The sequence below is a fragment of the Lichenostomus cassidix genome, chromosome Z, assembly GCF_008360975.1.
Source record: "Lichenostomus cassidix isolate B80296 chromosome Z, HeHo_3.0, whole genome shotgun sequence".
NCBI classification, from domain to species: domain Eukaryota; kingdom Metazoa; phylum Chordata; class Aves; order Passeriformes; family Meliphagidae; genus Lichenostomus; species Lichenostomus cassidix.
In genome coordinates, this window is record NC_139511.1 from 57,301,348 (window position 1) to 57,445,526 (window position 144,179).

Genomic DNA, 144,179 nt, shown 5'->3' on the forward strand with positions numbered 1-144,179 from the left:
GTGGCTTTTTTAGTCTAAGTTACTTTTGCCGTAATGGATGCAGTGGAATAACAATGTTTACAGGTACCGATCCTGATCCCTGCTCAATGTAGCATTTCCCCCCCCCCCCCTTATAAAGGCAGGGATGGGTTTCTTTACTTTAAACTGCACAAACATACAAGGATGTTTTTTAAATGGAACCTTCTCTCATGTGATACTAAACTAGAGCACTTCAGTTTACAAAACAGCAAATGCATGTTGGTGGAAGCTAGCACAAGGGACTTAAGATGAGTAAAGTTAAGATCTACACTTGAATGCTGTTGCAAAATTAAAGGTCATGGCTACCTTACACAGAAGTAATCATGCTGCCATAGATGTCTGTGTACTTTAAACTTACTGGCTTAAAAGATGAGTTTTAGGCTATATTGTATTTGGGGTTTGTCCACAACTTTGAAGAGTAATGCAATTGTGTACCTTAACTTTCCTAAGGCAGCTGATGTATAAAGCTACAGTCTGCACGGCTTAGGATTTACCACTAAACAGTCTACATTTGGAAGACATCTTAAGTTGTTTGGAGCGCTGCAGTTCTAAGTGGTACAGTTTTGAGGGACTATCTAGTTAATATAGTAATAGTAGAACCTTGAAGTACATGCTTGAAAGTTTTTATTTAGTGTGGATTGCATTTATTTGTTTTGGCAAGTCATTGGCTTCAAAATGGCACTTCACTTCTTTGGTCAAATAGGAAAGGATGAGTAAAAATGTATCACATAAAAGCAACTATTTAACTTCATTACAACTTTTTGGTTTGAACCTTGAGTGCAATTTAGCCATCCAGGAGGTTTGTCTCACAAAAATGTGTTCCAATTGTTGCAGGAACCTAGCATAATACTGCCTTGTAACATGTTGTAGCATACAACCACATGTTGTAGCATACAACTTGCAGGGTGTTCTAATCAAGGCCTGAACCTCACTTCAGTAGGATTATCTCTTTGCCTCCATACTTTTTCTTTGCACTGTTTGTATTACAAATTTAATTGCCACTAATTTGTTTTCATTATTCAAGCAATTAAGTTTGCATTGTTGGTATTTGTAATAGTTGCTTCAAGGTTATGCAAAGTAATTAGAAATTAGTGACTTTAATATTTGAAAGGGAAGAGGGTATTTATTGTGAATACTGTGAACTGCATTGACATCCCAAGTTTCAGATGCAGCATATGGAGCTTTCTTTACAGCATTGTAATGAAGATTGCTTTGAAGTGTTTATGCAATAGCACATTTACCATATTAAAAACAAATTAGTTTAGCACAGTGGACAAAAGTAGATATAATTTTGTAATCAGTTCTTAACTTAAACATCTGAAATATTTAACTTTAGTAAGTACACAGTTAATAACGGGTAGCCTTGGCCCTGTGTTGTACTCTTGACATTTTTAGCCAAGTTCTCAGCTTCTTACTGCTGTGTTTTGTGCTGAACTTTGTACCTTGTTTCTTTTGTTTATGAATCAACCCATTTTAAGTAATTTTGTAGAATACTGGCCATAATCTTCCATTGTTATACATTCAAGTTTATCTATGGGTTTACAGTGAGTGGCTGGTCTGTATAAAAATCATACAAGGATGACTGAATGCTTATACCAGTTGCACTTAAATGAACATGCCCATTTTCATTAGCTGATGCAGTAATATACTCAGTTTATCTATGCATTGCTGGGCTCTTAATGTAGGCAGAGACTTGTCTAAGGTTTGGGTTGTCAGCAAGTTGAATGGACACTTTAGTTATTTAATAAAGACTTTGACCAAAATTCAGAAAATGATATGAGAGAAAAATGATTTCCGGGTAGTCTAATATAAATGCTGATCTTATTTAGCCTGTTGGCTAGCTAGCTGGTATAGTTTACTTTTAATTCCTTGTTAAAATGAGGCAATAATTTGCAAGATTTCGTAAATATGTAAATTCTTCATATCTTTTTAGATATCTCTTTCAATATTTTCTGACTACTTCTGTGTATAGTAACATTTTTGTGCATGCTTGATGTGACATTCATAAATTTGTACCACTATGACTTTTATCCATGTAAAATAGCTATTTATTGAACTTTCCTTTTAAAAGCTGGACTTAATTTTTTTTCTCTCAGTTTAAACATTTAAATGGAGAACTTGTTACTGTTTATTAAAAGAATTGTGTTTTGAAAGTCAGCATGAAGATAACTGAATTGCAACCATATGAAGAAATTACAATGCCTTGGCTATTAGATGGTGAAGCACAATTCTTGCAACAAACTGTGATGAATTCTTTGTCCTTTGCCACGTGTTTTCTTCATACAAATGAACCAAAAAAAATCCATAATGGGCAATTGCAGTGTTGGTAAATGTATCCTTTTTATGTACAGGGAATCTGAAGAGGGTAGCAGATTCATTTAGAAGTGTAACTGGTGCTGTGATTATAGCAATACACAGTTGGTCACACGTCATCTTCCTGTGCTAGGTTTTTAAGTGTTTAGTCTTCCTCTTGCAATGGTCAAACTGCTGAATTTACTTGAAAGATTTACAATACTGTTTGAAGAATAGGAAATTGTGTACAATTAGGTCAATGAATTGTGCAACTGAAACTGAGAGTCAAAAATATAGGAAAACTTCAGTTCAAGTAGGACACAATGATACTACTTAATTTAACCAAAGTCTCTAATGAGTATTTCAACTTTGAATGTAAACTAATGGATAAACTGACCAACAGGGACACTATTGCCCAGCATTACAAGCACATTGTCTGCAGACAGGGAAATTAAATACAGTAATTTGTAAGATATGACAAGGTTACTATTTTTATTATTCCTATTTTTCATTGAAAGAAGGAGGAAGATGCTATCAATTGTACAATAAAGTAGGAATGGTTATAGTCTTCCTAATAAAACAGAGATTCCAGTTATTCTCAGTTCAAATAACTACCCTGTGCATAACAACAAATCAAGTGACAATCGGAACATGTTTTAGTATCAGATGTTCAAGAGGAAGTCGCTGTTGTTGCATTGGTTTTAATATTTGTACATAAACACTGATTTTTTTGAGCATTATTTTGTATTTGTTGTACTTTAATAATACCTGGTGTACAGTTCCAGAAATAAATGTCTGGAAACCTTTCTTTACTTGTGAAGCTCTTCATGCATCTGCAGTGTGTTTGCTACTTCATTTCCAGAGATATTTAGCAGTAACTCTGAATGTACTTTAAGGAACTCTGGGTATCACCAAAGCACATGCTACCACCTACCTAATGGTGAAGTGAAAAATACAGCATGCAGTGATGCAGGTAGCTAATGTGTTATGTGTTCCCTCAGACTTTTTAAAACATGGCTAAAGTATGGCAAATCTCAGAGGGGACTTAAATGTATCTTCTAAGTAACAAATTGGAGCAGTATCAGCCAGCGTTCAGGCTACACTGTAAGCTGTGGGGAACGCGTGCCTGTTCTCTGGGGGAAGAAAACTCATCCAAATTTGTAAATCCATATCAAGCTACATTACTGCTGTGAATACAAAAATTAATGTTGAATTTAAACAATTTGAAATGCTTTTTGCTGGATTCTCCTATCCTTTAAGACAACAAGCCCTAGTCTTGGACCCTGAAAAGCTGTAAGATCTTACATACCAATTCTGTCAAATGCCAGATGGAGTTACTGGTGTGTTTTCCTAGGCAAAGCACCTTGATTGTTTTTACAGTGGCTGGCACAATAAATCATCAGGTAAAGAAATTACCATTTTTTAAGTAGACAGGAGTGCAGGCTGATATAATTCTGAACAGCAAAAGTTGTAATTTCCAAGTAACGAGCTTTGCTTCCCCTGATGAAGAGATACAAGGATATCTTTCTAATGATGATAAGTACAATCTGCAAAACAAGAGCTATCCAAAACACATCAGTTACAAGCTGCTCCTTCCTTTTTAGTCGTTTAGCAGAAGAATCAATGTTAGAATAAGTTATCCTATCTAGTTCTTGTTTTGATGCAACTAATTACAGCCTTGCTGTGCTGGAGTCTTTAAGTTGGTTGTAGTGTAGTATATGCATATTTAATGTAAACTCCCCTCAACTCAGTTACTTAACTTACACTTCCATTTAGGTAAGAAGCATTAGTTTCTGCCATTGAAAAGATAAGCTGAAGCTTAAGGTGCTTAGGCAACAAATAGCCAAGTCACAGAGTTAGGATATGCTGAGTTGTGAGGGACCCATCAGGATCATCAAAGTCCAGTCTGGCCCTGCACACAATACTCCAAGAGTCACGCCATGATCCTGAGAGCATTGCCTAAACTCTTCTTGAATTCTCTCAGGCTTGGTGCTGTGACCACTGCCCTGGGGAGCTGTGACAGTGCCCAACCACTCTCTGGGTGAAGAGCCTGTTCTGATAACCAACCTGAACCTCCCCTGACACAACTCCAGGCCATTCCCTCAGGTTCTGTCACTGGTCACAAGAGTGAAGAGATCAGTGCCTGCTCCTTTGCTTCCACTCCTAGGGATGCTGAAGACCACAGCAAGGTCACCCCTCAGCCTCCTCCAGGCTGAACAGACCAAGTGACCTCCTATGGCTTCCCCTCAAGGCCCTTCAACATCCTCACAGCCCTCCTTTGGACTCTCTCCAGTAGTTTAATGTCTTTTCTAATATTGTGGCACCCAAACTGCCCCCAGCATTCAAGGTGAGGCTGCCCCAGAGCAGAGCAGAGAGCAGAGAGCAGAGAGCAGAGAGCAGAGCAGGACAATCCCCTCCCTTGCCCAGCTGGCCATGCTGTGCTTGATGCCCCCAGGACAGGGTTGGCCCTCCTGGCTGCCAGGGCACTGCTGACTCATGGCCAACGTGCCATCGACCAGGACCCCCAGGGCCCTTTCCATGGCACTGCTCTCCAGCCTCTCATTCCCATCTGTCTGTGCATCCAGGGCTGTCCCATCCCAGGTGCAGAATCTGTCACTAGCCCTTGTTGAATTTCATATGGTTGAGGGTTTCCTCTGCCTTCAAGGGAGTCAACAGCTCCTCCAAATTTAGTGTAATCAGTGAACATACTTGGTATTCCTTTTTGTCCTGTGTCCGAGTCATTTATGAAGATGCCAAAGAGCACAGGGCTGAGGATGGAGCCCTGGGGAACCCCACTTGTGACAGGACACCAGTCTGATGTCACCACAGTCACTGTGACCCTTTGTGCCTGACCCTTGAGCCAGTTGCTCACCCTTCACAGGAAGTGTTTTCCCAGCTGTGAGCTGGACATTTTGTCCAGAAGCATACAGTGAGAGACAGCAATGAAAGCTTTACTGAAATCCAAAAAGGTCATATCAGTTGGCTTCCCCTGATCAGCTACCTGTGTTACCTTGTCGTAAAAGGAAATTGGGTTCAACAAGCAGGACTTTCCCCTCACGAAGACGTGCCGACTGTGACCAGTGAATGCATTGTCCTCCAGCTGTTTTTTAATACTTCTCAGAATAATCTTTTCCATGATTTTACTGGGCACTGAAGTGAGACTGACAGAACTTCAATTCCTGGGCACTCCTCCTTGCCCTTCTTGAAAATTAGGACAATGTTTGCCACCTTCCCATCAGCTGGGACCTCTCAGGATTCCTAAGACTACCCAAAAATCATTGAAAGGAGTTTTGCAATGACATCACACAGCTCTTTGAGGATTCTTAGATGAATCCTATCAGGTCCCATAGATTTGCAGGGATCCAGCTGGAGCAGCAAGTCACACACAAGCTCAGGGTCAGCTGGGAGCTGATCATTCTCACAGTCATGGTCCTCCAGCTCAGGGCACTGAGACCCCTTTGGTCTGTCATCCTATAAACAGATAGGATGTTTCCTTCTTACTGGAAGAATCAAGGAAATCAATACCTGTGCTCCTGATCCGTGGGACTGCCAATTGTCCCAAGGCCCTGAAAGCTCTTTTGATGGCTCTCAGACTTCTTGGTTTTTTTGTCTCTGCCAGTTTGAACAACCAATAGCAGATAGTAATCAAATGGCCTTAAGTAGACTGGAGAGCCTTCCAGTAACAACCCTTACCTGAGCCCCTGGGAGTGAGCATACTTCCCTGTGGGTTGGGTCTGATCTGCCTATAGGGCCCTCTGTCCCCTTAGAAGGGAAGCTCCTATTAAAAGCACCCTTCTTTTTTTCTTAACAGAGATGGTCATGATGTGAGGTACTGGTGATACTGTTTTAGAAGGTCCCACTATCCCAGAAGGACCTTCATCCCCCAATCCCCCCAACCCCCTTATCTATTGTCTGGACTTCTAGTTCCAGGGCCTCATCCTGTTGTAGAATATGCTGGTCCTAATTGTTTTCAGGAAGAGGAGAAACCTTCCTCCTAGTATGTGCAGTGACCTGCTTCCAGCCTTCATCTTCAACAGACCCTTGACTGATTACCTTGCAGGATTCTGAGTCCATTTGCTTCTCTGCTACCATGGAGGTTTGAGACTCCTGAGAGTCTTAAGACTGTAGCATCTCTAAATAACTTGTCAATCTTCTACTCATTCACTGGAATACTATGTAACCTGTTCACTTCTTCCTGTGCTCCTTCACCTGGTGACACAGCTCTTCAACCACAGCACACCTTTGGCAGAAGAACTGTTTGTTGGCCCAGCCTCATGGAGAGGCACCAGACACTGCTGGCAGTCTGTGACCTGGAGAGCTACACCTGCCATCAGCAGGAGGCCTCTGACATGGCTGGGTCACTGACAGCAGCAGCAGCGGAAAGCTCTGTGGTGTGGCAGCATCACAACCAAAGCTTAAGCTAATATTAGGCTACACTAATTAGACTGGGGCTGAAAGGATCTTTTTGTGCTCTTCTCCACCAGATACTGAGTCTGTTTTTCTGCCTCTATGGGCTCCCTCCAGATGGCTGGAGGAACCCTCCCTGTTCATCCTGCTATCCATGTTCCTGCTCACTGCATTCTGGTTCACTCACTCCTTAGAGCCTTTTACATCTTCCACATTGCTCCTGACAAAGTGGCTGACTGGCTACTGAAGGCTTCCAGGCCCAGACAGGGCTTGGAACTGCTGCTCAAGTGTTCCTGAGCTCGGGAACCCCTTGATCTAACTCCACCCCCCAGACCTACCTCACTCGCTTCTGCTGCCTCACCGACTGACTTGTTTTGTCCACAAGTTGCAAGGCAACGAAGACTACAAGCATAAACCCAGGCCATCAGTTTGATAAAATGCTTCATTACTAGTTCTTGGATTTCTCTTCCTTCTCTGTAGGGCAAAGTTATTTAGAGCTCCCAGTAAGTCTTGTCCCTGTAGTAAGGGAGGAGGCCAGGATGCCTCAGGAGAAATGTGCTTTCCATGGCCGTGGTGGGCCTGCTCCTGGCCCGCAGCATGGCTGCTTATGCCCACCCACTCCTGTGCCATGGCTAGCACACATCTGCCTGCTGTGCCAACAGACCTGACACACACAGCTATTTAGGTGGCAGAACACCATCACTCCCTCTTGCTGCAGTTTCCTATGTTGCCAAGTGAGCTCCAGAACCAGCACGGAGAGGAGCACACAGCCAGAGAATGGAGCAGCCGGGCAGGCAGTGACATGTCAAGCAAGTACAGAATCATCTTTATGTGCAAAACAGAATTGTCTGAAAGCACAGCTTTGTAAGACCCAGGGAGTCAAACCAGCAATTCTGCCACCACCCGTGGGCTTCCTGCTGTCTTGCTCACTCTAGCCCTTCTAGGAGCTGTTTCAGCTCACTGCAGTAGAAGATAACAAAACAAGAGAGAAAGGCTGGGGTTTGTGGAGGTGGTGTTACCATGCTTAGCAAGTCAGATCAGCTTATAGTAGGGTCTGATGAGCAGTGGCCAGGAAGGAAAAGCATCTTTAAGAGCAAGGGAAAAGGGACAAATAAGCAGCAGCATGCACACTTGCACCTTTCCCACTGCCCTCTTTCCAGAGCGCCATGGGATTTCCCTGGGGAGCTGCAGACCCTCCACCAGGAATATTGCATGTGCCCTTGATATCCAGCTTTCTCCACAGATCAAGAGGTCCCAACAACCTCCCAGTGAGCTGGGGAGAAGGGCCAGCTCAGGAGAGAAGGGAGCTTCAGTCACGGAGGATGACCGCTCTCTTCAGTAGACTGGCAATCACTGCTCTGATCCCTTACCATGTAGTGAAGACAGAAGGAATGTCACTAGAAGTTGCAACAAAACTTGCACAACCCAATGCTGAGCCAGAAGCCACTATGTCAGAGCTGTGCTAGTTAAATCCCCGTGAAATAGCCAGCCTTCTCTGGCCCTAAAGGACTTCCAAATGAATGTGACAGGCAACGATCAGGCTTGGAAGCAAACCAAGCAACGCAAACACCACAAAGCTTTGCATTCTGAAAAGGAGACAAGATGCCTCAGCAGGTAAGCAAAACACCCTGGCTGCCCCAACCACCACCCAATTCATAACAGCACACTATTGCCCAGCTCCTCTTCTCCCATGAGCTTATGCCAACCACAAATTCATTGGGAGGCTTGTTTGGACTTATGCAGTAAATACTGGTTTCATCTTTCTGAAGGCAGTTTGCAGACAGCAGCAAAAATTAATGTGGGAATAGCTGGCTATGTTTATACCAGCAACTCATTAAAAATATACAGTATCCTTGGCTGGCACTGTTTCCTCCAGCTACACTGCAACATGAAGTCCTCTTGAAAAACAAAAGCAATGAAAGTTGCCACATGCCAGGAAACTTTGGGTGAATCACTGAAATCAAGACTGGACAAGGCTTCAAGGCACACACATACACACACACACACACGTTTCCTCCTACCCCAGGACAGGCACAGCTAAAGCCAACTGGCTCAAGATGGCCTCAAGATGACACTGCACTCTGCAGGCTCAGCTGAGGGGCCCAACGTGGTGCCAAAATGGGCTTCATAGAACATTAGGACAACTGCCTGCATTGCTGTATTTTTTAAAAGCAAGCTGATACCAAAGGGGTCAACTTCAAGAAAACCAGAACAAAACCTGGTAACTATTGTGAACTGTGAGGATTATCCTTATATATTATATAATTCAAGAGGAAAGGCATTTTTATGAGCTATGTCAATTTTAAGCACAGGAAATTAAATGGAAAAATACTATAACAGTCCCAGTCACAGACAACTGTGCAATCTAGTAGATTAAATGACATGTTCAGAATTTAGATTTTAATTTTATGAGCTACCTTATGGACAGCTGAACACCAATGTGCAGAAATATCAACAACAGCAGACAGCTGAGAACCTAATGATGTAAATGGTTAAACCTTCACCTGTGCATCGAATGCAGACATGTTATTTTCAGAGAAACTCAAGCCTACAGCTTGGTCCCTGAACAGTAAAACTACAGCTCTCCCTTACATAAAAATGATGATGAAGCTTGAAGGACAGATACACTACATATTTTATCGACACAGATTTCTTCATTCTCGAGTCTATTAATTCAGCTGACAACAGTGTAGTAATTTGAAAAAAGTTCTTCTCCTTGCTTGATGTCTCTGAGAGTGACAAGAACTACACATCTGAGGAGGCTGTAAAAGAAGAAGCAGCAAAACATATGAAAGTGAACAGTTACATTTTCCTTTAAATTGTTTTTAATTCCTCATTTCAAGAAGCTAAACCAGTGGTTTTGTCCAGATTAGCTTTGAGTAATATGCATAATGCAAGGCAGGGAACATGGAAAAACAACACTGAAATACAGACAGCAAATATAAGCAAAGCCAATATAACTACCGAAAAAGCACAGCCTGTGTGGGTATGCAAAAAATGTTTCCACTCAATGGTTCCACACAATTATTCAGAGATGAAAAGAACTAGTCAAGACTGCAAGAGACACACTTACTCAGACAGGAGGAGAAGCTACAGCAAAGTTCATGCAGCAGAAGCCGCTCCTGTGGACACGCCTGCCTGCAGGCACTGGCTGGCTAAAGCTTCTCTCCTAAGGCCCAACACTGGCCAGGAAGGCAGCTCTGAACTGCACCAGAGACCTGCTGCCATCTGCAGCCATGGGTCAGTTATCCCCAAACTCCACACCGAAATCAGCAGCTGGCAGCAGCTTTCCCCACAGAGATATGTAGAAACCCAACCCCCTAAACTGCCCGTAAAAAAATAACCACGCCCTAAAGCTGAAGCATCTGTGCTAGGAAAGAGAATACATTCTTCTGACGAACTGACTGATGAACCAGAAAGTGGAAAACTGCATCAATCCAAGTCTGTACTACTAAAAATTTCATGTGAGGCCATTGTGAAACACACCAAACAAGGTAAACAAGTCCTGAGAACTCTTACATAAGACACAAAAAGATTTAGAAATCAGATTATCTATGTTGTCAGCATTGTATACATCAATATCAAAAGAAGCAGCTAGAAGCAGATGGGATCTTTGGTCTAGTGGCTGTACACTGGGAGAAACAATGACTGGAAGACCATATTTTCTTGCACAGATTCCAATGAAGAGAAAAATTCCCCCTTCCTGAAGCCATCCTATAGCCTAACACTTCTCACTCAGCTTTCACACTTCAAGTACAGCATCTAGGCTTCCTTAGAATTCAGTCCTACTGCTTATTTTACGGGCATTTATTTAATTATCTGCAGATTTCAAGTGCATCTTTAACCTTGATTCAACAAACTCTAAGTTTAATCAGAAAAGCCTTTTTTCCAATATGTACCATAACTTTCTTCAATGAAATTTCAGAGTATTTAAATAACTCCAGAATTACATCAAAAGTTCAGATGATCTGCTCTGAAATGAAGAGGATTATCTGAGAAAAATTTCCAAACGTTTTAATTTCTCAAAAAAAGATGGACTTCCAGGTCATAACCAGGATGTTGTAATTTTACTAAATGTATTGTAACTAAAAGTCCATGCCTTTATACTGCATACTACCTCACTTGTCTCAATAAAATTTTAGGTTTCTTCCTGCAAATTCATCTGCTTATTCATAACGTAAGCAGAAGACATGGACAACAGCACAGTAAGAAGCCTAAATCTGAATCACTTCAGAACAGTTTTGATTGGTTAAGGCTGAAACAGATTTGAAACATATAATGAAAAGCCTCAGTACTGCAATAAAGGTAAAATATAACTAGTGATTTTGGGATTCAGAAGAATTGCAGTATAGTGCAACAACAGCTTATAAAATTGTGTCTTCAGAGCTATGCTGATTTCATTTGTGGGAAAAGGAATGACGAGTCTGGTAATTAAAATTAGTCTATTCAGAGAGCTAACTCTCCCATACAGTTACACGTTTGTGTAACTCATCTTCACATGGTTTGCTATTTTTCAACCTGTCTTTTCTTTACACATGCAGTATGCTTTGTATCATACAAATCTACAAGCTCTTCCATTTGCTGCCAACCTCTCTATGTCATGACTGTAGACGATGTTTGGAAGATACTGTTTCAGTTCTACTGGAAAATGTTCTGGCACATCAAACTCTTGATAACACACGTTTGCTGCTTTTTCTAGGAATAAAAAAAAAAAAAAAGTTTTAAGATAGGGCTTAGAGATGTGTAAAAACATCAAATATACTGCTACAGAAGTACCAGATGCTTCATCAGGCCTGAAAACGATTCCTCTGTTGGGAGCTCCCTCTGCTGGGACTCCTTTGAAGTCCTATTTTGAATTTCTTTTACACAAGAGGTACACAACCAACTATAGGAGCTCTGCCCAATTATCAACATGTCTACGAAGAGGCACAACTTGCTTACTGTGACTTACAGTACTGCTAAATGTTCCAAATACACAGTGTTTGCCTTTACCATTATAAAAAGAATTGAAACAAAATTTCCTGGTGGCAAAATATGTCAAAAATACAGGCAGGGCGAAAACCACCACTTACATGGATGATGGACCTGGAAGAAGCAGTTTCATGGGACAGCCCTGTATCTCTGTGCCAGTCAATACTCAGTTTGGTCCTCCAGCAACCCTTCTGGATGCTACATGGAGGCAGGGAATCTTTAGTGTAATGCAGGCTATAAAAACCTCTTAGAAGCTGAGTATGGTATCAATTCAACTTTCTGTATAGTGCAATCACTCCCATTAGTTACTTAAGACCAACTGTGAGACACAATAAACAGTAACCTTCTTCAGGTCCAACAAGTGAGATTACACCAAGTTATCTAGATTTTGTGCATGAATGTAAGGAAATCTAAAAAAAAAAATCTTACAGTTCAAACTGAGCAGTGATAGAATCTAACTGAATGTAGATTTCTCATGAAGCCTCTGGAACCATACTGGGGAGCTTAATCTGCAACTCTCTGTTTCAGTCCCATGGTCCTTTGCCAGATATCCTTTCCCACCATCTCACATTTTGGGGTGTGTGCCTTTCATACTACATACCAGGAGGGAAACTGGGGCATCAGTGAGGAAAGAAAAACGTATTTGAAGTGTTACTGCACTGAAGAATTCCAACACTCAGCTGTGACAAAAAGTCTCAAAAGCCTTTTGCCCCCTAAGTTCTTGCTTTAAGTAGTACTATTGAACCCCCAAGATCAATATTCTATTCTCTGTGTCACCTTCAAAATAATTTATATCCATAAAGCCAAACTCATGCTTGGGAAATTTACCCAGCCAACTTACCATGTGAGCAGTTGTTGACATACTGTCCCACTGCCAGTGGGTTTTGTGGCGCAGCTGTGAGCCAGCTCTCATCACTCATGTGAAAGGGGCCAAGCTGATCTCTCCTGCTGCAAGACCTGAAACGCCAACAGCATTAGCATGGATCATGGCTCCTTTGCCTAACAGGTTACCTTACTTCCTCTACAGAAACAGCCACAGGTATTGCACAAAGTTACAGCTGCCAAACCCACCTGGGGTGGGGGCATGCACATAGACCAACACCTCCCACTACTGTGTGCAGACTCTGGTGGAAGAATCTGCACAAAACCACCACATACTCTTCCAGAAATCAACATCTAACGTTACCATTGCAGAAGTGTCAACACATCTCACTCACTTCTAAAAATGAAATGACTCATTACAATATTAGCTTCAAACTCATTCCAGGAATTAAAATCTGGTATTAGTAGGTATTAATATTCAAAGTAGGTATTACTTTAGATAGTTTTGCTAGTTTTTTTCATGTCATATTTAAACACTAATTGCAATAATTTCTATTTTAAGGTAAGCCAAACCAATGCAGGCTAGCTGTGTCAGGGGAAGTTCAGACTGGACATTATGAAAAGATTCTGAGAGTGGCCAGTCACTGGGCTCCTCTGGGGAGTGGTCACAGCACCAAGTCTGTCACTGTTCAAGGAGTGTGTACATGATGCTCTCAGTCATATGGCTGTCTTAGGTAGTCCTGCAAGGAGCAGGGAGTTGCACTTGATGAACCAAACTAAGCAGGTTTGAATAACAGTCCAGAAATATTTCAAAACTTCTATGCTACATCCTACTCTATTGGAACTATTTCCTGTACAGGAAAGTCTCTGTATATCAACACGCATCTCACTGGTGTTACAGACGAAGACTCAAATACACAGTGGATCACATCCAGCATCTCCCACCCTTGTGCTGTTTGCATTATGAGTGATGCATAGGTGGATGACAAACATGTGCAACTCAGAGTAAGAAATGAGGAACTGAGACTGGGAGTTTCACTGTTTTAAATCAGATGAGTGACAATCCTCTGTTTCTTTCGCTTACCTGTACACTGATCTTGACAGTCCTTTATCGTTCCCATCAATAAGAACACCATCAATGCACCTAAAAATAAAGGGATTGCCAAGGGACTGGAAAAGGATGGGCTCATGCTTTCTGTATACTGTACCTGTTGCAAGACAGATATTATTTCAGAAGAAAATAAGTTAATTGTCAGAATGGGCTTTCAGTCCCTTCCACACAGAAACTCAAAGGAGAGAGACTGGGTAGGAGAGAAGTCCCCTCTCACTTAGTGACATTGGCATTTGTAAACCTACAAGCTTTGAGACACAACTTTCTGGGATGTAAAAAATCCCCTCACAACTAAATGACTTGATACATTCCAACGAAAGAAACCTCACAGGAAATCATAGAAGGTCTGAATCGAGTATCTTTGGGAGTGGCAGATAAAGTCTCATAGCCAACTGGCCTGCTTCAGAGATGAAAACAATCAAGTGGTATTTGTTCAGGATAACAAAGCTGAACATACTAAGCTGTTTTGTTACTACTGTGTCAGGACTCTGAAAAGCACACAGATTCAGCAAAGAATCTGAAACACCTCCCTCCACTACCCCAAGGATTTTATTTGGTCCAGGAGATGGAAAATGACAAACCAAGAACAAATTATTTCAGCAGACTGTTTCCCAAATCTGAGGAGAGGATTTAACCTGCCAAGACTTCCAAGCACAGAAAAGCAACAGCTGACTGGCTTGCCATTTTTCATGAAATCGTTGTCCTGCTTCCCTCACACCCACGACAGCTTCAGCACCCTCTGCAGAAATCCTACACAGCAATCGCAAGGAGCCACAAAGGCCACAGGCAGGCTTCGATCCCTGTCCACAGAGTCCCATCTCCAGCCTGGCACCCTGCAGGTACCTTCATTACTTTGAAAAGGCATTTTAACAGCTCATCCTCGTTTTGCTAGAAGAGCTGTTAGAGGAGACTCTGAGCCTACGCTCACATTTACCGTGTGCCTGAAATTTGAAGTGAGTTGCAAAAGGGGCAGGCTCACTCGCAGTCAGTTCATAAGTAATCAGTGGTCATGGCTAGGCACCCCTGCATGGAAAAACATGTTCCACTGCCCAGCAGATGCCTGGGCTGCTCCCAGCCCTGCACTGCTGGCACAAGCCAGAGACCACATGGGATGATTTTGTTGACAGACAAAACAGAAACAAATCCAAAACAACTCAGCAGAGCTGCTTGCCTGGCCATACCAACAGAATTGCAAACCTTTTTAAGAAATGTATGCAAATACAGTTCCAAGAAATCAGGACAAGGAACACAGAAGTACTGATTTTTCCAAACATACTGTATGGAATAGAGTTCTGCTAAATGTAGGCTTTATTTTCATTCTCCAATTTGTACGTTTGTACTTTGAAGAAATTAATGCAACTGTCTACTGACCAGTGTGGAGATCTCAAAAACTCATTTTTCAGATCCTGAACCAACATGGAAACCCTGAGGAATTAAATTGCACTGTTCATCTACTTGAAATTTCTCTCCTGCATTTATGTTTAAAGAATCTGGAACAACTTCTGTAGCTGCTGGCAAATCAGACTTTAAGTACTAAAATTGTTTTTTATAAACAAAATTATCCTTCCCAATATTGTTTCTCTTATTTCCAAAATAACTCTAGACAGTTTATAAATATTCTCATGCACTGAAACTGGTGATTTTGTTAAGGAAAGACACAAATAATACTCATAAAAGTTAGTGTAGATCTTTGGCATTCCATGACCAGATGGTTAGAAGTCCCATCTTACTTAATCAAAAATAAACATTCCATACCAGGATACATTGACACAACCGTGCCTTTCGGTACAAAACCTTTGGTAACAAAGACTCCAGTTCCAGCAGACACCAGGGAACTCCGGTCTCTGCTGACAGTGAACCCAAGTGTGTTAAACAAAACTTCCTCAGGACTAAACACATGCTGACCCTGATGGTTACAAGAATTTACTTTTGACCGCTTCTGCTCCACAGTCAGTAATTCCATATATTGACACTTGACTTCGGGAAGTAAGGCCAGAATATCTGCTTGTCTACTGAAGTCATTTATGAACAGAGCTTTAAACGTTTTCAGTAGTGTTTCAAAGACATCTTCATCAGCAATAATTTTGTCTTGAGAGCTTTCAGGAACATATCGGAGGGTTCTGTAATGAAAATAAAATATTTAAAAATTAAAACAACATATTAATATTACTTTTTTTCCTAAACAGACAAAAGCCATTTTGAAGCAGCAGTAATTTAGATGCATTGCTGTTTTAGAAAACCCCAAGCTTTTTTCATGCTTGTTCCAGCTAAAACCATTGTTTTTAACACTAAAAACACTAAAAATGACTGTTTAGTTAAAACCAGTACCTCTTCTACTACAAAACCATAATCTCTGAGTATTTACCACAAATCAAGTAGCTTAAACTCTACTGAGCTCAATGAAAAACGCATCATAAATGAAACATGATTATCATGTTTATTAAAAAAAAAAAAAACCGAATAGTTCATGACACTTTAGATGAGGTGACATAAATAAACTGGCGAGAGTTTTAATTTACTTATTTTGTTACTTATAACCGTCATAATTTAAATTCAAACACTACTTTCACCATTAAAACAGGGCACACTCATCTTCCCTAAGTGAAATATCTGTCTGTCTGTGTCTGTCTGTCTGTCTATCTACCTTCAACGTTAAACACCATTTCGAAGTATCTGCCTAAGAATTTCATGCCGGACACAGGACAACCAATACTGAAGCACTTCCGAGTGACAAACCCGAGTGAGCTCCTGCGGCGCCCCAGCCCCTCCCGAGGACGGGCAACGGGGTCTGGGCTGGCGCACGGGACCTTCCCCCGCGCCTCACCTGCGCTGGCGGCGGAGGTTGAGGGCGAGCCAGGGCACGAAGCGGTACTTGTAGGAGCCCCAGCGCCGCCGCAGCTCCCGCAGCATGGCGGCCGCTCCCTCACGGCCCGCGCGCCGCCCTCCCGCCCAGCCGCGCCCGCGCAAACACGGACAGCCAATCCGCGCTCCGGACACATGCCGGCGCGTCTGTGTCGCGAGCTGCCATTGGTTGCGAAGGGCGGGCGGGGCGCCAGGCGGCGGGCGGGCCGTGATGGGCAGCAGAGCCCCTGAGGGCCGAAGGGGAGGGCCGCGGAGTGCGCGAAACGGGGACGGCTGCAGGCTGAACAATAATACATTGCACCCTCTGTGCTGTATTGAACAATCCGAAAGGATAAGATCAGAGTAAAAGGTGGTTTAAAAATTATCTAGAAGCAGCCATTTAAGGCCCACTCCTGGCACTGTCAGATCACGTCTCCAAAATCATCCAGTGCCTGCTTCTAGCGATGCTGAGGGCTGTTAGTGCCTAAGATGGCCAGAGAACCAATTAGGTCGGAATAGACGCCTCAGATCATGAGCCCAAATACCACCCTGGCACTAAGTGCCATGTCCAATCTTCCCTTAAGCATTTCCACACAGTGACTCCACCACCTCCCTGGGCAGCCTATTCCAGTGTTTAATCACTCCTCCCGTGAAGAAATTCATCCTAATGTCCAACCTGAAGCCCCTATGCAGCAGCTTAAGACCATGTCCTCTCGTCCTGCTGCCGGGGAGAAGCAGCTCATCAGCACAACCAAGCTAGAATTGCCTTTCAGGCAGGTCACATCAGAACTTCTTTTCCTCCAGGCTGAGCCTCCCTGCACAGCTCCCTCAGCTGCTGCTCACATCACTTGTCCTCCAGACTTGTGATCCATATCATAAAAAGAGTGGCTTGGTTTCAGACCTGAGAGCTGCTACACTTCCGTCCAGAACTTTGGCTAGTGTTTGGCTGCGATAACAAGGAGACAGGAGTTGCGGTTTGTAGCAGCATAAGCTACAGTAGATTTTAAGGTGCATCCTGCTGACTGATGTACAGGAAGCAGCAGCATCTAAGTAGACAGATTGAAGGGATGTACTACAAATCATGAGCATTTACAAACAGGGGTGTAAGCTCTTTTGGTGCCACATTGTACCATCACTTTTCTCTCATGTAATTAAAAAAAAAATCTTGTGAGGAAAACAATTGCTCAGCAACTGATCTCCAAAAATTAGCAACGGGCCCAAAATCTCTCCACAAACCACTAGAAGTGTAAAGACAAGGGTACTGGTATCAGCTTTGGCCACTACTGTCCCTTGGCTGTTTGGGAACCTAGTTTCATAAAACTTTCATCTTTGTATACTTCTTATCTGTGGTTTTAGTTTAAGACTGCCAATGAATTGGGAAAATAAGAACATGTACGCATGTAATTTACTTCATTGGGACAGTAGTTTAAAAAAGGTGGGCCAAGTGTTTGAGAATTGTTTTCGGGGTAAAGAGAAAAAAACCCTCAAAATGCTCTCATCAAGGGTTACACTCCTTCCTCTGGACCCGAAATTTTGACAACAGGCTGGGAATTTGAGACAGGCCCACCAAAGCAATTTAACTACCAGAATTAACTTCCCATCTCAGAGCTTTGCAAATATTTATAAATTGTGTCTTTAAATTATTTATAAATTGTGGGATTTATTCCATAATCAATTCAATTCTACTGTTGGCCTGCCACACCTTTTCCAAGAACAGGAGCTGAGCAATGGGCTATTGCAAACTAAAGAAATTGAGGGAAAATGCAGGAAAAGACAGAGCGGCTGCAACAAAGTGCTTCCCCGCCATCTCCTGGCCTTCCTCGGTAATTACAGGGAAGAAAGATCTCACGTCAGTACTTGAAGAAACTCTGCATTTCAGCAGCTGTGTGCCATAACCAGAAAACAACATGCATGTTCACCACAACACATGCATATTGTGGCTCTTAAAAGCAAGACAGTCACAAGGTGATTCTGGTCATTAAAGAAGACTAAACAATGAGTGAAAAGTTAGTATGGTAAATAGAGTGCTTCAGTGGGTGGGCTGTCGGGTCACAACAGTCATGAACACAAGTTGCCTATTTTCACGTGATGAAAGGACATAAGTGAACCTTGTGACACTCCAACATGTTCTGGAGGCAGTCCATACCTTTGAGTGAGAACTTGCAAAGATGTAACACCATCAGACTTCAACCTATGGCCATCATACAGACAGGTGTAGTTATTCCTACCAGAGAAATCACAACAGGCATAGAGCTTACCATTTGCCTGTGGAAGAACCGAACATGCCCTGTGCCCATGAAGATACTTGGTATCTTCACTAAGGAGGTGTCTTTGGAATTTACTGCCATCTGCCGGGCACCGCTGATCTCTGTCACCCCTTGTTCCTACAAAGAGGCTGGCAACATTACGACACACACAGTACTGTAGGATCGAGAACTTCTCTTCTAAAGGAAGAGAAATTGATTATCACGTATCTCCTACTTAATCTTGCCAAGTATTTTTCTTTTTGACATTTCAGTTCGTGCATTTTTCTGATTTTAGAAATCTGATATTAGAATTTATCTGAAGATTTCTTCTGCCAGTTTTTGCTGGTGAATTGATACACTCATCTCTACCTGCACAAAGCCACATAACTAATGGAAATAATAAAATGCATAATCCTTCAAAACACAGAATTTATAGTCACAGAAAAGTCTATAGTTGAAAATTGTTTCCATTAAAAAAGAATTAATTTTTAAAATTTCAAAAATATCTGGAGAAAGACAAGAACTGAAACAAGCCCTAGCTTTGCAACACATGGATTGCCTGAATAAGGAAGGACTTATGTCTGCTATTAAAATCTCAAGCAACAGAATCATTTGACCAAAACCATAAAACAGTAGATTAACTTCCAACATACACTTCAAAGGCTCCAGAACTGACCTAATCAAATCAGCTCACCTGAATAGGCAATTGTTACATTTGCAGTAATGCAAGATTCAGACATCTAATTCTTGGCCTAAAGGCATAATCAAGTGAGGCTTGTAGATAATAGTGCTGTCATAAGAGAAGTTCCCATCTTTCTCATTAATTTAAAAATAATTAGTCTTTGTTGCTTCCCTTTATCTAAGCATTATTAACTCACACAAGATATATGTAGACACATAAATTATATATAGATATATATAGATATACACGTACATAGGCCCGAGTACTCATTCACTTGTGTCATTTAATATTAGAAACTAAGCCTTGATATATCAAGTGTGGTGTATGAAACTATGTATAAACAGTGTAGTGCACTGGAAATATTTTATTGCCATCAGTAAAATGAATGTGTTGACCTTATAGTAAGCAAAGCACAAAGTTTGTTGAAAAACTTTTATTTACTATAAAGACAAAAACCACGAAAATACATACAAATTATACTATATAAAATTGGTTCAATGGGGTAAAAACTTTTAATTAAAATATCTTGATATATTTAAAATAACAAAGGATACAACGAAGCCAAATTTCTTAACCCAGAGATTTCTGTAAAATTTGCTTGCACAGTAAGGTGCTAATAGAAGTTAGCCCTTAAGCCCTGGAAGTCTTAGGAATCAGTCACATAGCAAATATAATTTCATTGTGAAAGTGAACTTTGGTAGAAGAAACTCTATAGGACACCTGAGGTAGTAGAAACTGGAATAAACAGCAGTAGACGTTATTTACAACTTAAGTACCAAATAACATTAAGAACACAAAAAATAATTACACAATACAATTTTCAGTCCAGCTTTGATCCAAAGAAAAGAAGAATATTACATCACATCTCCATTTTAAAAACACCACAATTACCAGCAAGCCGAGGGAAATGCAAACTCAAACAAATGCATTTGGACACCTAAGAGGCAGTTTGAGTTTGAAATGTGGTAGGCATGGTGATCTACAAAGTAATACTGATTAGCTGAGGTTCATCAGTTTATACAGTTTACATTTCTGCCAGAAACAGTATTAATCTGACAACTGATCTTCCAGTACATGAATTGGCAAGAGTGCATCCTTTAAAGCTTGCACATAAAAAAGACTTGGAAACAATCTTAGAGTGAGAAATTCTAAAGTGGTCAAAAAAAAAGTCAAGTACAAAACAGAGCTACCAAACTTCACATTTCAATATTATCTTTTTAACTCTTCAAAGTCTGCCAATCTTCAAAAACAAAGGAATGTAAAATTTCCAAAAGAAACACATTCACAACTAATGACATGGTTTTTTTTTTTTATTAGTATGAGCACTATCATTCATGTAAACTTATCTTTAGGATGTTTTACTTCCAATTTGTATTATACACTTTTAAGGTACTATAGCTTATTTAGTTTGTCCTGAGTCTTTGAAAATAACCAATTCTATTTGAGTCCAACAATCCAACTGGCTTCTGAAGAGTTATAACATAAACAGTATTTTTTTTTCAAAATGGATTAAACACAATCAGTATTAGATTAAAAAAGATCCCCATTTTTAAAAAAGCAAAAGAAAAAGCTGCCATTTTCCTTCAGAATTACATGCATCAGAATCTAAAAACCTGCCTTTAAAATAATTTTAAAAACCTGTTTAAAAAAAATACCCCACAGCTCCTAAAAACCGACAAGTTTTGCACTACCGGTGAAGCTTTACTCCCCATTTTATTTTATCTTGATCTTCAAGTCCAAGTTTGTTTCTTGTTAAAATAAATACCTTTCTTGCGGTATATCTTTCTTTAACATTTTCAAATTAAATTATCACTAATCGCTACAGTAAATAGATGATGTACGGCAGAAGGAAAACAGCAGGTAAAACTTGTTATCAGTAGAGAATGTAACCTCAGTTTCTTTACACAAAGAATGAGATTTGCTCATTTGGCACCTGCTCACACTGAAGTACATGCCAAAGTCTCCCATAAAAACTTTAATGGGAGCAGGGTTTGGGGGGCCTTTGACATGAAACTTCTCTACATGATTTGCCAGAAGCAACTGCTATATGAAAAAAAAGGCTCAACAACTTCTAGCATGATTCAGACTAAGTTCCTTTATACAGAACAATCTTGTTTATTAAATAACCTATACTATCAGAGCCTTCAACATATCCTTGTTGAAGGTGGCATTTTATCCCAGATTTACAGCAAATCTGGTTTTAAAACTCTTGTGTCAGGAAAATATTCCATGACACAGCTTGCATCTTTTTTTTCTAAAGACTAAAATATCCCCTTTTCATGAAAGTTAAAAATACAAAGAAAACAAACTTTGATTTCAAAAGAAATTACATGGCCAGCAGTAAATGCACAGTGAACCATGAGTGCCTGCTCTTACTTTATAGGAAGGCAAAATGCTTTTTAAAAGTTTCCATCATTATTTGGATTTGTTACGCAGAGAACATCATGTAATTAAAAGGGACAGATACAGAATGTCCTTTTAACCCAAACAGAAAACTTACTAATTGCAGAGCATCTACATGATGTGAAATTGAACAGTGATTGCTATATTAAAATAGATCTTGAGCCTCTCAGCTTCTAATACTGCTGAAAAAGTGCTCTAAATAAAATAAAAATCACTTACCTGCTAAATAATCATGCAGATTTAAGAAAAAATGTGTTTGTGTTCACATAGAGCCCACTGTTTGAAAAGGCACAGTTTACAAACCTCTGCATGAATTGTCAAATGTTGCATACTGAGCTTAGGTAAAGATCTTGATTTGTCAATCACATACTTAGGTAGGGTCCTCCACTGGCCTTATGTTCTTGATGTATCTATTATTAAGGCCAGCAGAATAATATAATTTGCTGTGCTTAACTGCACTGCAAGACAGTTATTGTATATTCAGTAGCATTTTCTTCAGTATTTCAGCCTTACACATGAGTAGCTACCATGTAGTACGGAAGACTGGGTGTTTCAGCAGTTCCCTTGAAGGGGGTCTATCCTGAGGTTGAAGTTCTAAACACCGAAGAGTCACATCTTTCAAGCCCGGAGACAGATGTGTAGGGATTGATGGAGCAGTAGTTGCACTAGCGATCTGAACAAGGGGAAATAACTTTTTAGAAGTCAGTGATTTAGCCCCCTCTTCTACCCCAAAAACATTCCACAAGCCATTCACTTCATCTGATGAGTTAGCTTTATGAACTTTACTCCGTTCATCATGTTTTCTACTGCAGTTTGACAATTACATTACTACTTTCAGTTTATTGTCCTTATGCCTGCTGCTTTTCAGTTTGACTCTCTCCTTATACTTTCCTCTAAATTTTTTTCTTACAGCAAGATCCTGCAGTGATCATTTCTAAGCAGGCCATTGGAAGAGCTCCTAGAGCACACATAGGGGCATTCTTTAGTCTATTAGCTGCCTTCACGTTTAACTGGCATAAGCCAACATGGAGAGAGATTAAGCTGAGCCATGTTCCACCACAGCATGTTAAACTGGCTATGCTTTCTTGCATTGCCTTTACTGTATTTCTGCTACCACCCCAAAAGGCAACATTCCTCAGAAAGACACAGATCTCTCCCAACCAAATTAATTTTATCTAGATCAGATTAAAGCAGGATGACTGAGAATACTAGAGTGGCACCACCAGATGCACAAAGACACAGAACCAAGAAAATTACATCTCTTATCACAAGTGATTTTACTTAGAACAAATCTGAGTACTGCTGTGCAACATCTGATTTCTGAAAAAACTTCCATCACTCGCAGTAACGTTTTTTTCATTCATGCCTACACGGTTCAACTGGACTTTTATGATTAAATATAACTAATTGATTTTAGTAAAAAAATGTGAATGCCAAGATGGATGGATGATCTATAAAAGGAAGGGGCAAAAATCATATATAGCATAGCATAATGGAAAATATCCTTCAGCAAAATCTGATCATGGAACATTAGGTTTTTACCAAACAACATTCCCCACTGTGAAATATAAATACACACACAAATGGTTTATGGCCAAAAAAGCTTCTGTATTTTACAAGGTTGTAAGAAAAAGTTCAAATCCCAATCTTCTGCCTTGTGTAAGGATCAATTTTATTTTTTTTTACCCTGTTACACGCTGTTTCTCTGTCTTAGAACAGACCTTTCTGAGCAACCTGGTACCCCTGCACATGGCAGGGAAGGTAGAACTAGACGATCTTTAAGGTCTCTTTCAAAACCTTTCAAAATCTTTCAAACCTTTCTACAATGCCATGATTTTGAATATTATTGTAATAGCATCTCTTTTCGGTATCAGTTTGCTTGGCTTTTTTTAAAAGAAACAAGTGTGCTTATGTTGGTACCAGTATTGCTTCTGTACTAATGGCTCCAACATGAAAAAAAAGCAATTGCAACAAACCCGGCTACATGTACACTTTTCTAAAATTCACATTGCTGTATAAAAGATTACTTGGCATCCTTTGTAGTGTATTTGCAGTAACTAAATACCTCACCTTAAATATCAGAGCAAGATGATTGGAGTGTTTCTCTGCGTTCCAGGGAGGTTTAGCACAGGCCATTTCTATGACAACACAGCCAACGCTCCACACATCACAGCTCCTTCCATATTGCTGACCTCTCAGGACCTGAACAGACAGACACCAAAGATCAGATCATATGCTTCAAAGTCTGTTAGCTTTAAGTCATACAGAAGTAAACCCTAAACGGTCATCAAACAAGTGTATTCTGATTACCATTTCAGGCTAGGAGAGTGATCAATGATGTAAATGCCACAAGATTTATATAGGTCTAGAGATTGAGCAAATAAAATACCTGACCAAGCGGCAAGCAAAGTACCTTGCAATAGCCAGCTTTTGAGCAAATGGTCATTAGGGCTTTAGTAACAGTACTTGTGATAATTCTATCTTGTAGCAAACTACTTGAAACAACTCTGACAGCAAGAAAGAAATGTCATGATCACCATGTTGGAATCATTCCTAATAGTTAGAACAAAGGCATTTAAAACACACTTGGAGAATGCACAGCAATTTTCTGTTATTTGGCTACATGAATTGGCTTAAAGAGTTCAAACAAACTTTTTGAAATAACTTTAAAAATTGGTTTCTTACCTCTGGTGCCATAAATGCAATAGTTCCCAACAACTGTCCCTGAAACTCCCCAGCACCAGTTCCTTTTGATGCCAACCTGGCTGCAGCTCCAAAATCAGCAATTCTTAATCTATGACCTGTGCTGTCAATTAGCAAATTGGCACCTGTCAACAGCACAATAAAAATATTGCTAGTTGGTTTTCTATTAAAGGCAAAAGGATGAACAGAAACTGGATACTCTTCCTCCCTCCACTTCAGAATTGTAAAATAGGTTGACATTCCCCACCCTAGTATCAAGAGAATCTAAAAATCAAGGATACGATCTAATAACCTCACTTTTCTGTTATGCCTGAATGATACTGCACACAGCTTGAGGCTGCTCAAGAGATTTTGAGAAGCAATCAAATTTTCAAAGTAGAGCAAACACACAAGATTCTGGAACAATGCCTGTAGATGGTATAATGGAAGAAAATGGTGACCTAAAGCCCTGGAAGCTTTCATTGCCTGCAGCTCCTCATGAAACTTAAATTTATTTAATTATCAAGCAACCTTGAGTTGCTTTAAAGAGAATTACAGAGCAATTAAAAGTTTTACTATTTTAAAAAGAATTAGTAAAGACACGTATTTGCGATCCATATTTTGCTACTTTTATGAACATATCTCCAGTTCATGGACAGCTATAGTGACATCAAAGGGAAAAGTTCAGTAAGACTGGTATTTCCCAGTAAAGTCCACATTTTACTCAGAGTACAACTGTATATTCAATTAGGATGAAGGAAGAAAATGCATCACAGTATTTCCATGGCAACTTTGTATCTTATTTTAACCGAGAAAGACAGTATTTCTTAACTGTTGGCACAGGTAACAAATATCCCCAAGCTTGCTATCAACAGTTTCATTAATTTCCGTGGCATTTTGATTAAATTTCAGCAATAGAGTTTCTTAAGAATGAGCAAGAATGATCAGACAAACTCAGTAGAAATACCACTCCTAAGAGGGTATCTGAGAGAATCAACAGGTCTCAGGCCAAAACAAATGTTGCTTTCTGAATACTGCTTCTTAGAATAAATTATGATTAATTCTCACCTTTAACATCTCTGTGGATTATCTGATTCTCATGGAGGTAAGAAAGGCCACGTAACAGTTGTTCTGTGTAATTAATAATAACTGATTCTTTGAAGGCTCCATATTTACTTAACAAATGAGCAACCGAACCCCCTAAAAGATAAAACAGTACATTCTATCAACACTTACCCTTTGTATTAGTAGAATGCAACACTGAATCCAAAAACTAGAACTTGGTATTAGTATTTCCAATTTATAGCTAGATTTCTCCTTCCCCTACCCCCAAAAAGGTAAAAAAATTTTATAGGCAAAAAGTGACATAGTTCATTCCTCAACTACTTTCTACATGGAATCATACACATTAAAGACACAAGTCTTCATGCTTCCTAATAATTTTATACTTTCTTAAAAGAATGTACAAATCTCTAGTGTACAAAGTACTTTTTTGAGAAAAACACTTTATCCACACTTCATGTTAATCTGTAAACAGCAGAATATTAGCTTTCTTTGGGGTAATGGACAAGTGCAACCTCCGGCAAGTATTCCCTCTTAATATCTTAATTTACGTTTGCTATCATCCAATACCTAGAACTAGCCAAACAAGCAAGGAAAAGAAGTATCTTCCCCTATTGTCCAAAACTGGTGATTGATTCTCAAGATTTTGGATTTCCAATGTGTCTATACAAAGTATTTGAATATAACCTGGGCTTGAATGAAGTAAACAATTCCTGACATTTCACTGTCTAAATAATAATATTTCAGAAAAAAACCGACACTTAAATTTAACATTCTTAATTTTGAGAAAATATTTCTTGCAGTACTTCTTGTAATTACACATACTTGGGCTTTGCATGTTAGCACTCTGGTATTGCTAAGTGGTTTCTGCCAGCGACCAGAAGTTAAGGTGCAATGCTTTCTTTTACAGGACATACGGACATATAAAACACCAAATCTAGTCTTGGTAACTAGATGACAGCAACATATAATCACATCAATAAAATTAATAAAACTACTTGTCAAAAGAAAGATATTGTCACTGCTGCATAAATTATGAAAAGATTTCAAAATTTTTTACTAAATCATCAGTTAAGAAATTTAAGATTTGAATTAATTTTCCCCAAAGGACTACTTACAACTTATTATTTGAAACTTACTTTTCAGTTCTTAAATGCCTCCCCATGTCAACTTTTTTTAAAAAAGTTTGGGAAAAAAACAAGTGACAGGTATTCCAAACCTTCTGGCTAAGTTATTTTTAAAAATAACTTAAAGCTATACAGATACACTGAAAATGCAACGGTTTGAGAGACAGTCACTTCAGCTGGAAATGAATCAAAATTTATAACTTCTCATTTGGAGTCAGAAATGGAAGGAAAAGTAATAGAAACTTTCTTCAGGGTTTCCAACTGCTGTAACTGTATGACAGATTAGGTATGGAAAATTCCAAATCACAGAAAGACGCACCATTAAGAATATTGCTGTGATCACTTCAGCTGTACTGTAAGTACACTTTTATACTGGTTGCCAACACAGCAGTGAAAATGTAAATTCACAACCTCAAGCAATGCAAAATCCAATATGTAACGACATAAGACTCAAATGGTATTTTCACTAGTTGTTTACCTGCCATCCATTCAATAAAGAGGTTATAGTTGCTCTTCTCACATGTAGCACCCAACATTCGAATAATGTTAGGATGGTTTAGGTGACTCATCATCCTTATTTCTTCTCTCAGTGCTTCAACTACCTCTTCTTGCTCAGATGATGTGTTCCTGACATATGTCACCTGTTTTGAAATATGGTATTCAGACTTACCTAATGTAAGTACCCAGTACTGTAACTGCCCTTCAATACAGCAACAAGAATGGATGGTTTTCACCATCTGGAACTATTTTTTTGCCGCCAACCCCTTCAGCTGAGAACATATCTCCTCCATGTGAGACAGTCACAGAAAATTAAGATTCACCTTCTGGGGAACACATGAAAACCTCTTCAAGTGCAGACTGGGGAAATATCCCTCTACCATCCTCTGTTTAAACTAGGAAAAAACCTTTCATTTCCAGACATTGAGGAAAAGGAAGAAAGGGAAGGCGTGAAACAGGAGCCTAAGTATTACTTACACAATTTTACCAATTAAATGTTTCATAACTAAAGCTCTTAAAGAAATTCGGCTCCGGGGAGAACATGACAGATTAGAAGTAATGGAACTGAAGCCAGCCTCAGCTCTGACTCAAACTAAATATGAAATATTTGCATGCTGCAGGGATTTTCCCCCAGGCATCACAATCATCATCACCTCTCCAGGACCACATGGCCAGTCCCACTTTTTCACAAGCAAAAGAGTTTCAAAGGAGGAATAGCTGGTGGAAGATGCTCTTTCCTTGAGCTATTTCAAAACGTTTATTCAATTCCATAGGTGTAAGTTCATTGCAGAACTGGTAAGAAAACGTTGGGACTAAAATTCTCTCTCTTTTGTTACCACTGATTCAGACCTAAGGCAGCTCTAGTGGCTCTAGTGTAAACAATTTATTCACACCTAAAACCTTCAAAAATCTTGACTGAAGCATGTGCATTTGGGTGTCTCCTCAGCCACACTTCTATATCTATTAATTTAAATAGTAAGAATATTTGCCTCCAAGTTTGGTTTAGTAAGTTAGCAAAGTTAAATCAGAGGAAACAAACATTAAACTACATTTCCTCCATTTAAAGTTATAGGAAAAATATTTTTGACAAGTGAGGGGACTGTATTTTAAATAGCTATCTTGCAAATAGGGTAGTAATTTGGAATCACGATATCTGGGCTCCATTCCTTACTCAGCCACCAATTTATGAACTTGATAGAAGTAAAAATGCACTTAAAGAACTATGAAGAAAATGGACATAGAAAAAAGGACTATTTTTTTTTCCATTTTAAGAAGAACTGAAAAAAACTTGCATATGGTTAATACCATGCACATAAAGGTTTTCTTTTATTATATATTGTGTCAGAACATATGGCAGGGAGCAGAAGAAGCAAAGAACACAAGAGGTCTGTGAGAGCAAATGCACTGAAGATGAAGCACAAGAAAGTGAAGTAATTGAAGTATTTACCTGTTTTACAGCCATTAATGTCCCCGTTCCCACATCTTGAGCTTGGTAACAGGAAGAGAAAGCTCCAAGACCAATTTGCTGACCTTTAAGCCATTCTGCATCTTCTCTGTAATGGTGTTTTGCTTTGGTATGTCCAGGCAGAGTTTCTGGTGTCTGCAAATTAAATTCAAATCATCTAAGTTTACCAACACATATCTAAAATACTGACATTTTGAAGTGTTAGGAAATATCCAAACTTATATGCCTCTCATCTCCCTTATACTTCTTGTTATATATGTCTCAGCTGAGATCAGAGCACCACAGTATTCTGTAACCCATATAGTCCTACTATATGTAGTTACAGAACTTCCTTCCTTTGTGTTACTAGGTGAAGGTGGAAGGCAAGGTTAGAGGACAAAAGTAGCAGCGTGACCTTTTCTTCTATTCCCAGTCTCCCATCTAGTTAAGGCTTTAGCTTGCACCTACAGTAAACAGAACCAAAATCAGGTTGTTTTCTACTTAATTTATCCCTCCCATTTTATGCTTTACATGTTGTTACCTCAAAGGATCACAAATAAAGTACCCCTTTCTCTATTCTTATTTCTTGCGTTTTTTGGCTATTTGCAATGTATGTGCTCTGACTTCTGAAGTATTTCTCAATTTCTCTCAAGGTATGCTGACAAGATCTCTTCTCAATCTTTCTATCAGAAATTAGTTTGGTTTTGTACAATTGTCTTCGAAGTAAATCTGCATTAGGACTCAATACAGTTCCACTCCTGCTTAAAAATTTTGGTTTTATTTCCTAGTTTCTCCAGTTTTACACTTCTTTTTTTGCCACTTTAAATGTTGGTATATGATATGGTGTTTCTCTTCCAAACATCTTCTCTAAATTTGTTAATAACAAAGAAGGATTTCTGTTAGCACCCTCAAGTGGCAGACTGGCTATATTCGATCTCCTAGGAAAAGGTATTGAGCACCTTTGCGGTTTCTATCACTTTTAAAATGTAACAGCAGTGTTTTATAATTTCAGTGACCCTCAGTTGAGACTTAAGCCAAATTCTCATACGTGTACTTACATCCTGCTGAATGATTATAATATCTTCACCATTTTCGACCTGTAGTTGGGGAATTATTGGCAGGGCATCTTGGGATGCTGACATTGCCATTGCAATAGCTAAAGCTTCCTCCTCTTCAGCTTCCATCTTTTCCTTGCATTTTTGATTATGATTTACATCATCTTTGTAAGTATCATCATTTTCTGCCCGCTCAGGAGAAAGAACTGCAACTTCAGACTTGAATGTAACTGTGCCATCACTCGTTGGCATGGAGGCCTCGAGCAGGTCCTCAATACTGGAATTGAGCTCTGCATTAACATCCAGCCGGCACTTTTCATCTACTGGTGTGAACACTGTCTCTTCACTTGGTATAACTGCACTGTTACTGCCATCACACTGTGAAATATCATTCAGGTCAAGTGTCATACTGCTTTTTAAGGTTTCTCCTTGCTTGTTCACATCACTTGGGGTGGGTCGTGATGGCTTTGGCCTGTGTACATGACTGGATGGCAATGGCCTGGCTTGGGTAAAAACCAGAGAAAGTTTCTCAGATTCTTTATTCTCAGAACAGTTTCTCTGAAACTGAAGAGAAAGCTTCCGCTGTGTTTGAGGAGAAGGTGAGGGGACTTTGCAGGGAACAAATCCCTGAGGTCTGAGTTTAGAGACATCTGTTACAGTGCCAGCTGGTACAGATGGGTTTGATGGAGACAGAAGTGCTGGGAATGGCGACTGGGAATGACTGGATGAGGGAGAAGAGTTCAAACACTGACTGTGGGGTTTTCCTTTTGTCTGAATGGATGGTTTTGGTTGCTCAGTGGTTACTGATGAAACAGGAAGTCCCATAGCAAGGCCAGCTAGTATCTCAGAAACATCGTCTGGGCTGCCACTCAGTTTTCTATCACTTAAACCTTTCCCACTTTTCCCTGATAACTGGACAGTATTGTTAGGAGTATTATTTTCTGTAGTTTCTGGAGAGTTATCTGGCACAGGTAGCTGTAAAAAGTCTTCATGTCGGCATTCCCCAGAGTGCATTTCTTCCATGCCTAGCTGAATGGCTTCTGCAATTTCCATTTCATCTGCTATTGCCATCAGACGTCGACGCATCCTTGCATAATGAGTTGAGCTTGTCATACTCAACATATCTAACAGCTTTACAAAAATGTGGGGCACTCTTGCCACCATTCTTGCTGCACTCAAAAATACTCTCCGTGACAGTTTGCCAACCATTGAGTGGGAATTGTCAATTGACTGCAAGGCGAAAGTTAAGAGGGAAAGAAGTTTCTTATACCTAAAAAAAAAGAAGAGAGGTTCTTTATACACTGACATGCTCTAATTAACTATTACCAAAAAAGTTGTTTCAAGATAATGTATTTAGCTGTCAGTTCTGAAGTAGAAAGAGATTTATTGCTGCACTGGTGCTTCAGAATTGCTTCACAGGTCAGAAGTTTTTAAAAAAACAGCTATTTACTCCATAAAGCAAGCACTCTTTGCATAGAAATATGTGCTATTTGTTTACAGGAATTAGAACAAATACTTTTTTTTATGAAATCACTACCAACAAATTCAACTACCAAGAGTAACATTCACATAGTACAAGCAAGTACCTGTCAACTACAGTATCAGCCTGCAAGACATCTCCACAGACAATGTGGGGATAAAATTCACCGGGAAATTCCAGCAGAAGTCTGTCTATTAGACAAAGTCGACCCAGCAGTGCTTGCCAGTTGCTAGATTCGGTTTCAGTTCCAAGAATACAATTTAAGACATAATCAACACCTCCAATACCAATGGATCCTATAAAACAGTTGATAAAATGAAGATTAGGTATTAGGCTCCAAGTCTAAATAAAGATCAGAACCGTATAATACAGAATTACTCACTGTTTGCCCAAATTAACCCCCTTCCAAAATGTTGAGAGGAATACTGTTCTCTTTGCTATGCCTGTACTTGATAAATTCCAGTATTATTTACTTGTAATTATAATTCAATTATATATGAAGAGTTATTACCAGATTTAAGTATTTCTCTCCCAACTGCCAGCTCGCCTGCTTGACCTTTACACATCTCCAATAGTGTTGAGACTGAAAGTTGACTTGTTCGACTGTAGAAAATTAAAACAAAAAAAGAACTCCTTTAACAAATGCTTTCAAGTAAAAAACATCCTATTCATTATACTTAAAAAGTCACCAGCTAGGAATTGTGCGTAAAATGATTTTACATCACTTTATTCCAGTACATTTCTATAATCCACTATCTCTAAGCTACTAATGGTTGTGACATTTTTGAAAGGATACTTCCAGAAATATAATGTCTATCACTAATACACAAAAAAAGGCCCAAATCCTCTCACTTTCTTGCAAAATGTGGCCAAATCCATTGAAACAGATCTGTTTCACTTACTACTTTAACTTTAGATGTTCTCTTTCTAGACTATTGCTGAGGGATCTCTAGCTGCAGTTTCAGAAGAAATGCTGCTTAGAAATTAAACCTAGAGAGACAAAACTCAAGCTGGTGGACTTCTGCATCTAGTTTACAGTACAGGAGAAGAAATGGTTTGCCTAGCTGAATGATGTTCTAGGGCAGCCTAGGACATGAAGACTTGAGCCAAAGGTATTCACTCTGAATAGCCATCTTCTATCATTACACTCTGAATTACAAATCACAAGTGTTATGTTACTACTATTACTTCATGGCAAAAATGTTTAACAACTTTTGCTGGGGTAGGAACAATACTGAGGAATACTTGGTAATAGCTTTAAGGAGAGTCATGAGAATTAGACCAAAGCAATAGAAAGGGAGATGGGAGGGATGGGTTCATGATTGCACCTAACATCTTCCTTTATTTTACGGGTGGGGAAAAAGGCCTTATGAAAACAAAGTATACAAGTGGTTGCCTCCAAAAATCTGTATCTTTCAAGCCAGAAGTTTGCAGGCAGCAGTTGGACTAGCAAAACAATGATACATATTTACAATCCACACATTTTAACACCAACTAGTTCCAGATGAATAGCAACAAATGAAGCTTTAAGACATTTAAGAAACAATGCAAAATGAAGTTCATGAGACACCGTACCTGTTAGCATCTGCACATTTAACTAATATAGTCTCTACGACTGGCTTGAGAAGTCGCTGTAATTTGGTCCTCTCTGCCAAAGTGTGACAGGGAGTGTAAACCAGCATGGCTCTTAAAGTTTTCTAAGAGATAGAAAAAAACATACATATGAAATCCAACTAGCTACACAATTTTAATTTTTTTTGAAGAGACATAAATAAGCATTAAAGAGTTGGAAATTAGGTTTTACATAAATTGTGTTCAAAATGTCAGTGCAATGTTCAAAGGACGAATAGCTTACTACATATTCACTGCTAGAATTAGTCACCTCCTCTTTGAGGACGAAAAGACATACACATACTGTCAATACTCAGAACTGTGGCAAGTGTCAGTGAAGTCACGTCCTTTCACTTATGATGAGTATTTTGATCATCCCACTTTCAAATGATAGTTAAAAGTCATCAGTGGTGCTCTACAACAATTACTAGGACTCCTGACTTCATGTATCTTCTCCCACACCCCCATGTTCCAAAATGACTCAAGTATGAAATTAGTAGAATACATCAAGTTAACAATGACTTACTAAAGCAGCAACATAGACTTTGTAGACAGGGTCAGCACAGACCATGGACAGCACACTGCAGCAGGATTCCACCACCACATCTCCTGAGATACTGGTCTGAGATGACCCACTAGCTGCTCCCAGAGCTCCAGCACTTGTGTTGTTTCCATTGCTGCTTCCAGAGTTTCCAGTGCTTTCACCATTAGCCAGTAACAGAGCACCGCTAACATCATGGGAAAGACGTCTAAGTGCCATCTCTCGTATATTCCAGTTTCGAGAAAACAAGCAGCCAACTAGCTCCATCCCAAATACCTGCCAAGGAAAAAACCAACATTACAGGAGTCAAAATGAATAATGCTGCAACTTAAGTAAGTTAAGTAAGTAAGGTAACTTAAGTACCTAAGAGCAAACACAAAGGAAGGGAAGATGTTTCTAGTTAAAAATCATCAAGGCTGACAGGAAAAATATGTCCAAAGGTATAGTGTCTTAAAAAACAGATTCTGTGACAGAAAAAAAACCATCATAAAAGTTCTGTAAAAACTCTGTTAAGAGAAATGGGAGGATGACTGCGTGGATGGTTTAACTCACTTTGAATTTCAATTATTAATTATGAAGTTGGTTTCCAAACATTGATATTAACAGTCCTGAAATCAAGGTCTGGCTATACTAGACAAAAAGAAATGGCAGAAATATAGGAAATACAAGTGCTCTCATTTTAACGTGTGTGACCCATGTTCAGCTGAACCCACACCTACACTCTAAAGGCTATTTTGTCTTTTATGAAATAAAATTACCTGAATCCATGGCTCAGCTGAATCTTTATATGTAGACGGAATCTGCTGGACTCCATAATGAGTAAGGTTAAAATTGCTATCTTGGGTTCTTCTCTGTGATCCAGCTGTAGACTGCTGCTGAGATTGTTGTTGAACCACACGGAGAACAGAAGAGTCCACAGGGCTTGGCAATTCATGACTACAAATCAACAACAAGTAACACGGATTAAAAAATTAAACGTTTAATGTAAATACTCCAGCACATTCAAAAATATCAAGTAAAAATCCCATTTATCATACACCAACTGAATCCTCACCTATAGAAATCATGAGACCTCCATTTAGATCTACAAAGTGGACAGATAAGCGGCTCTCTGTTTCTTCTGCATTCTTCTGCCCCTGGAATACAACAACAGGATAATATGCACGTAAGTTTTACAGTGTACAAAACCAGAAGATGGCATAACTGTTTGTAAGTTTTACTGCAGGACATTAGTTTCATAATAAATTCTTCTGAACTGCGTCACTTTCAACACCCTGGGCATTTAAATATGGATGTTTAAACATTTTTTTTACTGCATGAAGAAATGCTTCACTTCAGTCAGTACTAAAATTAAGACTTTAAGTTACAAACTGAAATTCAGGTCCCTTTGACCTCAGGTACAGGAAAATATTTTGTTAAAGCAAACTGTAAATATTTATATACTTAATATATGATATAAACATACCTCATAGTTCATTATATAATTCTAGCTGACAGTATATGATTTTCATGCATTCTAATGACAAGTCCCAGGGGAATGAAAGTCTGTTCCTAACCTGGTTCTAATTGGACATAATCTCTTCACCCAGGTAAGAGAGGCTCAAACCTCTAGCCCTGCAGTTACTTTCTGTAGCAGAGCATCAAATTACAAACTCAATTTCTGAGTAAGTGACAAAATACGGCGTATCAATACTGCCTGAATGATGCCAAATTCTCAGAGTTCTAGTCATCACTTAAGAGCAGGTTTCTGGGTTTTTTATTAAAAATAAATATTTTTGTAAAAATATTTTATTAAAAATAAAGCAAACAACCCAAACCTGTACTAAGCTATAATACTTTGGCAGATTTAGAGTCACCAGAACTTTACAAAACAAAGGTAACATACATATTGACATGCAGTGGTGGTGTAATTTGTTCCTGCAGCCATCTTCACACACAGTTAGACTCTCTTCATCCAGCATGCCTAACAAACAAATGGGGCACATCTGCTCTTCTTCATCCTTCATACTGTAAAAAAGAGACATTTGTGATTGTAGAAGTGGCATATCAGAATTCAGAACAGGCATTAACATGAAAAAATATTAACTTCCAGATTAGAACAGTCACTTCTGGATAACTATAGGCTATTCACGAAACATTCTCCTAAACCTTGGTCTGAATAAGTAAGCAACCAGATTTTAGAAGCACTGAGTACAGACAACACTTTGTTGAAATGAAAGGGAAAGTCACAAAACGCATGACATCTTTTCAAACTAGGTCAGATACCAATTAGAGATTGAAAGGCCCAGCTTTGGGCACTTAACATTTTTTTCCCTAAGGCTTCTTTAAACAAATCAACCTTCACTTTTTAATTTATCATTTTGTTTTGAAAAGCTAAGGAATATTTATATTTTGAAAGCTACCCACATTCTTTTCATCACATTCCTTTCAGAGCATGGAGGTATGTCGGGGTTTGACCCTGACTAAACGCCAGGCACTTCTCCTCTCTCTTGCTGCAGACATGCAGGAGAGGGGAAAGAAAAAAAAAACTCTAAAAACACACACCAATCTCATGAGTTAAGTGAGATAGGACACTGGTAGGAGGATGCATGGAAGAAAGGGCAGACAGGCTCTAAACTTAAAGTTCCAAAGTGATTTAATTACCTAAGCAAGCTGGAGGATAAATGAGACGCAAAAATGAAGTTTCCATACACTATTTTGTTCACTCACCCCCTTCCTCTTACAAACCCATTTTTATTCACCTCCTTTCTTCCTTCTAACCAACAGTTTAGGTAGGAGGGCAGGGTGTGAGGTGTTTTCTCAGTCCACAGAGCAGGTCCATAAATCTGTTCATCACCACAATTCTTCTACTACAAATACTCTTTATCTCTACTTATCTCTCTCTCTCTCTAGACAGTTTCTCTGCTCTCACCCCCTCCCTCTTAAGAAGCAGTCTCTGCACTCACACCCCTTCCCTCTTTCCAAACTAACAGCACGGGCAGGGGGCAGGGTAAGGAGTTTGTTCTCTGGTCAGTCCATCAGGGAGAGGGGTTCTCTACTTAGCCACGGGGTCCCTCCCACGAGACAGTCCTCTGGGAACTTCTTTGACATGGGTCCAATCTCACAAGCAACATCCCACCCAAATTCTGCTGCAACATGAGTTTTTGTCCATAGGGTGCTGTGCAGACTCTCCCAAGCCAAGGCCAGGCTGCTTCCACCCCAGGAGCAAGGCCTTTCTCTCCCTTGCAAGGTCTTTGCAGCTTTAACTCTTTCGATTAGACTCCTACTGGTTCAGTCTTTTCCAGGCATCCACCTGCTCCTCTGGCATTGCTGTGGGTGGATTTCCTTGTGGACTCCATGGGCTGCAGGGGCACAACCTGCTTCCCCATGGCCTTCACCACAGCTAGCAGAGGGTTTTCAGCTCCGGTGCCTGGAGCACCTCTTTCCCCACCTTCTCCACTGACCTTGGTGTCTCCATGCTGTTCTCCCTTCACATATTTTTACCTCCACTTCCTCCTCCTGCAACTACACAGAAGTGCATGCCTACCTTGTTTTGATTTTTTTCTTAAATATGTTTTCACAGGGGTGTAACCAGCATCTCAAATTGGCCCAAACTTGGCCGGCAGCATGTCCATCACCTTCAGAGCCATCAGAGATTGGCTCTGCTGGACTTGGTGAAAAACTTCCAGAACTTTCACTCAGAACACACAGAAGCCACCTTTGTGCCACTCTCCACCCCTCAGACACTTCCCCAAGTCCACCACAACAGCTTCTGAGGGGTTTAAAATTCTCTTAGATGTCAAAGATACTTTGCTGATGTTTTGGACCAATCAAAACCACCACTAGGTAGTATTTAGCCCTTTACAGGAAACTGTAAATACTATTTGATGAACATAGTAAAACTCAAAAAATAAACAACTACTCAAGAATTTTCAGCTACTAACAAAAAGTGATAGAACAGATTCATATGAACACTAACATACATGCCACACATAGATGTTTTAAAGAAACCTATTTCCCGTTTTACAAGTTGTTTCTATTCTATTGTCCCCCATCTTAATTTTTAAATGGGTATAACCAGAGATTTATCAAAAAAAATCTTCTAAACTTAAACGACATGCAATGAAAAACACAGATTTTTATTCTTCTGCAATATTCTTTAAATGTGCAAAACTCTTATTACTCCTAGAAAAAATTTAAGTTCAGTTGGTGTACATCTAAAACTTTGCAGGCACCCTGCATTTGTTCACCAACAGTTTTTTTTTTACAATACAATTAACCTGTGCATGCTTTATTTCTATACACGTGTATTCCCTTCTACTTCTTTGCAAATGGTTTAAGCTAATTTTTCCTTGAAAAAAATCCACAAAAATAAGTGTATGAAAAATCATTTTACATACACACACACACACATATATTAGACACCTCTTTTTGAAGAACTAGAAGTAAGCAAAACATAACTGCAAATCACAGGAATTATCAGAACTGAGTAAACTTTTTTCTCAAATGAATCTGATGCACAGGGCTCTCTAATACTTATGCCATACAAATTCAGGCTTGCACAAAATGGCAGCTTCTCTCATTGAATCCGTATTGCAGGTAAATCAGTATCACCAGGTGTACTGGCAAACAACGAAGTGATAGCTAATGCAGCAAAGTTCACAATCCTATGGAAAAAAATTTCCTACACATGGTATTTACACGAAGGGAACTGGCCTGCCAGATAAGTAATCCCAGAGTAATTACATATTTAGCAGCTTTGTTTATACAACTATTTACAGTGACACAATTTGGAAAAGTAAAAGATGAAGTGAAATTAAGGTCACAGTCTGTATACAAGAATTTAAACCTGTCTGAATATATTCATCTTACTATATGTTCATTATCACAAAGGAACATAACAAGATAGTCTTTAAGTCAGATTTCACTTCTCAAAAACAAAGCCTCAATTAGGGGTGCATTCTTTGGTTTGACCTCTCTAAATGACGTACATTTTACCCCCTGTACAATGCAAGTACAAATTATTTGTTTAAAAAATTAATCAGTATCTTTTCAAAACCATGAAAAAGAATGTACAAAAGAACTCAAGTAGAAGTAGTCAGGGAAAAAAAACCCCAAAGAATAAGATCACTTAAAATACATAGACAAGGCATCATTTAGTATTGTACAAACTATAAAACCAATACGTTAATAACTCTCTTAAAATAATTCAACTACTCATTTTAATGAAGTAGTTTTAAAAACATATGCTTGCTTCTGTTTTTATATTTATATGTATGCTTACACAGAGTGCATTTACCTAAACGTTTCACAGTGTATTGTCAGATGCACAAGCTTTTGCCAAAGCAGGACAGAAGACAGAGAAAAATCATGTTTATTCTTTTGTTAACACTTGCACAAGTGCTGTATTTGAACAAATGCACACAAATAGACTTCCAAAGTTGACATATGCTTCAGTCTTGCACTTAGATTTCAGAAGTTTGTTTGGCAAATTCTTATAGGGTCAAAAAAACTCTTTTCACAATTGTACTTATTTTCCAAACAGAAGTTGCAAAACAAATATGCCCACTTGGTACCACAGTGACTAATGTATGCTTAACTTGATTGCTTGCAAATGCAGAGACTCAACGTGGCTTGAAATGAAAGCAGCTTTAAACAAAAAGAATGTATGTGATTCTAAAACTAGAGAATAAAGCTTGTAATTCCTTTAAAGAAATACTAACCTGTTTTCTGAACTAGATGTAGAAGTACTAGATGATGACAATGTATGAGAATTTGACATGCGTGAGACAAACTTCTGGATGGTGTTACGAGATGGAGCTTTGATCCTCGAGCTACGCCTACTGTGATATTTCTGGAACAAACTCTCAACCTAACATCAGAAAAAGATAGCAACAGTCGTATTTATGCTATGAATAGCTTGTTATTAAGAGTAGTATTACCAAAGTGTAAACTACTGCTAAGAGATAAAAAATCTATTCACCTTCACAATAATGCATTAGCAGTAGCAGCAATTTCAGAAGTCTTACTACTAAAAAAATCACAAGAAACATTTTACACCAAAAACATATCTGCTTATTGAAAATAAATAACACATCTAATATATATGTGCAATCACTTCAAAAGACCCGCACTTTCTTCCTTTTAGCAACTCAGTGAGACAGATCTATAAATTTGAATAGAAAATGCCAAGATTTGAATCACTCACTAAACTACAGCTCTCTACTATTTATGTAGTTATGTCTTATATTTGCAGATAATTTCTTCCACTTACAGAACTCTTGAGACTAAATTAAAGATATAATCACAAACATATGTTCTTGTTGCTTTGAAATCTAACAGTTTTCAGCATTTTTAAGATAGTGTCCTACAGCCATTATGGAGTGCATTCTGGATCATCATTAGATGTATTAGAAATTGATTACCTCAAAGTTCTTCAGTGTCTTTCTCCAGAGCATTGGGTCTGAGGGTTCAAGCTGGAAGACCCGCAGCATAACAAACAACAGATGAATACAAAACGTCCCACGGCCACAGCTACAAGTCTGTAAAGAAAAGTATGTGCTCAGGCTCTACTCACTTGGTAATTTTTCCACATTTAAGTGTATCATTAACATACACTACCACCACCCCCCCCAAAAAAAAGAAAGAGCATTCCTAAAATATTATTCAGAAATACATATCAGAAAGCATAAAATTATGATATCAGTTTTCAGTTTCTTATCTCCCATCCCCCCCCTTTTTTTAATAAATCAATGGAAGCTATTTTTATGCTTCATACTAGATGGAATTTATGCATATAATCATGAATCTACAACACGACACCAATCAAACTTAAATGAGATGCTTCTATTTACCCAACTTGGATGTGTCCCAATACTGCATCACAGTAGTATCAAGAAAGTCTATGAAAAGGACCTCATCATGGGTATTAATGAAATTATCACACTGTTAAGGGAATTATGTAATGTGCTTGTCATTTATATATATCCCATGATTAGAGGAATTAAGCAGCCAAATTTTAGCCAAGAATGTATAAGACGTATAATTCAGAGTCACTTCTAGGAATAAGTCTTTTTTTTTTAGGAAAAAAGAGAAACTGTAGACAAACACAATTTACAAATTAAAAGCTGATTGTGATATTACATGAGTACAAACTACAACTTTTAAACATTACTTTACAGAACAGTGATCATCAATTATCTAATCGGGCTTTGAGCAGTTTTCTGAGATTAACTATGAATTGCTAAAAGCTATAAAAAAAGACAAAACCATGCCCTACCTGAGGCCCAATGAACACTCTGTATTTATTATCAGGGCTGTCACCTCCAATTAAGAACGAGTTGGGTCCTATCTGCTGCAGTAAGTACAGCCTGGCTCGCATCACTTTGTTGACACGGCGATTTGTCTCCTCAGGGCTGTATGGAGAGAAGCCATCTGGAGATGGGGCTCGTCGGGGTGGTGTTATCCGTCCGCTCTGAAACTACACAAGTGGCTCCGTCATGAGCATTCAAAGGACAGAAGAATGTTTAAATAGGTATGGTTTATTTATTTATTTCCCAAATAAGAGTCCCCAAAAACCTGGAACTACTACAGTCTGCTTAGACTAAATGATGTCAAAAGATTACTTTTCTCCCATGCCCAGAATTCAAGGACAGAAGAGAACGGAAATTCTCTAGCTGAAACTTGTCTGACACTGTGACAGAAAAGGAGTCATCACTGGTTGCCTTACCATATAACCACTGAATTATCAAAAGTAATTCAATCCAAAGATAACCAGAGACTTATTACTCAATACAGGATATCATTAGACAAGGCTATAATACTAATATATTTCATAAATGAAGAAATGTTATGACTATGACAGTTTACAAAAGGGAATACAAGTTCAACAAAGATGAAAAGTAAAGAAAATTCCAAAGAAGAGAAAAAAAGATACAGCTTTCTCTCTTTTGCACCACAAAAGCAACTTTTAGTTGAGGATGCTTTTGGGGCTTTTTAATACTGTTTCCCCATAATCAAAAATTCAATAGCCCAGATCTTTTAGGAAGATTGTCTTCATTTAACTTCTTCACATTTCTAACATTATGAGATGCATTAATGGTTCCATCCAATTTCAGATCTTCTGATTTTTTATATGCATTAAATTGTAAGTTAGAATGAAAGTAATAATGAATTCACTCTCCACTATGTAAGTGAAATATAACCTGGAGTTTTACTGGTTTTAATGTGAAAAGATAATGTAAACCAGAAAAAACCAACCAAGTAAAAATGGATCAGTGAAAAAATTAAATATTTTGGTGAGCTCTTTTCTTTTTTTTAACCTTTCAATTTCTCTTGTCAAGAGAAAAGGACCATTGCTGCAGTGCTGTTACTTGTGATACTTGTCTCTAGTTCAGAAGAATGGCAGTACATATTTACACTGACACTGGAAAAACCTGTTGAGAACAATGGGACAATAAAACTGGCTAGATCTTATTTTTATTCTAATTGTACTGTGAATTGCACTGTGAATTTAACTGTTGATGAGTCTTTTTACAACGAACTAGAATGTTAGATTATACTCTTGATCTTCTTTAATTAAGCCAGTTACTCTTGCTCAAAACAGTCTATTCTAGATCTTCTCAAATGCGGTGACAGTGATTTTAGACTTCTGACAATGTACATATGTAAATATTCCCTAATCTGTACATAAAGATCAGTTCTGAAATAAAGGATCACAAACACACTAGTAACTTTTCTACAGGAATCTTAATCTTGCCCACAATTCAATCCTTAATGGAATATACCTTCCTAGAGAACTGACAGGCAGGAGAAACTGATTACAGCTAAAAAAAGAAAAAGAAAAGCTACCAAAAGAAGCTACCAGCACTTCTTCATGCTAATCAAGCCATACATGTATTCATGACTGAGTATCTGTATTTCTTCATTTATTACTGAGCGATAACAAATGAAAGCAGGACTGAAGGAAAGAGAAAACACACATGAGAAATATCACATGAGATGTGTGCCACTCAAGTACTACCCTGTAATAACCTCATTGTATCAGCACCTTGCTCTACAGAGCGAGGGCCAACTGCCTCCCTCTGCATAAGCAAAAGATTATAGAATATAGCCAATTTGAAAATTACGCCACAGATTGCAACTTACAGGCACTGGAGATACCCTTTTTCTTCTAACGCCTGGTGACTCAGATTTAACCGTCCTAGCAGATGATGAAGAGGAGCTGCTAGGAGAAGGACTACGTCTTCCTTTCTGTGTTGGTGAAGAAGCAGTGTTTTGTCCTTCAGCTTGAGGATCTAGACAGAGTTTGTTCATTTCTGATCCATCTACTTTTCCGGGGATAGGTTTCACCACCTGGCAGGAATTAAACCACATATTGAAATTATTAATTGGAAATTTTACATTAAAGCAAATCAAATTAATAAAAAAAAGCTGCAACAATTAAGCCATTATACAGATATCCAAATATTCCTTAGGCCCCACTACTAACATGGAAGAGGGGTTAGCTTACTGATCTATATGCAACACAAAAGCAAGAACCTTTCATCCTGTCTGTTTGTGCTGCTTATGTTAGTTGTGGTAGCAACTGATTTGATTCGCAAAGTACTTTTGTAATTGTCATTCATGATACCTCAAAGAATAACAGTTTTCCCCCTCTGGATAGTAGAAGCCAAAAGAATTCTTTTTCTCTGCAGGTACTGCCTGCTTATTAAGAGCTGTAATATTGGATCCATCCATTTTACACAGTACCAGATGAAAAATACTAGGAGTACTATTTCTATAGCACAATACTTCTGCAAAATAAAGACCTCAAACATGGAGGTAATCTAGCAAAATTAGGTGTGCTGTTGCTTGTAAAAAACACACCCACATTTTCCATCTGCCATACAAACAAAAGAGCTACACCACGTCTGATATCTGAGCTAGCCATTGTGCTCAGTGCTGCACAACTGGGACAGACACAGGTGCTAAAGAAAAGGGAGTACATACACTTCCAATACAGTGCTTTGTTGCATGAACCCTTAATTTTGACACTGAAGATTGGAATATTTCAAGACAACTTTCCGTTTTCTGCCTGTCAGACCCACACAATGCATAAAAGTAACATCCCTGAGAATTAAATTAAAAAAAGTCACAGTGGCCAGATTCCATTTTAGTTCTACATTATTCCACGTCTCAGAGCCTTGACTCAAAGCTAGAAGGAAGCTCCAAGTAAAACCTCAGATAAACAGAGTAGATCTCTCCTAGAAAGTTCCAGAGGTCTCTTTGATTGAGCCAAAAACTGAAAGGGGCTTTCCCTCCTCAGGGCAGGAAGAGACTTCTAGACTCAGTGCCCAGTTACTAGGATAAAGGGATCAGGATAAAAGAGAACAGGATAAAAGAGAAGTATAAAGAGCAGTGAAAACCCTTTTTGTCATACTACCAATTACTGTCATGCTTCTCATTTACAGGAAGATCAAAATCCAAATTCATGGTAGCTAAGGAGAAGCTACAGTTACTAGCTACTTGTGCTTGAAAACATTAAAAATGTAAGATTATAGTAATTGATAATCTGGAGCATCAAATGTTATATTAACACACCCAGAAACCTCAAGGGAAGTGGGCTGAGCAGGGAAATAATTTCAAGCTATGCAATAACCCAAAAGCATTTACATTTTTGAAGTTAAAATTGTGTTATTTGACCCTTTGAAGTATCGGGGTTTGGTGCACTTGTAAGTATTTTCAATGTTATTTCTCATGACAGAACCAACAGAACCTTCTTACTTCTATTCCAGAAAAGCTGTCCCCAAACACTTGCCTACTGCATCAGATGATCTTAACTTTACATTAGTGGTACATAGTAGTCACATCAGCAAATGCAGCAACATTTATAGGTAAGAAATGGCTATTAATTAACCAGCATTATGCTGGATTGAATTGTAACCACTCTGTTTCAGATTTCATCTGCCTGCATTTCTTAAAAGCACTTGCAAGCCATTTATGACAAAGCAGCACCCAAAAGCCTAACAGAACGCTCTGTCAGTCAGACGTTATCAGAGCTGAGTCCTGGCTGAAGGAAGAGCTGAATTTCGGTTTGTTTCCGGTTCCAGCAGTTTTCACCAGATGAGCAGGCAGGCGCTATCCCGGCTGCTGCCGCTGGAGGGCAGCAGTGCCGCAGCCGTACGTGACCGCTGACAGCGCGGAGCGGCGATAACGCCTCGGCTTAAAAACAAACAGCGACAAATGCGCTACAGCGCGGAAAGCCAGCCACGCCGTCCGCTTAAACACCGCCCAGCGAACGGACAGGAGCAACACAACTAGGAGTAGGGAAACTCTGAAGAAAAAGAGGTTTCTAACAAAAAGTAATTTAAGTTATTTTTATTTGTAAGAGCTGCTACAGATACTGTCCTTCCATCAGCACCACTTACCACAGGGCCTCTTCTGCTTCTTCTTTCCAGCCATTCATGCTTCCAGGCTGGCATACACGTTGCCTTGAGTTTCTCCCTGATCATGCGCTCTTCTGGGCGGTCATCCATCTTCTGCAACCCCCTGAGGGTTTCTTTATTCTCCATGTCACGACTACAGCAAAGAAAAAAAAGTCATAAACACAATTAATTTCAGTTAAAGTATAATGCCACAGCATTCTTAAACTTTGCGCTACCCTATTCTCCCTCTCCTTACAATGTAGCTGCTAAAACATTATTGCCACCAGATTGCAAGAAGCCTTTTACAGAGTTAGAACTTACATGTTATTCTGCTATTTGAAGCGGAATACCTGTTCAGAGGGATGTTTCTTTAAAATGTGTGTACTGCTTGTAACACTAAACACTCAGCAAAAACGAAGATCTTGGCAAATATAAAGCCGATACAAAAACTGGCCACTATGTCATGCCGCTCATCAAAGGTTTCGCAAGTATTACAATGGCTCATGCATTCCTTGGTAACTCAAAGCTTGCAATCTCTATTTAAAAATAATTCACAAAATTAATACAAAGACAACCATTTTCAATAACTGTAGGATTCAAAACCATGAAACATGTACCTAATGCCTCTTCATATATTAACTTTGCTCAAAAAAAGAGAACTTATAAACTCATATACAATAAGTATCAGAGAATCATAGAATAGCATGGGTTGGAAGAACCCTTAAAGATAATCTAGTTCCAATCCTCCCACTGTAGGCAGGGACACCACCCCCTAGACCAGGCTGCCCCATCCAACCTGGCCTAAAGTATATCTAAACTAGACACAGAAGTCATGAAATTAGAGCTAGTGGCTTGAGAGTTCTTTCCAAGTGACTAATGACTCAAGAGCTCCTGAAGTCAGCTATAGTAAGAGCAAAATTCACAGCAAATTCATATGTGTAAAATGAAAATTTCATCCATCTGGGCTTGTACTTTTTTGACCTACAACAAAGTAGTTCCTTGTGATTGCTGGCAACAACAAAAAAAGAAAAAAAATACTGTCAGAGACTGAAAAACAAATACGAACAGTCTGGAAGATTTCCTGATTCTGTTAAGCTATCTGCTAAATCACCAAGAAAACCACATTCTTAAGCAGCAGCACATGATCCACATTCATTTTCTTGAAGCCAGTGCTCTTTAAAAATAAGCAAGCTTGATAAAGCCAACTGTCAGAAGGAAATTTTATTTAAAAAAAAAAATCACAAAGTGGAAGACCATGTAATAGTCTTAGCTACAATCACTGCTTTCTTCCATGCAGTCACAGCTTTTAAAATATACAGCCATGCAGTCACAACTGCATTTATGTACTGTATGATGACCTAAAACCATATTCACTGCAATATTCATTGCAATAAAATGATGTTGAACTCACAATTCCTATCTTCAGCAGCATTGTATTACTAAGCTCATTTATCCCAAATCTATACTTTAAAGAAAATGAAAAGTTTTTGCTGGCCAGGACAGTACTAGGGGTTTTTTTTCCCTCTCATTGTAGAGACAAAGGAAACAAGGGATTCTGAGGCAGGAAATAATTCTTCCTGTTCAGTGCTGAAATGTAATAAGCAGACAGACACTGTAAACAAAATGTATTTTCTTTCAAACTACCTTCTAAACCTACTGTTAAGAACTGATTTTAGATATGCGGAACTGTGTGATTCCAGTGATTAAGGACTTAAAAATGTTTGTAAGTAGAAACACAATCCATGTAAAAATGAACGTTTTTTCAGAGGTTAAGCATTAATGCTTGCATAATTCTATAACTAATGCAAGTGACCTAAGAATGATTTTTGTCGCAGCATTAAATTCCATACTATTGCCTTCTAGAAACAGAGACAAAAAATAGTGACTATTAATGAAAAAGAAAGGTATTATAGTAGCAAGTAGAGATGAAATGAAGAATGTGTCTGAAAGTTTCAAATGCAGAAGAAACCACTGTGTAAAGAGTCTGTAATTTTTTCCTCAGTCAAAAAAAGCTGTTCAAAGACCAAAAATATTTGATAAGAATAGCACAGCTCTAAAGTAATATAGGTGCAAGTTAAAATATCATTGCTCTATTTTTTTATTACTTAGTTCACGGCATGAACCATCTCAGTTGCAGGAATACTTGGTATACTAGACAGAAAACACCACCCCAGCAGTGAAAGAATGACACAGTATTTCATTTGTTCATATAACCATGATTAACTTCCCAACTGATATAAAAAAAGTCTTTTAGAGGGCCTTGGACTTGAATTCATGAACAATGTAATACAACAGTAGAGGCTTCACAATCTCTGCTTGTTCTCTAAAAAGCAGAAGCAGCTATCTTCCTCTCATGTGACAGCTAAACCGATCTACTCTTGCCTGCACAAAGAACTCTTGTGCTTTCTCTACCCGCAGGTGGGCAAGACCAACCGAATTGGAAAGCTTTTGCTTAGTAAATCACAATTATCTTATGCAGAATTTAAGCTGTATATATATATATATCTCTATATATTTTTTTTTATTTACAGGACTCAACTTCTTAAGTGATCAAAACAACTTCATATTTTAACTCAAAGCCTTGGCTAAAATATTAAGTATTCTTATCTGCTGGGTCTGTGGAAAAAAATATTTTTCCTATGACTGCACAAAACTCCTACATACTGCAAGATACCCTCACTTTGTGACTCTGAACTTCTAGAGTCTGGGGTTTGGGTTTTTTTGTTTGTTTCTTAAATCATAAGCAAACTCCCTCATCTATTCCAGACAAGCTGAGCTTTTTCTGCACAATCTAGCAATGACTAGATTGCCAGTGTCTGTATCACAGTACCTCAGCACAAAATAAAATCAATAAATTCCACTGAGGATTTCATCCTGCAGTATACAGAGTATTCTGATCTTCATACAACAGCACCTATTCATCATAGCCATGTGCTTAAGTGACTCCTAGGCGGTGTTCTATTTGCAACACAGTGCAAAGCTAACAAACAAACCTCAGAGAACATGCTTGGGCCAGGGGAGCCTTACATATCTCAAGAGCCCACCCCTCTGCTTCATCAGGAAGCAAGGACGTTGCTCTGAAATGTTTCAGCTTCCCACAAATCAAAAAAAGATAGAAGATGACTTTTTTTTAGACAGATTTTGATTTTTAAACTTTGCCTCCCTTGCCCTTAAGGCAACACCAAGTATATTCTGAATTCTTTGGTATTTGTATTTTCAAACCAACAGACATAGCTCCTGTATTATTAGTAAAGAAGTTCCAAAGAAATGGGTCTAAACTGAGTTCTAGAAAACTCAACTGTTGATCAAGCAAGATCAACAGCGTGATGAATACTGGGGTTTAATGCATAAGAGCACTGGTACGTACTTTAATATTTGCGTTATTCACATTGGATTATTTGCTTAATGAACAATAAAATGCAATACAGTAAGATTAATGTACTCCATGGAAAGAGTCTACTGCAGTATCTTATGCAACAGAGAAGGCAAAATGTCATTCATTTCTATGTCTTAATTTTGAAGACCTGCAAATAGTAATTGAGTAGCTAGATTATTAACTTCTTTTCTATGGATCAATGTCTCAATATTTTAGAATGAGGTATGCAATGCACATGGTATTTGAGTCAACTATGGTGAAGTACAAAAATTACTTCTAATAGCTTAGTGAATTCAGTGCTAATTCTCTGCAAGTATTTTTCTTACAAAGGGTACACAACAGCATATGAAAGCTCAGCTGTAGCTCAGATTCATCTGCCTGTGCTTCTCAACAGCACAGAAGCCAAGACATCTAACTATCTTATTTGGGCAAAAAAGCTTTATCCAATAGCTAGGCTGGACCACATTGTATTAGCAGCAGGAAAACAGGAAAAAAGGCAAGTTCTGAAATAGGAGTCAATTCACCAAGAAAGGGAAGGTCTACAGTTGTATTTGCTATATCAACAAATACCCACTCATAACAAGGACAAAATTTAATAGCTGCTGAGTTGTTGGAGGTGGTGGGTTTTTTTGGGAGGGAGGATATTAGGTTGTTTTGGTTTTGGTTGGTTGGGTTTTTATTGTTTGGTTGATTAGTTTCTTTGGGTTTTTTGCAGTTTTGTTGTAATTTTGTTTTGGGTTTTTGTTTGTTTTGTTTTTTTAAACATTTGTCTGAAGCAACTTAGCAAAAGTAACTTGCCTATCAGCAGTGGTCAAACCATGGGCAACCACAAGAAACATTTATGAACAAAAGTGGTCACAAAGCAGCTATGTCAGAACAAGCAATGGACTTAAAACAGATTTGGTGGAAGAGCACTGGATGATAAAAAACAAATAAAGGAGAAATTATATAATCTGTTCAATACAAACACCATCTATTGCAACAGTCACTACTGGAAGTGACCTTAGATGGGCTATGAAAATGTCATTTTGAGGACCTTAAACAAGAGTTAGGAATCTGCTCACCCAGTTAAATGCAACCTAAGCCCCAACAGGTCCCAACAACACCAGGCGAGCTGGCCAGCCAGGAGGCATGCCAGGAGAAGTGCTCAATGTGAGGAACAGGGCCAAAGAGTTAGCCATTCCCTGAACCGAGGGGGTCAGCTAGTAGAATTTTAGGTAACTTCTTGCCACTAACAGTTCCAGTAGTGCTCACAGTTTCTCTTCTGCCATGAAGTACTCAAACGAAATCAAGATCAGTAAACAAAACTCAGATCAAGATGGATGAGGCAAGGTCTGTCCTCCTCTCAAGTCCCCCCCTCCTGCTGATTTACTACTGCTGGCATCTATCATCTAACCATTTGTATCCTTTCTAATAAAGAAAAAGATCAGGAATGGCACATACTACTAAAATGAAAAACTTAACAGGGAACTTTCTCAACCTGGCAATAAATGGCAACAATGGCCACTTAACAACAGAACTGAATGCACTGCTTCCTAGAGACAAAGGTATCTAGCCTCCTGAAACAGTTACAGAGCCTTTAGTTGAATGTTACAGGAATGTGAAATTTAGTTGTATTAAGAGTACTCCCTTGAAGACTGGTATGTCAAAAGGCGCAATTGTCAAAGAGAGTATTCAGTGCTAACAGGACAATATTCACAACCAAAGACTGAGCCATCCCCTTCAGTGGAACCTCACAGGCCCTGGTTAAGAAGGTTCATCCTTCCTGTGAGCCTCAGTGATGAAGGATTGAAATTCCGAAGATGGACGTCAAAAGATACAGCGGTTAGTCACCTGCATTGATTTTCTAGCACCTCTGAAGTCAAATTCACCTATGTAAAACATTTGTTTTATTTCTGAAGCCACCTAGCTAGTCCTTTGAGATACATTACTCAGTAGCCACTGAAAATGAGGCCTCCTACACAGCAAGACAAGAACCAACAGACTGACTGCAATAGATGCTTGGTAAAAAGCTAATGAAATGGGCTTCTCTCCTGTGTATTTCCTAAAAAAGCTATCAGACATCTCATGCAAGCATTATAAAAAATTCCTAGAGGTCTCTAATTCTTCCTATCAGTATTTAGTCACCCAGTCACAGTTTGGATGGATCAGGGTGTACACATAGGTGTTTTCAAGATATAAAAAATAGCAGTGAAGTTTCATGATCTCTCAGACTCTTCATTCTCACAATAAATGCTTCACAGAGAGAATTTAGTACTTTAGCTCTAAAATCCTAAAAGTTAATGCCATTATTGAGCAGAATTTCTAGAACTTACAGGAGGTAGATAATTTATACTGATACAAGGGACCCAAAGCTACTAATAATTGTGCAGTTTAATTATTTTAATAACTTTATGAGTTTTGATTAATATATCCAAAATGAGATATATGAAACTTATAATAATGAAACTTATTACTGCATGACAAACTTCAGCATCGCAGCAGAGAGCAGAGCCCAGTATGCCCAGTTCATATCACATCAGCTGAAGGAAATATGCAAGTCCTGCCCCGATCACGGTGCAACATACCACTGAGCCTTACTCCAAAAGCAGCAGTAATGTCATTAAAAAGACTGGAACAGGAGTGCTCACTGACAGTCAGCTGTGTGATTACATCATCTGCACCAGGATATAGGATCTCAAGCATAGGTTTTAGAAAGTGATTCTTTTCCCCAGCTTACCTCACCAGAGCCATCCTCTAGCTTTTACTGAAGCACAAGTTTTCACTTGTTATATATCATGTCAGTAAACTGCCTTTTCAACAGAACCTAATTCTCCTCTCCCAGTACGAAGTTTAATCTCATAGGGACCAAACTGATCTTTCGCTTAAGATTCTTCAAGGCTATCCTAGCTCAAATTAGGAGAGGTAGCTGAAATGTAATTGGCCAAGATGCAGAAAGGATCAGGTCAGAGTATACATGGTCTTTGCTGACGTAGAAGTCTGAACCATTAACAGAAAGATGAGAATTACAGGTAGGGTAAAACCGAAAATGTAAGTCTTTCGCTTAAGATTCTTCAAGGCTATCCTAGCTCAAATTAGGAGAGGTAGCTGAAATGTAATTGGCCAAGATGCAGAAAGGATCAGGTCAGAGTATACATGGTCTTTGCTGACGTAGAAGTCTGAACCATTAACAGAAAGATGAGAATTACAGGTAGGGTAAAACCGAAAATGTAAGTCTTTCGCTTAAGATTCTTCAAGGCTATCCTAGCTCAAATTAGGAGAGGTAGCTGAAATGTAATTGGCCAAGATGCAGAAAGGATCAGGTCAGAGTATACATGGTCTTTGCTGACGTAGAAGTCTGAACCATTAACAGAAAGATGAGAATTACAGGTAGGGTAAAACCGAAAATATAAGTCCTAAAACAAAATTCTCATTTATGATTATTTTTATATGTCCATATAACACGTAATATCCTACTGTTTTAAGTGTCTGTCCTACTTTTGAAGATAAAATTGCTTATTGTGTATTAGATGACTGTCAGAGAAGAGTGAAATATGTCCACACAATACATGGTATGAAGAGTTTCTTAACCTATGTTACTTCCCTGACACCAGTAGAGAACATCAGATATTTCATGCAAAAAAAAAAAAAGAAAAGTTTTTATTCAGCTTAAGATAATAGGGCTAATCAGATAAACCAGGATACTACATTCTCCACCTCCAATCAGAATGGTGGAAATAAGACAGCATACAAGCAAGTATCTTGGACAGGATAAGCTACATAGAATTTAAAAGCCACAACCTACTAGATTTCTGTAACAGTTATAAATGAGAAAGACAATTTAGAATTCTGGCCCTGTTCAAAATGTCACAATTATCAACGCATACCAAATGTTCCAAGATTGCTGCTGAAAAGTTCTCCCAGCAAAATATCATAAAAAATGAAAGAAAGCAAATAAAAAAAATTAAGGGCTTATAAATATGTTATTTCTAGAAAAGAAACATAATATACTCCACAAATTTTAAGTCTTAATGACTGATTAGTCTGGCCTTACAAAAGACCAGGGATGCAGAAAGATATTTAACAAGTCTCCTCCTGCTCTTTTCTGAAGAATAGACTGACATGCTTGCGTGACAATCATTATTTCTCACTAGGGTTATATTTATTTCTTAGTGTACACTGCTGATAATTACAACCAATTATGATTATGTATTAGTTGTACTGAACTAGCAATTAGGAGTCACAAAGCAAGACCCTAGTATTCTAAGCATTCCGATTTGGGTTTTTTATTTTTTATTTGATACTCCTGTTTTAAAGTTTATGCTTTATTTTTTGTCTCTTTACATATTTCTTGTCTACATATTGACCAATCCAAGTTACATTGAAAATTAATATCATTATTATGAAGTCATGATACAGAAAGCTATACTAAACAGGCACTAAACTTGATAAAGAGATATGTCTTGCTCAGTGACATTCAGAAACTCATGCCTACACTAAATTTTGCTCAAAGGCCAAAGTCAGCTAAATGTTTCCCCACAGATTTTTGACTGTCATAAAAAGCTTTCCTATGGCACAGAAATGGTGTAAAATATTCCTTATAAGCCTGCTCTGAGTAACTGTTGGGTGAAAAAATACAACTCCAGCAACCCCTTCATCCACTTATGGTAGATCCACATAGAATAGGGCTGTCTTCTATCAGCAGAAAGCTTCAGCAGAACTGAGGCTCTCACCATGAAGATACAGACTTGGGTTTCACAGTTCCTTAATGCTCACACATGCAGTGCCCTCACAGGTATAGAGTGCTCTGTGCTGAACAGGACTGTCTCCCTTCGAAACAAGGAGACCTTTCAGTGGTATCTGTCAGCTAATCTAACCACAGACCAACCATACAGTAACTACACCCACTTTAACAATAGCAGCTACTATCACAAATGTTTACTTTTGTAAGACAAAACAAGCTACCATGACAAGAAAAATTACAGGAAAAGGCATTCAAAACTTCTGCAAGCATATGGCTAAAAATGATACAGCCTCAGCAACTCCTATTTTGTCTTTAAAGTCTATAGAATAAAGAGAAAATATGTACAGGAATCTTACATTATGAGAAGGAGAGTGTTTAGTGAGACAATTTTAAAAAAATTTAAAAAATTAAAATCTATGCCATTAGCAAGCAATAAAAACATTTTTCCATAATAACCAAATAGGTCTGTGACAATAAAACAAGAAAGCCAATACAAGACAGTAAGTATACCCCTTAAAAATATGTAATTTTTTCTTACAATCTTTAATAAGTTAGTGAGATTTTATTTTAAAACTTGGCTGCTTTCCCATTTCACTTATATCAATGTACTTAAGTTTTTAATATAGAGTAATGCATACTTCTTTAGAAATGTAATTCTTGATACTAATTACAAATTATACGCTGTCAGAGTAAAAATGCAGTGAGCTCATTTCTGTATAAAGGAAATGGGTATCTGCAGTATTTGCTTAAAAATTTACTTAGGAATTGCAGACACATTCACATAGCAGTGTGAAAGCATAATACAAGAAAAGCATTACTTTATGAGAGCTTTAGTTTGTCACCAGTGATTTGAGGAAGGACAATGTTCCACGTGAACAAAATTTGAACAGAAAGCCTTTGCATTCAAGTTTTCAGATTAACCATTTAATCCCAAGCCCCTAGGCATAGTACATTCTACTTTACATGAGCAACAGCAAATAACAGTATCATAAAACATAGGCACACCTCCATAAAAAGAGAAAAATAACATTCCATAGATTTAGAAAGATGCATCAGAATGAAATTATATAGATAGATACTGTACTTACCCTAAACATGCTAGTATAGGAAAAGAATAGTCTGATTTCAAGACATAACATACAGGAGAAATTGCAAGCAGTATGAAGCATTTTACAGTACTTGAGGGATGATGTAAGAGCTATTAAGTCAGCTGGTATATTTTCCTATCTGTGAAACAATCTTTAAAAATGAAACGAACAAAATTAATTGATTTTTATTTCATAACATGTATGTGGTCCCTCTAAATCCAGGTTCATGAAAAAGTAGAAGTCTTTGACATGAAGCACTAAGGCTTAAAGAGACCCTAGTGGTGAATAAAGATGCCTTAATTACGTTCAGATTTCAGTAGATTTCAGTTAGCACACTGACTGACAGCAAACTATTCCCAACCTCCCTCAGGTTTTGTGGGCCACAAAGAACTCTGTCATCTGGCAATTTTTGATTCAATCACTTTTTAGTATTCCCATGCTCACCAGCTGTAAGAAATATTATCTTTCCTCCAGGATTGTGTGGAGTGATCGTTTAGCAAAAATTCTTAAAATACAATCATTGCACTGATTACACTACCACTTTGCACGCTCAAAGCCACTCTATACATAAGGCAGTACAAAGAGATTAAGAGATATCACCTATCAGACAGAATAAACCACACTGTGGAACAACCCCAAATTTACACTAACATTTACTCATCTCCCACTATTGCATTACTCAAACATTCTGGTTCATGTACTTACAAGGTAGTTGGAACAAATCTGTAACCTCATACAGGACCATGAGACCACAAAATATATTGAACATAAATAGTAGCATTTTAAAACAAGTAATGAACTCTAGATCATGTCAACTGTATGTGTGGTTAGCAGAATGATGAACAATTTCTTACTGCTGTTAAAAACCCTTTTGAAGAGGAATGGTGGAAGGTTTTCCAGAACTGGAGAGTCAATATTTTACTGTCCTCTTTAATTAGCAGCACAACTGAGTAAGAGTATTTACTGTTCATTACTACACTCTGAGATCTCCTCTCCAAAGTAACTGCATGGGGTTTGGCTGGGAAGGAGTTATAATAATAACTTAAACTTTCATACACTATTGTTAAATGAAATCAGAGTAGCTAAATTTCCCATTTCATTTTTTTATTCATCCAAAAGAGTCAGGGAAGGAGGGAAAAAAAGTTACAAAATTTTAAAACCTATACACAGAAATATGCATAGGTAATCACAGAACACAAGTCTTGTGGGCATACAAAGGAGTTCAAACAACTATACACATGAAACTGAAAAATCTCTAGAACACTTATTTCAAAAATATTAACAGCAGCACTCACTTTATTATCATGGATAGGTATTACACTAAGGCGACTTTAAACAAAAAAAGCTTCTTCATTTATCCTAACCCACAAGCACAAAAGAAGAAGTAACCCTTGTCTTTAAAGGAGGAGATTCACATTGCTGAAGCTACAAAATAAGTATGATTACAAAAGAGCTCATTCACTTTCTCATTGAGAAAGCTCTGCATTGTTTACAGGACAAGCACCAGAAGTGTTTTCAATGGGTTTCATGACAAGATAATTACCTGGAGCACAGGAATATACACATATATGCATACTTCAGGCAGAGAAAACATGTTTTCAATTATAAAGATCTTTCTCTCACCTATTAGACATCCTTAAATAGGGAACTTAAAAAGCAGAATTAAAATTATGCACTTAAAACTCAAGTTTAGCTTTACATGGGATTTGATTTAAATATTTAATACTTCCAGTCATCATAAATGTAGTAATTAGTACTTCAAGAAGTGCATGATGACAGATCCTTCTTTGTAACTATCTGCCCATTAAACTTCTTGCTTCATCAGAAATTGACTGTCAGCATTCAAAACAATAGGTTATGATTTTCTTTGTTATTGACCAGTTAAGGTATCAGTAACCATTCAAGATGAATTTTTCTTCAGTCACTTAAAACCAGCAACTACTCAGACCATCTTTCAGGCGGCTGGCAGCAAGTCTGGGCACATCCAAACTTTTCAACAATGAAGTAAAAGCTGAACTGCAAGAAAAGACCTCAAGCCATGAACCAGCAACCAAGAAAAATTTGATTGAGAACTGCCATGAAATTTATCCATACTAGAAGACCCTGAAAGGTAGAGATAGGAAGCAGTTACTAACCATTTGTGCAGTACCCTCAAGCACTGCTTCAGCTGAGATAGCAGCACTCAGTGAAGTCCATGGCTTCAAAGCAAAAAACAACCATTAACACACAAGTGTACTTTCAGATTTTCAAACTGCTCTCCCACATAGCCCAAAAGACAAACATTGTGTTTGTTCTGCAATACTATACACTAGGCTTTTGTGGACTACTCATGTAAGCTCATCAATGCAATCCTCAAAAATCCATCTTCTGTCCACAGCTGTGTTTGACCTTTACAAATTAATTCTGAAATTTAATGGAGCAGTTCTCTGAAATTTAGACATTATTGTTAAACTTCCATTTAGAAAACGAAAATAATAATAGCAAAGCCCTTTAATGAATATTCCCAATATAAGAAAGAATGCTGTGATGTTCCTACATGAGGTTCATGATGCCTAAATGCTCATGCACAGCAATGACATTTTTTTGCTTCATTGTTCCCTTCCCACCCAAAGGAACTAATTTAAAAATCTGATATAAAACATGTGGTCAGTGTCTCATGAAACATTGCTGCTTACCTGAGTTTTATAGTGACATGAAAGCAGTATAGTGCTTCTGTGAGACCAGAAAAGCTGAATGTACTGAAGTTTCTGTGACAGTAATTCTACTAATAAAATTATGGTATGAACAAAGTAAATTTTATCCAATGTGCCAAAATTAAAATTATTATAAACATTTTAGATAGGTTGAAGCACCACTTAGTCTCACATATAAACAAAGAACTTCCAGGGTTTTCTCAAACTTCTCGTGAAACATATTTGAGAAATGTGTATAAACTACTATCTATCTGGAAGATAACATTTCACTTTTACACAAAAAAACCAAGGCCATATTGAAACTAGAACTTCAAGTAATAAAATTTGGGCATGTTAAGAAAGCCTTCTGAAGTAAATTTACAGCATGGTTTTCAAATGTCTTAATTTGCAGACTTTATTTCAAAATTATACCTTTGTACAGCGAAGCCCTGCCTTTCTTATTTTTGCTCATTTTTTTAACTAAGCTATTAATCCTGGAGAAATAAGCAGGTCCATGGTTCAGAGGTACCTGCTCTACAACATAAACTAATCAAGTCAAATGTCAACATCCACCTTTTTTTTTAAAGATGTCATACCTCACTGTGCAGTTTTGGTGACTAATAGTATAATTCATATAGCTGGATTTTATTCATTTATATTTCACCCTTGATACCTTTAGCTCAGAAGTCAATTCTCAAAAAGATCCTCAACTGAAATTACTTCCTTACCCCAGCTATGATTTTTCCACAGTTCTCAGCATGCCTCCCTAAAAACCAACCTGCCAGGTGTACCATCCTTTTGAAATAAGCAATCTGAAATACGGAAAAGCCAAATTACAAATATTTCGGTAGGAGTAGAAATGAAAACATTTCTGTATTTTACTTAAAAGAGATCAAAAGAAACTTCAGTCCTGCACAGCAGATGTTTTATTCAGATTGTCCCAGCACATTTTTGTTTTTGTAAAGAGGTATCAAAATTTTGCTTTTCAGTTTCACATATACTGTACTTGGAATATTTTTGGGGTTTTGTCAGGTTTTTTGGGGGGAGGGGTTTGCTAATTAAGAAAAGAACTTTCAGGGCAAGTTTAAAGCTATAAGGGAAAAGCACGTATGCTGTGTCTATCCCTGGTATAAGTGTCTCGTTGACATGATGAAAAGATCATGAAATAAATGTCTTTCATATTCCATTTTGTTGCCACCAACACATTAAGCATTTTAAAAATCCACATGTTAAGCAGAAAGCCTGCTACACAAAGCTCTATGTACAAGACAGCATTTTCACAGTTTTGTTAAGTTTTATAAGCAAGACAGAACTTTGGATGCTGCTGCTACCATATCATATACACCCCTTCCTACAAGGAAGCTTTAACATGAGCACGGCTTTAATGCACAGGTATGTCTTACCCATTACCTGCATCTGCCTATGCATTAAACTTTAATGCTGCCCCCCAGCAATGTCGGATTTCAGATAGTTGTGAATTAATTGAATGGACACTAACACTTTAATGACAAAAGACAAGAAGATGTGGTGTTGTTTATGGACACATCTACCTGCACTAGAGGGATATAACACAACGGCAGCCCTCCTCCCCTAGAGCAGACTTGGTTTTAATTTGCCATTTAACACTGTCAGTGTGACCAGCATAACACAAAATTCAGCACTGGGTGGAATGAGCACACTGCAGTTAGACTGGAGTCCATGCTACTGCTGAGTGCAACACTTAAACATAGTTCAAGTGTTTGTGAGAAAATGTAGTCACAGCAGTGTAATGTGCATCTCAAAGACTGCCATGCTCCCCCCTTCTTAGGGCAGGGCACACTTAGATATAACATATAACTCTACAATAAGATTTCAAACTGAAGCTGCAATTGAAAGCTTTTTTTTCTGTGCAATTTATTTCAAAATAACTACTTCCCAATTCAATTTCTAAAATTCAGCTTCCTGAAAATCAATATATTATGAAATATTGGTAGGCTATTAAGAAAAAAACCTCTGTAAATAATCTTTAAAAATCTATCATGCATGAGAACAAGATACAACATTTTCCCTAGTTAGCTCATTTGAAAACACACAATCAACTAAGCAGGAATGTTGAATGTTGTCTCAAAAAATCCCCAAGTAAAGCTGACAATTTTATTCTGAATATTCCAACTTAATCATGTACTCCTACAATAGAGGGGAAATTCAACACAATGTCTACTCTACAGGCCAGAATTGAGCTAGATTATAAAACAGAAACATCCAAAGCACTACATTTTTCTGCAACATAAAACAGCTTCCAGCAGACTGCCATGAAGTTCTAAAACCTTCCTATATACTAGCAGTATGTGACAGAGATATTAAGGTATTTTTATGATGTAGTCTATAAAAAAAAGCTGAAATAAGTCTCATGGGATGTTATCAAACTGAATGTCACACGGAACACGTGTAAATTGGAGGTTCAGAGAAGTTACTGAAAGTTCATTTCAGGTGACAACACAGAAAAAGTAAAAACTGCAGGGTTTTTATTTCTTTATCAAGAAGCTTTCAAAAATTTGAGGAATGAAAAGCAAAAAAGTTAAAATGGTTTTTCAGAGTATTCATTTGAAAGCAAACCTATTTAAGGAATGCATCCAAGTTTAATTTCTTCTTACTTCCCTCTCTGCTGTCTTACAACAATTAAAGAAAAGCCAGGTTGCTGTGGGTATTTTGTCAGTTTGGTAATGGATCTCAACTTCAGACATAAACATTTAATTTTTATAGATTAAGATGCTTTTAAACATTAAAAAATATACTGACTATTTAAAAAAATAACAACCATACAGCAAAGAGTACCTAAAAATATTTATATGCAAGTAGAATCTTGAATTTGCTAGAATACTCTTAGATCAAGTACAAACATTAGAACTTTAAGTGGTAACAAGCCTAGAAACACATTAGGTAATTTAAATACCTAGGCTCTGAAAAATAGCTATTTATGCCAATCCAAAGGAAGAAGGGGCCAGAAGCTCTCCTAACTTGGGTAGGTAACCTGTTGAAACAGTTCCATATACCATCTTTGCAGACACAAGGTCAGTGTAAGCAATTCCGACTCCCTACCTCGATTATTAATTCTATTTATCCCTACTGATGTTGATCCAACTTCTGAACAAAACCTCAAAACACCACCACACATCCTGAAACTTTAAGTTGGAGAGGAGACAATGGAAATCTGTTGGTCTGGATTTCATTTCCAATCTAATTCATCCTCCAACAATTTCCCAGGAAAAAAAAACAGGATGGCATTCCTGACAAACAAGCTTCTTTTACAGTATGCATGCACTGTAATACAGATTTAGTCCAGTGGAGAAGATCCCCACATGCAGCAATGGGATTTAGCATGCTAAAGACTACAGCTTTGTAGGATGAAGGAAGTTTCATTACTAAAATGAAGCTGCCAGAGCATAAATGACAGTCCCCAAAAGGTGAAGTTTGTTCTCCTTCAACCCAGCAAGATAGCAGGGTTACGATCTGCAGCCATGAGATTAAGTGTATTAGAAAGCTTAACACTGAAAGTAATTAATCCTACCTTTTTTCCTGTTTTCTGTTCAAGAGGTTACTCCCCAAAATAACTTCCTTTGTTTCTTATTTATTGTCAGAATAAAATGCTACATTTCCAGGACAGAAAGGAAACATGCCAGTATGACTAAGCATAAGAATAGAGCTTACAGAGAACCGCAGACCCTGTGCATTCACAAGGCTCCCAGCTGCACAGTCTGTCACTCCACGGGATCTTCCCATAGATGCATCTTTGTAAGTCCAAGCCACAAGTCCATCCAGCCCAGCATCCTATGTCAAACTACAGCTATCTGTGCGTGCTGTGGTAAAACCACAGAACAAGCTCTGAGCAACTCCTCCCACTAGATTCTTCCCCACTTTCCCCAGCCAATGTGTGGCTTCAGTGATGAATGAGAGGAGGATACCTCCACATGAATTTGTCCAATTTATTTTTTATCTGCTGTATCTTTCATCTGTTGGTTTGTACGTAGACTGCACTCTAGAAATTGAAGGCATGTCATGTGAAATGACCTAAGAGGTTTAAAAGAAGCTGAGCTGACCTCAGGGAAAATGTAAAAATTCTGTTCACTCGGCACACCACAATACTAAAAAAAAGCCCTTATGTTGAAAGTAACTGCAGTACAGAATATTGTTAAGATACACATTAGAGGTAAGTGCCCATTGTTTATTTGACTATATATGCCACCTTTGTACATAAATGTAGGTCAGGAAACAAACTCCCACTGTTAAAAATCAGAAAAATTGTAGGCTGGGAAATACAGTAACTTTAAAAAATTACCATGAAGACACACACACCTTGAGCTCCCCCCTTCTTTTAAAACCCTGACACAAGTATAAAAGAGTTGTAATCATCAAATCTGCTCCTGCAGGCACGTCAAATGGGAGGAGAGTGCTCAGGTGGTATTGAGCAATACCTCTCCTGAGGTATTGAGAAAACAATCTGGTCCACAAGTACAGGTTTTGCTTTCCTTATTTTTGCTTTGGCTAAATTTATGTTGAAAAGGTCTCTAACTTCCCTAGACAGAAGACACTACAAGTCCTACACTTCATTCCACACTATCAGTGTTATTACACAAGAATGATACAAGAAATTCCACTGTTTCAATGTTCAGAAAATGTCATTATATACAACTGAATTTAAACTATATTAGGAATTATCCAATGAATTATTCAATGAGTACGTTCCACTCAAATCAAACTGGCAGACAGAAAAACCCAAATGACCTACTTGACCTTCTGAGGACAGAAGAAAGAGAAACTGTACAACTTTGATTTATGTTAAAACTCTGAAGGAAACTGTCTGTGCCAGCAGACATTAACTGTCAGTGTTATCATGCATATACAACCCAGAAGAGGAGAAAAAAGCTAAGTTCCACTTCATGAAGGCTTTCCCTTGGGCAAGTATACTTGCATTAAATTCTTAAAAATAAGGTCTGTTTGCACCATGGCTTGTCAAAAATTATTTCTAAGTTAACAAAAAGAAATCAGAAGATGATTATAATTACAAAAAACTATAAAATATAATAGACAAAAAAAGGGTTCCATTAGCCTCCTCACAAACAGTAAAGTTAAAACAGAAACACTTTGCATACTGGAACACGTTCTTTGGGATCTCAGTACCTCTTCCTGCTGTAGGCGCTGAAGTTTGACAAAGCATAAGAAGTTCGTAATTTCCTGCTTTGCAAAACTACCAAAATGACTGTCACTTTTTCAGCATTTAACAGGCAGACAGGAACAGATTACTGTACCCAGATGGTGCTAGCGTTTCATTATCACACTAGAAATGGAACCTCAGCTATGAAGGGAATCTGGCAGCAAAATTTAAGATAAACAAAAACAAAAAAAAATCACCTCAGATTTCTGAGGGCATCTACGACAAAAAGGCAGTCTCTTCCCAATGCCTAGACAGAACATAACCAGACATTGGTCAAGAAAGATGCATTCTCATGCTCTGTCTGGAACAGAAAATTCAATACACACATAAAAGTGGTATTTGTCATAACAGGGACAGCATTAAGACTGTTACTGATGTAAGTTAAAGAAAGCTTTGTAAGAGCTCCTTCTCTTATAGAGCCAGGGAACGAAAAAGCATTTTGCCAAAGTCAGCTGCATGCTTTTGGTTTCTCTTATCTAAGAGAAAGCCCTTCTTTTTTTTGTTGCAGCTTGCAAAAATTTCCATGAAACTCCGATCATGAGAGGCAGATATCTGAAAAACAGAAGTTACTTTCAAGCACTCATAAAATATCTGCGCACATTTTACAATGCAACTTGACAGATTATTATATTAAAAAAATAAAACGGTCAGACAAAGTAAAAATACAGCAGCAGTTTGTTTCAACAACTATGAAATGTGTGTGTGACTAAGTCTTACACGACTTTTGCACTGAATTGTTCCAAATAGCACAGTACACCACTTGACTTGAAGTATATCATAGTTAAATGAACTTAATAGATATAATCAGCACAGAACTGAATTTTACTATACTACATGATCTGTCACAGTTCCGCTTCTCCTTAGATGGCTTGTTTAAGTAATAAACAATTTACTCCAACAGAGCTGTTAAGAACACAACAGGAAGTGTTTCTCTAGAGATGAGGACTTTGTTTTCTTGCACTGCAGAACACACTCACTGAGACTGTTCTCTGTGTTACCTCTTGACTTTGCATCAAGTCCCCAGCAAACTTACCATCTGCTAAAGATTCAGCTGCATCTGAAGGTATGCTGAGGTAAGCTAAAAAAAGTGCAAGGTACTCACTGCCTGTAATTAATCTCAGAAGACTTTTATAGCAGTAATTCTAAAGGTTTGTCTAGGAGAAAGAAAACTTAGATCTGCCTTTTTTTTTTTTAGAGAAAGTAGCTTTCCAGTTCATAAAATGCAAATATTTATCCTATAAAGTTATTATCTTTACAGCAAAAGACAACTTGTGTCATTCACACGCAATACATTTAAAGTAGTACAGTAAAGAAAACAGCATCTAACTTGGGAGATGTTACTGTGTAACTAGAACCTGGATGTTCCATTTACAACCTATTTCCAGTTTCACGGCACATTAGAAAGTAAACTATTTATCCATATCTTGTGGGTATCTCTCATCCATAAGACCGCATATCATACTCTCTTCTCAGTCCAGGATCCAACAGGTAAAGAGAGGAGTTCATGTTTATGTAACAGCATTAATTAAAAAGCAATGATCTTATTTAGAAAAAAAAAGATAATGAAATCTAGCCCACGAATGGAAGTGTTGCCAACAAAAATTATGATCAATGTGGGAAGCAAGTTATCTAAACTTCTAAATTTTATTTGATTCAATCAAATATATGATTCATCACCCACATCCAATGTTTTTCTCCCTTATGAAGAACTGCAAAATACACAGGTATGAGAAAGACAAGCAAAAATGTCTATGCGTAATTTACAATACAAATGCATTAAGTGCCACTAGTGTTGGGGGGTAAGGCAGTGGTGTGGGGATGAAAATGTTACCTCGGTCTGAACAATTTTCTCATTTCATATATTCATCAGTTGGTACAATTGTAAGCAAATTATTATATTCCACTGCATACACCCTCACTGCTTCACAAGTTCATTTGATCATTAAAAGCACAGTTTCCAGTGTGAAATATATAGTTAAGTTGTCATAAGGTCAAAATATATTAGAGGTATGCTGATATTAATGTTGGGTTCTATGTATGTATGTACTTTTGAGGACCTCCTTGGTAATAGCCACTACTAAAGAGAATTTGAGAAATTTAATTAAATATTAGACTGAAACATAGGTGTAATATGGAAAGAATATGCACCTAATTTTAAATCTAATGCTTGAAAGTAATCTATACCATTCTGCATGTACACAAACAATATAATTTAAACTAGCATTGCATGGGTGTCTGAGCTTTCAGGTAAGAAAGCAGGATCATAAGCACATCTCCCAAAATCCAGTACAGAACCTAACTACAGAAATATTTTGTCCTTAACTTTCTCCCTACTGTTTGGTACAATGAAGAACAAAAAACCAAAAACACCTGAAACACCAACAAGAGCAAACACAGAAGAACAGGCCATAAAAAAGACAATCTTGAAGAGATCCAGAGTTTCAGTAAACCCAATCCCCAGCTCTTTTCCTCTCCACATCCCACTGCAGATACAAATCCTTACCAACACAGACTACAAGTTTCAAGGCTGGCTGAGTAACCATCTTGTTTTACAAAAGGTCCAACAGATTGATAGTTTGCAAAGTGTTATCATTTCACTTTGGAACTAACCTAAAAGCTCCAAACCAAGCCACTTAACAGCACTAAATTCACCGAGACACTCTTTCTGCACTGTAGATTTAACATGAATTTCTGAAATGAATGCATATGTCTTCAGTGACTTTTTACTTCAATTTATTACCAGTTTCTCATCAAATCTCATGTAGTTTTAACCACACAATGCTCTAAAATTAGAAAGGCAGTAAGTGAATTCTGTGCTTTCAAGTGTGTCTTAATCTGGTTTCCAGTGCTTTTCCACTTCATTTCAGGGTTCTAAGGGAAGGTTAAACTAACAATGAATGAATTTTCTATTTCTGTTCAAAAACCATCTTATAATTTCTTCACGCAACAACAAACACAGGTCCATTAAAATGATGACCTTAAAAAAAAAAGCCAAAGACCAAAACTTATTGCCTCAAATTGGTGGATGAAAGCCAGCTCTCGTCACAGACTTTTAACAAAAAACACCTCAAGCAAGATATGTATTTTGAGAAAAACAAGCTTTTTGTATTATTCTTGGAAAATTCTTAACGACTTCCAAATTCAAAGTAATGACGTAAATAACATTTAATACTGTGCACTCAATCATTAACAAGTCAGAATACACCACACATCACTTGGAGAAAACTGGCTGATAAATGTACTCTTCTGCTGCTGTGTTCCCACTGTCAGCTTTGAAAAAAAAGGCACTACATTTCTGAAAAAGGTGCAAGACTACTAGTGACTCCTTTCCTGTATTGTTCCCTTCCCTGCCTTCACATTAAAATAGCTTCCCAATTCACATGAAACTATCCAAGGAGCAATTTCATTTTCTAAAAAACATCAAGCCTCCCAAAGCCGCTACCAAATTTAGGCTTCTCATTTAAGTAACTAAATCTGTATTTCAGCTGTATTCAAAATCAACCTTCACTTTTTGCATATGCAATTCTAGTTAAAGAGGGCTCAGTAAAGAAAAAAGAACAGAAGAAGCAAGAAGAAGCAACAAGAGAAATAAAGACCTATTAAAATTTTAAAACAATTAAAAAAAAAAAAATGGAGTAATTAGTGAGGGTTTTTTCTGTATGAACATTCAGACAGAAGCATATCAACCTAGAAAGCAGCAATACAGGACAAGAATGTGCTTTAAAACTCTACAATTAAAAAAAAAAACCACACCAAAACCAAATCACCAAATAAGGGACATGACAGTTACTTTGGAAAACAGTTTAAAATAGGAATGAGACTATAATGAATGAGAAACCAACTGGATATTAAAAAAAAAAAAAATAAATAAAGAAAAAGAAACAAAGAAGAATTGCCTAGTTTGAAGTTTTGGTATGGTTTCTGAGCCTATTCAAGTACCAGCAAGTACTTAAGGCACAGGTGAGGCCCAGCTCATTTAATCCTTTTTTGATTTGATGAAGCACAACTCATCCAGAACTGATTTCTGTAATTCTCTGTATACACAATTATGTACAAGTATCTTCATAAAGTAAAAAACTAAATTGCATAGCTCAAAAGAGTACTTATCCTTGTGCTTTATTTTTTAAATTCCTTCTGAAGCAAATTCCTCACTCTTTGTCTTAGACTTAAAGGACCAATCTACAGTTTTTAAAGTGACTTCATTTATTTGCCAGCAGCCATAACTGTCTTTATTCAAAATTAAGGGAAAGAAAAATTGAGAGCTAATTATATTTAAGAACATTAATTCTTATTTGGAAATCAGACTGTCACATCTGCCTTAATAAAGCTTTCCTTCAAGTTTCAGGGGTGTTTTTTGCACAATCATAAGTGAAAGCTCAGTAAGTTTTGTCTCGTCCACACTTCCATAGTCTATATGAGGACTTAATATCAGAATCTACACAAAAATCAGTATAGCCTAAAGCACAGCGCTGTTTTGTCAAGCAACACATTTAAAGATAAGAAACACAAACTAGGACTATAACTTGAAGTGATAGTAAAGGAAAACATAAAAATATGGGAAATAAAAGGCCAAGATTTCACTGAAACAACTTAAGAAAGGGTGAATTATCCCACTTATAGAGGAAGTATCTTTCACTCAAACAAAATCAGAAACAACAACTGAATCTGAATTTCCTGAGGTGCTACAAAGAAACTCATCAGCATTGATTTAGCAGATGAAATGGTAAAGCAGAAACAAATTAAACAGGTGATTATCAAGCAGTCTGAGCATTGTGGCAGTTGCACCAGTTAATAGTTCCACTTGTGACTATGCCACTGTGCTATGACTTCTCTAAAAAGACTTCCACCCATAGCTGAAACAACTTAGCAGGACATAATAATAATTCTATCCCAGAATTTGTCTGATTATTACAATTTCATAACCTAATTTAATTTTCTTTACTTTCCTACACCATGTAAGTTTTACTTTAAAGGAAAAAAAGTGTGGGGAAAAAAGTCCATACCTCTTGCAACTCTACAAGGTGCTCCAGTTTAATAGCATTTTTACATATTAAGAGATTACAAAAGGACTCTTATGTAAGATCAATGCACGATCAGATGTCTTACAAGTTTAAGCATCACCACTGAAACACATTTGCAATATGCTTTTTTTACAGCCAAAAGAGTACTGTTCTGAAAGACCTTTACAAAAAAAAAGCCTAAGAAAAAGAAAAAAAAAGCATTTTATATAACACAGATGACTTATTAAATATTAATAAAATATCCAAAGATCTAACAAACATTTGTGATCACTAAAGATGTCACACTAATTTTACTTCTTACCATGAGAACTTGTATGACAGTAGCAGCCTCTCAAATACAGGACAGTAACTGGGAAAGCTGTCTCACTTCAGAAACAGAAGTCTCAATTCTTTAAACAGGTGTGCGAGTGCTTTTCAAATCATTATGAAACCACCATAAGATATAAAAACCCAAAATAAAAACAAGTTTCCAGGACACACTGGTGTAACTACAGCTGGGGGAAGTCTGCACAACTGTGAAACGAGTTGTGACCTTGTGATTTACTAATGGACTGTCTATGGAAATACTTTTCTCAAAAAGTTAATCTTTTACTAGGTACCGGAGTGACCTGACTGTGAACTAGAAGCTGAACACTGATGTCAGCCATTGAACTAATTGCTACATTAAAATGTCAGCTAACCTGTGACAAGCAGAGGGTAGCAGAGCCCGAAGTCCATGCAGAGTCCAATAAGAAAGAAAACATGCCTTTCAGATATTGGAACTAGGCTGATTTCAGCCCAGCACCAGTAAAAAACCCACTGTCACATAATTTTGTCCTAGAAAATCAAAAGTCATTTGCATAGTCAGCTTCAGGAACACTCAGATACATAAGACACACTGTATCACTCGGTGTCAACAGGGAAGGTCACCATTTTCAGAAGACAGACTTCCCATCTACTTGCTTAGTATGTCTGGGTTAAGCATTAGCCAGCCAGTCATGCACCTACACAAAGTTAGAAACAAGCTGCTGTATGAATATGGAATAGCAGACTTCTCAGTTCTTATTCCTTGGCTGCCCACTCACAATTACTGAAGAACTAATGCAGTTACACAGAAAGGGTTAAGCATTTTAAATTCTGTAATTATAGATTACTTTAGCAAGTGCAAGTAAGTATACAGTAGACCAACAAATCCTTATCAAAAGTCACCATGGTAAGAACCAGCTACACTAAACACTTCCCTTGTGAGAGCCAGCTTCATCCCCTCCCAGTTATAAAAACATGCCATTTATTTGAACATGGAAAGGGAGTAACAGTGTTAGACCCATATTGTCTCATTTCCTATTTCCTTTTAAGTATCAAAACGCAGGTCTTGTCACAATGAGACTCAGAAATGCAATGAAGCATACACTGGGCCTTCAGGAGATAAAGTGAAATGTTGGTTCTCTAAAATGAACTTAAGGGGGGGGGGAAGAACAAGTTCTATAGAGCTTTTTTTCCTCCCCTGAAGAGATTATAAAGAAACCTGAGGAAAGACTGGATAGACTGACAGTTAAGAAAAATGCCAAAACCTTGCCCAATAATAACTACACTGAAAACTTATGACTGCATTTCAGTTTATGCACTAATTACTTGTGGTTTCAAGCAAAAACCAGTAGTTTAAAAAATGTCTATAAGGCAAAACCCATATGCCTATTTTGTAACTCCATCAAATCAGAAATTTATTTGTCATCATGTCCGATGCACAAATACTTTGAGATCTGGAGGCAATGGTGTCTTCTCAACCAGAGATTAACCAACAATACCTGATGGAGAAAAGAGCCTGTCCTTCCTAAGGTATCATTTCCTGTAACACAAGCTGTGTTCTCCCCACAGAGGGGAGATAGAACACAGTTGGTCCTAACTGGTATAACCAGTTGAGCTCTTGTGCACAGATGACATGTCACATCTCTGAAAATGCTGCTGTAGTATAAATCAGTTCTCTATACGGTTTTGGCTTTGCTCCAATCCAGCTTGCCTACTTACTAGTTGAGAAAATCAGATCTTTGGCACTTTGGGCTCTATGATCATAGAAACTTAATGTGCCTTTTGTACCAATGCTAACCAGAGAAAGTAAATTTGTTCAGTAGTCTTTCCCCTTTACAAATATTAATGGAACAGATCTGAATTATTTCCCAATAAACTGGATGAAACAAACTGAGTTTTTTTCAAAATTTTACCTCTCCTTAAGTATAGCTATTTACACTTAAAGGTCCTAGGTACATTAAAGAAACAGCTACATTCTTACTTACTTTTGACTACTTTCACTATTTCATCCTTTGAATCTAGGTTTTAATTGTGACAAACGCATGAGTTTTAGAAATAAAACAAATCAGCATGCACTAAAACACTATCAGCATAGCCTAGGCAAAAGCAACTTAAGTGTGCTAATTGAAGCACACATTTCTACATAGAGATTCTGTTACAGCCAGGAGGTCTCACCATTTGTAGCACATACTGCATTATCAGGTCTTGCACTCTTCTTTTTTCCCCAAGTTCTACAGAGGTACGTGGTGCCTGAAGCATCAGAGGCAGTCCAGCTTGCTAACTCTACAAGTCCTGGAAAAAGTTTTATGTAGCTGAAGGCCACAAGTGCAGAGCAATTACCTAGTCACTGTGAGTATAATGGGTTTTATAGTAGCATCATCCTGCTGCTAGCTGCTGCACAGAGCTGATCAGTAGAGAAAGCTCACTCAGAGCCCTGACAGAATCACATGCAACTCCCAGGTGGGCATAGTGGTAAATTTGGGTCCTGATTTTCCACTGGGGTGGCATTTATGTTTTGAACAAAACCCAGACCAGTTTCACCTACTTAGTGATAAATGCCTTGCTTTATTTCAGGCTAAGGTACCAATACAACAAATATGATGGATACATGGGAAGCCAACACTTGCTCACAAACAATACCCATAAAGCCTATAAGGCTCCACCACAGCACAACGTTTTTGCTAGAGGCTCACTCATAAGATTAAAACCTGTGTTTTTGTGTAAGTCCTAGCTTTTTATGGCTATTTAGGTCTCAACTACTTATCCACATGCAAGTACATCAAATTCAATGGAAATACTAATGCATACAGTTAAGCTGCTTCCTGGGAAAAAAATACTTTCAAAAAATTGTCAAAGAAGAAAAAGTGAAAGACCTATTTTGATGAAGTTCCTATGCAAATCTGCCTACATGATAGAAACTGGCAGATTTCCTACTAGTTCTCTTTGGTAGTTCCTCAACAGTCCACCCTGTAGGCTGAAAGGAAGCCAAAAATCTAAAAGTTCTGGCTCTGCTCTCCCCTGCAGTCTTGATTCCCAGGGTCTACAAGTGGCTTGCCCTGGCACTGGACCTATATTCTCATCTGCAGTCATTTTTAAAATAAAGGAATGCAATTCATATGTAGCTGATTTCAAAATGTCAAAGCAATTCTCCTTCTTCACCTCACTTTGCTGGGCATCTTCACTAGTAGCAGCAAAATTGTAAAATGCTGCCACAAACATGCAACTCAGAGCAGGTCAGAACAAGCAAACAGTAGAGCATACTAATTTACTGTTGAGACACCAGGCGGAATTAAATACTTCAGCACATTTACTGGGACAAGATGGTTTACTATTGTACCTGAACATGCTGGAACTTAACCACATGCTTATAAGACAAACCTGACAATACAGTAGCACTGTTCTGCTTACATATGTACACTTAACTTTTCAGAAAGAGTTAATCTATACTTCAAAATTTTCAATATAAATAACAATTTCAAGATCAAGTATAATTGTACTTCAAATGAGTTCAGAAAAACGAACAGTAAGCAGTTTCATTAGTGTACGATCATGAATTAAGGCTTGGTTAAAAACACTATCTTTCCAAGAAATGCCAGAGTTTTCACAAAGGTTTGTGACGCTATTAGTAAACTGTATCCAAAAGGGCAACAGCCTAGGAAAGTTACTGTCACTGATTTACTTGGAACAGACAGTAAACATTTGAACGAGATGTCATCAAGACCTTTTTCATGGACATGTCTTCGGGCAACGTTCAGATCAACCCTTTCCAACAATTTTTTTCTTTTTCCTTCAGAAAGGGAAGTCCATCTTCTACTGTAGAAAATAAACACAATTTGTAGGAGCATCTAGGAGTCTGCAAACCCTGACTTCTCTCCTTCTGTGGAATAAAAACCCCCCTCAGACTGAAAAAATCTTTTTGGCTAAAATAATGAGCATCACAGGTAAACAGAACACTTCACAATTTTTTATATTACACAATTTTATATTTCATATATATCTGGTGCTTTCTAACCCTTTTCTCTATGTTTTCCATTCCCAAGAGAGTGAACTTGGACCCATGGGGCTTTGAAGTATCTATACAAGGAAAAAGCTTTCCTTTCCAGAATTTAATCCTTTGCTGCCAGCAATATAGGAGAAATGAGTGACAAGAGTAACCATTTTGAAGAGTTTGGTGGCCTGCAGCATAAGCCAAATGCAATGGTCAGGCAGGAATCTCCCAAGACAAACACTTGACTAATCCACATCTTTCCTCACTCAGCTTGATGAGTGTATCAGTGTATGCTAGTTTACAATACTGAACACAATCCTTACATGAAAGCACTTTACAACTTTGAAAAGACAGAAGACATCTTATATTAATCAAAAATATTTATTATTTTATTATGTGCCTTCCTCCCACAAGAAAAAGGGCATTCAGTATCAGTCTGCATGGTAATCTTCATAGTGAGAGAAACCAAACAGATGAAACTCTTCTGTACTGGTTCCACAAAGGCATTTCCAAAATGACAACCCTTGAAGGCCACCTGCATTGCTCTCTGGCAGAGCTCTGCATGGCTCAAGGTGTCTTTTTTCATGCCTTCTTGTCCACAAGGCTGGGGGGGAGGTGGAGTGGGAGCTTCTTCTCCCTCTTCTTGTAATACTGGCTTAAAGCAAATACAGAACCACCTGCATGTCTTTAAGATCTCTTTTCCATGTACCCCAGCTCTTCCTCCCAAGAGCCTCTGGAAAGGATAAGAAACATGCACTTGCAACTTGGAGTAAATTCTTCTCCAGGGAACAAACTCTAGCTTTTAGTTACTTTTAGGAAGATGTTTGAGGAAGAGTGTAAACAAGGCTGCATGGAGCAGAACGTACCAGGTCACCAGTTCTAGCCCTAACCTCGGAGGTTCAAAGAGAAAATGAGTTATCCAGGTTACTGTGACACTGCCAAAAACCAGAAGCCACCCCTGCCAGGCAGATAGTGAAGAGCTTGGCTGCATTTACTGGGCATTATAGTTTCCACACCATGGAAAACCTAATAGAAACCCCAAAGCCCTGGCACTTTCTACAGACCAGGGCATCCAATTTGCCTGCAGAGATCAGGAGACCTACTGCAATAAGCTGTTCACTACAAATCAGTGCAGAATTTACAGTTAAAAACCCCAACAAATTAATGTTTATTCTATCTTTACAGAAGAACTCACTTTCTGGACCTATATGCAGGCATTACTGAATTATCTTTTAAAAAATAAACTCATGCATATTAGGGTAGTTTTAAGAAAAATATCCAGCTGCACACAATTAAAAAAGAGCTCTTCACACTTCCATTTCAAGCATGAACTGTGAAAGAACTTTACACAACTACAGAAGCCACACCTATGTTTTATTTATACAAATAATTAACAAAATTAATATGCAGTACAGATCCTTAATATGGAAGATCCTTTCCAAGTTTTAAGAATACATTAACACAGCCCCAGCAAACTTCCATGCTAATCAAACCTGCAGTATTTTCTTACATGAAGCAAAGAAATCTGTAGTTGTAGCCTAGACTTCTGTAGAGGCATTTACTTAGTGAAAAAACAAACATTTTAGATCTTTATTTCCGGAAACATTAAGACACTGGTTGACACCTAGTGCAACCAGAGAAAAAAAAAAAGGAAAGGACTATTAGTATCAGGAGCTGGCAAATCCACAGAATAAAACCATGAAAGAAGTAAAAAAATAAAATATTGAGAAACCAAGAAACTGTCACTGACTACACAAGAATTTTCAAACTATATACTCAGCAACAAGAAATTAAAAGGACAGTCATAATTCAATGCAATTTGCATATTGTCTTTACCATGGCAGTACACAAACACTAGCATGCTAGAGTGTATTAATCTGACAAGTTCAATAAACTGTACGTGAACTGCAAGCTGCAAGTTTCACCACACCTTTGAGAGATATTTACATTTTGTATACATCTCCAAATGCAGAGCACTTAGATATTGTCTGAAGGCGAAACTATCATCCACTGAGCTTTGAAGCCTCCCTTTTAAAGAATACAAAGAATTACTAAAACAATTTGCAGTAGAATGGGAGGTAACACAAACCATTTGTATTAAAAAAAAAGGCCAAAACTATTTTTCAATTTGTTATCACAAATTAGGGTTGTCTTTTTTTCCCTTCAGCATTTTAAGTATCTACACTAAGCTCTTTCAACATCTGAAAGGAACAATCCTGAAGACTGAAACATGATAGTTAAACATACCAAAAATCGTCAGGGTGTAAGAGGGTATTTCAGAGAAATAACTCGTGAAATGAACCACATACATGAACACCTTTGAGAGCGAACTACCAGCCCCCTGAAGTGCCTGAACATCACTGCTGCCAGCTGAGTAAGAACTTGTTTTGGTTTGCTCAAAAGCAAGATGACTGGAGGCTCAAGAAGAGGATGGAGAAGAGCTCAGAAAACAAGATGTCAGATGTGGTCAGATGTCAGTGAGGTCAAGCAGATACAACTCACTTTCCAGCACTCTATTCCCACCTTCCACAATGACCCTGGGTAAGTTACAAGGAGCTGCAGTACCAAGAGTGGGGTGAAATCTATTGAGAGGAAGTTCTAGAAAAGAATTGAAGTTGTCCAGCATAATAAGCATATTAGCCGTTATTCCACTGCCAGTTAGAATACTAGGACAAGAGAGGCAAGAACAAACAATATTAGAATGAATGATTTGAAGATTTTACACTTTAGGGACACAAATTAAATACATGGAGACAGTGTGAAACAAAGGTAGAAATCTCAGAAACAGGAATACTCCATGTCATTCTAAGTTTAAAGAAAAAGACCACTTTTTGCAAACACCTTCAAATCCTTAGTCATCACATGCTGAACACTACAAAAAAACCTGGATGTTTATAAGCCATATAAAGAAGGAGTGATGTCTCTATCTGCTTTAATTAAGACAATTTGAAAGCTATTTCATCAGTTTCCAAACAGAAGGTGAACAATCCCCAATTTCAAATTATTCTTAAGTAGCAAGTAAATAGAGCTGCTGCTTTTCAGGATATTTTTCAGCCAAGGTCCAACAAAACTGATCTTCTAAAAGCACAGCAACAAACGACCCCACCAAAATAAGGCAAACAAAACGTCCAGAACCCAATGAAAACAAAATCCCAAAACCTACAAGCCAAGAAACAGACAAAAATCCAAACAAACAAAACCCCAAAAAAACAACAAAACAAAAAACCCCACATACAACCCCTCTCCAAAACCCCCCAAAAATCCCAAAGAAAAAGAAAAACCAAGTCAACAAACAAAAAACAACCCTCCCCCCACCAAACCCCAAAAACAAACAAACCAGCCAAAAGACACAAAAAACCCCTTGAAAATCCAAACATACAGGAAAAAAAATAAGACGATTCAGCACCAACCAGAATTCTCCATTTCTACAGTGTGGTGAGACTAGAAAGCGAAAGCAACCCCGCAGGAAATACACTCAGCCTCTGGGTAAAGACAAAACGGGACGGTAGTAACAGAAAGCAACCTTCCACTTAACCACGCTCCCCTAGTCGTACAGAGACAAGTAAAGAAGCCCTTGTTCAAGGTTTTCTGTCCACTCTACCTTAAGCAAAAGAATGGCAAAAGAATGAACTGTAATTCTAGAGCTTTGAGTGAGTGCACAGCAGATAAAACATAAATTAAGACGACGTCGGGTCTCGGCAGAGAATCCTCTGAGAACACTCAGATTAGCCTTAGAAACCCAGAACTCAAACCAGATCCGTCCTCTTATCACCACTGCTGCTGAAAACTAGCTTTACAAGTTTGTTTAAAGAACAGCTACATGGCAACGTATAATTTGTATTTTAAACAAGCTTAAGCCAAGTTTCACCAATACTGGAAGCCAGTGAAAGCCAACAGAAGCATTCCCACAGTCACTCCACCCCCAGCTGCTTGTTGCTACTCCTGCCTCATGCTCCCCTGCAGCAGCATAAATCTCTGCACAGCTGCACTATTACTTTTAAATGTGTTAGAATACTAAAAGGTCTTGTGAAGTTCAAACCCATCATACAGATGTAAAAACTAGTCTTCAACATGTCTGACCTTTGGGTAAGGTACGATTGCACACGTCTACACACAGGTATTGCGCTGAGCAGTACTTAGACTCCACTGAGTGACAGTAGAGACTGAACCTTTAGTATCACTAAATCCAATGAGACAGAAAGCTCCAGATTAGTTAGTTACAATCTATTTACTTTGCACAGGAACAAAGAAACTGCCATACCAGATCAGACCATTTAGGCAGAACCCTACCACTTGCAATAACTAAGAGTGATAAAAATCAGACATGGTAGAGGGTGACCCTCTTCCAAAAGTACTCTCAAGCCACAGAGCACAGAAGAGGTAGAAAGGGAATCTTCCCTCACCCTAGTATCCAGCTCAAACTGGAAGCAGAAAATTTGGTGACTTATTTATATGGATGGTTATAAACACCAAACATTAGGGACTTGGATAGAAAAGAGAATTATATTTTACCTTAGCTAAGAATAGCCAAGATCAATAATAAGCTATATTTTTTCACCTTAGCTACATTCTGGCATGAACAGAGAATGTTTGCATTTCAGTAACAAAACAAAAACAAAAACAAAAAAAAAAAAAAAATCAAACCAAGGCAAGTTGAACCTTGGCCATGCTGTGCTGTCACTAGGTGTTCCCCCTCTGTTCCCAATCCAACTCCCAGCCTCTGTTAAAAGCATTCATGTCCTCCTTTGAACATCATCAAAGGTGCTACAAATTGACAAAAAGAGCTGAAACTGATGAGCTTTTACTAGTACACTTCTACATATAGACAAAACTTGTTTTACAGTGTGACTTTGGTGTCTCTAGCATGTGTCAAACAGCAACTGCAGAAAAACACAGTATCTACAAGGGTTGCCTTGCATCTGAACTACAACCTTTGCAGCTGAACCAGCTAGCACATGACTTTTCAAACACCTAATTTTCAAGGAAGTCACACAGTATGTGGTTACTGCACACAGAAGAGACGAACTGCACCATTTCTTTCTTTTCATTTTTAAGAAAACATGACTATGTCAATATAAACGAATCCGCTGCTTGTGGATGCAATAAGGCATCTACACCAATTTCAGACACAAACATCACTCAAAAGGTCTGGATGTTTTAAAAGCATATTGTTAAGGTCACAGAGAAGGGGGTGCACTTTGCCTCCATGGATTTCCCTCAGGCTACAAGAAATCGCACTACAGTTATCAGTGAACTCACTACTTGGATCTTGTTACAAACAAAAACAATATACTGACAATAAACAATACAAATGGGGTAAGAGAACTGAAGTGCTTTATTATGTTGGAGCTGGAGTTCTAGTAAAACAGTTCCTTTTTTCTCTTACAATGAAACAAAATAGCTTACACCCTTCACTGCTTTTAGTGAAAATATTCACTCTACTGCCTGACAAGCAGAATACTTGAGAGCTTAAAGAAAGGAAGGGTAATATTTACATCTATAATTTAACAGCAGTCAGTTTCCCTTCTCGGCTTCATTTTGAGGCTCATGAAGGTCTCCCAGCATAAACAAAACCAGAGACTCTATTTTAAAGGATGTAACTGTAATACCAAAGAGACTGGTAGGGGGACTTTGGAGCAAGCCCAGTATCTTCTAATAGTAGATTCTTACAGGAAAGTACAACTACCTGTATTTATAAAAGGAATATAAAACCTCCACATAATACATTTTTAAAATTATGCCTTCCAGTCTGCCTCTTAATAAGTATCTAGGCAACAGCTGCACAGACAGATTTAATGTGTATTACTGTTACTCACATATAAATTAGGCTCTCTTCTTCAGCTAAAACAAGTCAATATTAAAATGAAGGCAGATAGACATCTTAAATTCTTGATACCGCCTGACAAAGTAGTACTTGGTCTAATATCTGTCGCTATTACTGGTAACACAGCACATAGAATTTGTGAGATACTCCACATGAGCATTTATAGTGTTATTTCTGAAGGACAAGTACTTAGAAAGTTGTCATGTATTTTCAACTGCACTTATGATAAACTCAAAGCAAACTACCTCACTAAAACACTGAAGAGAAAAGAATTTGGCAATTTAGTATTTTCTAAGATTTGTTAACATTCCTAGTTAAACATCAGAGAGCACTTAAAACTGTTTTAAGTTGTATACACACTCAATATACTGATTTGCCCAAATGCAGGCACTTAAAAGTAAGCAAAATTGTCCATGTGAAAATGAAAAAAAATTCCACAGCTGCTCTGTCATTGCTGCTGTGGGATCAACTACCAAGGATAGATGTGTTTCAGCACTGATGAGATATGTATCGACCTTCCTGAACCTCTAATGTCAAGCCTAACTCCCACTTGCTAACACCATGAGACTCAACAGCTTTAAACATATTCTGATAGAGATTCTTTATGCTCCTTAAAAGCCATGAAACTGGATACAACTGTACTACAATACACAGTACATTATCATTTCATTACTTGAAAAAACAAAGATGGTGCTAAGAGTTATAAAAGGACAAGATACTCACTAAAATTTGTACATCATTGCCCTCCCCAAAACACTTATTTCCTGATAATCCTGTAAATACAGAACCATTTCATCTGCACAACCACACCATAACAAGTATTTTTACACTGCCCCAGAAACAGGCCAAAACCCATCTGAACTGTTGAGAATACATATAAACAAGACATTGGTCTAGAAAACAATTCTTATTCCAGTATTGTCACGGTAAGTCGATATTTAAAAAATATTCTTGATGTTTCACTGACATAAGACAAAACTGAAAAGAACATACAAGTCAGAAGTCCAAACAGGAATTATATTTCTGTGAGGTTTAAATGATCAGCTAAACTGTAAGGCATCATTAAAATAGGTCCCTGGACGTTAATTCTAAGTTCCTAAACTACAGAGTCCATATCAGACAACACCTCACAAGAGATCCAGGTGAAACTGTCATCTTCACATCAAAATTACATGGTCATACTGCAGTGCTTTCCCACACACACACACCCACCAGTAAGACCCAGCGAATACAAGTTAAAGCTGAAATGTGTTCTGAAGAACTTAAACTGCTTCACCACGGACATGAGTTCACTTTCATCCTGAATACTCGAACACATGTTAAACAGGCGAAATACAGGCAGTTCACAAGTAAATGGACTTATCAATCAATACATATGTAAGGCAAATACGGGCTACAAACACCAGGGCGCTGAATGCAACCACAGAAATTTATCACCTAGACTAAGCCACGAAAAAAAATCATTTTCTTCTAGAAAAACAGAGAGGACATTTATGCTTCAAAGCCTTTCCTCCTCTTACTAAAAGAAATCAGTTCGGCATTATCGTGAAGCTGCAAATTAGAATCTGACTTCAGAAAAGTCCGAGAAAGTGGGGGATAAAAAAAATTAAGTATATTATTCAGTTTTGCAGCAAAAGGCTCGGGCAATGCTCGCGGGGAGCAGCCAAGGCAGCCGCCGCCCGAAGCCCGGCGCAGCCCGGCCCCAGCCCCGCGGGCAGCACCGCGCTCCGCTCGCCCCGCGCCCCAATGGCTGCTGACACATCCGGCCCCTGCCCCGCCACCGCCCCGAGCTCACACTTCAAAGCCTTTCGGGACTCCGGCAGAAGTCAAACACACACGCACGCCCGCAGCCACACGGGCCGCCCCCGCGGCTCCGCTCCGCGGCTCGGCTCCCGCGCAGCCCCGCACCGCTGACAGCTGCGGCCGGCTCCCGCCCAGCCCGGCCCGGCCGTGCCCCTCCCTCAGCCCCGTACCAGGTGCCCCGGGGGAAGGCGGGCGAAGGGCGAGCTCTGCCCGCCGCGCCCCAGCGCTGCGCTCCGCGGCAGCTCCCGCCGCCCCCGCATCCGCTACCGGCCCGCGGCCAGGGGGAACGGGGCGCCGGAGCCCGCCCCGAGACCCGTCCGCGGAAACAGCCTCGACGCCGCCGCTGTCACCCGGCGCCGACCGGGGCCGACCTTCGCCCACCCATCCGGCGCCCCTCACCTCGCGGCGGGGGACGGCTCCATCCTCCGCTCGGCGGCGGGGTCCGTGCCCGCCGGGCTCCCCGCCGGCAGCTGCTCCAGGAGCTCGGCGCAGCGGCTGGGGGAGGCAGCCGGGCTGGCGGGGCTGGAGCGCGGCGGCCCGGGCAGGTAGTGGAGCAGCAGCGTCTCGGGGGGCTCCGGCGAGGAGGAGGAGGAAGAGGAGGAGGCGGCCGGGGCGGCGGCGAGGAAGAGGGGCGCCTCCGGCAGCCGGTCCAGCTCCACGCTCCGCACTTTGCGCAGCTGCTTCCGTCTCCAGTCAGAGCGCTGTTCCCGGCAGCCGCCGCCGCCCGCCTCCCGCAGTAGCCCCCCGCCGCTCCCGGCGACGCTCCCCGCCACCGCGCCGCCCTTCAGGCTCCCGCAGGCGGCGGCGGCGGCCGCCTCCGCGCCGCCGCCCGAGGATAATCCCGATGACGAGGCGCGATCCCCCGCCGCCGCCGCCATTTTCTCTGTCGGGTCACATCGGGCTCCCGAGCACCGGGGGCCGCCGGCGGACGGCGCGCTGCGCAAACGGCGCCGCCTGCGCAAACGGCGTAGGGCGGGGGCGGGCGGCGGGCGCGGATTGGCGGGGCGGGCGCTGGGGGCGGGGCCGCGCCCGTAGGTGCCTTGGGGCCGCGCCCCGCCCGCCCCGCGCAGGTGTCCGTGAGGGGAGGGAGCCGGGCGGGAGGCGCGCCCACCGCCACCACCGCCACCACCGCCACCACCGCCACCACCGCCACCACCGCCACCACCGCCACCACCGCCACCACCGCCACCACCGCCACCACCGCCACCACCGCTACCGCCGCTCTGCGGGGCTGAGGCGGGAGCAGGACGGGGTCCGTCCGTCTGTCCGTGCGGGCGGGCGGCCGACCCGGGCCCAGGAGTCGGTGGAGGCGCCGAGGGCGGCCCCGCCCCCACGCGGCCCTCCCCACGTGCGGGAGAGCGGCGGCGGCTCCGGCGGCCCCGGGGCGGGGTATGACCGGGCGTGCGGACTGGGCTGTGCCGTACGAGGAGCGGAGAAGCCTTTCCTGGAGTCCGAGGCGCTCCCAGCTCGCAGCCTTGCAGCCTGAGCCTCTCCTATCCCCAGCACCCCCAGCATTTCCCTGGGAGCCCGCGAGGGGCCAGGAGGAGCGGAGAGCCCGCGGTGTCCCGCTGCGCTGCAGCCTCGGCATTGCCGCTCCAACACGCCCCAACTCACCTGGTCCTTTCTCGTAGCCTTCGCGCGTCCTTCCCCAGGCTGCCCTCAGTTGGCCGGCGCCGCTCCCCCCGTCCTCAGGTACTCCTCCATGTCTGCAATGGACGGGGAAGCGTTAATGTCTGGTCGGAGCACACCCGTGTCCATGTGTGCGCAGGAATGCACATGCAGATGAGATTATACCCTGCCTCGCACACCTACCGCTGCGGCTGTTTCCCGAGAGACTGCGAGAGAGAAGAAAGGCAGGAGACATCACATGACCAGAACCTTGGGGAGGTTCAAGTAATTTTTTTCCTGCACTAGGTTTTCACTCGACCGTGTTGGGGTGCCTTTCCTTTTTGATGTGAGATGAGGAAAGGAAAACTGAATATAGCTCTGCACACATGTGATTGTTTTCAGGATGGTGTAATTTTTAGATACAGTAGACGTCACACAGTTCAAAGCACTTAAGCTGAATATTTCAGGCTTATTTCTTAGGATTTGATAGGTATCCAAGTGTAACATTAACTAAGTGTCTCGACAATGATTATTAGTAGGGTCAATTTGCTGGGGGCACTGATTTGATCTGAAGCACTAGTTGAGTAAGAAGTACCTTCTACCAGAAGCCTTTCTTGCCTTATATACGTGATCAGATGCTGACCTAAATGTAGGGTCTTTGCTGGAGGATGTGATGAGCAGATTGGAAGAGGTCTTCCCCGCTACGCAAAAACCTGAGGGCACTCTTTGTACTCTACAGATTTGCAGAATAATATCCAAAGGTAAGGCCTCGAGGTCACACTGAGCAAATTACTTAGGTGGTCTGTCAAGGTGCGACAATACAACTACCCTTGTGCAGGTTTTTCAGTGAAAGATGCTATGTGAAGGTCAGTTGAATTCATTGTCATCTTGCAAGTAGGGTTTCTTTGGGATAAGCAGACCATCTAAATATTCTCTTGCAGTGTACAACTCAGAGGTGTAAATTAATTCGGAGCTTCATACAGGTGGCATTTGACACTTATTTAAAGCCTCTGCTAGAAATTAGAAACAGTTTTCTGGAAGATTCTTAAACCAAGATGCATTAACAAAGTGAGAATGTTACTCATGGGAATAAGATAACAAAGAATCTGTTTGGTAGAAGTGGCATGAAATTGGTTGCATGCAAATCAATGCACTATTATATCTTTTTTAATATTCCCCTTTGTCATAAAATCACATAATCAGGAAAAGAAAACAACCACACAAAATCGTATGCTTTTAAAGAAATCTAAAAAGAAGAAAAAAGTAACTTAAGGTGTTTTATCACATGGAAGAGTAATACTTCTTTGAATAGCAATTGGTTGGAATTAATTACAGAGGAAAAAAGCAAATATTCAATAAAAGTAAACCTAGGAGGTAAGGGTGCATACAATATGTAGACATTTCTAGGGGACAGCTCTCCCAGAGTGCCACGACTCCAACAAGGGAGAAGGAAACTTTGGAAATTCAAGACAAAATGTCAGAGTGGCAATGGGGTACTGAGGAATGTGCATGTGCACTGAGCTGAAATACTTTCTGGAAAGCAGCTAAGAACAGGGCAAAACATAAAATACAGGGACAGTGGGAGGCACCAGTGCAAGAAATAACTAAAAGCAAACAAGTGCTGTCACCACCCTTGTTAAGGCATTACTTTGCCTTTTGAGTAAGGCCAGCACTATCAAGGTTTTCAGTTACTTTTGGATAAGATGCAAAGTGGAAAACCCTCACTATTCTGTCATTAAAAAATGCATGGCATGCCTTAAAAGGGCAGTTTATCTCCTGTTTACTGGTTGAATTGCAACTCTAATAAATTACATTCTGCCTATAATCCTTATATTCACCTTATTTTTTCAAATGTATGTTTCTCCATAGTGCCCTGACTCGAGAAGGAAGGGCAGTGGCAAACAAAACCCGCGCTTCACTCCAGAACACTAGGTAGTGCATTGCTGGTATGCAATGTAGATTTATGCACAATATAGAGGCCCTACCAGAAGCAGGGCCTCTGCACTTCGAAATCAGAAAGTGAACATGCTGATTGGCATCTGTGTTTTCTCCTCATCTGCTCTTAAAAGTCTTTTTGCACGTAAACAAACGAGTTGACCTGATTGAAAAATGTATAAAACTTACTGAAGAGCTCAGAAAGATACTCAGTCACCTCTTGCACAGATTATTTCTCAGTCTATCTAAAGCACAGCTCCAGAAGGTAACATGAGACTTTTAGCAGTTTTCAGTTGCAAGTAGCGGCACCCAGGGTTTGTTATGAAACAGAGCCCTTTGGCCTCAAATTAGCATCATGCAATATTTGGAACATCTACCGTTGTACACAAAGAAACTTCTGTTTGGGAACACACTAAGATTTTGCAAGCCAAGGAGTTTCCTTGTTGCACAAAACTTGTAACAGTGTAATGAATAATCAACAATTTTCAACATGCTAGAGATAGGAATCTGCCGTGCCCCTGAATACATAACCTAGGCATCATCATGCACAAACAGAATAAATATGAGAGATAACACAGTCCATAGTTTCAGGTCTTGACTAAACATGCAAAAAGTGCTTTGATACTGTATACAAACTGGATTCTCCCTGTCTTGTTAGTCTGTGTAGAAAGACTTATCCCCACCTCCATCTTCTATTCATTCTTTCCGTTGTGAGAAAGGGAAAACAAACCTGCTCCTAAGCCAAAATCCTTTCCTGTTTACTCCTCTCTGTAATGGAAAAGTGAAACAACTAAATGAGGACCAATCTGAGGACCTTCTCATGCTTGTTTCCGAGGTACTACTGAAAATCTGCTGGTGTCTCTGTTTTCTATAGAAGTGCTTTGCCATCTTGCTGATGCACCATTCTTACTTCATAGCATAACAGGTGTACCTTTCAGAAGAAATCTTCAGAAAAGCAGGATCCCATCTCACCTCTCAGGAGAGAGAAAGTCAGGTAAAACTGTAGTCTGTTAGAGGAATTCTAATGGTTTTGCTCACACACTGGAAATGTCTATCCTACTCTTATTTATGTATTTCTTAATGTTTTACTTACACTTTTCTTCATTATTTCAATGGAAAATGTGTTTAAAGATTTTTTTTCCCCTTACATGTCAGTCCACATCGAACTGAACTTTGGTTAAAAATATTTTTTGGATCCATAAAACTGAAGATGATGTCTTGACTGAGGTGTCAGACACATAATATAAGACAAGAGCTGTACTTAAACCTCCTTGTTCTGCCAAATCACATAATAGCAGTTCTCTTTTTAAAGACGAATGATACTGATGCTACCTGTAACACTCCTGCACTGTCTAGTCACAGTCCTTACACTTACCAGTTTTTTTACTGTACCATCTGCTCATGATCTGTTTCCAAAGAGTTTGAAATTCAAGGATGAAAGACAAAGCAACAGAGCAATCAGCAAGCAGAGTGCAGTTCTTGTACGGTGTAAGTATATCTGCTGGCTTGATTTTATTTTTATTACTAGTTTGTACATCTTGCGTTAACTACCGAAATCAGCTCAATTTTTGACCTCAGATTGTCTTTAGAATACTGATTCTTTGATGTCTAACTTCAATATTCTTCTTGACTGTGCTACAGAGAACTTTTCTGGCCTTGAATAAGTCACAATCCTTTCATGGTTCAATTTTTCCCAACTCTAAGTGTGTAACATATATATTTACCTACCTCAGGCTTGACACAAGGCTGAGTGATATAGTATTATTGGGTTTTCAGGTGAACCCAAGCTCAAGGGAATTATATTAACGTAGCGAACAAAACCTGTTAGATCTCCTCTCATACATCACTTAAAAAGATCTACCAAAATTATTACAGACATCAGCTCTTTTTCTTATATTGTTCCAGACTAGTGACTTGACAACATGGTTCACCTGGATCAGCAGTTCCATCTATTGTAAGCACCACTAACTGTTCTGTCTCTGGGGGAAAGCAACTCTATCATTTCAGACTCAGAACAGTGAGAACTCAGTTTTCCTTCACCCTACTGCTACAATGTCTGTTACATCTCATTCAGCCTAGATGCTTGTTATTCCTTCTGTTCTATGAGACAAAGACACAAATAGAAGCACAGCTGTTAATAAATTGTGGAAACTTTTCCCATTGAAAGCTAGAGATTTCCAAATTACAGGGAAACAAATGCAAAAATTTCACTTTTATTTTTACCTCAATAGGATGCAAAAAGGACCACTTCATCACTCCCACTGAAGAGGACCCTGCAGTTATTCTTTTCCTCTGCCTGCTGCTTATCACCCTTGCTCTGCCAGCAGCAGAATCACACAGTGCCAGTTATAAGCTGCAGTTACTAGAGAACAGTAACTTGAAAACAGCATAAAAATTCAACCACCAGCAAACATTAAAAGCCTTGTTGATATGTCTCAGCATGGCTGTGGGCTGTAAAACAACAGTCTTGTGTGATTGATATATCCAGCACATACCACACAATCCTTTTAAGCATCCTGTAAAAGAAGAACAGACAAGAGTGACAGAGTTTGACAGAGACCTCTGGATAACTGCCTCCCTGCATAATTGCCAGACTGACAAGGAACTGGCAGAAACACCCTCTGCAGAGTACCCTGCTTGCTTTCTCCAGAGCCAGTGCATATCTGAATAACCATTTCTGGGTGCAGTAATGGCATCCAGCCTGACACATTTTCTCCCTCCTTTTCTGTTCATCCCACCCTGGCCCTCTAGTCATAATGTCTGTATGCTTCCATTCCTGATGGCTAGTGGTGGTGGCAGTGCTGTTCCTCTTCCTAATCCAGCAGGTAGACCTGCCAAGGACCTCAGAGCTGTCAGAGGAAATAAAACTCAGCAGCAACATCCGTGCCTAGCTCATCATGTGACCCCTTTATGCCAAGTCTGCCAATTTTCTGGCACCATGGCAGAAGTCAATCAAACAGCTATTAGCTGTAACAATGACAGGGAATCCACAGATCTTAAGAATAGTCCTGGGATCTTTTATGTCCAAACACTCAGATCTTTATCATCTCCACCTCTTCAGAAAAGGCTGTATGGTTTTTTCCTAGACTCTTAAATCTCTGTTATTTCCTCCAGCAATCATAGTTAGCACAACACTGCTTTATTGCTCATGTGCCAGTCACAGTTCCTGAGAATTGTATTTTCAAAGCCATTTAATCATAGTGTCCAAAGCTATCATCTAAATCATACATCCTTAAAAATGAGATGATCTGGACATCTGTAGTGGGCATTTGCCTACCCAGTGACAAAATATTTTGAACACTGTGTTGCTTCAATGTCTTCTGTGCATACATAACTAAGAACCCAGGAGTCATAAAAAAGTTTCCCATGTGGTTTCTGGTAAAAGAAAATTGCACTGGAGAATTCTGAGGAAAGTATCATTTCCTTTCTAGTATTTGATTGGTGTTAAAATCAATCCTCTTATCTTTATAATTCATGAATAGCTGGCTCCAAAAGAAATATGAAGAAGTAAAATATATTTTTGCAAGCAAATTTCTGACCTTTCTTGAGTTCTGCTTTACTGATATGATATTAAAAAAGTTCTCCCTATTCCACAGTGTAAGCCTACCTGTTGAACTTGATTGCTGAGGTTTATCATTCATAGAGCTCTAGCTGCCCTACATCATAGCTTCCTTTTCTACACTCAGTTAATTTGTAATTTTTAGGATGTCTGGATGCTAATCCTATCAATATATCATGAACAGAAAGATCCGCTATTTTCTGCGTGCTTACCATTCTTTTGTTAGGTACTGAAATCACAGAAAATTGCCATTTTATTAGTTGGTGGTTTTTAACATTTGCAAAGTTAATTTGTATGTAATATAAACGTACGCAAATAATATAAATATATGTATTACCTATATATGCTGTTTCTTTAACATATTTGTTTTATACTTTGTGGTTTTGCAATTTTCATTTTGATCATTTCTCACTGATGTAACCTAAAAATATTATCCGGGTACAAAGCTGAGCTGACTTCAAATGCTCTACATGTTTGCACTGTGAAAGGCTTTGACAAGCAAAGAATGACCTTGACAGAATATGTTGTGTGGATTTGGGAGAAGACATTACTCTTATGCTTGCCAAGTTAGGATACACAAATTTATTTTGACTGATTGCCCATCTTCCTTGTTCTTTGTGGTTTAAGCCAAAATTTTCAGATTTTGAACAAAGCTTTGCAAGTCTCCAGAGCATAACTGACCACTTACTGTTGAAGGTATTATCCATGCAAACCCCTTCCAGTTAGTTGTGTAACTGCTTTTCAAGGACAGTGCCTCAATCAAGGTTTGTGTGAATGACACAAACAGTGCAAGTCAGATAAGTTAAAAAATTGCCACAATTTTCTCTTGGACTTCATTAACAAAACAACAGTAATGAGCTTCTGCTTTTAGTTTCATTATTCTGGACACAAGATTTGGAGGCAATTTTCTTTACAAATATTACCCCAAATTTAATTGTATTTACTTCTTCAGGTGATTTCTAATGTCTTAATTATGAGCTGCAGGAACTCTCTGCTTTATGTCAAAGAGAACAGTCTCTGTTTTAATTTCTATCTAAGATAAGAATGTGTATTAACACATCTACATATTAGTCATGGATGTCTTGAGACTATAACTAGTCGTTTGCTCTGTTTAACCAGAACAAAGGATCCTTCACCAGGTGGTAATGTACCTTTCAGTCTACAGTAAGAACTACTGCAGCCACTTTCTAACAACTTCTTTCACCTTCTAGTGGAATATGCTCTTGTATATATGAAGTACAGAGAGATACCAAATGTAAAAAGAAAATGTAGACTGATGATACTAATAAAGAAATTAATATCCCTTCTTATTTTTAAGTTCCTAAACCCAGAACTTTTTGAGTTTTTCTCAAATTCCTTTGTATATTCTAATTCCCTGTGTTTATTATGAATTGTGACAAGATATATTCCTTCTTTTTCACACAGAACTCAGATTTATTTGGGTTTGGTTCCATTGAAGCCCTTGCACAATATTTCAGCAACATTTTAGTTAAAGTATGATGAAAGCCTAGCTTTCCATGTCAGTTAATCTACAGGTTTAAACTCATTAAACCTTCAGAAAAGGTATCTCTCTCATCATACATTAAAGCACCTTCCTAGTTCAGGTCAATCCTTTATTCTCCTATTCTGCCAATTAAATTTTCATAGAGTAGATTGCCATTTGCTGCATCTTTAGGCAGTATGTAGTTATCTTGATTTGTGGGAATCTTCAGTCTCAATGCAGTGGTCTGATAGGATATATGCTTCTGTGGAACACTATACATGTACCAGAAGCTTCTCTTTCAGATTCTGAAGGATTTGGGGTAGTATAAGCACTACTCCATGAGTGTATGTCTTACTCAAGGACAACACAGCTCATCTTTTTACCACATTTAGTAATTCAGTGTTTGAAGGAAGCTGAAGAGCATCTGAAAAGTATCACTGGAGAAAAATATGAAAGAAGAATATGGCCAATTTGAAAAGCCTGCAGAAAGTTAAAAAAACCCCATCTTTTAATTGCAGAATTTTGCCTAATATAAATGGTATAAAGCAACCTATTTATGTCTAAAATAAACCAGGACTATTTCTCTAACTCATGTGAACATGTATGTTAATCAGTCAATAAATATAATATTCTTTGTATGCAATCTTTTTTCTTAATATTATCTTTGGTTTTTATTTTTCATTCTAAAACTATCACTAATGACGGCATATTAAAGAGGTATGTATCATAAACTCCTGACTCCTCCATCCTTCCCCCTTTTTCTGAAGTACTGAAACTAGAGAAGTTAAATTTCAAAGCCAAAGACATAGTTATAAAGAGAAAATGTTTCTATTTCCCCTGCTCTCAACAAAGCATGAGACAAATTGTTTTTGGACTAATAATGATTCATCTCTGAAACTTAGACTAGCTTTATAAACCTGTCAAACAATTTGTTTAAAACCACAACCATAGTATATTTGGTGCAGATGCATGTTACATGTGCGGGTGTTTGTTTTGGTACATGGAAAGGCATTCCAACTATCTTATTTTAGTAATTGTACCACACCAAAGACAACAAAAGCTGTCCTGAGATTGAAATGTATGATGCTTTCAAAGCATGTTCATTGTGAATATTCAGAAGGTCAGAGGTCTGAATTCCACTGATGTCTCGCATTCTAGTCTTGTTGCAGAAGATGGGAAAGTATGAATGAAAATGTTGTAGTGAGCCTTAGCTTACCATATGATTTTCTGAGTATTTTGGCATTCATTAGTTTAGAAGAAGATATATGGAGGCTAAAGAATCAGAGAGGCAGAATGTGTCCACTTCTCCTTTGCAATCTCAGCTAAGCTTTTGCACAGCACCAGTCATGGCCTAGATGGTTAAACTCCAGGGATGGGGGAAGGATGCTGCTACCGTTCCTGCTCCCTGCTATTCCTGGTTCCTAGACCCAGTGAAGGCAACATCTGTGTTGAGCTCTCTCTTTCCAAAAGCCCAGCTTTAATGGTCCTGGATGTTGTCCCCATGAGAAGCTCAATTTCAGAAGAACCTCTTAAAAAATGAAAGGTACTTTTGATAAATCAAAATTCTGTGTGTCATTGTCCCTGAAAGGTGTGCAGTATATTGAATTAATAGTGATATGAAGATCTGAAACAAAGCACTAATTGTTAGGTGAACTGTTTAGGTTGCTCTACACTCTTAACACTGTAATTCTCTGAATATCCATGCTTTGTTTGTATAACAACAACTCCTAAAGTACAGACAAGTGAAACAACTTACTGTTACTCAGAAAAATCATGCCTTAAGCTGGGAATGGAATCTGATGATACCATCTGCTCATGGGCATTAGCCTATCTGCTTGTGAAATTATGAAAGGGCTTCCATGTCATATCTTAGCCTTTCTCTCTGGCTTAGCAAGTAATGATTAGAAGAATGAGATCTAGTGTTTAGTGTTTCTTAGTATAAATGTCATTGATTGCAGTTAAGATACTGTTTCTCTTAGATTCAAGCATCAAAATGTTCTCACAGGAATGTTTATCAACTCACCTAAAGCAGACTGTGTAATTCTCTTTGCTGCAAACACATGTACTTCCCCCATAAATTAATAGAAAGTCATATAGGACTGAATTAATTCACCTAGGTCATTACATTCCATGGTACTTATTCTGTCTTCTAGTTACAGCAAAAAAACACACATGAATATTTTTAAGCCCTAATAATTTTTTTTATAATGTGGGTCAAACATGGGGGGTTGTAGTGGCATTATAGGGAATAACACAGCTCCTCTGCACTTAAAGGACATGCATAAAAGCAACAATTCATATCACAAGGTGCCTTGGGCAATGGACACCATTTCATTTTTACTAATTCCAGATATCAGAAACTATGACAAGGAGCTAGGACGTCTGCAGCATAAAGAGGCTGCAGTGATCACACCCTCCTCTTTGCCTGCACTGGGCTCAGCAAAAAGCAAACTGAGCTGGCCAAGAATAAGTTGATTCAGCATGCTTTGCTGAAAAGGCTCTTAAGCTGTTCCAGACAAAACTATGAGGAAGGATGACAGCGACAACACCATCTATCCTTCAGGCTAAGTCCCCCCCTCCACCCACCAGCAGGTTTTGAACTTCTGCCAAAGTGAATCATCTTTACTTTAAAATACACTAGGAAGTTCATGTCTGGCACATGTAGTTCCTCAGATCATTTTAATTGTCTTTGTGCCTGCACAATCTACTAAAAGTTTCAAATATGGTTTATATTTCAGCACACAATAATTTTTGGTTTAACTTCAAGTAAAAAGGCTGGACCTTGTTTGGTGTTATTTGCTACATTCATTTGTACAGTGTGATCTGAAGCTACAACAGGAAGAGGTGAAAGCTAATGAGAACTGATTGAGACTGAAGTGCTTACTTCAGAAAATTTTGCTTTACACTGCTTGACCTACAAATACATTCCCTTTTCCCTGTACTTACTGCTTCAGGCTTTTTCTTTGATCTTGTCTGTACCACAGAAGTTGCAATGATTTAACTGAATCAGTTTCTTAAGGAGCATGCTTAAACCAGAGTAATCTTCTTGTATGAAGATTCGAATTCCCCGTGAGTAATTTCCAGAGATAAGACCTTTTGTTTAGTATCAGCAAATCTTTCAATTAGTTTTTTTTCACCAATAGATCTCAAAGCACTTTTTTAAGTAGGTTACTGCCATTTGCTCTGTTTGCAGATGCAGAACAGATGAAATTATTTGCTTACTGTGTACAAGTAGACAGCTGGGAATAAAAACCTGTATCTGCCCAATTCAGCAGTTCAGCCACAAAACTATATGGGGTTTCCAGCTTTTCCTGATATGAATATGCTTTGAGGATCCAATTTCTGCTAACCTTGTAATGACAAACCAGTGATTTCATGGTAATCATATTGGACTTAAATACAAAATAATAGGTCTTATTTGGTGTGGTATAAAGTGATGGGGTTTTGTTTTGTTTTTAAAATACAATAGCTCCTCTTTTAGAGTTTGCCATGTAAAAAATACTGGAAGCACGTGTAAAATGTCTAGAGCCTCTCTTCCTCCATCAAAGTCAGGCCACAGAAAATTAATTCCAAAGTTATATTCAGATATAAATAAATCATCTAAGAGTCAAAATATAGTGCTATAGCAGGATATAAGTCAACCAAAGTGTGAGCATACAACTGCTTTAACAAGGAGCAAGAAGGAATAAAAATGTTTGCATTGAAACACCCCCTCATTTTCCATCCAGCCTTCAGAATGTGGAGATAAGCTGACCTTATATTCTGAGTTAGGCTGTTCTAACACTGGGCTATCAGGTACTGGTCTGCTGGTGGATATTTTTCTATTAAATGTTCTTCCTCTATCACTGGACCTGAGGGATGTTGTCATGCCTCCATCCTTGGAGATTTCCAAGGCTGAGTTAAACAGACCCCTGATATAATGTTGGCAAAAGGCTTGCCTTGAGCATGAGATTGAAATTCTCAGGAGAGCAATGGATCTTACAATTAAATTGGCCTGTAGAACCTGAAAAAAAAACAGCCCACCGTCATAAGAATGGATAAGGTCTTGCAGAATTACTGTGTTGGGAAAGTTCTCAGAAAAATGGAAACACTCAGTTTTCTATGGTACATTCTCATACCGTAGAAGAGGAATTAATTAGGTTTTTATATTAGCTAGGTCTTGTATACAGAAGCATTTTATTAATTGGTCACGGTCATTAACCCAGCTTTACAGATGAATAAGAAGCTGAGTTCCTGTTACAAATGATACTTAGCCCTTTTTTAGATCTTGGTATTCTTCTTTCCCTTTGCAACATTTTTCATTGTTTAACCCTTTTATCCAGTACTTCTAAAGGTTACTAACTTTGCAAGAAGGATGTGATCATGGGAAAGGTACCATGGTTTCATTTTATTACCAATGCCTTATTAGAACTAAGACCGTTACATCTTTTGTTCAGGGAAAAAGCCGAACCAAGAGGAGTACATAGATGTTATCTGTTATGTAGGGAATTGCTAATATGAATCTTCAAATTTCATATATTAAGTAATCTAATTAGAATTACTCCTAATTAGAATGAGGCAGAAGAACTTAAGAGAATAATTTGCTACTTAAAAGTGTAATAACATCTCAAACATATAGTTTAACATATAGTTATTGGGCTAAATTATGTTTGGGTAAAGAAACCCTTTAAAGATTCTGATAAAGTCTGAATGTCCTGTTCTGCTGTTTTCTGACTATTTTTTCTGGGCATTTAAAGTTATTTATTTCATATTACAGTAAATAAATTGGTCAGATAGTAGTTAGATCTGAAATGAAATGTCTTATCAGACAAAATACTTGCATTGATTTCAGCTGAGATTGTTTTCCTCAAACTTTTCACTCAGTGTGTTAGTTCAAAAGAAAGTCAGATTTTGAAATTAGGAAATTCTTCTGTCAACAGATTCCTCTGCTCAGGTATGTTACTAGTCCCATTTGCTCTTACAGACAAGGGAAGACTTCCTTTAAATAAGTCGGAGTTTTTACTCGGACCAGTAAAACCTTCGGGTAAAAGTGTTATATTTTTAATGATGTGCTTATGTTCAAGACCTTTCTTTGGGGACATCTGAAATATATTCAGGTTCAAACATGTCTATATATTGCTGTACAACAGTGAATAATCTCTTATAGTGCTGAGTTTTCCCAGAACAGTTGACAATTAATCATTCCAGAAGTAACACTAAAGCAGAATTAGGATGGATATTTATCAAAGCTATCAAAGTTATTTTCCTTAGAGTGGAAGTTAATGGTATTTATTCAGTGTCTCCTGCTAAGCTCATTCACAGAATGCCATCTTTCAATGAGAAATATGTGTACATCAAGACAAAATCAGGAGCAGACTATATAAACATGAGTACATTAGAGTTCTAGAGCACAGATTCTTTGCGGTTATTTTACAGCTCTAGAAATCATCGCTTCAGCTATAGAAAAGTAACAAAATGAAGGCATATTTAAGGTTCTTGGGAATTTTCCCCCAGTTTATTACTTATGCTGAAAAATAAAATTATACAGAACAGATACAAATTAGGCACATTCTAAGATGCTAAGTCAGAATTTCTGCTGATTTTTGTTGCCATAAAAATGATGTTATCGTTTTAGTAACTGCTCACAGTACCAACAAATGAATAACAGCTGTCAAACTGTAAGCTCACGCATCTGACATGACTTGATAAGACAAGAAAAATTATATGCAATAAATTAAATGAAGTTTCAAGTTCAATAATCTTATTTTTGTTGGAAATTCTGAAAGATATTTTAAAATACTTTCAGAATGGTAAGATAATGTGCAGACTTTGTGACCATTTATATTAAAGAAGAATACACTACAGGAAATTAACATACACGTGGATAAACTTGCTGCAAATAAAACTGTGCAGGAATAGGCCATGGATTTCTGACTGTTCCCATTTAACATTTCCTACAGTGTTCGTGTGTGAAGAAAACTCTTTCATTGCCTCATTTTAAATGAAATAAACATGTTTCTTATTAGTTTCTTCTACTTTAGTTTGGGATTTTTATAAACAGGATTTTTTTTTCACTACAGAAAAACCAGAAAGTTTTGGGAGCATAAGCCTCCAAACACCAGGGCTGGAGAATACATGTATTCTCCTTTTATGGCTTTCTGTATCAAAAGTGGTATCACAGTCAAATCCTGCACTCTGAGCAGGGTTGTCTCTTTGTCCATACACATTACCATTACACGTGACTCTCTATTGGAAGCAGATTTCTTCAAAACATTACCAAACTTCTGAGCCAAGTAGCTTGGTCTCAGAATGCCCTGTTGTCCCCATCCTGGTAATGTCACCTCCTGCCAGAGCACTGTCAGGGCCTACAACCAACTTCATCCTCTGCAGTAGCTCTTCCCAAAGCAAACCTCACTGGTGCTCATGGCACATGTATGTGAAGGATGGCAGCTGTGGGAGGTCCTGGCATGAGCAAATTCCAGCACAGTTCAGTAGAAAAGCTGGCAGGATGAGGCTTGGAGGATATGGGGTTTTTCTACAGCTTTGCATTGTTTTACTTACCCCACCTTGACATGATTTCTAGGGAGGGGCTGTCTTCCAAGGCTGGTTGTAACTGCCACAGCAGGGAAATTATGATGGGCAGATACTGAAAAAAACTGAGAGCAGGATGGGCTGGCATGGAGCATGTTAATAAAACAGGCCCCTTCTCTCTGAAGAAAAATGAGCCAACACAGACTGACAAGAGGGCTGGACACAGCCCAGTCTGCCCTACAACACAACAATGGGACACTGAGACATCACCATCATTTCTGTCCAACTACTTCTTAACCTCCAACCACCATAACCAGTAAATAATGGTAAGAAATAGAAAGTCTGCTTGCATTTTATGAGGCAGTCACACAAGGACCCTATGTGCAGAATTTTAAAAGTCTGGAGGTGCAGCCTTTATGATCAGAAGTGTCATTCCCTAATATCTGAACTGTGTAAATAAAGATCGTGATTACATTCATTGAAATGTAGATCAAAGTGTTCCTGATTTCAAGACGCAATGCAAAATTTTTCTGGGACTGGAACATCAGAGATCTTGAAGAAGGCAATACAGATGACTGTCAGCCCATTCATATTTGTGACTTCTAATATTTCCTCCTGTAAATAAAAAGAATGAATGAATGATCCAGTTTATTATCTTCAGACAAAGAAATCACCATATGTGTGTGCTTTGGAGTAACAGCAAATTATCTACCCATGTCAGTGGGTGGATTCTAAGGGCCAGAACAGCTCACTGCAGAGGACAGACAGGTCCTTGTTACATGACATTGTTATAAATGTAAAGATAAACTACAGACGTGTCCCACCGCAGGCCTATGACACCTGCACAGCAGCAAATCATGACATGATTTCTTTTGCACTGGGAAACCAAGAGACAAAGGCAGCAACTTGACAAGCCAGTTACAACAGCCAGAGAATATGTGCTTTCCAGCAGCACGTCCCCTTCACTGGGGCTGTGACTTAATGACATGATCCCAGGCACCTAAACCCAGGTTCATTATCTCAGCAATCCCATCTGCCTTGCACAAACAATGTCATGCACTTGCTGAGAAGAAGCTTGAGGCATTTGAAGTTTTGTCACAATTTATCAATTACACCTCATATCAAGTTCTTGCCATTATAAGCAGAGATAAGCATTAGTCTCATCTCTAACTCAAAGGCAATGATATTAAAATGTAGTTTTGCAGCTATCCCTCCTGCCTAATTTTACAGTGATATTTAAAAAGAAATATAAATGGATAACAAGGCCCGTTGCCAAGGCAGACAAGTTCCCCTGTTGCCTCAGCATTGTGAAACTGGTGTTGCAAAACAGCAAATGAAAGAAGCTTAGCCCAAGACCCCAAAGGGGTGATTTATGCTACTAACTTGAGAAAGAAAACTTTCCAGGACTTTAAAAATAAATGATGCACTGGGCTCATTTAACTTATTTCTGAAATCATTGCCAACTGCATACTCATTTCAAATTTTTATACACTACAAAGCACCCAGCAGTGAAACTTGGAAAGGAATTAGCAGCTGAGAGACACAGAGGAGATAAATCATGATCATACAGATACAGAACTGCATGTGAATAGCACTGAAAATTGTGTGTTTTGTAGCTGTAGAATAGTCATGCAAAATTTCAGTAGTCTTTCAATTGCAACACAATCACATATTTTAACAACCTGTAATATAAGAAAAGTTTTACCAAAGCCATTGGAGATCAAAAATCAAAGATCTGAAAGGAAATAAGCATTATAGCATTCCTTAGAGCAATATTTATCTTGTAAGTAATGAACAGGAGAAGCATCTTGTGTTTAGACAAACTGAACTGATTTCAACAAGGAAAAAATTTGTTAAAAATTATGCATGCCCTCAGCCTACACTATATAAAATTAAGACAATTTTAAAAACTACTGAGAGCTGTGTGACCTGGACAAAAACTCATCAGCTGGGTGTTGTCTCTCTCGCAGAGTGTAAAATGAAGAGAAAACATGCTTTTAAGAACACCTGAGAACAAAGTTCTCTACATAAGATACTTTCTTCACTGTAAAGAGGTGATCAAGTGCATTGATATCTTATCCTTTACTCACATGAATCACTCAAGACTACTTAGAAAAATTTATTTCCAAATATGACTTTAGCATTTTATTACTCAAAAAGAAAATGGAATATTATTGACACCAGAGCAGCAAGTTTACTTAAATATAAAGTAACACTTGGCTACAGACATGGGAGAAGGCAGGGGTGCCTAATATAAATAGAAGGTTTTTTTATGGTAATGTGATCTTTCAAGGTGAAACATACTTTCCAGGACTCAAAAAGAGAATATAAAGTTCAGGATCTTCTTTTTGGCATAGATGTATTTTCCAAAATACAACTTACAGAAAGTTTTATCACTGCCTTATGGGGATGGAAAGAACTAAATCTGCTGGCACTTATGGTGATATTGTGGTGATATCTGTGCTGGAATGCCTCTTCATGTCCCATGGTTTGGGGAACATGGGAAAGGTTATTCAACTGGCCATGAAACTTGTCATGTTGCAGTTACTTATGAAGTGCTTGCCACATAAGCACGTGTAGAGTTTAACATGACCCTGAAAAGTCTTTAAGGCTGACTAGGAGTCAGTTATGGGACACAGGTCCTGGAGGATTGAAGAGCTTGCTATGCATCTATTTCTTTCATATGAAGGCTCTGGTTTGCTGGAATTTCAATGCAACAGAATATTGTACCTAATATTTTATTTTATCACTACCCTTACCAGGTTGAACCTCCTCTGCTGAGGACTTCAGATGCTCCACAGCTGTGAGCCAGGGGACAGAATCACTTTCAAAGGAAAAGAGGCTCTTTCCTGGACTTTAACTTACGTGATGTACATGCATGGTTAAGTATCATTAATCTTTCAGCAGCAGTAAAACCCTAGCATTTGCATTTCAATATGTACAATGAAAGAAAAAAGTCTGGAAGCACATGTGAGTGCATCTATCACAAAGCTGCATGTCGGATTCTATTCTTGCAGGCTCGTGGATGTGAACACTGAAAAAATTGATTCAAAATGTGCATGGCTATACATCCATGCATTGGTCTAGAGGCAAGGCTGTAGCAAGGGCATAGTGCAGACTCACTGGGATGCTGTATGCTGATCACAGAGAAGATGGGACAGCCTTACCAACCAGAGGCTTGTGCTGAGCTGTAGGATTGCATGCCCATGCTGTGCTCTGCAGTTCATCTCATTCTGTCCTCAAACAAGAAGTCACCTCAGGGCCCTCAATGCCCTCAGCTGCCCAGAGCCAAGTCAATACTTAAGGGAGAAAGAAAAGAAGGAGGGATCACAGCACAGATAAAGGTCCCTTTGAGGCAATAAAATGCTATGACAGAAAAGCAAAAATACATTATTGGGTACAGAAAGCAGGCAGACCAAAAGCCTGAGCCTTATCTTTTATGAGTGAACCCATATTATTTCTGCATGGTTTAAACCCATGTGCTATAACAGCAAACATATGTTTACAAAATTCAGGGTGTTGTTTGCCCACACTTTGGGGATCAAATTTGTACTCTTGTAAAAGACAGAAGGAATGAAGAAGACATGAAAAAGTGTCTTATTCACATTGATTGCTTATTTACTTTGCTTTTTATTGCTTGCTCAGAGGGTGCAATTAAAAGGATTGAATGTTTTCTCTTCCAGAATTTGGTAGAAAGTTTGATCAAGGTGTATTATTTTTAAAACATGGTACAAACTTGCAGAAAACCTTCTAAAAATGTAAATGCTACCAGAAATTTTGTTACATGAACACCAGTAAAGGCCACAAGCACTACAAAAACATACAGTGAACAATCTTTTTGATTAATTATAAAGGCTTTGTTATATGAATAAGAACATCATCTACTGAGTATCATGTCAGAACATGAAACGAGTATATGTTTGCTCTTTTAACCTAATATCAACTTCTTTGGCAGGAGTGATCTTAGCTCTTACAGAAATAAATTTTACACTCTCTCAGACAAGAATTTCTTCTAATCTCAGTGGCAGGCTGTTGAAATGTTAGCCACACACTTAGGTTTCCTCACTCCAGTCCACTTAATCTTTACATTAATTTAATTAATATTAAATTAATGATGTAAAGTGAATAACAACAATAATTCCCTATTAATAGAAATTGTGACTTGAAGCGTTTTTAAAAATCTGCAGGATAATTAGGCCAACGAAATGGAGACAGCCTTGCATTTCTCTTCTTTGAGATTACTTGTGTGTTATAAAATGTGAAACATAGCTCAAACTAACCCTGGGCTGTCAGTACCTAGATCAAGTTCCTTAAAGTAAATGGGTTAAAATAATGTCCTGTGACCAGAAATAGAAAGGACGTGTTGCTAAAATGTCATCATATGTTACTATTTTGTACATGCATAAAACAAAACTCCAGCCTTTACAGCATTAAAAAGAAAGACATTGGTTTGGCTTTTAAAATATAATTTTCAATTCTCCACCCATTAAAAAAAGTGGAAACTTCAAACTAGTTTAGAAAGGTATAATGTCAGACAAGAGGTAAAAAGTGTTTTGACAACTGGATTTTGTCAATGAGAGGAAACCAATAGCTTGACATCCATTTCTATCTCTGGGATTTATGACTTGAGAAAAATTGACTTTGCAACTCTCTGATTTCAGACTTGGAGTGCTCATTACCTGCTGTATTCTGAGGAACATGAGATGACCTGAAAACGAAGCTGCACATCTCCAATTTCCTCAAAAAAACCACCCAACACTAATATCTTTTATTTTAGCTGATATTAGACACTAAGGTGGAGCTTTTATTGGGCCATCCCTGGGACTGACAGGAAGTCCTGGCCTCAAGACAGTGACAGGGTCACTGGCAAACATGACCCAGCTTGAAAAAGAAAATGGCCACACCTTGAAAAAGAAATGAAATGAGGAGTTTATTCTGCATCAGAACAGATGAACAGATGAACGTGTCATAAGTGAAAAAGTAATGACAATTGTTTATGAGTCTTTCTTGTAATTAGATAAAAATATTATTTTTAATTTTGTGAATACATGGAATAATTGTAAAGCACACAAATTAGGATTTAAAGACTTGGTACTGTACAGAAAAATAAGTAAGTCCAAGGTTAACCCTCTCATGCTCAGTGGAGGACCTTCAGCCATATTTTTCAGCCATTGTCAGGCATATCAACATTTGAAGTCAAACCAGTGATTCCACCGATGGTTTCCAGCACATCCAAGCATTGAGCTTATGGCAGCTTTACAATTACCTCAGACCAGGGAATGAGTATAAGGCAAGGCATGAAGGCCGACACAGCATCTGTCCTCCCTTCTCATGCAAGCATCGAGCCATTTGAGCCCTTCTTTCATGTTAAATGGGCTTCTGCAGCCTTTCTGGAAGGTAATTGAGGCCCATGATTGCCTGACTACAGTTTGATTCATATCTGAAAAGGCAGTATGCCTTAATATTTTCAAATATGTGTTTACATTCACACATCTAAATCCATATGTAGCAATTAAATAAGTAACTTGATGTTTAGAAATTAATTAACTTGATCTTTGATTGCTCACACTCCGTAGACCTCAAGATGCATATCTTATAGGAGAAAAACATGCTTTTTAAAAACATACAGTTGCAAAAGCCATCGTAGGTTATTTTACAAACATTTTCCTCATTATTAAAAAGCTAGAAGGGATAATGTTTCACGTGAAAGTCTGTGACAGCCTTTGGATAGATTTAAGCCTGTAATACCACTCTGGGTCAAATATATTTGATCTCAAACATACCAGTACTGTGAGCAGTTCTGTTTAATATCTTTATCAACAATCTGGACAAGGGAATCAAGTCCATCCTCAGTAAGTTTGCAGATCACACTAAGCTGGGTGGGAAAGCTGATCTTCTGGAGGGCAGGAAGGCTCTGCAGAGGGATCTGGACAGGCTGGATCATGGGCTGAGGCCAATGCTGTGAGGTTCAACAAGGCCCAGGGCCAGGTCCTGCCCTTGGGTCACAACAACCCCAGGCAGTGCCACAGACTGGGGCAGAGTGGCTGGAAACTGCCCAGTGGAAAAGGACCTGGAGGTGCTGATTGACAAAAGCTGAACATGAGCCAGGGTGTGCCCAGGTGGCCAAGAAGGCCAATGGCATCCTGGCCTGGATCAGCAATGGTGTGGCCAGCAGGAGCAGGGCAGGGATTGTCCCCCTGTACTGGGCACTGGTGAGGCCACACCTCGAGTGCTGTGTCCAGCTCTGGGCTCCTCACTGCAAGAAAGACATTGAGGTGCTGCAGTGAGTCCAGAGAAGGGCAATGGAGCTGTGGAAGGGTCTGGAGCACAAGTGCTGTGAGGAGCAGCTGAGGGAGCTGGGGGTGTTTAGTCTGGAGAAAAGGAGGCTCAGGGGAGACCTTATCACTCTCTACGACTGAGAGGAGGTTGTGGCCAGGTGGGGGTTGGCCTCTTCTCCCAAGTAACAAGTGGTGCAACAAGAGGAAATGGTCTCAAGTTGTGTCAGAGAAGCGTTTGACTAAATGTTAGGAAAATTTTCTCTATGGAAAGGGAGGTCAAGCATTAGACCATCAGCTGAAACAAAACAAAACAAAACAAAACAAAACAAAACAAGGAAGTGAAGAAAGTGATGAGAGTTTATACTCGCTACCCAGAAAGAAGCTAATAATTCTGGTGCCCTCCTTGAAACAGAATCAGGATTTCAGTAGTTTTATGGGAGATGGCTGTTTTTATTTGCTCTATTGTGGTACTGAAGGGATCCACATGAGACGTGAATACACAGTGTGCTGCTGGAAACAGTGAGCCAATCCCTGCCCCAAAGCACTTTCCATTTCAAATTGCAAAGGTTCAAGGACTGAGGTGGTCTGTGCCAAATCCTTGGCTCCCCGTACCAGGAGTAATTGAGCAGAGTCCCCAGGCATGCTTCACTGTGCAGCTGATTAACAGGTCTGTGTGCAGCCCAGGCTTCCTGGGAGTCTGACCAAGCCAGAGCTTCAGTGCACTGCTCTCGCGCTGCAGGTGAACAACTGCTGACCCTCACAGCATATTAAGTGGCTCAAAAAATGTGTCAATCGAGCCACAACTTATTTCACACTTTTAAAGACTTGGGTTCAGCAGTCTTAACATCAGGATCTCTACTGACCAAAGCATTTGGGATCCTTCCTCTCTGCATGATTTTCTGAACATAGCCTGTTGCCTAAAATGTGTGATTTCTCTCCTATTTTCTTCATCTAAGAAATTACCTGAGTTCCATTATCTTAAATCTCTAGGTGACTCATTAAACTTATGTTTTGTTGGTTAGTTACATCTCCAGAGAAGTTTAGATAGAAACTTTTCTTGAGCCGCCTCTTTAAAAGAGGTTATTTCTGTGTGAAGAGAGTTAACTATTCACTTTGTACATATCCATTCAGTATATATCTTACATTCTACAACAAATCTAGCCTATGGCACTTTTGCCTTAGAGCTCATCCTACTAAAATTGTTTTAGAAACCCAAAGTCCACAGTGACTGCAAGTGACAACGCATCTTTCTGCAATAGATTTAAAGCTATGAAGCCACATGCTTATATATGTGCTCAAAAGAAAATAACTCTTGGTTATCCCTTCTGACAGCTCTGGTGAAGGTTCAAGCTATAGGGAGAAATTCCAGGACAGTTTCTGTGACAGCCTGGTTCCAGCACAGAGCTGGATGATCCATACAGTTAATTTAATTTAACTTACATTTAAGCCCAGGGCTGTGTTATGGAGCATAAAAATGCTTTTATCTTGTAATATCTCTTTTAAAATTGCCAACCTGCAATGCCAGTTTGTTTCCTTTCTTCTCATTTCTTCATACAAATCTCCAATTTCTGTGGAGAGTGATGTGTTGCAGGGAAATACTTTTAAGGATGAGAGTTTCTTCTATATCTTGCAATAAAGATAATCAAATCACAAGTTTAAGGATGTTAATAAGAAGTTAAGTAGGAAATACATTTTCTATTGAAGATGTCAGTAAAAAATCAAATTTTATTTCCAAAAAGTGTCTAAAGACTTCTTTAGTAAATGCACATTTTTGACAATCAGAAAATATTCACTTGTCTCTTATACACACCAAGTGTTTAAACTTTTTAATGATCTGTGTAAGTATTGTTATACAACAAATTGCCTGTAAACTATGAGTCTTCCAATTGGTTTCCTTTCACTTTCTCTAAGCCTTGTTGATACAACCTGTAATGAAATATGGTATGGACATGGAGATACACAAAAAGAGAGAAAATTGCATTGAAGTGTAAATTCAAAAGTTCTCATTAACCAAAAATAACCAAATATATTTGTAATCAAGGTTGATTATGCTGAAGGCTGTAGGCTCTTACTGTTTAAACTCAATCTAGCAAGAATCTTTTTTCTATGATTCATTCTGGGAAGGTATCACAATTTCCCAAAGCTCAGAGGAGCAGCGCATTTGTATGCAAGAAATAAATCTTTACTGAATATTTATGAAAGAAAGAATGCCTAAAATGTAGATGCTTCCTGTACTTGAATAAGAAATAATATTGGATTCTAAAATCCTTCAAAAATATGAGAAAATTATCCTGGAATTCTATTCCTCAAAAGGCAAAGAAGCAGAGATGGAGAAAGATCAAGGCTCTTCTTTGGTTATGGAAGGGTTATACATAGTTGATACTTTGATTATCATGTATGTTGCATATTTCTGAGAAAATTTACAGCTTTGTTTTCAGATATGCAGAAGGATGAATTGTAAATATAAGTTTTACTAGATAAAGTTTGAGGAAAGAAAGAAAATAGAAATAGACAGTATTTTCCCTATACTTTAAAAATGGATGAATAAATATTCTAAGATATAAATTGTTCACTAAGTGTGGTCAAATTATACAATACTGTTTAGCAAGGTCATAGTTTTGTAACCACTGAGCATCAGATCCTATGCTAGCTAATACTGAGAATTAAGAATGATTGTGTTGGAAATAGGTCATATATGATGACAAGAAGTATCAAATTAAGTATTATTAAAGCTGTATAGCAATTAGCCAAGAAAAATCCAAACAATTGTCAGAAGATACTAGTATTCAACAAAAGAAAAAACAAAAATTTTCTTTGCAACAGTTCAAATGGAGAGGCTACTTGAGCATGCTGTTGCTGAACGAAATACCTTTTCTCTGGTTAAAATCTTAGTAAGTGAAGTTCTCACCACAGAACATCATAAAGAACCTGTGGCATGTCTCAGTTTCTGAGGAAGAAATCTCTACACCAGCGTTACAGCAGCTGTAGTTAGCAGCTACTCTTCTGAAGTGTGAAAGAAAACCCAAACACAAATATATTGCCAAATAAATTTCTTTTTCTGAAAAGTGGTTTGTATGCACTTGCAGATTCTTGGGGCCTTCCAAACAGAACAAGGTTGAAAAGCATTGCTTCAGCAAATTTCCCACTACATAATTAACATTCTTGTGACTTTAACCATCTTCAATTTTCACAGTGTTTCCTGTTCCCTGTCATAATGCCTGTGTTGTGTTGCAGGGAAATACTTTTAAGGATGAGAGTTTCTTGTGTACCTTGCTCACGAAATGAACCAAATCACAGTTGAAACAATATTAATTCTGTCCTATTTCAAAGGGAAGTACAGATCAGAGCCTCACACAAAGCTCATGAAAGATACAAAGATTAAATGCTAATAGCGCAGCCTGTCACACTAACAAATTGCCGCAGTTGCCGCAGATGTAGAACATACCAGCTTAGCCACAAGTACTCATTTTTTAAGCAATTCTTAAGAGCCATCTGAGTTCATCCAGAGCACCCAAAAGATTACTTTTACTGAAACTCAACTGGAAATAGCTGTTCTCAGTTAAAGAATAGTGTCCCATAACCATAGACTGAAGGACTGGATCAGTTAAGAACATATAAGAAACTATGATTTTTTTTTTCTTTCTGGTGAAGTGTTAAAGAGAATTAATAACAGTCTTTTTGATCTGATATTGTGAGTTATTCAATTATCATTCTATTCAAGACACCAGGTCTGGTTACACGGACTGAAAAATGCTTAATTCTCTGAGCAAGATGAGACATCTCGTGATATTTGCCCCTCAGACTTCCCCAGACTTCTGTACATACTTCTGTTAACCTTATTTAGTCTTGATATAAAGACATTGACAAATACGTTTTTTTGAGAAGTGTAATTTCTATTTGATCCATCCAATGACCCTAATAGTACAACGTTGCCTCAAATACCTTATTATTATAAGCATTCCTCTTTCAACACACATACAAAGAAAGGAATAGAGTACTACACAGCCTTCTTTTCATGGAGGATGGTAGTGGCTCCTGGACTCCAAGAGAGGTACATGGAATTAATTTGGTGAGTAATTATACAAAGTAAAAAGCACGTACTGATTCTCTCCATGGGAATTCGGACTGCATTGGCAGTGGAATGAGACTATTTCGGTAGCTTCATTGAAAAGAATCCAGGAAATCAGTTTCATTTTAGTAACAACGTCTGTTAATGAAGTACAGGGAATTTCCACTTTGGTGAGCTATCTTTTATGTGAATACCAAATGGGAAATCTCTTCAGGAGGTGGCCAGTTTACACCACACTTAGCTTGCCAAGCTAGCTTTCCACAGGCAGGCTGTCTGTCTGTTTCCATGTAATTAAGGCCTTTCTCCTTCAAAAACTGCCAGGCTCTATTTACATCTGTTTTCCTTGTGACCTTGAACAGGAATATCTCTTTGGGGCCAGAGGTCAGGACACGGGAATAGCAGTTCATATAAAACACGGAATAGTGGCCCTACAGGGTCTGCTTTCTCTCCTGTTTGACCTCAGTAAACCTACAGGTCTATCACAACCCTGCCTACTGTTAGGAACCTTGCAAGTGAACTTTTCCTCACTCCTCCATTTTTTCTAGTCTATTACGGCAGATCTTTCTATAAGAGAGCTTGCTATCCTCTGTGCTTGCACATCAGAAATCTGTCTGTAAGGATGGGCATAAAACAGAACAGTACTATTGAGAATATCCACAACTGTGATCATAATAACATTACCTTGGGTCTTCATTTCACCATTAGACACATGACTTCTCTTTCTGTCATGTGCTTTTTGTAATTTTGAGGTCGAGAAAGTCCATTTAGGCTGCTTAAATCCTTTCATACTCTGGGAAAGAGTGCCCTGTAATTTACAGAGATCTGTGTTTAGCTTTGCCTGAGTGTTTGTCCTCACAGCATTAAAATAGTTTGCTTGAGGTTATGTTTGCTTCTGGAAGAGTTTCTACTAAACCTTTAACTGAAATTAAAAGCAGAGTAGGAGGTATCTTGTACATCAATGGGTTTATTTCAGGATATGGTTACAATTGCTAATACTGACATGTTTAAACTATTGCCAAATGAAGAATGAAATGCTGTATGAGAAAGAAAAAAATGTTGGTTACTTACTGGAAGAGGAAACAATGCAACCAAGTGCCAGTCATGTATCTAGCCAGAATAAATAAATAAATAAGCCTAATTTTAAATTCCACCCACATCCCAAAGATTTACTCCCAGGAAGGCATCCTGGGAAACAAGTGTCCTCTATATATATATATAAAAGTAAGAAAAACACCACCATTCTCATTTAATAAAATAAGACCAAAAATGTTTTGTTGAATACCTTGAGGTTTTCATATAGCAATTTTTAGTATTTGCTTTTATAGTAGTCTACTCTAAAATATAATATGTTTTGCTTACCATGCTGGGGGACATAACACTATTTTCCTTTTCCCACAAGTAAGTAACTGGGATTCACTAAAAGCAGTATTATAGTGATAGCATTTTCAGACCTCTGTGGAAGGCTTAAATGTACTACTTCACTTCTAAAATAAGACCTCCTGATCACTTGTGAATAGCCAGAAAGTTAGAGAGAGAAAAAAAAAACAGAAAAAAAAAAAAAAAGTTTTGTTTAACTCTTCCATACACACAGACTTCCTGGATATCGCAGGAAGTATTTTCAATGTATGCATAATTTTAGTGCACTCACTAGTCCAGAGTTGCCCCAGGCTTTTATCAAGGGACAACCAGTCACCCAAAACAAAACCCATGAAGGTCAGCATGCTGCATAATTGTGAGTTTGCAGGGGAAAGTGCTGAGGAGCATTGTTTCTAGAATATGTTGCCTGCTGGGAAACAATGTCTTCCATATCCCATATGAAATCCTGATCTGAAGACATCTAAATTAGCCACTGTCTTTCACTTTGTCTTTCTCTGTTTTTCAAATTTCACTCCACTGCCAAGACATAACAGCCAACTGTAGGCTGCTGACATGGGAGATTGCAGTTCTCCTTTCACTGGCTGATTCAGATGGCTTACCTGAGCTTCCACTTTCCACGTCCTCTGACCATGGCTGATGATTCCCTCTGAACTCCTCATTTTGCACAGCCAAACTCTCTTTGGAACCCTTATTGCTGTTTGGAACCCTTATCATCTTATCCTGCGGCTGTAACGATCCAGATCTGGGTCAAGGTCAGTGGTGAAGCAATGTGACTTTGTAGCAGGGTGCTGGTGGGAGGATAGTTGTCCAGAGAGGTTTAGGTTTGTGTGTCAGTGAGAAGGTTTTGTGAGGTGGGGTTGACTAGAAAGCAGCAGTGGTAACCTGTGGTTGGTTCCCCGCCTGCTGCAGGGGGACAACAGTATTTCCCTACTGATCAGAGGTTCACGTCCTGTGATGGCCACTTCAGGGAAAGTGCTCATCTTCTCTTAATTGTTGCGTAGCTTTCACAAAGTCATACAGTTTTTTACGTAAATAATAGTAAAATACCTCTTCCCAGCTCATCTTAAAGCACCACAAGAAAACATTTTTAGCCCTATTTCAGTGATGGTGAAACCAAAGTCTGGGGAGGTGAAGGGTGTGAGGTGACCCAGCCAGCTCCTGGTCAAGTTAGCTCTGAAGAAAGCTAAGGTTTCTTGAACTGCATCCCATGACTAAACTCTGTTTAAGTCGAATTAATACAGCAGGATTTAGCCTGTATTAAAGCACTTATCTCATGTGCTATACCCTGATTTCAGGCAGTGGGAACACAGCTGAGTCTGGTAATTTTCTTGTGATGTTTATTTCAGTCTTCAAGCTGAGCACTGCACATGAAGGGGACCTGCTGAAGTCTTCTGTCTTTACATGTGTTACAATACTAATTCTCCTAATTTCTTCAAAAGGAGGTATTTAGTTGCATAGGAAACATTTGTGCAGCTCTTTGAGGTGTGTTGTGTATCACTCATTTGGCTATCTGTTCTGTATCAGCAACTCAGGCCTGATTATTTCCTTGCTGCTTTCAAGGAAAGTTGAAGGTCATTAGATGTTATTAGATGCTTTATTACTGTATAGACTGGAGGAGGAAATATCACATAGCCTGGAACTGGGATGTAGGAAGAGAAAAGAATGCTGAAGTATATTAGTCATTGCAGATAAAATGTCGGAAAAAATCCAGGGGAGGTTTGAGGAGCAGGGCTACCAACTCCAAAGCATGGTCTGAAACACACTCAGCAATAGAGTGTGACCAATTGCAGAATCACAGAATCACAGAATCACAGAATGGGTGAGACTGGAAGGGACCAGAGTGGATCATCTCATCCAGCCTCCTGGCTCAAGCAGTGTCATCCTAATGGCACAGGATGCCATTAAATGGCACAGAAACTTCTCTACTGAGTGGAGATGCATACTAGGAGCCAAATACAGATCAGCAAATTCCTTGCAGCTGGCACTGAAGAAACAGTAGAGATCAGTGAAGCCATAACAAGTCAGCATTCATAGGTGATCTGCTATAATATGCATAATGCCATCCACTGAGATATGAAAATAGGGAATATGAAAAATGAAATGTGCACCTAGCATTAATACGTTTATGAGAAAAACTGGTGTTACCAAATACAGGAAAATGTCCTCTGTGCAATATCCACTCAGTGACCCAAAGGCTGGGCCCTCAGCCAGGATCCTAAACAAAAGTAATGTGTTAAGATGCACGTACTGTTGTTTGGAGCCAAAAACTGCAGCTTCTTTGGAGGGCTGCATGCCTGCACAAGCTATGTGGCATGCGTGCAGGTATCTGTCACGTCAGTAAAATGTGACAAGTAACACTGTGTCCTTTCAAATATCTAAACACACTGGGAGAGTTTGATCTTGAAAGTGTGCAAGTCTGAAACAGTTATTTGTCCCTTCACTGGGTGCCTGCTGGACACAATTCACCAACACTCAGGTTCCTTCTCTATGGTAAAAATTTTTACCTGTACTGGTCAATTAGCATTTTCCAAACTATTTCACCAATGGGATTCACCTGGAATTTAACAACACTCGGTTTATACTGAATATTTCAAGATTTGATGGAGAAAATGGTTTTAATCGCTGTTGCAAGAAGAAAGGGAAGGGAAGGGGGTTCATCTGAAATGATTCACTGGCATAGCACTGTAAGTGGAGTAGTAAACCTAAGCATTGCTGATGAAGTAAAAGGCTTAATAGGAAGTTTATGACTTCCTATTTCAGTATGATAGCTGTCTAAAGCTTCAGTGCGATTATTGCTTCCTATCTCCATATAACTCCATCTCTTTACTGACAATTATTCTTAGCTGTTCTTAAGCTTCAAAGGTTCTCTTTTCTATATTTGGTAGCAAAAGGTGAATTTAGATCTGCATAATCTCTTTTTACTAACAATCCATGCTCAGAAAAATTAATGCAATATCAGACTTCTTTAAGTGTTTAGAAATTATTTTTGAGGTCTGAAAAGCAGATTTGTGGTGTGAAAAAGTTGTCTGCCTGTAAGTTCCTACTTTTATGGTATTTTTAGAAAACCTTGAAACATAACCACAAAAATGAGCAACTGTAAAACTGGATATAAAGTGTTCAGTGTAAAGCTTTTTGTCAGGTTGACTGGAACAAAATTAGACATCCATCAATTCAGAGCATCAAAGGTCTAAAGCATATTTCAAATATCTGAATTTATTTTAGATTTCTTCTTCATAATAAGTAGAGGAGAGAAACATACTTCCAAACTGTGTGTTAAGGTCTGGATCATATGCTTAAAATGATATTATTTCAGTGTTTTAAGTAATGCCCAGGAAACCTGATAAACATTGTTTTCCATGCATATTGTCCCCATCATATATAGAGCTCCATTTGATTTTAGATGGAAAGAACAAGCTGGTTATAACACAGTAATCTCCAATGTATTTCAAATCATTTTACCAGTGTTTTGGAATAAAATCAAAGCTGCCTCTTAGGTATGTGCCTGAGCCTGGGGCTGCAGCAAGGTAGACATGCACTGAGTTGGAAGGCAGCTCCTGGCTCCCTGCCTTCCCTTGTCATGAGCCCAGGACACTGTCATCCCTCCCATGAGGTGCAAGGGGTCATGGGTGCTGTGGCTGGGCATGCCAGTCTATTACATCCCCACTGCACTAATCCTTGTCCCACTAAACCTCTGCTTCCACACTTTGCTGACAGTTTGCTCAGTGATCACCTCCTGGGCCAGCCAAGCAGTGATGAGGACTCGCCCTTGGCTGCAGTGGTATTCCCTGACCCTGTGTTTAGCCATCAGCAAGTCAGGAGGCACTTGGGAGGCATTTGGGAGGGGTCATACAGCAGTAGTATCTCTCTAGTAGACTGTTTCTCTTTTACTAGACCTTGTCAGATGCCCCTGAGAAATTGTTTGGACAATGTTTTTTTGTCTTTTTCTCTTTAACTGCAGGAAAGACTGGATAACGCCTTGTAATGTGAAGGTTTCTCTGCTGTCATCTGTGAGTGTCAAGTACAATTAGAAGCTTGCAAAAGCAGTACAAAAGCTAATCCATTTGGAGTCCTCTTGAGCACTTGACCTTCTTTTATCTTGGGGCAGTGAGCTTCACAGATTAATGAAGTGTTTCTAGACTGTTGGTCTTCAGCATCACTGGGTGTCAGCTTCCCTGAATACAGATCACCAGGACCACCTTGTTCATGGTGCAAAGACCCTTCCTGAGTGAGCGTGGTCCAGCTGCAAGGCAGCACCACAGGGCTTGTAGGCCAAGGTCACTGTGAGTTGTAGTATCAGCCTGACCCGGGTAAAAGGCTACTATTGTTCAGGAATTTTTATGCAATAGCATTTGGGGCGAATTTTTCACTGGCACAAATGAGATGAACTCAGATGAATTCTCCAGAGACAATCAGAAATCTATACATTCAAGGCATTCAAGACCACATTTCATTCACCTCTATATGAATTATGACTTACATACGTGAGGAAAGCCCTCACACAGTGACAGCCTCAAGTTTATATTCCATTTATAGCCCATAAAATACAAGAAATACAGAAGAAAATTACTAACCCCAGTGAAAAACAACCATCCAGCAAAAATCATTAATCTCTGAGCCTAATCACCCCTTGTACATCTCCCCATGTAGCCCCCCAATTTGAAGCCTCCCCAAAAGACCAGATTAATAAATGGGCTGATTGTACCACGCCTGAAGGTCACGAATTTGGAGCTATTTCTGACCACAGGGGAGGAGGAAAACATATCAAAACCCAAGAGACCTTGCATTGTGCAGGCTCCCAAAAGTGCTCTTTCAGCTGAAGATGTGTCAGTCCCAGCCCTTCCCCCTTTCCTTTTAACTGGTTGTTAGCAACTCTGGAATCTCTGTATCCATAGACTGGCAGGTGAGGTTTTCCTTGGGATTGCTTTGCTTTTGCAGCAGTAGTTGAGTTGTTATCAGACCTAGCTGTGGTTTGGGCTGTGCGTGGGCCAGCCCAGAAATTAGTCTGGCACAAGCCTTTAGCATTTTCTGTGGTGTGTAACCAAGTGTTTGCTTTTAGTTGTTTGAGCACCTTTAAGCTGAGGGAGATTGGTTACAGGAAGTGGTGATCAAGTTTGAACAAATCCAAGCATCTGATATTTTCCACCTGGGAGTTATTAACTACCATATTCCAGTAATATCAAAACTGCAAATCAGTTGAACAAAACAGTAGAAGATTCAATTTTTAAATTACAATTATTTTGATTTTTTTCCAAATTACCAGTCTAAATCCACCTTTTAGTGCTGTAAAAGATAAACATATTGTGCTTATAGAGGTAGTGTGTTCAAGGCCCAGTGGATCTGCTATTTTGTTTTGAAAGGGAATACTGTACATCTTAGGTCTACCCAAGAGCAGTTCCAGAGGTTTGTTCACAACAACTTGCCCTCGGAAATTCTGCTTTAATCAAAGAGTTCAGCACAGTGGACTAAAGCATGGCATGGCTTCTTCTGAGACACATTCAAGCACTTGGCAGCTTGAGGTGTCCATAGCAGGTGCTGGATCTGCTATAAGTGGGCAATTTATAAACAGAGCTGACAACTGGGAAAACAGCATGTCAGGAGCACGGCATTCCTGGGCTGGTGGTGCTTTGCCTATCGGATGCTCCCCAGTGCATGGTTTGGAAGACCAGCCTTCTTAAGCACAGCACTGCTACGTCAGGGTGTGTGGCAGTACTGCTGGGTGGTTCCATAGGCCAATGCAAATCAGTTTTTTCAGCATTGTCCTTCCTTAATCAACAGTACATGTTGGTTAATTCTTGGTGGAATGGTCATTACCTTCAGCATTTTGTGAAGACAAAGACACCAATGAGGTTTTACTCAGGCTTGTTTTTAAATGTTATTTAAGGTTTTGCTATTTTCTGCATAAGCAGCTTGGCTCACAATGTGTTTGGGAGCTTATTATTTGCCTTCATTGAGCATTCTTCAAGTTAGACTGAAGTCCTGAGTGATTTAGAAATGTAAAGCATCATCCAAAGAGACAGGGGTTATAGGGTTTATTACAACAGATCTGGCTGTAAGGGAGGAACTGGTGCTGCATGGCAACCAGCTGGGAGGCAGATCCTGCCCCCTCAATCCACTAAACTTCACACCTCATGCATTGGATGATCCATGCTTTCATTATGCTTTCTGAGGTCAGCCATGTCCTGTAGGAACAGAAGTATCTCGTGACTCTTTTGCAAATTGTTATTTGCTTCTTTCAATCTAAAACAAGCCAAGGAACAGAAGAGAAAAGGAAAAATACCCCTAACTCTTCTTCCCTCATTTGTTTTGAGCAGGCATACAATTTCTCTGGAGAAGGAGCTCTGGTGTTTCAGTCCCTCAGCTCCTTCCCTCAAAGCACAGGTAGCACTGCACATGCTCTCACTTCTCATGGTGTGGCTGCAAACCCACAGTTTCATTACTCTGCCCAGAAGCACATCTGCTTCTGCTTTGCAAGCAGCTCTTCTCCATTCCTCCCTTTACTTTCACATTCTTCAAGAGGTCAGATACACAGAGATATGATCCTTTTTTTTTTTTTTTCCACACTCCTATCCTATCATTCTGCAACAAAGGGGCTTCATGTCTTAATATTAACACTCATATTAACATTTTTCCTTCCTTGGTGGGAAATAGGACGCAAACCTATCTCAGTCCCCTGCACCAATATAGTAACTCACTCAGCAAGGCATCCTTTCAGGGCATTGGAGACAGGTTTGAATCCTTGTTCCATTGGATTGCTATTCAAGGCACACTTTCTCCTGCTGCCATTGATTCATACTGTATAACTAACTAAAAGTTCACTGGACTAGAAAGATGAGTTTTGCTCTGGGCAGTAAATCACTCAGAGAAGGAGGTTTTTCCCTCTTGATGTGAAGTGAAGCTCTTCACAACAGCCCATCTGCAATTCCATGTCAGGGCTTGTACATGTGCTCTCTCCACCATTCTTCTCTAGAAACTCATCCCAGGAGCCAAGGAACCTTCATTGTTGCAGCTCATGCTGCATCAGATCTCCTGCTATTTTTGATTTCAACAAAGACACATTTCCAGCAAGTAACTGTTTCAATACAAGGCTGCTAAGCAGTTAGAGAAGTGCTGGCCAGGACGCTGATGAGCTCTGACAGGCACTGTTTCAAAAAGAATGATGGCAGGTTTTAATGACAGAAATCTGGATGGAGATTTCATAGTGTTACTGCTATTTATAGCCCTTAACCAATAAGGCCTTTAAACGTAGCAGTAGCCTACGATTAAGTGGGATTATTTACTTGCTTTCATTTCTGAATATCTCCAAGCTCTTTGGTAAATCAAGGCTGTGGGGAAAAAGCAGTGAACAGTACATCTGTAAGCCCACAAATGTGGACACTGTAAGATATAGATATATCTGTCCTCCTAATCATCCATGGATGTTATGCTGCATTATATAACATGTTACAGTCTGAATGCACCTGCAGCAATGTAGCAGTGATGTTAAGCATATGCTTAATTTTAAACATTTGGATAACATTTGCTAGCAGGTAATGTTAAGCATATGCTTAATTTCAAACATTAATTAAAATTTGCGTAATATTTGCTAACAGCAATTGCTCTTTCTGTATTTTTGTGATTTTTTTTTTTAATATAGCTGCTAGAGGTACCAGGAGATTATTTTAAAATGGGCTTGAATTCAGCCTCATTCTGTAGAGTTCTTCAGCATGGGCTAAATATATGCCAAATAGTTTTTCCTGGTGGAATATTTTCCATAATTGACAAGTTCCACTAAACAAGGAAAATGCTAGCCTGTGTCACAGAGATTGGTAAACTCTTGTTGACTTTTTAATGGCCTGATGCTGTCAGTGTTTCAGTAACCCTGGATTTTTAAGAAGGCCTCAAAACAGTTGTATCCAGTCCATAGAGTTCTGCATCTCATAGTACCAGAGAAATAAAAGCTGTCTATAAAATTACAAATTTTGGAAAAAAGTGATCAGGACACATGATTTTGTAATTTTATGTATAAAGAAGTATGTATTTTTTATGTTTTGCATATAGAATAATCATAAATAGATATGGGATCTTTGAGCCAACACTCTAATTTTTTGCTAATAGAGACTTATATCAACATTATTTTTCTGACATCAATATCAGGATAAGTTCTAGACTTATTTAATTGGTTTCTCCTTAGAAGTATTAGTTACAAAATAGATGTCTCCCAGTTCTCTGGAAGTTTTCTGGGGCTCTAGAGTGTATTAAATATAAGCAGTGTTGATGCACAAGCTTTTTTTAAATGTTCAGATACAAGTTATCTTGATTTACTGATTTTTTAATGACTTTCTAATAGTTTTGGGGGGTTCTTATCCTTTAATAATTTTGCAGTTAATAATTTCATTGTTATGAATAATTTAAATATATATATATTAACCAGCTGTAATATTCCATCATTATTGTCTGGTTCAATTCACAATTTTATGTGTTACTTTTTCTCTGGAATATCTGCTGCTACATGCATCAGGTTATCTGTTGCATTCTTTTCTTTCCTTTATTAGTCTTTTACTTCATCTGGCTTTCTCTTTATACTAATTTTTACCGAGTTGCCATGTTTCTTTTTATTTTGCTTTGATTTTTTTTTAATGTCTTGCACTTCACTTTGGTGAAGCTGGTTTTTAATCAATGCAAACATTGGTTCTGATTATAGGTTGTTGTTTTGTAGCCTTAATTATGTTTTTATACCTATATTTATAAATATATGTTGATATAAGTCTCTATTAGCAAAAAATTAGAATGCTGGCTCAAAAAACCCTCAAGACAATAATAGTACATGCGCTTTCTCTCTCTCTTATTTGGTACTTTGACAACTGTACCTGGACTCCTCTGTCCCCTCCTGGTTTTCCCAACCCAGGAAAGAAACTGGTGTGTGATGTTTATGCCCTGAGCCTCTGGGAGCCCTGAGCCTGAGTGCTGCTGGTTGAGGGGGTGGTGAGACCCTGGAGCAGGTTGCCCAGAGAAGCTGTGGATGTTCCATGCCAGGAAGTCTCAAGGCCAGGCTGGACAGGACTTTGAGCAACCTGGTCTAGAGGAAGATGTCCCTGTTCATGACAGAGGGTTTGGACTAGGTGACTCTCCAAGGTCTCTTCCAACCCAAATCACTTTCTGAGTCTATGAGAGTTCTTAGTAGAAATGTTCCCATAAAAATACATTTAATTTTGTTCTAGATTATATTTGTATTTCAACATCAATAGCTTATCAATACATTAAATAGATTAAACACTCTACTCAATATGCCACAAATGCAATTCCACGTGAGTGTTTACCAGCTGAATTTACCTACACTGCAGCCTGTGACACTTTAGGATACGATCAATGGCTTTAAAAAAATGTAATACGATTGAAAACAAAATTTGCAATTTACATAAAGACTTAGAAGTGGAAGAGGGATGGGCTGTAGATACACAGTGCTCTGGAGGTCTCTGTGGCATTGGCAGTGGACAAGCAATGTGTGCTGCAGAAATGCCAACTCCAAGATCATGCTCTGGGCTCAAACGCAAACTAGGCTAATAGACAGGAGAGCAAACCCTAGGAAAAGAAGACGTAAAAAGTGTGGTAGATAATCAGGTACAACATAAGAGGACACATGAGTCCTTCAGTCAAGGCCACAGGTCTTGGGGCTACAGCAAAATCTTCCTCCCTGGGGAGTGAGGCCTCCCTGTCCTCTTCCAGCACATGGAAACAACTTCACTGTGTGCAGAGGAAGACACTGTCTAGAGGCCACTCATGAGGGTTTGAAAAAGTCACAGGAAGAGGTACCACATTGTCATCTGCTATCACTAGGCAGGCTGCTTCTGTCCATATCAGGAACACACGCATCTCTTTTTGGTGTGTTTGGGTAGCCCACACACTCTAAGTGATGCTGAAGCAGTGAAGTTGTTGCAGAAAGAAAGCCCACGTGGGTTGGAATCAGCAACTAGAAGCCATAGGGTTCCTTGGCTCAGCAGATGCAGCTGTTTGAGTATGCCCAATCCCTTCTGGGAATGGGACAGCTCAGAGCATGTCTCCATTAGAATGCTCCTATCCTGGGAAGGAAACAGGGATCCATGCTTTGGAAAGACCCTGGAAGAAGCTGAGGTGAAAGCTGAAGAAATATTGATTAGGTAATAATTCTGTAGTCCAGACATTACCAGGGTGAATTTGTATAGCTACCTGGTTGGAGACGGCTATATGTGTGGACTGCTGTTTGCACAAGGCTCTTCGGAAAAAATGATATATTTATGAATATGTATTTCCTACCACAGGTCTGAACAAGTCCAGGGAATATAACCACCTAAGAGTTTGAAACTGCCATGCATCGTGTCAGAGATGATGCTGTGCCCAGTGTGCACTTGGTACACCTTGTCCCCCTGCTTCTCAAACCACCACCCACACCCTTCTCTCTATGGGTTGAAAGAGTGGTGTGTTTACTGGCAGGACTCCAGCTGTGTGCACTGAATTCTGCTGAAAATCCAGCTCTGCACATGCAAATGGGACATGGCCATCCAGCTCTTGGTGATGTGCCACCGAGGTCCTCCGGCTGTGCCAAAGATACCCCAGCACCCTAAACCATGCTGCATCCTACTGGGCCACCAGAACTTGAAGGGCAGGCTTTGTTTTTGGGTTTTGCCTTGTGAATAGTAATTTGTTCTGTGGTGACTTCCAGCTGTTTCCCAAGGGGCTGGCATGTGACAACATGGTGTCTCCAGTCAGTCTGAGGTCTCCCAAACCTCCAGCCATGACAAGGGAATATTTATATCTCACATGTACAGCATGCCAACATTTTCTATCTTGGCTCCTTTTCACACTCAAAAGTGCTCTGTATCCACTGATTCTTTCCAGGGGTAGGGCAATAGGAACTGACATGAAGTCAGTCGGATGTCCTTTCATGTCAAGCATCCTGCCTCTGAGAGAGGCTAGGGGTAAGTATTGCAAAGGAGGAAGGAAGAAACCTTGCAAATGTAAAAACCTTGTGAATGTAAAACACATTAGCCACCCCTTATAGTTGTATTCTTAGCTGATGATTTGTGCCACGAATCTTGGTAGTTTGCCTCCCTTCATATGTTTGTTCCCAGATAATTCAGACACTAAATTCCTGCTAGCTCTGGAGTGCAATACTACTGTCAATTTCACAGCATAACACTAAGGAAAAGGACAATTTCTTACATTTAAAATTGGTTGCCCTTCCATTTCTTCAGTTTGACTTCCATTGTAAAAGGTGTCAGCAGGCAGCTATTTATAAACATTTAGTTTCTTGCCTTTGAATTAACTCTCTGTAGTCTTTCAGACAAGTCTCCCACAACTTAAATTTCCACTTCTCTTTGAAGGTTTCTTTTCATTTCAATATAGTGTATCTTCTTTCTAACTATTATTTCTGATTAATTAGATATTAATTTAAATGCTGTTTCAGCGTATCCATTATTGTATTAAGCATATTGTCCTCATGATTACAGTACATACCCCATAACCAAGACTTAAGGCAATATGAAACTATCCAAGATCAACTACTCCCTCCTGCTGAAATTTATTAAAATAATTTGCTCATTCCAAATATCTGTTTCAAAAAGTAGTTGATAAATAAAATAATTTTTAATAAGATTTCCATGTGCAGCTATGGAAGTGTCTTCACAAGACATATTTCAGTGTATTTTCCCAGTGTGTGCAGAAACATAAAAATGTGCTCTATTGTTTACCCCCATTCCTGAAATTCATCTTTGAAACTGATCTTAACCAAAGCTTTAGTTCACTGAATGAAGAATAGGACACTTCTGTATGGATTCACAAGGCAGTTTCTGTGGAGGGAGACAACACCCTTCCTTCAAGTGATATTATTAAAGCTCATTAAACTTTCAGCAGTACAATGGTACTTATTATGAGGAAACATAGAATCATGGAATGGTTTGAATTTGGAAGGGACTTTAAAGATCATATAGTTCCACCCCTCTGCCATGGGCAGGGACACTTTCCACTAGACCAGGTTGCTCCAGAAGTTGAAGTAAATATTTGAGCTCCTCTTCCTTGGAGTTTCCAGGCAATGTGTCCTGGATTGGTTTTAATAGTGAGCTGCTACTGCACCTAAGCTACCACTGCAGCATGGTCAGAAATGACACAGTCTGTATTAAACATATTGTGTTCCAATTTCTTCATTGGGAGTATACCACTGTACCTTTCACAAAAGGTGTAAAAGGATGAAGAAGAAGATTTTTAGTTTGTGTTTTTAATGTGACACATGAGAAATGAACCGTTGGAAGATCTTAAGCATTGCATATGTTCTCAATTCTTATGAAATCAAGCTACATTTCAAGTACAGTTTGTTAGAAAGAGAACAATGAGATAGATATTTTGAAAAGCATTGACATTATGGGGTATAACATTAACATTATCCCATACTCCACTATTGTACTCAAATCTTAACAATTAGTTTTGGTTATCAAATAATGGGCCAAGTTGCCTTCTCTTTGTTTTCAGTAATGTTATTGGCATTAACATATAACATATAACAATGTGCATCAGAGACGCCAAAGACAATAAGATATGCTAAATACATCAATGCAGAGGACACTTCACAGTAGTAACAGGATTTCACACAACAGATCTATCTCTTATACAGGCTATTTTTAAGAAGGATTTCCAACTCACTCATCAGAGCTACCTGTAATATGAGTTTCTGCCTTGATGATGATACTGAAGAACAGAGAGGAATAGATGTAAAGCAGTTCAAACTGAAATGGATTTTTTCAGTTTTTCTGAAAAAATAATCATTAAAAAATACTTTTTTTTAACTGATATATTTAATTTTACTTCAAGATGCATATTTATTCACTGATCATTTCTTTAGTGCTTAGATCTATTTTAAAAGTCTTTTCTAAATAAAGAGTGGAAAAGCCAAGCTCCTATGATTTTAAGAATGAGCACTTGACTTTTTCAGAATGAACTATGGCATTCAAAATCTCAGAACACCTTAACTTCTCATATAATTGCCTTCTGTTTTCTAAACAAAGCTGATTCGTGAATCCAGTCAAAATTTGTGAATTGTTTCTTACTGCTACTAACGCTTTCAGAGAATTTATTGTTAACAGGAACCATTTCACTCTCTCATTCTCCAACACTAGAAGCAATTTTTGAAGCCTTTCATCTTTCACCCAATTACATGCTTGTGTATTCTTTCCCTCCTAGCCTCCTAAGTTCCCGAATTCTTCCTTACGTAGCCTGCAAAATATTCATTTCCTTTTGAGAACATGGAAGCCTTAATCACTGTGGGTTGCGCAATAAAGACCTCCAGGAAAAGCGTTATTTCACCAGAAGGACCCACAGCTCTTAGGCAACACTGTCAGATCTCCACACTTGGCAAAGCTCCTGGTGTGCCTCCCCAAAATGCACCCCAGGGAGTTGTGCTGAGCGGAGCCACAGCCACCTTGGATGTGCACTCGCACTGGTGCCATGTGAGGGACACAGAGGGTGCAGTTGTGGACAGGGCAGGGGAAATGAGGGTCAGCAGCACACAGAGCAGAGAACTCAACGACTGGCAAACAGGGAGGACCTGGCTGGGTTGGTGAAATCTCCAGAAGCTTGGATGAAAAGAGATCACTCCAATTAACCCTCTCAACTACATTTAATTTTGACACATAATGTAACATATCAGTGAAGTGCAGAGCTAGCTGACAAAGGGGGATCATTTCTAGAGTAGCTCCAATTGTATGTCGGGTGATTATGTGCCTCAAGAGTCACCTACAAGGAGAAGTTATATGGCTACCAACATATCTAGACGTGTTCCTTTGAGGGTATATAAGTCCTCAGGGTAAAAGGTACTGTGTATGCAACAAAATTGAGGCACTCTATTCTAGAAATGCCAGAGCACTTAATGGCCTAATTAATCTAAAATTTTTGGGCCCTTTGAATAGCTGAATAGTGACTTGTTAATACTCTTGATGACTCCACATCGCTCACTGGCCACATAACTCTTGGGAGAGTGTGGTTCATCCCCTGAAACATGTGGTTCTAGCCCTCGTGAGGAAGGTCCCCAGCAGCAATCTGATGCTGCAGAGGATCAGGTACATACTAGAGATGCCAACCACAGAATGAAAGACATTGCTGTCTTTCAAGTTCAGGCCCATGTAGCACACATCTCCCTGAGCCCCTGGAAGGCAAATATATGAGCTAATGTCAGCAACAACACGCATGCTCACAGCAACACAGTCCAGGCAGCATCGTGTTTATGAAAGATATTTGTTTAAGAACTGCTGACAATTTTTTTCTCTAACAAGCTCAGTGCTTGGTTTGGCAGCCAACCCTCCTTTCAGTCCTGGCCTCAGACTCAGCAATCTTTCCCACCTTGGCAGCGAAGCCCAGGGATAGGGGCAGGCACCCCAGTGCTGTGCCCACTGCCAGCAGCACCTGTGCCATGGGCAGCCCTACAGCCCCAGCTGCCAGCATGGGATCCTTCCCAGGCCTTATATGGAGATAACACACACCGACCTTGCGCAACTTGCTTTTTCTCGAAACAAGGAATAAATGGTGCTGGCACAGAGAGGTGGCTGCTGGAGCTCGAGTCTAACACACAGGCATGCATGCAGGAGTGCTTTTTGTCTCTGCACCCTTTGGTGCAGCATTCTGCTGTGTACATGAGCACTGGCCCTTGCTGTGTTCTCCGGATCTCCAGGTTCAGCCATTTTGCTGTGCTCACCCCTCACTGATTTTGCCCCTGCATTCTCAGCCCCATCCTGTCCTGCTGACGATCTAGCTCTGCTGAGTGCCTGGCAGGAGTGCAATGAATTTCTCAGGTGTGTCACTTATGCTTGTTCCCTCTCCTGCATCTAGCTCCTCTCTTCACTTGCGCCTCTTCTGTTTTAAATCTTTTCCCACCTCAACCATCCTCAAACACCTTTCCTTTTCTTCTGTCCTTTAAACTGATTTCCTTGCCAGAATCTTAAAACACAGACACATAAACTTTGCACCATGTATGCCATGTGCCTGATGACTTTCCTTTCTAATTATGTCTTGAGAACATACCTTTTTTCTTCCTCTCTGTCTTTCAGCCAGGTGAGCAAGTGCATTCTTTAGGAAGGGCCATATTGCCTCTCTGTTCTGACTGCAAGTCATGAGTGACTTCACCAGCAAAAGGCAAAGGCATACTCCAGCTGCAGAACATGCCATTAAATAGTAAAGTAATATTTGTATAAAGAAGCTTTCTCTTCACAAATATGCAAGCCTGTTTGGCTCTGGTTTCTTTCTTTCCTTGCTTTTGTATGCCCTGCTCCCACAAAGGAAGCCACTTTCATGCACACTCTTCTGACCACATCACCAATCAGTCTTAAACATGAGGAAGTTACTGTTCCTCCTTTTTCCCATCCTTTTGTTTTCTGAACCTTGTACCCCTTCATTAGCCCTCCCCAGCTGAAATATTGCTGTTGCTGCACCTCAACTCAAATGGCTGAGAGCAGATCTCACAAGAATGTGTTTCTATATATCTGCCCAAAATTAAGTTATTCATTAATCCAGGCTGCTGTTGAAGGAGGTATGGCAAACTTTCTTTGTCATAACCACTTTTCAGATACACAGTGTGAAGCACCGACAGCCATTACTGTGAATAGCTCCCAATCCCTCAGGCTGGATCCTTGAGCAGTTTGCTCTTCGAGTAGTCAGGGAGCACCTAATCCCTGCAGGATTCACAGTGCTTGTGGGTCATCCCAGGCACAATGTGAAGGGCAGAGACTTCCACACAGGTCCTTCATCTTCAGATCTGTAAATCAAAATCCTTTCTAGACAGGATCATATTTCACACTTCTCTTCCCTGAATTCAGGAAACAGAGATTCATTCTGGAGGCTTGCATTATTTTTGAGAAGAAGAAGGAACCTTGCTTTGTCATGTGGGGAATGAGCATGGCCCATTTCAGCACATTCCTTTGGTTCTAATCTGTCTATGGACAGACAAAAGGAAAAAAAAGAGCATTATTTCAAAATAATATTTACAGATTAAATTATCTCCAAGCAGCAGTGTCAGCCTTAGGGAAATTGGAGAGGGAATTTCAGGGACAGTTTGTCTGTCGTAAGTGCTGTTCTCTGTGCACTTGCATCCGCACTGCAAAAATAAAAATGTGAATTCCAGCTTCTCTCTGAAATTGGATCTTTTATTTGCTCTGCTTATATTTGAGAACAGTGAAACAGGATCTGAAACGAATTTATACTTCTCCACACCACTACAGGGTACTTCCAGGCAAATGCCCTAGCCCACAGTGTGGAGTGAAGGCAGTACCATCCTAACATCTGAGTTGTTCAGGACAGGTGATCTGTACTAACAGACTAAGCAGAGCCAGACACAGATCTGAGCAACAGCTTGCATAATGTTTATCAAGCAGCAGAGACCTGCCAAAGCATTTGCTGCTGAGTGTCCAGACTGCAGCAGGTGAGGTGGAGGAGCAGCTCAGCCCACAGCCGGCCACTTTCCCAGGGAACAGCTTGAGGTGAGCAGGGTGCAGCCACGAATGCATGTAGGATGTGCCATGCTAGCTGCCTCGAGGGCTAGAGAAACCATTTTCTTCCCTAGAATAGATGTAGCCTCTCAGTTTGTTTTAGGTGTGCCCTGGTATGCATGAAAAATAAAGCTCTTCAGGGGATTTAGGCATAGGGGCACTTAATTTCTGAATCCTAAAGCGCCACAGGCAAGGAGATGGGTACCTAGATAGTGACACCAGCCAAGAGAGAGGTGCCATAGGGCATGCAAGATAGCACAGCTTCTGTTGCCTAAGGATATTTTTGCCAGAAACTGTAAGTGCTTTTGGTATTTCAAGCGCCTCAACAGGTTAGACAGGTTTTTTTTAAAACTGTTTTCTTGCAAAATAGTCACCTGAAACCAGTGTATGAAGCACTGGAGCTCCTCAGCACTATTTTGAGTCTAGTTTGAGATCTTTGTTTAATGGGTTGATCCACTCACTTAGATCTAGCAAGAGCTTCTGCTTGCAGCATGTGCTGGCCTGACACGTAGGCAGTTTGTCTCCCGTGGTGGCATTAAACTGGCACCTGTTCTGTTTTGCAAGGCGTAAGGGAATCAGAAGAGAGGGTCTGCATGCTCCAGAAACAGTGAGTGGGATTTCCCAAAGTGGTCAGGGCAAGTTTTGCAGCAGCTGTGAGCCTCTGGTCCACCCCCTCTCTGCATGACTGTGCCTGTTTGTAGGACAGAGGTCAGCAGGCATCCCTACTGGCAGATTCGTAAAGCAATTGCTGCTACTGTGGTTTACACCACTGTGTTCTGTTGCTAGGACTGGATTAGGCTCATCACTCTTCACAAGGGGTGATCTAAATAACTCTCAGGAAACTTGTTAGCTTTCATAATGACTTAGTGTTTTACCTATGAGCAGACTTTTTCACTGCAGCTGATTTTTGACCTATACAGTTATTATGATTCCTGGAGTCTATTGGCTGATAGGTTTGAGCATTGTCAACACCCATTTCTGACTTTATGATGTGTAGTTGTTTCAAATACACTATTATATGTCATGATAATTTTGTTCAGATAATTTTCCCCCACAGTTTACTTCAAGAAAATTGAAACTAAGAGTCATGCCTCAGTTAGGAGGAATGTTTAAAATCTCATTGAGTGAAACTCAGAAGAATCCCTCACTATCTTAAGCAGAAATCAGCAGAAAGGGGTAGCCCTGTCTTAGAGACAGAAACAGAGATGGAGAAAAGCGCCCACTTATGCTAACAGAAATTATTCCACTGCCTGAAGGGGGACTGAGATCAGCAACTAGACGAGAGATAACACAACTTTTAGTTTTAGGTTTTCTAATAGCACTTTTCAAATAACAGCACAGCTATGAATTTAAAGTATTCTCTATCTTTCTGTTGAGCAACCCTGGTAAAAACCAAACAGGAGAACTTTCTATGTTGATAATGGCCTTGTGTGTAAGTGCAGAGAACAAACCTTCTCTATATATTCAGGCTGCAGCCATTTAGTCACAGGGAAAAGGAGGAGACACACTGGATTATCCAGGGGAAGCCAAAAGAATTGAAGTTTATATTTGTAAACAACTAATAAATTAAATATTTAGTAATTTAAATACTTTGCCTTGAGCCTGTCATGGACAGCATCTCTCACATATGCAAAAATTGGTTATGGAAAATGCTTTGATATAATCTGACACCATGTCAGAGCATATCAGTGGTTCAAAGAAAACTCCTTTTTCAGAGAAGCAAATTATCAGGTTCCTACTCCAGACACGTGTCTATCCTACTCATGTCAGAGAAGTGTTGTAAGGTTAGAGTTGCCACTGTGTTTTATGTACAACATAGCAGTTTTGCGTTCATTTTGCATTCCCAAACATCCAAATCCAAATGAGATTGCACAGCATGGGACAAATTATTCACTGAATATATTCAATGTACCTCTACCTTATTCATCTCAAAGTGAAGAAGTCTACACAGGGTTAAAACCTGTTCCACCTCCTTAAACAATGCTAATTTTCTTGCGGGATAGAGGAAACTGCGGTGTGTCAATGCAAACCTAACTATGCATTTCAGTACAGACATGCATGAGCAATCAGGAGTGTGATGAATGATCTGTGGAGATGTTTTGCCCAAGTACAGCCTTTCATTTAGATATTGGATAATATATCAGGTGCCATATAAATGTTTTTCCTTTGGAAAAAGAAGTGTTATAAGAGTCAAGATAAAAGATATTGTTTTATGTAGGGGCCAAGGGGAGATAAGTAATCCTCTCTAAACAAACTGAAACAATAATGTAGCAGGTGAAAGATGATGCACAGAAATGGTTCAATGAAATCTTATTTAGTTGCATAATATTGCAGAAATAACAGAATTATGTATTATTTATTAAAAGAAGCCGAATCCTTCACCCCACAGATCTCTGGAGAGTTGTTGGTAATAAGTCCAATATTCTCTCCATAGCAAAGTTCTGTTTCATTATTAATGTCCAGTCTCATGAATTTACCACCTCTGTATGTGCGCGCAGCACAACAGCATTTAGGAGGTTACTTTGTTATCCACAGAATCCCAGAACCATGAGCCTGCAAGGAGCCTGGCAGATCACCTCCTCTCTCTGCCTGCCAGAAACGTCTCAACATTGTCAGAAGTTCAAGTGTCTTCAGCAGTGGCAGAAAAATTGGCTTAAAATGGCTGTGCTACACCATCTGCGATTGACTGCAAAGTGGTTTTATTTTCCCTTACCTTGGTTAGACAGCTGTAACAGCTAAAACATCCGAAAAGGAGAGCAGGTTTGCAGGAAGCACAAGCAGCAAACTCAAAAGATTCTTATATACTACAAATCAGGGCATATTGAGCTGCCACCTCTTGTGGGTGCCTCTAGGGCCGTGCACGGGTGCTCACTGCAGCAACAGGGTTACAGGAGAAAACACGGTCAGGAGAAGGGTTTTGGACCAGTCTTATGGTTAGTTTCACTTAGGGCAAAATGTTTGCACCTCCTGACTGGCACTCCTCCGGTCAGCTCTCTGGCTTACATGTGGGATGGGCTTGTACCAAAGGCGAATTTTGCACATCCACAAGTAGCAAACCACTTGAAAACACTGTTGTGCTGTTCCCCCTATCCTTCTGAGATCTTTGATCGGCAGCAGCATCCGAGGTAAAGCGCTGGCGGAGCAGAGGCTGTCCTTGAGGGCAGACCTCGCACTCATGTGCTGTTCCGCTGCGGCGTGGGGAGGCTCAAGCTCCAGCCCGCACGGATTTCAGCAGCTCTATATGCCAGCGGCGAAAAACAGCGACTCCTCTGTCCCAGAGCTGTCCTTCCAAGGGGAATCTCCAGCGTGTCCTCTGCAGGGTACACACATTTTGTGCAGACACAGAGCCAGCTGCAGTTTACTGCGTGGCTAAAGAGAGAGCAGCCTGGAGAAAACAGGTTCCATAGGCTGGGATTGAATGCTCCAGGCAACTTGGGTTTGAGAAACTGCCTGCAAAAGAATAAGCTGATTTGAAAAGACATTATTGACTCAGCTGCAACATTCAGAAGGTCTTCAGCAGAGGCAGGGCGGCATTTAGCCTTAATATGGTATCCAAAAACAGCTTGCTCCGTTGTTTTCTCTAGGTGTGTCTTTCTTCATTGTTACCAGGGAAGGGCTGGGGGAGATCAATATCCGCTTGTCTAGCACTAGCTGCTCAGCATGGAAATGTGATAATTTCACTTTGGATGTTATAAGCTGCTCTGTACCTACCACATTCAGGTTGCAACATCAGCACTGCAGTCAGACTGTATATTTTTGGAAAAGACCCTGATTCTCTAGTGCCTCACCAGTTGTAAAATCAGTGCAAAACAGGAATCAGATTCCGCCATTTAGATGCTCTACACAATGTGTGAAGGGGAAAGGCAAGCAGATGGTTTTAGATGGATTTTAGGGCAGCTGCATGCAGGCAGAAACCACAGTAGCACTACAAGGGGGAAAGGGCTGTACTGACAAACTCACTGCCTCTGCTGCCTCCAGCTCCAGCACTGCCATGCTATATCACTGTGGTTTTATAAAGCAAAGTGCACACAATGGGAGCAATAAGACATCCCCAGTTTATGGAAATGAGGCAAGACTCAGAAATTTATCTTGGGGTCCCATTTTCATGATGTCAAGCATCACCTGCTGGTGCTGAAGATGCACTGGGTTTTGTGCTCTTTGTGTGCACACAGGGCCAGATAAGCAGGAGTCCTGATGAAATGGAAGAAATTTTCTTCCCTGCCCAGCCCTGGCATCCAGCCTTAGGGCTCACGGGGCACCTGATAACCCCACATCAGCCCCACCAGGATGCAGAACTAGAGGAGCCTTCCCACCTCCAGAAATGTGGGCTTCTTGCTGCAGTAACCTATATAGAAATGAATGATGTTATTAAAAAAATACTGTTTTCGGATGAGTGCTGTCACAGCTCCCAGACAGAACTTTTACAAGGAAGGTGTACCAGGCTGAGCTCATGAGGCAAATGTGTGAGCAGGGGAGAGGCTGCAGTTGTGAGAGTAAGAGATGAGCTGCAAGATTTTGCTATCTGGGAACGGAGATAGAAGCCCAGCCACCTAAATGCCCTAAGAGAGACTGGAAAAGGTTAAAGATGTAGGTAGCTCTAAATGGAAGCCAGCCTTAATTCAGGGACAATCTATATTTAAAATTCATTGGAACAAAGTTACATTAATGAAAATTAGCTTAAACATTCAGTGGCTGTGGAAGCTCTGGTCACTTATGGTAGGAGAGATTTGTGATTAAGTGTACAAACAGTAACGGATTACTTTAACTCTGTTTACATCTGTGTTTCTTTAAGATTAAAATATGATGAAAACAGAATGAAAATAGTCCTTATTCTTAACATGGCAATGGGCTTTAATTTAAAGAACTTTTATTCTGATGAGCAAATTAAGGACATGTGAAGTGCATAATGTTTGATTCATAATCAGTCAAAAAGTTGTATTCAGTGAGGTGCCATCAATAATTTGACATTCTGTTGATGCCTACCGTGATCTGTACCTGAATACTCTCTATGTACAATATTTTAACCATAATTTTGATAAGGGAGTAAAGAGTGCACCTGCAAAATTGGCTGAAAAAGGTTGCCTGGTTTTTGGAAGACAGGATAAAAAATAATAAAAAAAGACAGAAGACCTTTCTAGACTGAAAACAGGACTAAAATTGAACAAATGGCATTTAATAAAGACAGCTGTGACTTACTATGAGGCAGAGGTCAGTGTACAACACAAAGTGAGTAGGCAGTGGTCCTGCTGTAGTGGAGGCAAGAGCAAAAGGCTGTGACAAAAATGGCAACAGTTATGCTGTTAAATATCAGGGCTACCATGTGAAAATCGTGGGAGGCAATTCTGCTGTATTTGCTTGGGTAAGGCTTTTCAACTTAAGGGAATTCTCTACACTTGGACTCAGCACTGAAAGTTATAAACAAATGCAGGAAAGTCCAAAGAAGTTCAGAGAGCAAAAAGAGAAAATGCAGCTTGTGAGGAGCTGGATTTTTTCTGACTCAAAAACAGAGTACTGGAAAGGGACATACTAGCTATAACTGGAACATAATCCAAGAATAAACTTCTTGCCAAATTCAGTAAGAGTGGGATAAGACATAATTAAGTTAACTAAAGGTCTGCATGGTTAGATAAAAGGAAAAGTTTTCTAACTCCAGAGGTAGTTGCTACAGTTGCTTAGGATCATTGTGGCAGCAGTCTCTACCCTATGGCTATGTCCCTGTCCACGTACAAATACTGTCTGGGATGCTGTGGTTATGTGTGATATGGCTTTATGTCCCTCTAATTATGTGGGAATGTAGAGCTTTCTAGCTCTACTTTTCTAACTGTTGCTGTGTAAAACCTCCCCTGCTATGTGATCTAAATCCTACTATACCTTTTAATTAGAAAGTTTCCTTTCTGCATATATGCAACCATTTAAAAAAAAGTTGATACTAACAATGACAATTTTTAGGATAAAGATAACACCTTTTATACACTGCTTTAAAAACTCCTCAAAAAGCTGAAGTTATTATGGTTCTTATTGATGGAGCAGAGGCACAGGAAGGTTATGGGATTGCTGAGTGTTAGTAAAGTTCCCTGGTAGAAAACCAGGCACATAACCTAGGAGACATGTCTCCCAGCCCTTTCCCTGGCTACCAGACCACATTATTTATTTGGCAAATTATGCTGATGAGGATGAAGTACCTAATTCACAGCTCAGTCATAGATTGTTTTTCTAGTAACATGGAGAAACCATAATTCTCTGAATGTAGAGAAGTCCTAGCTGACGGCGGTCCAAAGTAAAATCCATTCCACAAATCCCTCATAGAATGCAGGTTAATACAACCTGAAAATTGAGGCCATGATGTTAAAGCATAATTAACTCCTTTTTCTCTGATGAAAACCATGCTGTTCTGATTGTGAAACTGCCTATGATTTGACTTGGAAAAGTAAGAATACTTGATGTCAACAGAAACTAATATTGTCTAATTAATTAATTTACCTCATGATGCAATATGTAATATAATATGTTTTCTCACAGTATTATGCTTTCACAGAGCTGCCATTCATTGTAAAGGTTACTATCTTTCTCTTTTTTCAGTACAAAAGCTAACTGTAAAACTTGAAAACTTTCTGGGAAATCGCTTGGATACACAAAGAACATACAGGCCTGTTTTTCAATTTTCAGTGCTTTCTGAGATTAATATAAAGGGTTTTTTGTCAGCTTCCCTCAGTTAAATGTGCAGAACCAGGTCCTCCAGGGCTGCGGTTTATTTTGCAACTTTCTCAGCACTTTTATAATTGCAGATGTACATTAAGATAAAGTGTCAGTTCTTTTGCAAGAGTCTGTTACAATTTATAGATTCCTACGTTGCTCAGTTTGCTGCTTTATAAAGAATGCTGCCTGTTCAAGAGCAAACCCAGTGAATGCCATGAAAGCGCTGCTTTTTCAAAGTTTTTGCTGTTTTTTATGGACTGCTGTGTGAACAGCTATGTCCCGCTTTACGTACGAGTAAGGAAGAAATAGCTTGACCATGTTGATTAATTAGTGTTGTGACATTCAGTGGTTGTTTTGGAAAAACTTCTGAAAATCTTACGAAGAGATGAATGGTTTGTCCTGCTGGATCTTCTTCACATATCCAAAACTGAAACTTTGTTTCAGTGACCTTACCATGGCATTTTCCATTCCTTTTCTATTTTTCTCCTTCTTCCATTCTTTCTGTATCAATTTCAAGCAGCCCGTGCTTGACAAGATCAAAAAATAGCTATACAATATACTCCAGGCAAAGTAATTGCAGAGACTTCAAAGAAGATTTCTTCAGTCTTCTAGTTGCAATTAGATGTCCAATGCTCCAGGAAAAATATCTGTAAGGGAAGATGGTTATCCAGTGTGCTATTGAGCAACTTGGTAGTACCTGCCTGCACCTAGGATCCAGCCTTCCCAGAAGTGTCAGAGCAGGCAGTGACAGCTAAACCTAAATGCTTTATTTAGGATAAACAGATTCTGGAATGACTGCACAGCTGTGCTCACACCTCTTACTGGTGTCAACTAGATAATAGGACAGTTAGCAGAAACATTGATCAATATAATAGGGAGCGAAAGAGGAGAAACATCACCATTTATCATGACTCAACAGATTTCAGCGTGTTTATGGCAGCACGAGATGGTGAGCCATGCAGGGATGGCATGTACATGTACTGGAGTGTGCAGGGTAGGTACGTGTGTTTGACACTCAGGAATAGGCCCACAACAGAAGGGCTTTGGCTCTGGGCATAAATATGTCTAAGAAAGAGGTACCACATCTGTGTTCTGTTTAGCTCGGTCAAATAATATCCATAATTTGTCATTCAAGTTATTTGAATATTAGTTTTTCACATTATAGATCCAGCTATAAATTAGTCAAACAACATTTGTTCAATAATTTAAATCCCCTAGTGTTTCAGGATATAGCTGGTTAAATTATTGATGGTTATTTCCACGTTATTCACTCAGCCTTAATAAACCACCGAAGTGTTGGTCTGAGCAAACCTGGTCCCACTGGTATTGTAGCAGTGTACTTACATATGCCTCAGTCCCATGATGCACCTTTCTGATGGTTTTTGGTTCACAACATGCTCATTGGTGGCTCTGTTGCCAAGTGCACTGAGGTCTTAGACTTCATCTTCCCTGATTTGTAAGTAGTGCCTTATGAGCAACCCTGTTCGCTCTGTATTCATTTATGAAAATTTACTTATGATATAAATATTAGCAAGAAATAAATATGTGATACAAGTGTGAAATCACCCACAGTTTACAGAGTCTGAACATGATGATACAGCCTCATCACATGACAATTTAAACTGTGAAACTGCCTGCCACTGCTAAATCAGCTTGGTTTATTTATTTAGGTGAGGTAAAATGTCCCTGTGCTTTCAACAGTCTTCTGTCTGCATCTACCCAGATGCCTTCCTCCTGCAGGACACCCCATTGCTTCCTGCAGCCCCTGCCTTGGGAGGAGCTGGGCTTGCTCAGGGAAAGCCAGGAAGCAGAGGAGAGCACAGGGCCAGGGCCAGGAGCTGTGTCCTGGGTCAGGATGGCCCCAGGGAGGGGGCTGCCAGGTCAGGGCATAGCAAGGGGTCATTCTGGGGCCAAGGAGTTGAAGGACACTGCATACACTTCCCAGCAGATGCACTCCCACTGGCCCTGCTGCTGGCTGTGGGAGGGGGGTCTGCACACAGAGAGGGTGCAGGTAAGTGATCCTGAGGACGGGGAGATGGTTCTGTCAGGCTCACAGAGGCTGGTCTCACTCGCTCCTCCTCAAAGGCTCTTGTTGAGCTTGCTCTCAGCAGATGGGCTGGGCACGCAATGGTTTCACCACGTGTGCCGCCTCTCAGTAGCCAGTTGCGTCTGCTTTTTGGCTGCTGAGCAGCTGCAGGGGGACGTGGTCACAGTTTCCATCGCTGTCTGATCTCTCACAGTTTCTGGAAGTCACTTGGGCAGGAACCCGAACAGGAAATATTTTCTGGAGTGCAAGGTGCTTTTTAGCAGCAAAACTGAAACTGTCAATGTCAAGTCTGAAAAACAGATGGCTGATAAAAGTAAAATACAGTTCATTCAGGAAGCACATAAATTGATGCAGCATGTTAATAACTCAGTGGCTTGGGCGGCTGCACTGTTTCTGACACAGCGAGACCACCCCACTCCTACAGAGCACAAGCTGAGTTGCTGCTTTTGTACACTCCCTCTTGGGACTGGGTCATGTTGCTCCTCTTGGCTTCTTCATCTGTAATCTGCCCATACCTTGGGAGGCCAAGGATCAGCCAGCTCTGGGAAAGGAAGCACTGAGTATTGTAAAGAAAACTGGTTTTGACACAGGGACCTTTATGCAGCCAGCTGTGAGAACGAAACTTCTCTGGCCTGATCATATCACATGTAAGCAGCTGCATAAAAATCAGGGATACTGCCTGGCTACTTGTATGCCTGTGGGCAAGAGTGGACGTGGGGTGCCCTGGAGCAAAATGACCTCTTGGGCCTCTCGCTGGGGTGCAGGGGGTCTCTCAGCCCCTCTGGGGAGGCCAACTCCAGGGTTAGTAGTTCAGGGTGGGACAGTGTTTTGAAATGTTCTCTGAACCCTTGTGCCCTAGAGAATATGGTCCAGCCTCACCAGCAGGCTCATAGCACTGGAAAAGGGAGATGAATCTCACCTCCATGTCAGCCCTGAAGCTGATCTTACCACAAAGCACCTGCACACACTGTGACTCCCTCATCTCTAAGCTCTTGCACAGAGACTTGCTTTTCTGTTTTTTTCAGAAAAAAAACCCAAAAACCCAAACCAACAAAACATGCCCAGTTCTTGACAAAGCAGTTCTTTAAAAAGTGGTTTGTTTTTCAGTTGAAGGGAAAAATTATCTTAGGGGAAATATCACTTCCCAATTTGTTCTGCTAAGCAGCAGAGATGCGCAGAGCACAGCAGAGATCTGCATAGCAGAAATGTGGTCGGCAGCTTCTCCCAGCAAAGTCAAAGCACCAGTAGTTCATATGTGGGAAGCATGCCAGGAAGCCAGAAGTATATTCCCATGTCTGTGTGAAAAATCCTCATATCAAGAGTACTCATTAAAAAACATCTACAGGGTATCACAAATTTGATGCAGCTTATGTAATTAGGAGATGCATGGGTATAAAAATGTCACAGATTTAAAGGATGAGTAATTATCTAAATTCCTGCAAGTAACTGCAAGTCTAAATTCCTCAGCAATCGCTGAGCAGTTGCAGCCTGCTTTGAACATGCCCTGCTCAGGATGATGAAATCAAGGAGGCTTACAGCAACTTCTGCTAAAAAAAAACCAACTCCAAAAGCCCCAAACAAACAAAAAGACCAAACCAAAACAAAAACCTAAAAAAAACCTGAACTTTTTTTCAGAGCTGCAGATGTGAGAAACTACCCCAGTTGTTTGGATCTGCTTTTAGACACAAGTCTTTCTGGGGCTGGGAAGGAACCTGGCCCATTGGGGTTCACTGCTGACACGTGTGCCCTGAGGTCTGCTCTAAGGTTTGGCTCCCGGGCACAGGCAGAGCACAGAGGCAGGGGCTGGTGCTCTGAGCTTCACCTCTCTGCAGGGCGACAGCTCCAGCCCCTCCGCCTGCTTCTCGGGCTTGTTTGATTTGGTTTTGCTAAGCACTGCTGCTTTCAGTTCCTCTACAATAACGGAGCTTGTGTACAGAAAGGTCATCCTCAGGTCAAGCCAGGATCTTTTATCTTTTTTTCAAACCTGGTATGCAGACAAGCCTTATCCTGTAAAGTGAATTTAAGCATTTTGAAAAAGATACTGGAAAATGTTAAAAATAGCTTTTCATACCACAGCTTTCAAATCCCTTCTTTTTCTGTGAGCATCATTAATGTGTTGTAAATGCAGACTGAATGCCCAGCGTCCCTGAAAAGAACACAATAACATAGCACATCTGGATCAGAATGGGTTTATAAAAAACATTATTAAAATGAACTGACAGGATTAACCACTGTAACTGAAGAAAATAAAATCCACATTTTCCCACTGAATGTGAGCTGCATTTTTACCATATAGGGCAGTATGAGTCTCTTTTCAGTTGCTAGCAAGAATCGATCCAAACAATTTTTTTCCCTGATTTTAACATCAAGGCTAATCAGTGTAATCATCTTCTGTGACAACCCAGAGAGCTCTGTGGTGGTGATGGTTGTTGTTTTGCTAAACATCTCCCTGAGAAATAGATTTTGGCCAGAGGCAATGTCATGTGTTGTCCCCCCTCCTGTGTCTCATTGTTGTGTATCTAAAGTCTGTGCCCAAGGGTAACTTCTTTCTCCCTGGGTATCTGGATATTTCTCTGGGCAAAGGTATTAAACAATCCTGCTTTGCTGCTGCTATGCCCTGGTCAGGCAGCTAAAAATTGGGTTAGCAATGGCATGGAGGATTTATTTCAGGTGCTGTGTGCTCACCAATGATCTTTCTTGATCATTGTGCCCAATTGTGTTAGGGGAGCATCTGTGGACAGTCCTGTTTTGGTGGACACCATGCAAGCACACAACCAGAAGGAGTGCTTGTCCTGCAGATCTTTGGTTCTGCAAAGAAGAACAGGCAGGAGCTGAAGTGTGCTCAGATGGCTGCTGATGTAAGTTAAATTTATCCCAAAAGGGTGTGTTTCGGGGCAGCAATCCCAGATGGTGTTGGGTTTGCTGAGCCGTGTTGCAGTGCTGTACACAAAATACAGCGACACTGATTACCAGCACCCAGTTTGATGTCCAGCTTATTGTGGCCAAGATCATCAGCTAGACGAGGTTCTCACTGAACAGGAGACATGTATGAGGTGTGAGTTGTGACATTATCCTGAGATTACTAACTCCTCTCCCTGATCCCACTGGTCCAGTGATGCCTCTCTTTCCTGGCAGGATTTGGTGCAGAAGGGGTAAATCTGGGGAACCCACTGCCTGTCCCACTCTTCCCAGCAGCACAACTTGCAGACAGCAAAGCAACTGTGCTACAGCTCAGGTCCACCATGGTACACCAAAAGAACAATCCGCACTGCAGGAGGGGACACGGGTGCTCCAGGAAAGAAAAAACCAGAGAAACTGAGAGGATTCTTGTTTCAGCAACAGAAGAAAGATAAATTGTTTCACTAATGGACCACTAGGCTTTATTTTTTATCTGTTATTATTGGTTTAAAAAATGCCCTGGCTTGCTGAATTTACAATTTTGTGGAAGTTATCTTCTGTTGTGTATACTGGAATTAGTGTCTACTGCTGTGGGAGCAGGGCTGAACTTCATGGCCACAGCCCATCCATGCATTTTATCTTCACTTGGCCAATCCTGGCAATAGTATAACCAGTGCTGGGGCTGCCTGTACAATGCAAAGGCATTTTGAGGGCCATAAAGGGCCCCACATATGATAGGATCAGCCCCTACAAATGCAAGAGTTATAGATGACCAATAGATGGCTAAAATTGGTGAGAGAGCAAAGGGGACTCTACCAGCATGACGCCAGCAAGTCATGTTGTTTGAGTGAAGGTAGGGAAGCTGGCTCTCTGGCCATGGTCACTGAGAAACTCCTCTCTTTCTGCAGCTGGACTGATGGGGGACAAAACACCTAGAGATCATTTTCTTTTGAGGACAACAGAAGAATGGCAGAACTTTTTTGGCTGCCCATCCAAAACTCCAACTGGTGTGTCAGACCAGGGCTTAACTGCTGGGGAGGGTCAATGGAATACTGTCAGAGGAAGGAGGCAAGGAATGTTTGTGAATATCATACAGCCATTCCAGCTGTGCATTCTCCCTGGACTGCCATACCACAGTGGGCAAGTTCTGAGTCATGGGCAGGTCCAGCTGGCCCCAGGCAGAGCCTGGCAGACCCTGGCATTTAACTGGAAAGTAGAGAAGGCATCTGCCTGCACTGCCAAGCAGGACAAGGCACCTTTCTTTCCTAGCCATGAACCCCTCAGCCTCAAAATGTGGAGGGTTTTCTAGGGAAAGAAAATGGTAGGATTATACACATTTACCATCCCTGCCCACCCATTTCCCCTTTGTTCTCACCAAATCCTGTGCACTGTTTCATTAGGACAGTATTTGGCTCCTGCAACATACATGAACACATACACAAAATGCAGTGAGTCAAACCAAATATCCATCTTCTTTTGTAATTATCTTGGTTCTCTGGATATCCAGCATGTCTGAGCACCTGCTTAGACACTGCCAGAATTTGGCATGGGAGTGTAAAATGATGGATCCTTTCTATATCTCTGAGATTCTCTACAAAGTGCAAGGAATCTGTGCAAAATGAGATCATCCAGCTAGAAAGAGTGTGTGAGACAGCTGAAATGAAGGATATATACATTCACCAGGCAGTGCAGCAGCAAATAGTGAACAATTACCTCTCTGCTTGCTGATTATCTGTGGCTGGCATAATGCCCAAGAGGAAAGGGGGAGCATTCTGTTTCGCAGGTTGTTGGTAGCCTCTGCTGCCTGCAAACAAGACAAGAAGCAAAAAATTTGTTGCTGTCCTTGACATCAGAAAGGCTCCACTTGGACCAGCCATCTTTGTACACACTAGAATAGCTTTGGTTTGCTACATTTCAGGCACCAAAAAACCTGTATAGTAGGTTTGCAATGTACAATGTTGAAAAAAATATTCAGTGAGCCAAAAGTCTAGTTGCCTCTGGTATAAGCAGCTGAAGTGGAGCTACATGGGGAGAGGGTGGAGGCTGTGAATTTCATCAGTCTGAGAGATCTCTTTGAAACTCTCACATTTTCATCATAGAAAAAAGGAACATCTGGACATATTGTGCAAGGGCCGCATTCTGCTTTCAGTCATGTTGAGGCAAACCCAAAGTTGTCCCAATGGGACAATTCAAGATTTACCCCAGGATAAACAAGAGCAGGATCTGTCACTATATGTTTGACTTTACTGCTTTGTTCTCTAAGCTTAACCTGTTTGTGCCCTGTGTGCACTCATTTTCTGAATTGTCCTCTTCTTGAATGAGACACAGGAGCAGGTGGGAAAATCTAAGAAATCTCCAGTTTTTAATTCAATTGAGTTTTTCATAATTCTTAGCATTCTCCAAAAACGTATATCCTGTGTCACCTTTTCAGAGCTTCTTTTCTCCCCTTGGCAACCTGTAAATTATTATTGCTACCTTCCTCCCCCTCTGTATTGCTTATTATTCTTTATTTTCTACTTCCAGTAAACAACAGTGAACAACCAAGAGTTTTGTTGTTGTTTTTATTTTCCCACTGGCTCCAAAGGCCTCAGCTAAAAAAACAAAACAAGGCAGCTCGCTCAGGGCCATGCTGGGAATTGTACTTTTCAACTGTCTCCACTCTATGCCTCTGACACTCTACAAACTATGAAGAACTGAGGAAACAGGAAGAGGCTGTCAAATGCAGCAGTCTTGAGCTTGTTTGATTTATCTTTAATTCCTCTTAACTCCTCCTCTTGCTCTCTGACTACACCTTCAATTCTGGCATCTTTTGGACAGAGCCAAATTTGAAGCTGCAATTTTTTGAGTGAAAAGTAATGTCAGGAGTAAGACTCACAAGCAGGGCATGATTTTTTGAGATTTACTCTTAACACCTGAGGAAGTTCAAATTCTTTCAGCAGAGTGGCTCAAACACTTTGTGAAATCATGGCCTCTGTGCAAGTATTCTAAAAACAAAGGAATCAAATAGGCTTAGGTGCAGCTTTACATCCTGAGATGCTCAGCAGCAAGAGACAGCCTAGATCCATCCTGGGTGCTGCAAGTGGGTGTTGGCTTCTGTGTTTTGCTGTGACATGCAGGGGCTCAGATTGTGCCCACTCTGCTTTTCTTTTTTGCATGGATAGTGCATTAGTCCCCTAACACTTTTTTTCTGTTGTTTGTATTTATAATGGGGAAAAAGGGGTATTTGCTGCAGAAGTCCCTAGAAAAGTGTCTGCTAAGAGTATGGGCAGCAGTGTTTCCTACCTGTCCTTGCCTTTCCTCCCACTCCCTGCACTGCTTTACCATGAGGCACCTGGGAGCTTGTGACATATTGTGCTTGATGTCATGATAGCTGCCTTTTTTCCTGAGGAGAAAATGTTCTTGCCCTAGTAGACATGAAAAAGCATCTTCATACAGACATTTCCTGATGCTTGTCTTTGCCAAAACTAGAACAGTGAAGCAGAAGCCATTGCTCGAATAGCCTTGGCATAAGGACAGTCTGATGCATATAACGCATATAATTTAAAAAATTTAGCACAAAGAAATGGTTGTTATTTTGCTTAAACTGAGCTCAACTCAGTAGCTAATTAAGTACAGACTTTTTCCATGGTTATATGCAGTTTTCAAATTCCTATAACACAAACTGTTTTAGAGGATAAGTTAAATACAGAATGCATTGAGTTTGGTAGAGAAAGTTTAAAGGTCTGCATTTTCCCACCAAAGCTATTTCATATCAGCTACAGAGTGGGGGTGTGTGTGTGGAGGGGTTATGACCTCTTTTATTTTTACAACCATTGCCATGATTTCATAATACTGGCAGCAGTCACTTCAAGCGAGGGACTAGACTTTATCACTATAATTATATGCTAGTATGTGGGCATAAAACAGAAAAACTTTTTTATAGATAAATGCCAGTAGCAAAATCCTTTTGTCCAACAAGCAGTCCTTTAGCAGTGTTATGAATATTATATTAACCTCAATAAAAGCTATGCCAGAAATGTCTACTGTACATGGCACAAGTCCTGTGTTCTTAGGCAGCTTTGTTCTGTGAAATGAACAGCACTGAGAGCATGCAGCATCTTTTCTTTGCAAAGCATGTCAGAGATGTTCACTTATGATTCATAATGGTCCATTGTGAGAGGTGGTAACACCATCTGAAATGGGAAAACCAGGCAGGGAGGGTTCATTTGCTGTGGGTGTGTGCAGACAGTGTGGTGCAGATGCAGGACAACATAGGGTGAGCCACAGGGCTCCAGCCAGGTCAGCACCCATGAGCACACTTGGCCCTTTGGATTTCTGAGTGGCACAAGAAGGTGGGATGTACCCTGCAGGGGAGAAGAGGCACTGAGCCCCATCCCCACTGCCCCCCGACAAACCCACTGTGCTGGCAAGGCAGATCCCACACATATGGGAGCTCCCTCAGTGAAGGTGAAGGGGTTCAGGAATCAGAGAAGACAAGAGCTTTGTTTAGGTCCATCACTCAGGAGCTTCTGATGCCTTTCAGCCCAGCTATGAGAGTTGCAGAGCCACTGGCCTACAGCCACCTTGTGCAAAGCCTGGGCTTCTGTGATGCATGAAAATAAAGTGCAGCCTGGGTAGTTCACAGTCTGGCTTAGGAGATCAGGGCTCAGGCAGGGTCCCTGCAACACAGACACAGCTGGGAGAGGTAGCAGTAGCTGACCTCCAAATTTGAGAATACTAAAAAGGAAAAAAAATTAGCCTGAGGAAGAGGTGATTTTGCCATCTGAAGTGATTTTAGACTTGATGACTCTCCTCTCCCAAACCTGCACCACTCCCTGGAAGAGTGAGACTGATGTCCAGTGAGTCAGCAGCCTCAGCAAGGGACTGGTCCCCTTAGCAAAAGGGGAGTCAATAGCAATTTAGCAAATAGAATCACATGACTTTTTAAAGGGATATGAACCACAACAAACTATTGATCTTGATTTTTTTTCCACATTTCATATAAGCTTGCCCCTGCTTTCAGTAAGGTGATAGAGGAATACAGAGTAGTATATCCATCTTTGAGGACTTTTAGTGATTTTTCTCCAGTGTGTCTTTCCAGATGTATTAAATTTTCCATCACTGAATTATATAAATAACAGACTACATTGAAAAGTAGAGTGATTCATCTTTGTCCCATGTTAACATGGAATTAGTAAAATTACTTTTTGTGAATATTTTGCAATGTCATTTTAAGTACTATATTTGTTAGCGATCTGATTTAGACAGGTAAAGTTATTTTTAGGTATTTGCCTGATAGCATGAGGAACCAGTGTTGATATATGGCTGAATAACAAGCTGTTATTATTGGCCATTTGTTACCAGTCCTATAAATCACACAGTACTCAGTGTCTTCGGTGTTCCTGCTTGGCTGAAACTTTTTAAAAGAGAATTTGGGAAAAAAAAAATTATGGGAAATTCTTCCATAGGAAGGCTGCAGCTCAAGTGGCACTCCTGTCAGGAGGCAGCAGAGAGATGCCCTGCAGGCTCTCCCACCCCTGCTGTAGCACTCTGTCAGAGGGGCAGTGCTGGGAAGACATCTGTCTCCTGCAATATATGCAGATATTGCTGCTTCTCAGCTGCCTTTCAGCTCCCTGGTAGAGTTTAGAAGCTGTGGCTGGCTTGTGGCTGCCATGATGGGGGGTTTTATATCAACTTCTGTTTATGTTGGAATTTTACAGTAATGACAATGAAGTGGGCAGTGCATGTTCAAGTGCCAGTGAATGGCTCTCCCCTTCCTAGAGCTCCAGGATTCCTCGTTTGGTTATTATTTCCATTGCACAAATAGAGTGCAGAATTTGCACCTGAAGGCCTGATTGTGCTGTGCTGATTTTCAAAGTCATACTTACTCTACTGTCAGTATGGTGGATCTGGTATTGACAATCCTGTAACGACGCAAAAACTTGAATCAAAAGGGAAAACTACCGCATGCAAAAGTCACCCTGCTGTTCAAGTGTGTGAGGATAACCAAAGCTGATCTGGCTTGCTTCTGATACCAGGTACATTCAGTAGTTTTAGTGTGTAGCATGTTCATGATTGAAAATAAAAAAGCAGTCACTAAAGACTACCAAAAGTGATGGCCAAACACTACATAGGCCAATCCAGTGCTCATGCAAGGGTACTGAATTCCCCATCTACTCACCCCACAAATATTTTTGGCATTGTTTCCCTCAGCTGGCACAGTCTTTTCCAGGTGCAATGTTCATCCTCACAAGGATCAGTGATAGGCCTTACTTAACGTCTGTAACAGATCTTCACTTCCATTCAGCAAGATTAATGAGCAAAGACTGCCAGTGGTCTGTGAGATCACAGCTGGGTTGCTGGTTTCAAGCACTCAACACGAAACTTAACAATGACTAAAGAGAAAAGGTACAAGATAATTTTATTGTACTGATGTTCTGATAATTATTATTCTCAAACTCCCACCCAATTAGTCTGTCTAATGGCATGTAGACAAAAATAAACAAAAACTAGTTTGGTCTCTCTTTTAGTACATGGGTCTATAATAGGATTAGTAGAACACCAGCAGGGCAGGATAGGGCTGATCTGAGGGTCTGTATAGCCATCCCACACTGCCTAGTCCCTGGCTAGAAAATGGAAATATATTTTGAAGAAGCCAATACATCAAAGCATGTCCCTGAATAAGTAATCATTAAGCCTCTTGCTGCACAGTCTTAAGATTATGGGCCTGCATTGCTCTTTTCTTTTCCTGTTGGAAGAATGGGAAAGAATAACTCAAGTCAGAGACCTTGTTCAACAGCTAAAACATCTGAGTTTGGCTAAGCATAAAAGATATCCACCTCTGAATTACTTTCACAGTGTGCACAGAAGAGCAAAGAAGTGAAGGACCAGTCTGCTCTGTCAGCAAGGGGAATAAAAGGGCTTTTTACCCTTGCAGTGGAGATACAGTGACTGGAGAATGGATACAGCTTCTTGTTTAAATGTTCTTGGCATGGTTTTGGTGCAGCACTCCACCAATGTGTGTGAAACCTTGGCAGACCATGAACCACATACTGGCAGCAGCCAAACACATGCTGATCCTCACATGTGAGGTGAGCGCCGGGGCTGTGGGAGGAGGTGGGTGCTGGATGCAGCTACAGGCAGGGGAGCAGAAAAGTCAGCAGGGAAAATAAACCATATATCTCAAAATGTATCAAAAATATATAAAAATCCTAGTGATATATCAATTTCCCCAGACACTTCAGTGGATTTCTTAATAGCTGTCATGAATCTGGAACACTGGTACTCACTGATATTAATTTAATATTAAACATTAATATTTATTATTTATTAATTTATTAACAAAATCGATTTAATTATTAATATTACATTTATTAGTATGGCTACTTAATTTTTTCTTTGATCGTCACTTTTTTCTTCTAAATGCTTCACTTCCTTTCCTGAGAAATAAACACATCATTATGTGAAAATACTGCTCATTGCCAGAAGTCTGTTTTTCTGCCCTGTTTCTGTGTTACCAGTGAGCTTCAGTCTCCAGGTCCAATGTGGTAGCTCAGGGACAAAGTCCTTTGTTTCCCAATTCTGAGAGGAAATATTTGTGTGTGACTTTTACAATTTGTGCTCAGAATTTATCAGAAAATAATTAAACCCCATAAAATTGTGCAATGCCATTTGTAATAACATCATACTTTGCAGAAACTGTTCATTACTCGTCTATTTTTAAAGTTATGTGTAGCAGGGGAGCCCAGCATACCTCACGTGGGCTACTTCTTGATTTGGGCATGCTGGACACCAAAGTGGACCATTTACATTTGCAGCTGCTGGTAGATATGCTAAAATTAGACTAAATAAAAAATAGCAGCTGCATGGGTAGTTACTAACCAAAGCTGATTCACAGATGGGAGGCAACTTGGAGACTCAGGCATTGCAGCTAGATTTGACACAAAGGCTGGTCCAGTGTAAGATCCCTGTGCCTACAAAGACACAATAGACCATAATGGTAAGCCAAAACTATGTTCAGCTCAACCCTTTTTCTGGGGAAATCCTTTCACCACCCTGGATTTTTTTTTTTTCTCCTTTTTCTTTTTTTTTCTTAAACATGTGGTACAATGTCTCATTATGTAGGAACACGCTTTCCTTTAACATGTCTGTCTTCTTCTATCCCCTCAGCCTCCCCCACAGGCTTTCCTTGGACAACCACACTCATTGTGGCCAATGCCAAAAAAAGCCCACTCTCTGCTTGTGTCCAGTCCCATACTCCCTGCTAACTCCATGCCAAGACATTGACAGAGTGCAGGATCTTTCTCTGCAGCCATGTCATGGGCCCTTTTTTTTATAGGATTCTCTTTCAAAATGCTTGTGCAATGGAACTTAATGACCTCTTCTACCAGCAGCTCCATCTCGCATTGCCCCATGCATTATATTCAGATAAAAGGATATATTGTGGGATTTAAGGCACAGTCTGTGTTACATGGAGGAGGGCACAGAAGGGGCAGACTGCACAGGCTGTGCTTTCTGAATGGTCAGACTGGATTTTCCCTGGGCAGAAAGCACAAAATATTATAACTGTTTTCCATAGGAAGTCTCAGCAAAATTGCTTCCAGCCACATTTGATTAAAAGGATTCTCTCTTGTCATGAAGTGTAGAACTGTCCTGTTCATTCATGGCAGTACGATGTTTTATGGGTTGTACAGGATTTCTGTGTGATGTTGGAGAATTCCATGTGAGAGCATAGAGCCAGTGATGACCCTCATGTCAGGCTCTGCACTCCCTGCTGCTCTTGTTTCCAGGAAGGTTTTTTAGCTTGGACTCCACACAAGCACAGTGCCCGAGGAGCAGTCACACACGCCCTCAGCACTTCTGAGGTGGGGTGCAGATCTTTTATCCCCAGGTAATAGAGAGCACACACACAAATAGCAGCTTCATATCAATTCCCAAACAGATTTACTTCCACACTTGTGCAAAGTGGAAGAGAGTCTTTGCCACCTTGTGAGGCTTCAGCTATCCTCTTCTCTTCATCTCTTCTCTGCTTCCACTCCCAGGTCCTACTAGAACATTGCCAGACAGCCACAGCACTTCTAGACTGCTCGAGCAGCAGCCTCTTGTCATTTGGCCTGAGCAGAACTGTGCCAGCTATGGACAAACACGTCTGAGTGCTTCAGATGCTTCAAGCACTTCCTGCTTGAATCAAAAGGACCAAAAAGCAAGGCAGAGGTTACCAACAAGTTAACTTGCATTCAACTTCACACAGCATTTCTGTGCAGATCCTTCCCTCACACTCCTTTGCACATCCACTCCTTGCCCCGGGGTAATTTCCAGCAGAGCCTTGCAGCTGCCTGGCAGTCACTCTGCCTCTGCAGCACAGCTGGGGCTTCAGACTAAGTCCAGAGCCTTATAGGACAAATTGAGGACTCCTACTGATAAAGGGCCCATCTCTACAGCAACACTTAGATTTCCTTCTTCACTCTGAAAAGTCTTATTTAAGACTCATCTCCTAAACTCTGCAGACTCACCCTCAATCTTTATAAAATTGTTAGATTTAATCTTATTTTCAGGTCTTGGATCCAGCTTCAGCCAGAAGGTAGGACAATATCTTCCGGCTACCAATGCTTTGGTGCTAGAGCCACTCCCTTGGAAAACAGGAAACAGACAATAAACCTCCTTGGACTGAAGATGGAGATGAGCCCATATCTCCTATTTGGGGAGCAGTTAAATTAGAGAAGGAACAATTACTGGCTACATACAGAAGGCTCTGCCCAATGTGCATCAGATCTGGACACATAATGGAAGAATTTGATGTAACTTGGGAGTGTTCGGCTAAAAACCAGAGGCAACTGTATTTAAAGAAGAGGAAATTTTGGAACTGCAATTTTGCAAGGCATCACAATTCCATTTAAGTCCTTTCCTTGCTGAGACTTAAGTGTCCTGTTTAATGGTCCATGACCTTGGATGCCAAAGCACTAGACAGAGTGGGGGCCCTGAGAGCTCTCCCTCTTGGCCAGCTGTAAACCATGCTGCAAACCAGTTTGGTAGCCCTCATGTGAATGGGGCCTTTGTTAACAACTGATGAGTAGGATGTTCAGAGAACTTGGGAAAGTATGCTTGGCAAGTAAACTCACCTAACTAATAATAAAAATACTCTTCAAATTTGCCAGGCTTCTTTGCCTCAGGCGAGAACAATAAAGTCAATGAATTGTTTAATGTGAGGAAATAACAAGAGAGAGAAGAAAAAAGCATACTGTTCCCTGATGCTGTTTTGGAATTTCTCTTGTGTAGATCCTCTTCTGGATTGACAATAAAAGCCCCTGGCATGCATCCTGCACAAAAATCAAGAAGGGTAACAGAAATATGTGATTCTGTTGAGAGCTATAGCCTACCTAAGTACAGGGATGGACTCTCTGATCTAAGGTATTTTTCATTTATAGTTGGGGTGATCCTCTTTATCTGGCAGGCACATATTTGATTTTGAATGTCTTAACAAGCCAGAGTACTTTCATGGGAATGCTCACAATGACATGGAGAGCTAATCCAAACTGCAATCCTCCTCCACAAGAGGCCCAGAGCAGGCACTAATTAACAGGATGGGTGTAGCACATACCTGCCTCTGGTGGGAAA

The 144,179-nt window shown here is 39.7% G+C and overlaps 3 protein-coding genes and 2 long non-coding RNA genes across 12 annotated transcripts in view; 2 read left to right on the plus strand and 3 right to left on the minus strand.

Annotated features, from left to right (window-relative positions):
* The window catches only part of MIER3 (MIER family member 3), a 20,906-nt gene extending 17,788 nt beyond the window's left edge, over positions 1-3,118 (plus strand). For all 3 annotated transcript variants that reach the window (XM_085041818.1, XM_085041816.1, XM_085041817.1), the window contains exon 13: positions 1-3,118. This exon is cut by the window's left edge and continues 786 nt beyond it. The gene's annotated coding sequence lies outside the window, so the exon portion shown is untranslated.
* Positions 3,119-9,335: 6,217 nt separating this feature from the next.
* Positions 9,336-16,627, minus strand: SETD9 (SET domain containing 9). 5 transcript variants are annotated; one of them, XM_085042162.1, is made up of 6 exons: positions 16,358-16,627; positions 15,527-15,741; positions 13,595-13,718; positions 12,530-12,645; positions 11,307-11,412; positions 9,336-9,479 (listed from the first exon to the last, which is right to left on the minus strand). In XM_085042162.1, the coding sequence occupies exons 1-6, from the start codon at positions 16,618-16,620 to the stop codon at positions 9,392-9,394; spliced, it is 912 nt and encodes a 303-aa protein (XP_084898288.1). In that variant the 5' UTR covers positions 16,621-16,627; the 3' UTR covers positions 9,336-9,391. The 5 variants fall into 5 exon arrangements, with proteins under 5 accessions (XP_084898288.1, XP_084898287.1, XP_084898292.1 ...); XM_085042161.1 differs by having other exon boundaries at positions 15,377-15,741; XM_085042166.1 differs by having other exon boundaries at positions 15,377-15,741; positions 16,446-16,592.
* Positions 16,628-19,808: 3,181 nt separating this feature from the next.
* Positions 19,809-80,600, minus strand: MAP3K1 (mitogen-activated protein kinase kinase kinase 1). 2 transcript variants are annotated; one of them, XM_085043133.1, is made up of 21 exons: positions 80,461-80,600; positions 80,263-80,354; positions 44,681-44,831; positions 42,420-42,626; positions 40,552-40,752; positions 39,698-39,814; positions 38,996-39,144; positions 35,179-35,300; positions 34,348-34,429; positions 34,052-34,229; positions 33,279-33,569; positions 32,717-32,838; positions 31,653-31,744; positions 31,248-31,437; positions 29,665-30,931; positions 28,610-28,762; positions 27,143-27,305; positions 25,544-25,675; positions 24,479-24,621; positions 23,864-23,995; positions 19,809-22,466 (listed from the first exon to the last, which is right to left on the minus strand). In XM_085043133.1, the coding sequence occupies exons 3-21, from the start codon at positions 44,822-44,824 to the stop codon at positions 22,317-22,319; spliced, it is 4,035 nt and encodes a 1,344-aa protein (XP_084899259.1). In that variant the 5' UTR covers positions 44,825-44,831; positions 80,263-80,354; positions 80,461-80,600; the 3' UTR covers positions 19,809-22,316. The 2 variants fall into 2 exon arrangements, with proteins under 2 accessions (XP_084899259.1, XP_084899258.1); XM_085043132.1 differs by lacking the exons at positions 80,263-80,354; positions 80,461-80,600 and adding an exon at positions 79,048-79,573.
* Positions 80,601-80,635: 35 nt separating this feature from the next.
* LOC146424972 (uncharacterized) lies at positions 80,636-90,607 on the plus strand. The gene is made up of 4 exons (XR_014846971.1): positions 80,636-81,017; positions 82,126-82,202; positions 83,117-83,185; positions 84,423-90,607. It is a non-coding gene; the product is annotated as an uncharacterized LOC146424972 (long non-coding RNA).
* A 44,449-nt stretch (positions 90,608-135,056) lies between these two features.
* Positions 135,057-137,656, minus strand: LOC146424973 (uncharacterized). Its single transcript, XR_014846742.1, has 3 exons — positions 137,615-137,656; positions 135,300-135,390; positions 135,057-135,195 (listed from the first exon to the last, which is right to left on the minus strand). It is a non-coding gene; the product is annotated as an uncharacterized LOC146424973 (long non-coding RNA).
* Between the last annotated feature and the right edge of the window lie 6,523 nt (positions 137,657-144,179).

Excerpts from the sequence above, each read along its gene's own strand:
- SETD9 (XM_085042161.1), bottom strand. The coding sequence starts at position 16,620 with ATGTGTCCGGAGCGCGGATTGGCTGTCCGTGTTTGCGCGGGCGCGGCT. Across the intron at positions 12,646-13,594 it reads CTGTCAAGATCAGTGTACAG|GTCTTGCAGCAGGAGAGATC; the intron begins GTAAGCGAAAGA and ends TTGGCGTTTCAG. Across the intron at positions 11,413-12,529 it reads TGTCAACAACTGCTCACATG|AAAAAGCAGCAAACGTGTGT; the intron begins GTAAGTTGGCTG and ends TTTTATTCCTAG.
- MAP3K1 (XM_085043132.1), bottom strand. The coding sequence starts at position 79,526 with ATGGCGGCGGCGGCGGGGGATCGCGCCTCGTCATCGGGATTATCCTCG. Across the intron at positions 40,753-42,419 it reads AAAGGGTATCTCCAGTGCCT|TTTCAGAGCGGACGGATAAC; the intron begins GTAAGTTGCAAT and ends CCACTTGTGTAG. Across the intron at positions 35,301-38,995 it reads ACATCTAGTTCAGAAAACAG|TATGAAGGATGAAGAAGAGC; the intron begins GTTAGTATTTCT and ends TCTTTTTTACAG.